We start from the raw sequence: 118,523 nt of genomic DNA, 5'->3' as shown, positions 1-118,523 counted from the left end.
TTATATTATCTTAAGCAAATTGCTTACAATTTCCTCACTTAAGAAGTCCAGACCTCAGTCTAATTGCCAATCTGTTGCAGTCTTGCAGTTCAACAACATCTCCATACAATCTGACAGAGCTTGAGTAATTTTGTCAAGAAGAATGGGCAAACCAATCAGTATCCAGATGTGCAACACTAATAGAGACAAATCCCAGACATCCTGCAGGCAAAATTGCAGGCAAAGGTGATTCCACCAAGTATTGTCCGGGGGTTGAATACTTATGCAACCAACAAATAGTTGCTATTTTGTTCAATTAACCTTTGTCTCAGAATAAAAATATTTTGCGTGTTTAAACGTTAGACATATTGTAGAAAAAAAATCCAAACTAATCCAAATTCAAATCAGGTCCAAGTAGGAACACTGCATCTTCAATTACCACAATATCTCATTGAATAGAATGTTGCTTGCTTCGGACCTTATTCTGTTGTAACTGCCACTAGTGTCATTGGCAGGGTCATAATAATTTCAATATTGTTTGAATCTTCATATGTTTTCTTGTCACTTTCTTCTGGCTTCTATTCAACTTAATTACTTAGCCCTGGTCGTTGAGTCTTATTATGGTTAGCAAATCAAAAACACCTGTTGCTCATCTCTCTGCCAAGTTACAAACACAAACTCCACAACTCCAACTGCCAGCTCTCTATCAAAGACAAATAACACACCAACACCATCTCCATTGCCAAAGAAGAACCTTCTCTGGTTGTGCCATTCGACAAAGCATAACAACATTGCTGTCAAAGGAACTTTCATGTGTAAAGAATGTTTCAGACAACCCTCTCCACCTTTCGGAGGAAACGTCGGCAGCCTGAATTGAGCTGTGCTCAGCCTCAAAAGGAAATGAAGTTTAGAGAGGTGACTCTGTACTTGGTGGAGAGAAGAATGGGTAAAAGTAGGAGAAACTTCCTGGCAGGTTTGGCCAGGTCAAAGGGCTTTTCTGTGGACAACACCTTAAGGTATGTGAGTTGCCTAACATTTGTATTTACAAAAGTTGTAACACTGTGTATGACTGACTGACCGAGTCCCTGAAGGTCTGGTGACAGATTTAGGCATAAAAAGTTTTGATTTGTTACATAATTGAAAGTCACATTTGATTGCCTTTGCAAGGCTCGCTATTCTGATAATTCCTTTTCCATGATGTTATACAGGCTGTCAATCTGATGTGTCAATTTGTATGCAAATCACCATAATAATGTGAAGGTATCTTGCCTGATTTCTAAGAACACCAAAATGATGACAGGATAATGACAAAGAAGATGAAAGTCTATTGGTTTCTGTCAGATGGGGACAATTGACTGCTACAATCAAGCTTTTCCTGTTTCAGAAAATGACACTTGTGAACTCTGTAAAGCTGAATATTAGCATGTCGATTGTAACTGGGTACAATGTCTAATTTCAGTCTCTCTCTCTCTTTTTTTTTTTTTACTGCTGTTTGCACATTAAACAGTCTGTGAATACAGAACTTTCTATCTGAAGGTCATAAAATGTCACAAAACAAGGGCACAGCTTCAGGCTCCTTGTCATGTTAAAACTCTGTATGTGTGTCATGCCTTTGGATAGTTGTGGGCATATATATAACAGTAGTTTGTGTGCCTGAGTAAAGCTGATACGTGCCTACTTGCTGCCAGTTAGAGATATGTGCCAGACTTGTGCAGCTGGCTGTGGGTACCAGTGGGTGTTGTTTTGGGCAGGCTAGCATAACCGCAGCCGGTGGCTGGCTGAGGTGTTGTGTGCCATGCACAGCTGAGGGGTGGCACCATTCCCAGAAATGCAGCTTGAACCCCTGTATCCTGCTGTTCTTCAGCACCCAAAGAGCTATTGTTTGAAGCTAACAGCAGGAAACAGACTGAAAGAGATGCAAACTGACATTTTACAAGGTGGTGAGAAGTATATATTAGTGCTGGGTTAATAAACAGAACAATACATGCATTTGCCATCCATGTATTATGTCAAAGATTAACAGAATGAAACAACAGATAAAGAAGATTTTTGGCAGATGTGAAAATGTGCTGCTTTAAAGCAGTAGCAAACCTATGAGGATGCGACCACTGTTTTGTGGCCTTCTAAGAAATGTAATAGTAACAAATTTGAGCCTGGAACAAATATTTATCTCCACTTGTGCATATATCTCCATAGTCTTCTCTTAAAAATATACAATACTATAGTACATTTTAAAGTAAAGCATTAAGTATATGTATAATTCTATTGGGGAAGTTAGTATTTATATCAGAGTTGGTTACACACAGGCTTAATTTTGAGTGATTTTCTGAGTGTGCCATTCAGATTATGCTAAGCACCCCACCTCGAATATCGCCACATTTCACACGAGTAGTTATGTCCATGTAGGAGTTTAAGTGCTTTGTTTTTGTTTAAAATGTATTTGTTTCACTCTCCTGTAAGGAAAACATGGTCTTGAGTGGAAAGATAAACTCACCATCAGCTCATGTGTCACTTGCTAGAGGTTCATTGGTCATTTTATTAATAAAATGTATACTTGAGATAAGCAAAGTCTCTAAAAATGGGTTTCTAGGATTTTTTTTTTTGTGTATTTACGGTCAGACTGTGCAGACAAAACAGACTCAATACTGCTGCTAGCAAAGATCAGAAACATATAAGACCGGTCTCTTTTTTAAGCCAAACTCCACCCCGTTTCCTGTAAGTTCTGATCAGTGCTTGGAGAGATTCTATATTAAGTCCTCACTATGCACTCAAATTATTTTATGACTTCATATGCTGTCCATAGTGGTGCAGTGTCTTAGTGGCTAGCTTTTTTGTCTCGCAGGTCAGTTGTTTGTTCCCACATCTAAAGAGCATGCAGTGTGCTTTGGGGTTTTCTTCTGCATATTTAGGTTTTCTCACCTAGTCTAAATTTGTAGTATGTGAATGTGTGTCACTGATCAAATAAGTGATACAGAAAATAGATGGATGGATGCTGTATGCAATACTAACACTTGCCTTGGACTAATTGAGGTACTTTTTTTTTTTTTTTTTTACATTTTTGTACAAGTGTTTGGAGTTTGCGCTGAAGAATAGTCTGAATAATAATTAGCACATTATGCATATACATAGTAATGACTGTCTGTACAGCTACATTTTTCAGTTAAAATCTGACATTATGTCCACCAATTTTTCAGTTTGTTTGTTAAATTAATGCAAGATATAGATTGCATCTGAGCAACAGGATGTATTTGCTGCATGTACCACAACCAAGTTTCTTGTAATCCAGGAAGCCATATAGACCTCTATTTCAGTCCTCCATCTCTGTATTCTGTTTCTCACATGCATAGCAACTAGTAAATGCCTCAGCCGTGCAGTTAAATGAAGATGAAAGTAAAAGGTTAAAAATCAGAGAGGGATGGAGAAACAAGAAGAAAAAGACAAAAAAGATGAAGGGAGAGATTTCATTTATGTTTCATGAACCTCCACTCCATGATTGGATTTGATATGGAAATGTCAGTGAGCTGACAGCCTGGCTGCAGGACTGAACTTTTGATTCAGTTCACACTCTCACCTGAGACTAAGCTTCACTCCTGTGGTTTGATTGACTTTGAAAATACAAAATGAACCTTTCTATAAGACTTGGTTTCAAAGTTGCTGGAAGGCTGTGCATCACCTCTCAAACTCCACTGACTACTCGGTCCATTAGGCTGTAAAATGGCAGGAATAATTGCCGAATTCTACATTTTTGTGCTCTGAAGTTTTTGGGATCTTGGTGAAAGCACAGTGCTTTGTGATAACAGACTTTCTTAGGCACCTGAAATGGCCCTCTATTTTTCTCTGCTCAGCTCAAAGAAGAATGTTTAATTCGCTATTTGTGCTTGGGAACAGGACTTTTAAACACTTCACATTTAGGTCGAAATATTATTTAAATGATTTAATCAGAGCATGATGTTTATAAACAAAGCAGATTCTCTTGGGTCTTCACAGATAACCAGAAGTCTTCAGAATAGACATATTTATTTGTTCTCTGTGGTTCTATTCCCTAAATGTGAGATCCATCCATTCATTTTCTGAACCATTTATCCTACACAGGGTCAAAGGGAACCTGTAGTCTATCCCAGGGGACTCCGGGCACTAGACGGGGCACACCCTGGACAGGCGGCCAACCCATTATGGGGCACAATCACATTTACACATACACACTACAGACAATTTTGCGATGCCAATCAGTGTACAACATGTGTTTGGAAATGGGGGAAGGAAACCAGAGAGCACCATGTTAAACCCCCAAAGCTTCGGAGAACATACAAACTCCACACATATGGCAGAGGACATTGCAATCAACCCCCTAACCCTAATGCGCTAACTACAATTTTATTTTTTCAATTCAATTCAATTTATTTGTATAGCACGTTTAACAATTTCCCATCTCAAAGCAGCTTTACAGAAGTATGGAAACAGAAGAGAGAGAAAAGGAAATACATATATAATAATAATGGGAAGAATAAAAACTAAGAATAAAAATAAATAAGTGAATATATAAAATCGAAGTTTTAAATTTTTTTTTAAAAAGGATTAACTTAAAATTTAAAATACTATATATCTATCCCTATGCCTCATGAGCAAGCGGAGGCGACAGTGGCCTATGTAAATGTAGTGTAAATGTAAATAATGTCCTTCCTACAAAGCAATGGGATGCCACTTAATGTGAGACCTACATATATATTGAAGTAAAATACTTACATAAGAGAGTTCAAATAGAAAAAAAAATAGATAACAAAATTAACAATTAAATCTTAGTGACTTTTACTGTTTCTGTTACTAGTCTATTACTTCTTGGACATCCGCTATTTTATAACGCTAGAGGATTGTTTGCAATACAGCGCGTGGGAGAACATCACTCTCAAGGGCACAGGGAAGATTAGCTGATGGAACTCAACATGTATCGACTTTTCCATGGCTTCTTCACACACATATTGAATACTTTACTGCCTGTATTAACACCTCTGAGTCTTATTAGCTCATGTAAATGTTTTGATGTGTGATAAAACTTTCACATGCAGATGAAAATTATATTAAGAACAGCCAATTTATGTTTATATCTTTATGAATGCAGATAACTTTAGCAGACAAGGTCATATTATGTTTTACTTGATGAAGGAACTTTCATCTTGTTCATCTATTAAAAAAAAAAAAAAGAAATAATTTTTTTAAATAAAATAATTAATATAAAATAATAAATAAATAAACAAAGCTACAGACATGCAGTAAAGTCTTACCCAAACAAAGTTTGGATTAACTTAGAGTTAAACTTGGAGATTTATGAATACATTGGCCTGAAGAATTTTTAAAGTATATTTTGCATAAACATTTATTGACTGACCCTAGATTCGTATTTGGAGAAAGCGGTTTATTTGTTCTTTTCTCAGTACAAGGAAATGCGTCGAACTTGTTATGTAGTACTCATGCATAGTATGCAGAGATGTGCTTGAGTGTTCCTTTAGGATTTGGCTTTGCATTTATTGAGAAATCCTCGCTTATAGGCTCTCACATTTTTCACATTTACTCTGGGTTATTTTTGTACAAAAATGAGAGAAATGTGTGAGGACCTTCTGCATGGAGGATTAGGCTCAACAATGATTCAACAGATTACCCTTCATCTCCTACTCTCTCTCTCTCTCTCTCTCTCTCTCTCTCTCTCTTTGTTTCTATCTTCTCTCTAATTGTGAGTCTGGGTCTGTGACTGCACCACCATTGTATCTCTCTGGGAGCCATACACTCGGGGTAATTATGCATGGGTGACTGCTCACACTGGCACTGCAATTAAACAAAGCAACAACAGCATGGGATGCTGGCACACAGGTTGGCTGTGATGGATGTTTATGTGTGTTTATGTAGGTGTGTTTGTGTGTGTGTTTATGACTCTTCTTCCTCAGTGTGCCAAAATGGCAGTTAGAACAACAGATTGATTAATAATAATAATAATAATAATAATAATAATAATAATAATAATAATAATAATAATAATAATAATAATAGTACTTTATTTATAAAGCACTTTAAAATAGCCATAGCTGAATACAAAGTGCTGTATATCATAAAAAACAGAGAATAAAATAATTAAATAGTATCAAAATAAAATAACAGCAATAATTCTGAATTAAACAAAAACATGCTTTTAAACAAGTAAACAGTGGGTGCCTGCCTGATGTGCAGAGGCAAGTTTATAGCCTAGTTCCATAGCCTAGGAGCAGTAACTGAGAATACAAAATTGATGGCCAAATGTGCTGGAAGAGAGATCAGGTTAAAGCTGAAGAAGTGGATTAAAGAGATGTGAATGAAAGTACAGCCCCTTGTGATTTTTAATAGAAGCTGTATTTGGAAAACTCTCTGACTAGAAAATATTGCACTTTAGGGTTTTATGTTGAGCCCTCGAGGGCTCCATATAAACTAATAAGATGCACAATAATATAACAAGCTGAATCTAGTGCAAAAGGAAGCCATGTTTAAATTAATCCATAATTTCAGTACATATGTATACAGTACACATATGTAACAGTATAAAGCCAATATTCTCTATTATTGTTTAAATTGTCTAAAATTGTTTAATTTGCTTAAATCATACTTACACTTGTACTAATCTGAAAAATCTGACAACCTCAGATGTACAGTATGAGCTACACACTGTTGACTTTTTTTATTGATATGGAAAATCAGTTTCTTCTGAGTATAATGACATTAATCAGATAAATGGTAACTTATGCTTAGACCCTAATTCCAAATACTCTATACATTAGGTCTCAGTACTCATCATTTAATTTTGAGTGACAAGATGTCTTTGTCTGATCTTTGCAGTAGTAAAGTGACACATGTTGTAGCAGAGGACACTCCGGCACATGAGCTCTGGCCATGGTTACAGGAACATGGCATTGAAAACCTGGATAAAATGAATGTGCTGGACATCTCCTGGTTTACACAGAGCATGAGAGCTGGCCAGCCCATTCCAGTGGAGGCTCAACATCGCATCCGTGTGAGTATACCTCTGTGTGTGTGTGTGTATAAAAGAAATATAGAGGCTATTTAGAAGGTGAGTTCATCTGGAGAGCTGTTGAGGAAGAAGCACAGGGATCTGTCAGGTCACTAAAAGGCCACAGGAACTGGCTAAGTATGATAAGATGTTGCAGAAGTTTATAAAGGAGGGTTATAAAGAGGCCTGGAGACTACATCACTACCATAATGGTGCTGTAGTGTACTAGCATAGATAAACACTGGGTGGTGCTATAAGTCTAAAGGGTTGTACTGAAGGTATTGTACATGAAACATCTGGTTCAGGCACTCGAACAATAACATTGCCAAAGCAATAAATAAATAATACAGCCTATAAAAAATCAAAACATGAGAGGGTCCTTTGTACATATTCAGCATAGTAATCACGAAATTCATAATCATCTATTCTCTCCAAAGGACAGAAGCATGAACATAAATAATTGAACAGATGAATATTCTCAGCGCTGCCTCCTTGATATAAGATTAAATCATTTTGGGTGATCAATTTGCATACAATGCTCATAGCTAACAATTAGACTACATTGCATTATTCATTAACAACAATTTTGCTAAGCTTGTGTAGAGAAATGGCCATTTTTCTCCAGTTCTCTTCATTCCACTTAGGCCTGCAGAACTCTGAGAGACCTGAATTACCCGAATGGTTCAGTCATACTGTCAGATACTGTGTCAAAAAGCGGGTTTATCTGGGCTTTGGGAAATAAAGGGATGCATTGACTGTGTTGGCTGTAACATCACATTGCCTCATGCATGCTGCCTGACAGCTGTAGACTGATGTGCAATATTGTGCCAAATAGACCCATCAGTGCAGAGCCTGGTCTCGAAGCATCTCACTAACTGATACTAAAGATATTTATTCCTCTGCTCTTGGACCATACTGAAAGGAACTTCAATGATCTGTGCAAAAAATAAAGAAATATGCCACCCAATTCTAGAGACAAATCAATCTCTCTTCTGCTCTCAGCAGACAGAATATAGTCTCAGCCAGGAAAGCCTGGATCTTCTCTGGATCTCTGAAGAGTTATAACTGGGGACATAGCACTGTCTTCTTGATATTATAAACCTTTATATTCCAAAAGACCTTTGGTTGAAATGTAGATGCTGGGTTTTAATTAGATTGATCGATCATCATCCTCATCAACATCATCAAGAGTAAATGCTTTGTCCTTATCAGGGTTGGATGGGACACATCATGTATATCATGAGCACACACAATTAATTTTGCATCCACTTGATACTCAACAGTATATAAAAGCTGAGCCCTTAAAGTTTCTGTGTAAACTTTACAATGAATATGTTTGAATGTTAAAGCTGTTCTGCAATTTTTAAGAAGCTAAGAGCTCTAAGCTAATAAAAAAAGGCAACTCATATAACCTATATACACTCATTTGTCTTCTGTAACCTTTGGTTGGGGTTCTGGTGGATCTAGATTTACATCTATGGGAAATTTTGCATAGCTAATCCAATTTTTTGTCAAGTAAGAGGAAACTGGAATATTTGGGAAGAAACTCACACATAGCATAAATTTAAGCATTAAAAAAATTTAGGTTTTGCAAAGATTTACAAAAAAACAAAACACAAAACAAAACAAAACAAAAAAAACAGGTGGCAAGATAGTATGCTGGGAAGAGACAATGTGTATAGCACTAGGCAGAAATAATCGCCTGTAGTGCTTCTTCAAGCCCTTGGCTAAAGGTGCTCCAGGATATCACACTGTGGAGGGGATGGGCCGAGTTGTTCCGAATGCTCTCCAAAGCTGCTATCATCATCTCTTTCTGTCACTGCCTCCAGTGAGTTTAGACAATGTTGTGATGGTTCTGGCCTTCCTCAGGCATTTGGTATCCCCTGCAGTGTTCACACTCTCTCGGCAGGCCACGGCATAAAGATAACACAATAGACTGATAGAAATGTAGACTGCTGCACACATTGAAAGACCTGGACCTACTTAGAAGTCTGCTCTGGCCTTTCCTGTACAGGGCATCAGGGTTGTCAGTCCAGTGCAGTCTGTTGTTCAGGAAGACCCCCTGGTACATACACAATGTTTGGTTTAACTTTTAAACAGCAACCTACCAGGAGGCACCCAACACAATACTCCGCTCAATAATCTCAAACAAACAAATAGGAGAATGAAACACAGCTCTGAAAAACATATTTTGCACATCTCAGCATTTCAGTGGAGCCAGTGTCTATTACACTTAAACAAAAAATTCAAAGACATGATCTCCATGGAGGACACTGCAGACATTTAGACGATTTATTAAACATCCAGTTATTAGTGTAAAACAAGCCTTGTGATGATAAAGTCTGTGAAGTTGTTCATACGTTAGGTAAGCATGATAACATGGAACAATTAAATATCTTCGTACAGTGATACCTCGAGATACAAGTGCTTTGACATACGAATTTTTTGAGATACGAGCTGTGATTCGACCAAATTTTTGCCTTGAGATACAACGAGCAAATTTTTGAGATATGAGCATCCGAGCCGCCGCCGCCGAAACAAAGATCCCCAACAACCACGTGTGCTCTGTTTCCCCCGCCTCAGCTTCCCGCGTCTCACTCGGTTAAATCTGCCTTTCCACTGCACAAGACAAACGATGGCCGATAAACCGGAATTCATTCATTTCCTACTGTATGGACAGTCGCAAAGCCACTGCGTGAGGTGCCGACCATCTGCGGATCCGTAATTTTCGGATCCGTTTTGAGCGTTGGATCCGTTAAAAAAATTGGAACTTGTGCGACTACACCGCATCCGATATATCGACCGGACAGGTGTTTATTAAAATGACCGGCAGATGTTAGTGAGTAAAGAGTGACAAAAAAGCAAAAACTAGTGAAGAGAAAAGCGATGAAGAAAATTAAGCAAGATTAATGTAAAGAAAACAGAAAATGTAGCAATTAAGTTCAGTTAAGAGAAATCAAGCATCGCGTTAGGTCTGGCAGGCCACGTCGTCAAGCGTGCATCACTGTCCACAAGCTGTCCACAACGCGCACCAATCCGGTTACGACATCCATATTACCCGACCATTTAAATTCCATTCATTGAGCCGCTTTCTAGCGCTCGCTGCTGCTGCGATTTAAACTCCCCCCTCCAACCCCGACTCCACCATGCCGGTACCTGTGTTCGTTGTATCAGTTTACATCATAAATCTCCACATCTCTCTCTCTCTCTCTCTCTCTCTCTCTCTCTCTCTCTCTCTCTCTCTCTCTCTCTCTCTCTCTCACTAAATTATTTATTTATTTATTTATCCATTTATTCATTTATTATTTTCCAAAAAAAAAAAAAAGTGCATGATTAATGGTTCTGCTGTTATACGGGGGTCTATTCTATTTTATAGTTGCTGCTCTCCCCACTCTGTCCACGCATGCACACGGAAGGGCGCGTGGATTCTTGCCCAGAACAGAACCATACTGCCAACACTAACTGTGTGCTATCATCTAATAAATTCTCATTTGACAAAGTGGTCCTGACAGAATTTCAGTTAAGTTTGTTAATTTTAGTGAAGTTCAGTTAAGTTCCATTTAAGTCTAAAGTAGAGTTAAGAGTATACAGTAGCGAGTAAGTGAACGAAAGTGAAAGTGTAATTCCTCCTAACTCCTCCGCCTGTTTACTCCTCCCTCAACCTCCGTGCATCTTCCGTAAAAGTAAAACCAGTTTATTTTTTTAACATTCTCTTTTATTACTGTATGTTTTTATACAATACTTGTCATTTATAAATACAGGTACTGTAATTTTTCATATTCAAAACACATAAACAAAACAACTGGAGCTGGAACGGATTAATGGGATTTCAATTAATTTAAATGGGGAAAATTGCTTTGAGATACGGGCAAGGTCACGGAATGAATTAAACTCGTATATCGAGGTATTACTGTAGTTCTTTCTTATTTTTTTTGATTGGTTTAATTGCAGGGAAGAGGTGGCATGTTTGCCTCACACCTCTAGGGTTTGGGGTTTGAGTCCAACTTCTGCCCTTTGTGTGGCATTTGTGTGGTCTTCTCCAGGTACCCTGGCTTCCTCCATAGTCAGAAAACATACGTTGTAGGCTGAATGGCATTTCTAAATTGTCCATAGTGTGTCAGTGGGTGTATGAGAAAGTGTCCTTGTGTAGGATATGCTGTACAGAAGATGGATGGATGGACTGATGGATGGACAAAAAAGCCACATTTTTTCTGAGTCTTTCAGCAGAAGGTTTCCTTTTTAGGAACAGTCCCAAGTAGAAGCCTTTATATAACTTTATATAACTTTATATAACTTTATATAACTAGATAACTTTTATCCTCCTGATGAACCCTTGTTTCTTAGAGTTTATTAACCTTTAAAACTTTGCTCCTTTCACATTGTAACTGTATGTACATACCTGTAAACATGACTGTACCTTGAATGAATATTTTGAATCCATATTCCGATGTGAAAGAGATATACAAAAATACACGATACTGTAGACTACCCTAGTAATGAATAATGTTTTTTTATTTAAATAATATAGTAAATTGCAGATACATTTACAATATGAATCTCTCTCACTCTTGTTTTTTTAACAAAGTGTGTAAAAAAAAACAAAAAACAGCAAAGATACCCTTGAACTAGTGTTTTGATATATTCAAATACTTGTAGGACTGAATAGTAAAGTAAAAGGCTTTCAATGCTGTTATTAAACTGTTTAAAACCGAGGCATTACTGGAAGTATTAGTATTTGGAGCATTTAAAAGCAACACTTTTGTAGCACTTAATACTTGAAATGTTCAGTAAGCCTTGATAATCCTTCCTGCTCTTATAAGATATCAAAGCAAGTAAAACTCCCACAAGCAATACAAAGCAGCATTCACAGCTTTTACTATTTCCATAATGTATTCTTACTTTAAGAAGAAAAGCACAGTAGAAAAAGGCATAAATATGAATAGATAAAAAAAGACATTAAATAAAATTGCCTGTGTGAACAAAGCTGACTTTTCCCCAGGCGCTTAGCCTGCTCTGCAAAATGCCACGGTGTTCATTTACCACCTCCGCTCTTCTCATTGGGAAGTACAAGCTGTCTTTTTTATAAGGCTGGCTCTGTAGTTGTGGGCAGAGAGCTGGATGCAGGGAGACCTACCTTGTGTACCATCCATAGCTCCTATCAATCATAGTCTGAGAGAGACAGAAGAAGGCAAGGTCAAACTCAGAAGGGATTTGATCCCATAACCCTGTCAGTCTGTGGGCTGTGATCTCATTAACCTGAACGGACACAGCTGACTTGTGTGTGTGTGTAGATCATTATCCTTGGCACATGTTCTCCTAACCTGTGTTTGCTACTGGAGCCACACACCCCCACACACCAGTACACATATGTGAGAGTGAAAGTCTCTGAATTATTTCTTGTAAGCATTAAAATTTTATGACAACAAGGTATTAGTGACAGAGTTGTAATTATACATACCAACAGCAGATGTCAGTTTAGCTGGAGTCTGCACTAATGCAAGAACTGTATATGATGCTTCTTATTATATTATTATTATTATTATTATTATTATTATTATTATTATTATTATTATTATTAAGTTTACTTGTACATTGTGAGTATCATATTTGATTACAATGAATGAACGTGAACACTGCAGCTAATTATATGCAGTCTTATAATAATAATAATAATAATAATAATAATAATAATAATTATAATAATAATAATAATAATAATAATAATAATAATACATTTTGATAGGTTTCTGTGCATCAAATTGTTTCAGGTTTGTAGACTGTACTGTGGTTTGTGCTTCAATGTGTATTTCTGAATAGAAGTCTGAGCTTGTATCCTCTGCCTCTATGATTACCTGACATAGTTACTGCGTAGTTACCGGCTCATTGTTCCACAGCTGAATAAACAACATAAGAACTATACGATCTTATATCTGTCTCAAGACGTTTATTGTTAGAGTGTAAAGGTTGTAGTTTTCAATTTGCAATACATTTTAAACACACATTTAACATTCCACCTTAGACTTCCATTATAAATAAGCGATATGATATTTTAAAATTTTCATTTCACAAAAAAAATAACAGAATCCTTCTTTACAGTAATCATCGAAACACTAAAGATGCAGAAAACTGTGATTAGTTTAAGAAAACCACTGGAGGTTTGGACTTTTAGTACACATTCTGTTTGGGTTGGATAATTATTGTGCCCTGGGTAGATTGTAAGATTTATGAGCATACAAATACATTGACCTAAAACCATTAAGAAAGAATTCAATAAAATGAGCTAAAATGATTCACTCCAAGTATTTAGTTAACCGTTTACAAAACAAATCATGTTACAACGCTTGCAGGATGAGCCGAATATCACCTTCAAGCTACGAGGGCACAGATAATGTGATAAAAGATTTACGGCAGGAAATGTGATTTTTCACTTTCGAAATAAATTTGATTAAAGACTGGTTTTGTGTGGGATTTCCAGATAAGTAAGAAGAATTTCAGATAAATTACCATGTAACTGGTGCGCTCATAAATTATGATGCAATCTAATCTGAAAAAAAGTGAAGTGATTATATCAGATATGTGAGTGATTATGTTATAGCATAGGGGATTGGGCCTGGTGCTAGCTGAGATGAGCAAACTGTACATACAGCCCATAACATTTATTATTAAACCCCTTATAGTTCCAGGACCCTAAAAAGTGCTGGGCCATTATCTGACATTCATCTTATGTACCGTACAATCTGCTTGGATACCCTTTAACTAAATAATAATTTATAGTCATTAAGTAATACTATTTCTCACAATAGGAAAAAGATTGTTGTGATATTCTGTTACAATTGTGATTCACTACTTATATCATCCCAACCTATTCCCTCTGTTTTTATCCAGACAAAATGGTAGCGTACAAACCCTCTTTATCTAAATACAAGATTTTGTAAAATGTGTAAGAATTTATTTTATTTGAATTATTTTAGGGTGGGCACGGTGGCTTATTGGTTATTGGCACGTTCGCCTCACACCTCCAGGGTTGGGGGTTCGATTCCCGCCTCCACCTTGTGTGTGTGGAGTTTGCATGTTCTCCCTGTGCCTCGGGGGTTTCCTCCGGGTACTCCGATTTCTTCCCCCGGTCCAAAGACATGCATGGTAGGTTGATTGGCATCTCTGGAAAATTGTCCATAGTGTGTGAGTGTGTGAGTGAATGAGTGTGTGTGTGTGTGCCCTGCGATGGGTTGGCACTCCGTCCAGGGTGTATCCTGCCTTGTTGCCCGATGACGCCTGAGATAGGCACAGGCTCCCCGCGACCCGAGAAGTTCGGATAAAGCGGTAGAAAATGAATGAATGAATGATTTTAATACTCGCAAATCATTGCAAAATTGCTTATCACTCCCCTAGTTTCCTTTATACCTCCACTGGATTCTTTATGGGATCTAGACACCAGTATGCTAGCAAACTCTAAAACATTTACAGTAAAGCATGTCAATTTAACTGGATTAACAAAAACATCAGCCATAACATTAACACCACTGACAGGCCATGTGAATAACATTGATTATTGTTACAGTCAGACTTGACAAAAGATTGTTGATATTGTAAGTGAACAGTCAGTTCTTGAAGCTAAGGTGTTGCAAACAGGGAAACTGGGCAAGCGTAAGAATCTGAGTGACTTGGACAAAAGCCAAAGATTTGAACCTTTCCAATAGCTTTATAATATATGATGACATCATATGATGCTGCATCCTTCTGATTTGCTGTATCATTTGTTGCTTGTACAATTGTACTGTAGTTAAAATACTTTGTCCAAAGATTTTCCTGTTATTGTAAGATGTTCGAAATCCCCCAGCTTTGATAGCTATCTAACATATCTTCCTTTAAAGGTAACGGTAAACAGAATGTGATGAAATCTGGAAAGGAATCAGGTCTGTAGGTTTAAACTGTTTAGGTTTAGGCTGTGCTTTCTTGAAATCCCACTGGAGCAGAAATAACGTTATTAAACACTTAAGCATGTTTTCAATACGGAACAATTTAGAGTGATTTTGTTCATGTTTTTTTTCTATTGCATCCAGTGAAAAACTGTTCCCTGTAATCTTTCTAATCCCTGATCAGCAATGTACTTTTTCTTTCTTTCCTTTCCTTTCCTTTTTTTTTTTTTTTCTTTTTTTACATTTAATTATAGCCTTTTGTTGGGGGAATATTTGTGTGTTAGATTTGTGAGATGCCACAGGCATTGAATAGAATGCATTTCCCATTGCTGCTATAGGAGACAATAATATGCTAATTCTTTTCCACTCTAATAACTGACTAAATGCTTCTTTAATGACCGGTATGAAAGCTTGATAATGTTTGCATTAGCACTTAATGTCGAAAAAATCACAACGTGTCAAGAGCTCTGCACAGGCAATTTTCCTAGACATTTCATATCAGTTCTTGTGAACACTAATGTCACATACATAATCGTTTTAAAACCTTATAAATGGGGAAATGATTTTGGTGCTGAAATTAAAAGCCAATTTACAGGAAGCAAATTAAATTAGAGCTTCCTGATTTCTTTGTAGAGCAGACTGCAGAAAGAAATTGTATTCCTATCTTAACTCTGTGATGAGAAGAAGCTATTAAAGTGTTGTCCTGATGCCTACAATATCTCACATGCATTCTAAAATAAATAAATACAAATAATACTCATGTTCTGACTTCAACAGGATGCAATAAAGGCAGTATGAAAAGAACTGGCTGGTACAGTATGTTGTCTCTGTGTGCTTAGTTTAATTCATTTAATTGTAAAGCAAAATTATGTGATATTATGGCTGGTGAAGACTGGTATTAAAGCTCTTTCTCTCATGTATACACACATTCACTGTCTCGTTTTGCGTTTCTCCTCACATGCAGAAGCCGTCTGTGCAGTCGAAGCCAGAAGCGGGTCCGCAAGACAATCCTTGGTCTACCGTCTCTCAGTACGCATGCCAAAGAAGGACCACACTGTATAATCATAACAAGATCCTCACTGTAAGTCCACACACACACACACACACACACACACACACACACACACACACACACACACACACACACACACACAAACAAACACAGGTTTCTTCAGCTTGTCGATCACAAGGTGGTTATTTTCAACCCTGACCCACTTTTACAATCTAAACTATGGCATTTGAAAGTGAATGCACACATTTATATTCACACTCCTGCACTCACACATTATGTTCTGGATAAAAGTTCTGCTCAGAATGGAACTGAACTAGAAAATGATTATAACTTAAACATAATGAGGGAGCTTAATCAAAAAGAAACTTTATTCAGCGTAGTCAGTGATGGCTGGTGGTGATATTAAGTGGGAAGCTAAAATCTAATATCTATGAATATTTTGACGATGAAGCTAGGATTGGGATTGAGCATATCAATATATTAAAAAGTCTCATTGCTGCATTGATAAGAATGGTGTGGCATAAACTATTACTTGCAAATTACTTATTAAAGGCAGAGATACAGTTTTTGATTTTTGGGGTGGATATTTGCCTTGTACAGTACCTCCATGTGTGGGGGTTGAGGATTCCTGAGTTTGCATGGTCTCCTCTGGGTTTCCTGGTTTCCTTCCTGGTCCAAAGACATGTTTTGTTGCTGATTGGCATCTGTGTCTGTGATTGTGTGCTCTGTGATGCATTTGCACACTATCCAAGGTGTCCCTCACTTTCTGCCTTATTTTCTGAATCCTCTCAGCTCGAATCAACTCAATTTTGCCTACAAGTGTAAGTAGCTTGTGTTTGCAGCTCTCAAATGATTTCCTTACAAGAGATGTTTGAGGTTCTATATATGGTTCGCTTGAGTCGACAAATGTAATAACTATTAAGAGTGTTATGATTGTAAAAGAGTTTAAAAAACACTTTGGTCCTGATAGAAACCATGATGACATAAAAAAAAGAAGAATACAGTCAGAAATATCTCAACTCTGTCTGTTGGTAAATGACAGTGGTGACATTTTATAGGGTGAGTAGTCATGGCACAAATGGCATAAATCGGTGTCCCAATGTGTATTAAGGACAAGGTCTATGGATCCTAGGGAGCTGATCGAGATGCACCCGAGGCCTAACATGCCTGCCGTTGAGAGGCTGTGTGTGTCTGCAGTAAAAAATCAGCCCTAGCCTCACTTCTTTATACTATTCTGTGAGTTTATCTTACTACTATTTGTGCTATTTAGTTCCACAGAAATTAGTTAGCAGCAAAAAATCTAATCTTACTTTGAGGTCTTTTTTGAAAGGCAGGTAGGTTTTCCTTTTCTAGCTCATTCATACCAACAGACTGCTGCTGCTAAGGTCAATCAGAGTATCACGGGCAAACTGTAATAGAGCTGAACTTTTTACAAACGCATGGGTGCATGATTAAAATCTTTCAGCGTGAGGATTACGCCGTTTCACTCCTGCACTTATCTGATCTGTACCTGCTCAGCAAACATCATCAGCTATTAATGAAAATGCAGAACCCGCACTGCTCAGTTGCCTGGAGTGCAAACACCCTTGCAAAGCAAACGGAATCATTAGAGTTTATTCAAGCTGATAAGAGTGAAAAGGAAGATCATAGGTAAGAGCAATTTTTTTTGTGTGTGTGAGAAAGAAATGTCTTTGACCTTGTCTTGCATCAGAGGATGAAAATTGTGTGCTCACCATCCCTGTCTCTGAGTGCCGAGTAGTGCGTTTGTCTAAAACTGGAAAGAGAACATGAAGACCAAGAATGTGGTGAGGTGAGGAGACAGGCAAGGAGAAAACAGAAAATGTTGTAAGGAAAACAAGCAGAGAGAGAGAGGGGGGGGGGGGGTGGGGTAAAGGCAGAAATGCAAGACAAAGACCAGGCAGAAAAGGACGTGCTAAGAAGGGCATTTGAGGCCATGGGTTCAGTAAGCTGGAGGAACAAACATTATGCACCCATGAGTGTCATTCCCGTTCCGGTGCCCCAGTGAGCTGCCAGACATCCTATGCTTCCTTCTACTCCCATTTTTGTTGTTGAATTTTTTGACTTCCATTCTATCCAGAGACCTTGGGCTTTTCTACATTTTTCTCTACAGATGAGAAGAAAATCCACTGACATGTTCTATAAGAAGCTCTTAGACTTGCAATCTACATGTGGGTGGTTACGTACGTCAGTGTCGTGCTGCAGAGCTGAATTCACAGATTCCATGCTTGGTTTTTGAGCCTTAATGAGCTGGCAATAGGTAATGAGCTTCCATGTACAGTAGTTGCCCTTAATCATCTGCACTGTGCTGGTGTGCTCGCTGCTTAGACTGCAGCTCTGTGATGGTGCTGGTCGCTTGACTGAGCAGCAACACGGATGGATCGATCCCTTAACAATCCTGTGGGCTGAGCTCTTTCACACCTCAGCACTTAATCACAGCAGGTTTACACACACACACACACACACACACACACACACACACACACACACACACACACACACACACACACACACACACACACACACACAAATGTTCGTCATACTATCCTTGTCAGGACCTCCCTTTGGCTACACACACAGACCCATATGCAAACAGTATAGTTCACATATGTGTAAACTTTAGTCAGTTTCATTTATTTTCTCTTCATAATCGTGACTAAGGGCTACATACAGTAAACGTTCTGCAGAGTCCACTCTATATAATATTTTTCCCAAGAACTTTTGGTTACCTGTGTGTCCCTTTCCCCCATTTTAATCATCCAGTTTTCACAGACTCTTTACTCCCTACTGAATATAATGTGCTTTTCTTTTGCACTGAAAATAAACAGCCATTTGGCTTACAGTTTTTTAATCGAAAATCTCCCTCACTGACCTTGTAAAGTGTTACAAGGGAAACATTAAATATGAAGGATTACATAACCTGACTCCTCCTGTTATGCTCGAGCTCCAACACCCTCTGCAAATGCACTTTCAGGCTCAATCATGCTGTGCTCACCGGAGGAAGGATGGTTTTCAATGGTCTGGTTTTATAGAGGACACCGGACTAGCTGAGCCCATTTAACTTCCTGTCCAACAAACCTTGAGAGCATTCATCTCAACTCAGCCCTAAACAAATGGAGTTTTTATTCTGCTGCTGTGACAGGCAAAACCTGGTCAGGGAAAAACCTGAATAGAAAAAAAGACACTCCGTGCAGCACATTCTTACCATTTGAAGGTCTCTTTCTCACTGAACATTTTGGACTGGAAGATCTCTAAAAGATGCCAGTCATTTTACAGCCTTGAGAGGTGAGACAAAGAAAACATAGAACAACCTTGATAATAACTTTCATTAATCCATCATTATGCGATGAGTAGAGTATTAGTTACATAGAAATTGACAGTTAACAAATGGCTTTAAATCCCTGTGCATAATGTTGGATCATTAAATACTACAACCAAAAGTCATTTGAATTTAAAATGTTATATAAATGACAATGCCCATATAGTCACTGCAACAGTGGCAGGTTCTGATAAAGTCAATATACAAATGCAGCATCAGGATGTAATGTCGATCTAAAGACATGAACACACTGCATAAAGTGCAGGTTTACAATGTCAACAACAGCAAAAAAAAAAAAAAAAAAAAAAAAAAAAAAAATAAAAAATATATATATATATATATATAAATAAATAAAAATATAGGGGAAGTCATGGCCAACTGTACTGGTTAGAGAGTTTGACTCCTAACCCTAAGGTTGTGGGTGCGAGTCTCGGGCCGGCAATACTATGACAGGTGCCCTTGAGCAAGGCACCGACACCGAAATACATCTATATTTGTTGACTACTTGAATGAAGTTTTTTATTTAATTTAAAACCCAGATATATTCTATGTTTGTTTGATTCTTCTTTTTCTTCTTCTTCTTCTGCTTCTTCTTAATTTCTTTTTTGTCATGGAAATTATATTTAGTTTGTCACATCTGTTGAATTATTATACTATGTTGTTGTATCAATATTGTAATTAAAATCGTTCTTTATTTTGCCACGATCTAAATAGCACTATCGGGCACTTTGAATTGTGTTTGTTACAACAAATTCTAGTTAAATCCATGTAAAGTCAGCAAGTGCTGCATATATGTACTACAAGCATAAATATTCACTCACTAAAGATCATACGTAGCAGTTGTTAAAAACTATAACCTTTAGTGACAGCAACAGATGAAGAGCACGTAGTAAGATCTCCCTTTAGATATAATCACTGATGGTTTCTCAGGATGCTGCCTTTAATAAGATTTCTCCCCTATGATAAAACCGTATCATAGTAAACAACTTGTATAACTTACAGCTCAAGCTGGTAGATCAGTTTTTCTCTTGGGTTTCATGTTTGCTTCACGAATGGCAATATGATCACATTATCATATCCAAGATTTATTTACAGAAAATCATAGCCATGATATTGTGTGAATTTAATACTGCAGGATTGTGCACTTTAATTCTTTTTCCTTACAACGTTATGTGAATGTTGTCTTCTGTTTATTATCCCTACACTGAAATGCAGAAATTGATTTTTACAGTACAACTGCTCGTTCATGCAATTATTCAATTAGCTAATAGTGTGGTAGCAACAATGCACACATTAATATAGATACATGCTAACAGTTTTGGGTAATGTTCATATCTGCCATCCGAATGGGTAAAAAAAGGGAAAATCAGTGATTTTAACTGTGGCATAATGGTTGGTGCCAGACAGGCTGGTTTGAGTATTTCTATTACTGCTGATCTCCACGGTCACTCTCTTACCATGAAGAAGATGAAGAAAAACTTGACCTGACCTTTTTCTAATCTTCAGCTGTCCAGTCTTGGTAACTCTGTACCCACAGATTCTTTTCTTCTCACCACAGTTGTAAAGAGTGATTATAAGTGTCCTTCCTGTTGGCTTGGACCATTCTGCCCATTTTGCTCTGACTTCCCTCATCAACAAGGCATTTCCACCAACAGAACTGTCACCCAATTAATAGTTTGTGTTTTTCACACTACAGTATTCTGTGTAAACTTTAGATAGCATTGTGTCTGATAATACCAAGAGTTGAGCAGTGTCTGAAATACTCACACCAACCTGTCTGATGCCAACAACTAGGTATAATGTCACTTAGATTACATTTTGTCTCTGTTTTGATTGTTGTTGTTTACATTTCCATGATGCTGCACTCTTGTATACAGTGTGCTGCTGCTGTATGATTGCCTGATTAGATAATTGCATAAATGTGAAGGCGTTCCTAATAAAGTGCTCAGTGAATGTACTGTATATTGGCTCTACATTCAGGTGGTTTCTGTTACACTTCCTCTAAACGGACACTCCGTAATTATGTAAAATTTTGAACACAACAGCTTATGCAAGTGTCCAAGCATGATGCTCTGACATGGTCTCAGATATATGCTTGTAGGAGTATAATCAGCCCTAAGCTGGATTCCACTTAGTCATGTCTCTACAGACCCCCGTGGTTCTCAGAACAGCGGGCCTTCGTTCTCTTATCTGCACCATTATCAGGCTCATACACTCATTAACCGCCACAGGGGGACAGCATGTGTGTGTGTGTGTGTGTGTGTGTGTGTGTGTGTGTGTGTGTGTGTAAGACAGACTGTGTTTGAAGATGACTGTTTATCCTCAAAAAAGAGAATCTAAGATTTGTGTGTGTGTGTGTGTGTGTGTGTGTGTGTGTGTGTGTGTGTGTGTGTGTGTGTGTGTGTGTGTGTGTGTGTGTGTGTGTGTGTGTGTGTGTGTGTCTAAGGCATGCCAATCGAGCATGTTTGGCTTGTGTCCTTCTTTGCCCTGTCACTGTGAATTTTGTGTGCACTAGAAATGTTCATTAAGGGCTACTCTAGCAGAATAAAATACTTGTTCCCACAGCTTATAAAATGAAAAATCTATCTTCTGTTATCTTCAGTTGTTTAAAAAAAACAGTCAGCCTATCTTCCCCTGGTACCCATGATGGCTTCAGATTTGATTTAAACCACTTTATACTGAGTGTAAGGCACAAAACATGACAGACGCTCATTTCAGCTTGAATATGCACATCGTAAAGAAACATATTGTTTGATTACTACAGTATCTTCATCTTTTAGTACCAGCGAACAAACTAGAGTGAATGTATACATTTTCACTGTTTTTAAAACATTTTGATAAAGATGTAGGATATAGTGAAACAATGCCAATGTATAAATATTAATAAATGAAAAATCTATTTTTGTATAAAAATGAATGTTTTAAAAAAAACAAAAAAACAAAAAAACCTTTAATGGCATTTATAAATGTTTTAGAGAAAACACTGACTACAGTTGACAGAAAATATCAGTCAGGCACAAAAAAAGTAGTTTTGATCAATTATGAGCTGAAGTGATGTTGCTGAGTTTGAGGAACTGTCACAGAAATCACAGACCCTGCAAACTGAGCTGCCATTTAGAGCTCGTATTTTCCCCCAGTGTTTTCTGTTGTTTTGAGGGGTATAGTGGTAGGGAATTGAACATAGGAAGGAAGGAAGGAAGGAAGGAAGGAAGGAAGGAAGACCGAGAGAAAGAAGAACAGAAAATCCTGTCATTTTGTGTCATGCCCAATTTGGATATGAATCCAATTACAGAAACTGATTTGGATATTTGGAGTGACAAAAAAAAAAAAAAAACAGACACCAACTCCGTATATTTTATTAAATAAAATAGCAACAACCCTAATATATGGTAAATCTAAGACTTAAGTAGACGTAAGTAGTCCAAAACATTATTCAATTTTATTCCGATTCCTGTCATATTTGCAATTTACATTTAAAAAAAGCTAAAATCTTTAAATAAGCCATTTGAACAATATTTATAATTAAATAGTTAAAAAGAGAATTCAGTTCCAAGCTCCTTATCCGTGGTGTGTGTCTAAAGGCTGTACCTCAATGTCAACTTGCCTCTTATTTACATCTTATGGTTACTAGTAAGCATTTCCATCAGTCACTCATACGTCTGCTTACACAAATCTTAGAGCATTGAGTAGAGATGTTTTTGACACTCTGAGATGCCATCAATGATTTAACAGCTTGGCAGTTCTAAATGTGTTTGGCCCTCCAAAACCAGAGTTTGACATCCTTGATCTATCACACAGCATTATAGGACACCCCGAACTGAAGTCTGAGCTGAAAGTATAGGAAAAGCATAATCCCTAAGCCCTTCTGCCACTCATTCACACCGTCCGTTCTCACAAACTCAGTGCTTATGTCATTTCAATTCACAGCCGTCCTGTCACTTGCTGTCAGCAGCTTCTTCCTATCAGTACACAGTGAGCTACTTCCAAATAGTCCAAACACATTTCTGTCTTACTGGAAATTTAATTAGGCTACCATGTTTTATTTCTGAGCAATAAGAAGTGAATCACGCTGCCAGCAACATCCTTGTCACCTCAACGTCACTTCCCAGTCACCCCCCTGTCACCTGCTTTGCATCTCTCTGTGTAATCAGCGACATTGCTTGTCAAGGGAAGACTGAAGTGTCAAAGTTTTCAGTGTGGTTTTTCCAGGTTTGAACTCACATCCTCCTCGCAGCAGATCTCAACCAAAAGCAGATCATTTTCCAATAACAGAACATCCCAAACAGGGGCATAATGCAAAATACTGAGCAGCCCAAACAGGGGCATAACGCAACAATTCTGAGCAGCCCTGATTTGTGTAAGAAAAGGGTAATGTGTGTCTTAGAATGCGTGTGTGTGTTTCAGCGTTATTGTGTGTTTGCAGTCCCTTTAGGGAGAAATCTTATGAACAAGTGGAAAATGACAGGTTCCTCTCCAGTACTCACAAAGCCACAAGTCACTGTGCGGTCATCCAGAAGATGAGCAGAGAGAGAGAGAGAGAGAGAGAGAGGAAGAGAGAGAGGGAGAGAGAGAGTGGGAGAGAAAGAAAGAGAAAAAGAGAGAGAAAAGACGCTGAGATGAAACGAGTGTGACCCAGTCTGTTCTTTGATCCCTGTCGGTCTGTAACCACAGATCAGTGCTTAAGAAATACACACACCTATCTGACACACATCTTTCTCTGCTCTTTCATCCCTCCATCCTATTGTTTACCCTCTAATTCACACATTATTTATTTGCTGCATACTTTTGTGTTCATGAACTATGTTCCAGGAGCTTATATATGGGCTGGAAAAATTAAAATGTAAAATTAAACTAGCACTGAGATTAAGACTAGCATGGCCCACTGCATGGCAGCATTGATGAGGTGATGAGTTACAGCTCAGTGGGAAACAGATTTAATACCAACACTTTACAATAAAACAATAATTATTATTCTCTAATGATTAAATATGAACTAATAATGAGTTAAGGCATGTACTAATCATGAACTAATGAAGAGCTAAGCTTAACTAATACGTGAGTCTTATAAATTCATGCATGATTAACGACCACCTTATCTAAGTGTTAATTAATGTATTAATACATGGGGAGAATTAAATCAAACATTCTTGATAATAAATAATAGAAATTCTAGGTGCATCATTTCAAATTGTTCATATAATTTCACCTTCACTTGATGGCATTGAATTGCTTTCATTATTTACTTTGATTCTTCTTCTGCACTAATGATAAACACCAGTTAATGCATCTCGAATAATTTCATTTTGTGTCGTTCAACAACTTCAAATCCCACTGTAGTACTAGAGCCAGTCCTCTGGGTGGCTTGAGCCTTTAGCTCTGTTCGTTTACCCACAAGGGTGAAATAAATACAGTAACATTTTGTTCATTTAGCAAACACTATTATCTATTAACATAGGTATAAAACCAGCATGCTATAAGATTATTTTCTGATGATTTAGTCTTAGATATAGCAGTTTGATTTAGTTTACTCCATGTGTATTTTACCCCTATAGTTCTTACATGGTCTATTGTGTACTTAAGGTGGTAATTATTCCCAGATGAATTCACCTGGATAAGGTTAGCTCTTCTTTAGTTTGTGATTATCATCATTAGTTCATATATCATTAAGTAAGACATAGCATTCATATCATTATGTCATGTACTGTAAATTGTAGTTATTTACTGTTTCCACATAAAGTTGATTGTTTTCTAATAAAGCACATCCTAAAAAATGTACAAAAATGTTTTATACTTATACCACAGCGATTTGCTAATGCTAAAAAAATTCATTTCTTTTCCATTGTTAATGAAGCAGACGTCATACATTTGAACAGTTTATAGCTACGTACAGTAGATTAACATCCATGAAATGTTCCTGTTATTGCTTATGTTTAACAGCTATAAACATTTCAAAAATCCATTGTATTTTTACATAGATGTGGTGTCTGCCATACAGGTCCCTGTGAATAAGTTATTACAATAGAAAAAATTATGTAGGATTAGAAAACTAAAAGTTATATTTATATAAATTCCTGATTTGAATCTCAGCCAGCCGGGGATGTCCTGTTAGAGAAAATTAAACACCTTCTGACCAACCAGATTCAGTCCAAAATCTTAAGCTTTTGAAAGATCATTAAAATGATTCATTATTCATATCCTGCTATAGGATGCTCTGGAAGTTCTGGCAGAGAACTATGAGTTCATTGAGAGTAAAGGTCCTTGTCTGGGTTTCAAAAGAGCTGCGTCTGTACTGAAGAGTCTTCCAGTGCCAATACGCAGCATCAACGGCATAGAGGGACTTCCCTGCCTTGGACCGGAGACCATGGCTGTTATACAGGTGGGGGATCGTGCGTCTTTGCAGTTTTTTCCAGTGATATACATGTTTGTAGCCCATCTTGTCATAGACAAACAGGAAATTGGAAAACCATCAATCATCTGTTAAATAAACATGTACTTGGGTATTCATATGGCTTATTAAATTCTTCTTTTTCACTTATTTAGTGTTACTGTCTTAAATAAAATCTTATTAAGCGTTAGATTAGAAAAAAAGCCTACACAGTTGAGGGACTGGTATAATTTGAAATAAACTAGGCTTAATGATTTAATGATTTGGTGACAAATAAGAACTATTATACAGTAACAGTAGTTGGTAGTACCTGATACTAACTTTGATTTCTGTATTATCTTTTCCTTAAAATAAGAATAATATAGCAGACTCTTAGCTGAACATTCCAGTCTGCTGGAGGTGTCCGAGAACCACTTTGAGAAGCACTGCTTTAGAGAATGATAATAATTCTGCTTTATCATCCTCATTATTGAGACATGCTAACATACTGTTTATGTAAAAGTGAGTTTATGATCAATTCAATATATAGGGTTTATACATTTATCAAGATTTAAGACCAGCACTTTTTTTTATGAATTGGAAAACAATCTACATGAACTTTACATTTCAGTTTAAGATATTAAAATGGGATGCTGTACAGTTCAAAGCACAGTTGGATAGGGCAACTGTTTTACTACTAATCCACAAATACTGTATGGTAATCCCATTATGAAATGTGGGCACTAAAAAATGTATTTCTATTTTTCAGTTTATTTTGGCAATATAAACACTCTCAGATCAATATGAATATCAGTAACCTAGCGAACATGTCATAGTATATCTTGAGCACTCTCTCCATTCCTGACTAGCTTTTTGTCTTTATTGATTCTCTCCTGCTTTGGCTTAAAGCTTCCAGATGGAGCAAAAAAACAAAAAACAAGAAAAAATCAATCAATTCACCGATCAGATCTGGGGTCAGCAAAACAGCATTTTCTAAGCTCCTGACTCTGCAAAGCTCCCGAAACTCAGATACCCATTAATACTTAGCTCATGCTTAGGAATTCACACAATTTATTTAAAGGCAATAGTATGGAAATGATTCAATCTTATATGAGAACAAACCCAAATTGATCTGACACAAGGTCAGAAAATGTATGAATACTTACCGTTGTGCAGATGCTTACACATCACAGGTGCAGCGGGGTCCAAAAGTCTGTCCACAACGAAAATTCTCATTTATTTATTTTTGTTAAAATGTGAAATATTTGAAACAAAGAAAGTAAGTGTTTAATCGCAATATATGTAAACAATATTAAATCTATATACATCTATAGACCTAATAAAGAATCCTACAATAATTGTGATATTATTTTAAGATTGATTTGATCTAAAATCATTTGGTTTTGCATAAATTTGAAAGTGCACATAAAAAGGAAACAAACCAAATACTGAGAACCTTTCAAAGATTTTACATTTCACTGAAATTGTAGCCAGTAATATAAGGTGTAATGACAATTGTTTCATTATATTAAAAAAGAATAGAAAATAGAAGCATTTTCACTAGTGCTGTAGAAATGGGATATAAATCGAGCCGACTGTATATACAGTATGAAAAGAGTTTTGAATGCATTCAGAGAGAACAATTCACATTCTGCTAATGGCTCTCCTTTCACAGTACATGAAAAATACAAAAGTACACATTTTTTTTTTTTTACTTCTTTTGTATTTCCTATTTCCTTCTGCAGGATATTTTAGAGTGTGGATCGTCCTCCAAAGTTGAAGAGGTATTAACAGATGAGAGATATCAAACTCTGAAGGTAAGCTGCTGAGAAGCAAACGTAATATTTTCTTTGTAGAGAAAAGAACAAAAGTGAGTCTATTGACGTTTTGAAGGGGGCAAGATGGTGAGACATTCAACTTCATATTGCTTATGAAATAAGAACGACAAGAATTGATTTTCATTGCACTCCATTCTATCACAACTAGTCCTTACATGTTTTCTTGACATGATTTGTTTAATCAGAAAGTCTACTGCATACTACAGTAATCTCTCTGGATAATGCATTTTTAATGAAATTGATCTGTATGTCAAATATCTTTGTGTGTGAGTGCATAAAACCCGACACCATCAAGTAATAATGCACTGGAGCTGTAGCAACAACATTCTTATGAAGTTAGAGCAACGCCGTTCATTGCCTGGGATTGTCTGAATAGTTTGCTTTTATATAAGATTTTTACCAGTGTGTTCGGTGTTGGACCCAAGACAGCAGAGAAGTGGTATCGCCAAGGCCTGCGTAGCCTGGAGCAGATCGTCTCTGACTCCAGCGTACACTTAAACAGGATGCAAAGAGCAGGTAGCACATTTACAATCATTAGTAACACAAATAGTCAAATAGTAAATGCTGGGATACCAAATCTGTAGATATTTATGTTGTATATATTTGTTTCCTAATTTTTTTTTGTGTAATTCTAGGATTTCAAGCGTGCATTTTAAGAAAAAGATGCATTCATATTTACTATTTTTTTCTATATAAAACCTTGGATATAACCTTATAATGGTTTTGACATGCTGATTCTACATATACTCTCACCTGCCATACTATCAGAATCATTTTTAGATTTTATTTTATGTAATACTTGGACAGCCAAGGGACACAGTGGTCAAAGCCATCCGGAAATTGTTTAGAGATTGGAAATTGAATGGGAAAAATGACATAGCCATTGGGGTCAAGAGAAAAATAAATGACCCTCTTTTCTGGGTAGAATTGTCTGTGAAATCATGTACACTTTCCTTCCAAAATATATTTTGATGTCAAACATAAATGTCTTCGGTGCATAGCAGAAGCAAATTTAGTGTTACAAAATGATGCAGGTGCTTCACGTGTCTTGGCTTAATAGCTGCCGTGAGATTGGGAAACTTTGGGTGAAAGATACAAAGTAAGACCAGTGATCAGTTTATTAAGGCCCAAGTTCTTAGCAAATCAAAAAGTAGGTACAGTACAATAAACAGGTATGGATCACAGGCAGAGAAACTAGAACATGCAAAACAAGGCCCATCAACTTACAAGACTTTACTAAGTTTACATAGACAATGCGTAAACCAACAAATCAAGTGCTAAGACATAACAGGTGTACACAATGAGTAACAGATTCAAAATCAAAATAAAGGCATAAGTATTGCGAGTAAGAGTAAGAAACACTTACTGAGCTGAGACATATGGTGAGAGAGGGAAATTGTGACACTAATGTGGATTTTAAATAACTAAGAGAAGGTTCAGGCACTTCAGGTACAAATTCTTACATAAGGTCTAATCAAAACATCTATTACCTAGCCTCGCTTGTCTGTGAATGAGGCAATATTCTGCAAGTTTTGCACTGTTTACCTATTATTTGTAGCTCTAGCAATTTTGCAATGATGCCAGATTACTCTAGCAAAAGTAAATCTTGAAACCGTGTCAGATGAGTGATGAATGTTTCCATCAAAGTGCCATTCATCATTTGGCTGTCACTGTGTTAATACTACCTCTGCCATGTCTCTCCGAATCTCCGCAGGCTGTTCTGTTCGTTCCTGCTTTGTTAAGTTGCCCTAAGCTGTACTGTGTGACTTAATTTCCTTTGCAGCTCTCATCTGCAGCAGTTTGTACATTTTTTCTCTTCTCTGAGACATTTCACTCCTCTCTTGGAGAGATGTGTACAATGCCCTGTATTAAGAAGCTTCAATGACAGGCCATTGGCTGACTATAGACATATTCCACACACAGACCTGGCACCACATGGGCTTCTCACAGATACAGATGGCTGTGGGTAGATGAGATACAGAGAGAGGAACAAAATGCCAAGGCTTTGCAGCTCTCCCGCAGAAACACAATGAGAACACTCCGTCATCAGTCAGGCAGCTTAAAAAGGCCAGCTGCCCAAAGGCCAGACTTACTTCCCTTATGATGCTTTTCAGAGTTATGATCTGATCGTGTTATTGCAGTTATAAAAATGTTAAATTGCCTGACCTGTTACAAACAGGTGGTAAGTTTCAACACTGCATTCTAATTTGGATTTCTAATGGAGGGTTGTGTTGTTAATTGCTGATTGTTATGAAAATCTGTTGTGAGGTGAAAGTTTAATGAGGCTCAGGTTTTTACTGCCACTACACAACTGATTTTTAATAGGCATCTGTGTTAGTTTTTTTTTAACATAGGCAAACACACCCACCCACCAACAAACACAGACATACACGCACACACACAGACACTCATTTGCAACCTGCTGGACTATAAACAAGCTTGTTCCTAAACAATTATGCAGATTGAGTTGAGGAACTTTCTGGGAAATATACGCCGTGCCTCAGGTGTGCTGCACAATACAATATATTGGTTGCTTGCTTGAATTGATCAGAATTTTTCCATCTCGTTTTTAGGCTGTGTGAGCGTGCAGAATTTCTGATGGAAATGAAATTCACTCCAGTCTGACAGAATGAGAAACCTGTAGTTAAAGTCATACCAGTACAGCTTTATAGCTGCAGTATGATACACTGAATGTCGATAATAATAATTCAGGTTAATGTGACGTTCAATAGATTTTGAGTGACAAATGACCAGAGAACCGTCTATAACATTATTAAAGAACTTTATATTCACAAAAAAAAGCATGTTAATGGCATTTCAAATTAAATAAACTTAAACATTTGTCTTGCTTTAAAATGAATGCAGTGTGCAACGAAACTGCTGCTCGTTATGTGTAGAGAGGATTTAGCACTACAGAGCGGGTATATATAGAGAGAGAGTGCATTAGAGGAGGCATAAGTGGGTACAGATGATAGCTGGGATTAACTGTTCTTGGCTGTAATAGAGGTTAACTGCACCGAGACATTTTCAGCCACAGAAAAAAAAAAAAAAAAAAAGCACTTAACTACCAGCTGGAGGAAATGAAAATGACTGGGCCTCACCCATAAACTACAAGAGACTCAACTTTTGTCTGTGATGCTGCCATATGCAGGCGCGACAATGATTGTAGTGCTAATAGGAGATACATAATTAAGATAATTGCCTTTGCTAAGTGCTTTAGATTTGGAGGAGTTAAACAGCTCAATTAGGGTTATATCAATCTCTAAAGGGAATGAAGTCACGTATGGACAATTATGTACAGCCCTTAAAGTTCTGCTCATCAAAATGATTTTCTCCAGTTTGATTCTATTGACGTTCATGCTCGACATGCAGTATGTTGCGAGAGACATTCTTGTGAGAGCTCTTTTTTTTCTGTTCTGTGCATAATCTGTATTTGACATCATAAACCATCGTAATACAAGAGAAAACCCATACGATGCGACACCCACTGTTTTGGGATGGCTGCTGATTTAATTGTAGAGTTAATGAGTACTGTTGCTACTTAATTGCTTAATTAATATCTTCTTTGTTGCCAGGATTCCAGTATTATGAAGACATCTCAAAGCCAGTAAGCAAAGCTGAGGCCGAGGCATTGGGTCAGATAATAGAGGAGGTTGCCAACTGTGTCAATCCAGATATCACTATCACTCTGACTGGAGGCTTTCGCAGGTCAGTTAAACAGCATGTCAACTTGTTTGAGATAATTTACATGAACAGCTGAACATAACGTTCGGTATTGGACTTCGTGCAGGAAGAAGGAATTCCGGATATACAAGAAATGATTCAGCATTTTTCAAACTAAATATTTCAGTAAAGCCTGATTACTGTGTGAGCATGAACAAAACAGTAAGAGCTTAAAATGAAAAAGCTTTTAGATCTATTTAGAGTTGAGTTGTATGCACATAGTGAGGATTTAATACTGAAATGGTTCACCCTGGTGTTCAGACCAGACCCTTCGGTTACATCTGTGTTGTGTTCTTCATGTGGAATTTCTGAAAACAGAAATGAATCTCAGTTACATGTTATTCTGACCTTCAATTTCAGTCCATTTTCGGTCCCAGTGTGGGAGCGGCACTACGTATATCACCAATGTCTGACGTTCTAAACACATTTGTTGTGAAATGCCATTCATTATTCTCCGTCTGGGAATACACACATATGACACATATGACATATAACATTCAAAATATATGACATTATGAATGTTATCATTGTAAGACCTAAAATAACATAATGAAATCATGACAAATGTACATTGTCCACACATTACAATTTCATGACCTTAGATTTGGATCTTGGCGTCACATTAAGTTATGCACACGTTTTTGACAGCACACGAAATAACAAAAGAAATGAATAATTCATGACTGGTTCACATCTGTGTTTTCAACTCTACTCTAAGCTTCATGCTTTCTTTCACTGTTGGAACAAAATATTAGGTTATTTCTAGTTCATTATACAAAAATTACGATGTGCTGTATCAAGTACTTTATAGGCTTCCAGCCAATTCATGTGGGTGGAATTCATTTTGTAAATCGACGAATTTTCAGTGATTGCATGATTAGTGTCATTCATCATGACTAGGATCCTTTCCCTATAGTGAGCATGACAATCAGCCTTAATATATTCACAATATACCATATTAGACTATAATTCGGTGCTTATTTAAATCTATACATTTCCTTATGCCTATATTATTTATTAGTATGAACTGTATTTTTATTACCTTGATGCAGCATCATACTGCAATTGACAGAAATAGAAAAAAATGGGTTTTGGCAGTGTGTTTCTATTCCCTGATTTTTTTTATTTTTTTGTACTCTATTTGAACAGATTTCAGCTCACACACATACGGATTAGATCAAATCTATCTTTATTCGAGATCATTTGTCTTAGGTGGATTTCACAAGGCTTTGGTTTGAGGAAAATGCAAAGATATATTCTGTAAAGTGGTTCAGGAGGAGAGAGAACTACTCAAGTATGAAATATTACAAAATCAAAAGAGAATAAAAGAGTTTTTTTTTTTATACATTATGGAGAAAGGCCACAATGGCACACAGTTAAAGCTTCTGCCATCTTCTTTGTGCTTTTAATATACCCATGAAAGAAAAATGTATCCATTTTTTCATCTTTCTGTAAATGACTGGTTCTTCTATTTTCAAGTCTTTTTTTTTTCTTTTTTTCTTTTTTTCTTTACCAGCTCATACCCCTCTTCGTTCCCACCGGCCCTTCTCAACAGCAGCTAAACACAGAGTCTCGATACTCTACAAACAGAAACCCAACAGTGTCCTAATCTTATAACAGACTTGCGGTGATAAATATCTGATAATTCATTTTACATTCTGCTGACTGAATGGATCGCTAGCGTACTGTAAGGAAAGGTTGAGTAAATGCCACTCCACTTCTGTGGTAGCTGATTATTTTAGCTAAAAAACATCAAATAATTTGCAAATATTTGGAAAGGATTTTTAAATAATAAACTGCAGTAAATATGATGATTAAGTAAAGCATGGATTTCAAGTGACTATGTACATACAAAATCAACGAATTTCTTCTTTGTTAAAATAAACTGCAGTTGGATTTTTTTTTTTTTTTACTTTTATTACATGGCAACCCTGACTATGTCTGTGGTGATCAGCTCTGTTATTTGAAAATATCAGAAAATGAAGTGGATAGATGGAAAAGAAAAAATGAAAGTTGTATGAGTGTCACAGACACATCTCTGGCTAGTCAGCATGAGTCAGAATATAACAACGTGGTACTTATGTTTCATTTCCTGTGGATGAGAATTATAGTAATAAATAAGCACTTGAAGTATATAATCAAAAATAGATGATGTGCTTAAAAAAAAATCAAACATACTTATCTGACATACCTTCACTGAGCACTTTATTAGGAAAACTAGACTAATACTGGGTAGGACCTCCCTTTGCTTTGAGAACAACCTTAATTCTTAATAGCAAGGACTCCACAAGATTTTGGAAATATTCTGTTGAGATTCTGGTCCATGTTGATCTGACTGCATCAAGCAATTCCTGCAGATTTTTCAGATGCACTTTCATGCTAGGAATATCCTGTTCTACCAAATCCCAAATGTGTTCTATTGGATTCATATCTGGTGACTGAGAAGCCCTCTGAAGAACACTGAACTTCTTGTTATGTTCATGAAACCAGTTTGAGATTACTTTTGCGACTTGGTGAATTATTATGCTGGATGTAGCCAAGATGGTAAATAGGCTCTGGCATTCAGGGGCTGACTGATTGTTATTAATGGACACAAAGTGTGACAGGAAACACCACCGTTATCAGCCCGGACTGTTGACAAAAGACTATTTGGGTCCATGGATTCATGTTGCTGGTGCCAAAGTCAGACCCTACCATTTGTGTTCCTCAGCAGAAACTGAGATTCTTCAGATTAGGCTATGTTTTTTCAGTCTTTAACAATCCGAGATTTGGTGAATTTGTGCCCACTGCAGCTTTAACTTTCAGGTGTTCACTGAGCAAAGTGGAATCTAACATGGTCTTCCGCTGCGTGTAGCCCATCTACATGTTTTACATATTGTGTATTCTGAAATGCTTTTCTGTCCACAGCACTGATGCATACAGGATGTTTTTTCTGTATTGCACCATTCTGTTTTGTGTATGAAAATCCCAGGAGATTAAACCATCCCAACTGGCAACAACAATCACACCACTATCAAAATCACTGAAATCACATTGTCCCCCATTCTGATGCTTGATGTGAACCTAAGCTGTTGGCCCGTATCTGCATGTTTTTATGCATTGCGCTGCTGCTACACAATTAGCTGATTAGATAATTGCACGAATGAGTAGGTGTACAGTTGCTCATAATAAAGTGCTCAGTGAGTGTATACTGTAAGTGCTAAATTTAGTTTAAATTAACTACTGGTGCTTATCTAATTAGTTTGCTAAATTTGTTGCTGAATTTAAAAGAGATCAGTGGGAAAGGTGTTTATAAGACCATAGACAGAGCCTCTATGCCAATACATGTACATTTCTTTCTAAACTCCACAGGAAAACAACAAGACAGAAGTGCTAACAACAGCTGCAAGTGTTGGCAACTCTAAATATGTTTTTTTTTTTTTTTGCCATCTCCTAGAAACAGAAAAGCATGTACTGTATGAGTCTGGTGTGCTCAGGTTGGTTCAGCAACATGTCAGCTAATGTGTGATCCCTAGATGTTAGTGTGTGATCCTCAGATATTTCATATTGCTTCCTAAATTTCTCAGTTGATAAAATACTCTAAAAGGGAATTAGCAGGAAAGTGTGATCTTTTATTAGGATTGTACAAATACTATAATATATCTTTATTCTTTATCCACAACTTTTCAAACTTTGTGCATTAAAATTTGAGAGCAGAGCCAGGGTGTAATAAGGGCTAGGTGGGATTGAAGCCACTAGGGACTGAGCTTGGAGCATACCCCTGGTTGGCTGTCATTTGTGCTACTGCTGAATGATTGACAACTAGCCTAATTATAGCGTGAGAAAGTGTGAATACAAATAAAGGGACACATTCACATGTATTATCTTTATACTCATGCTGATCTGCATTAGCAAGTTTAGTGAATCTGCAGTATACATTTAATAGAAAAAAATAGCTTACAGTCTGCTATTGGACCCAGTGAGACTAAGCCAACTGACATGGATGTCCCTGGAATGTGTCATTATTAGAGACATCAATGATTTCATCATTTATAAAACCGGGTAGAAGAGCATCCATTGGTACAGTAAGGTGCTCTAAAGCATCTTTAAAGCAGCTTTGAGTTTGTGTCAAACTCAAGGCTGCTGGTTACAGTTAAACTGCCCACATGAACTGTGAAAAAATAATTGTATTGAAATAGCTCTTAGCACAATGCTACTGAACGTTTTCACACTATTTAGCATTCACAGCTTATCAGCACCTGCAGTGACCACCTTCACTGTACCACACTGTGTCATCTCACAGCACTGAAACCTGGGTTAAAATCAACACCTACTGTATATGCTGCATCTGATGCAAGTCAATCTGTAAACCATTTAGACACACGTCAGATGTTGGCAATGGCCAGGACTGTGGCCAGCAATTTCAATAAGGATGAGGAAATATAGTAAATAAAATCACTGTGTAATACAAATTCATATTCACTCCAAATTTATTGACAATGACATTGTCTCAAACAGCTTTACAGAACATAAGAACCATAGTACAAAAGTTTAATATTATAAAAGATTAATATTATACAAACATGCAAGATTAAAAAGCCATATTTAAATGTTTGTATTTATTCCCAATGAGCAAGCCTGAGGTGACTGAGGCGACTGTGGCAAGGAAAAAATCTCTTAGATGGAAGAGGAGAAACCTTGAGAGGAACCAGACTAAAAAGGGAGCCCATCCTCATTTGGTTGACACTCAAGGGTGCGATTATAATTTTTTATAAACACCGGAGAGTGTTAACCAAATGAGGATGGGCTCCCTTTTTAGTCTGGTTCGTCTCATCCTCATTTGGTTGACACTCAAGGGTGTGATTATAATTTTTTATAAACATGGGAGAGTGTAATTATGAATAATGTCCTTCCTATATATTCTGACAATTGTGTAATGATTATGAGGATTGTTTGCCTCATAGACCACATGTACTGTAGTTGGCATCTTCTCTCTGAATGCCAGAATCTTCATTGAAGTTTAAACCAACTTTAGCTGGCACGTCTCTATTTGCCTCAGGATCCTCACAGGGTAGGCCTCTTCTCGCTGAAGGTCCAAAATCTTCATGAAGCAGAACTGAAGAGAAACGCGCTAGATTTTGAGTGGATGATGACATGAATTTTGTGTTTGATATATGAGCTATAGTCAACCCGTTTTTCCAATAATAAAATAAATAAAACTTTGAAAGTAGTAGCAGAGAGATCTCATTTATTTGTGTATATACAGTATGGGAAGTTGAATTCCTAGAGCTTTTAGAATGATTATACAGTACATACTGTAGGGTTATACAGTACATTAGGCTTATACCTTTTTTATTTTAAAACCTATGACCTTATATATCAGAGGGTTTTGATTATTGATGTTAAATTGTGATACAGTGTGTAAATACTGTGTGTGGTCTTAATCTGGTCCTGCTTAAAAGTGAAAAACATTCAGTACACTTATACAGTATATGATCCTGGCCCAATATGTCTCTGATTATTCTTGGGAAAGTTTATTAAATTTTATGTGCCACTGAATGTAGTAGAAACAGAGTGAAACAGAGTGACCTAAAAGGCTTAAGCTCAATGCTGCATGGCAGGATTTTAAATCAAAGATGGGATTTGAAGTGTGATCAGTTTGATGTGATCAGTAATGTGATCAGTGGTGGTTTCTGTGAATACACTACTCACAGGGTTCTAGTGCACGTCTGGGGAAATGGAAATGCCTTAATTGTCAGATCCCCAGAAGCTCAAAACCATAAAATGTAGAAGCAAAGCTTTAGTATGGGAGATCACATATTAAACAAATTTATTAGCTATGAATCAATGTCTAAGTATCAAAAAACAGCATTATAGAAAGCAGTATTCTTATTTCCTTACCTTATTATGTACAGTAGTGTTACTTGATTCTCTGTAATAACTACTTTTATAGAGGCAAATTAATGCTAATCTATTCAAATGAATATAAATGACAAAACTAAGCTGTCTCAACAAAGGATGTACGCTATGATGTGGCCAAATGTATGTAGACATTGCACCAATACCATGTGCTGATTGAAAATCCTGTTTAGAACAACAGGTATTTAATGTGGACCCCCTCTTTGCTCTAATAACATCAAGTACTCAGGAATGCTTTACACAAGATTTTGAAATGTTGCTATGAGGATTTGTGCTCATTCAGCCACAAGAGCATTAGTGAGGTCAGGCACTGATGTCAGACAAGGTGACCTCGGTCATAGTCAGCGTTCACATTCATTTTAAAGGTCGGGGATCTGTGCAGGTCACTTGAGTTCCTTCATGTCTTTATAGCCCTTGTTTTTAATCATCCTGGAACAGGTTTGGGCCTCTTAGTGTTAGTGAAGGAAAATCTAAATGCTGCAATGTACAAATACATTATAGACAACTGTGTGCTTCTTAATAACAAACAGAGGAAGGCTCACATATGTGTGTGTGTGTGTGTGTGTGTGTGTGTGTGATGGACAGATGTCCACATACCTCATGTTTGGGCCATATAGACATGATGACTGCTCTGAATTGTACATGCTCATAAAATTTTACTATAAAGTATACAAAGTAGTTTTAAGCATTTATTCATTTTTATCCTCATCACTGGATATGTGCTGAGGTCCTATGGTCCTTTACAGGGCAACATACACACATCGTCAGCTATGGGCAATTTATCATCGTCAATTCACATATTGTCATTTTGTTATTAGAAAGTATGAGGTGTGATTAAAAATAGGTAATGGGTTTTAATGATTGAATTTTGAAAATAAACAAATTAAACCAATGATGTGCAGAGAGATTCAGTTTGATTTCATTCAGTGTTTCTCAAGCAATTAAAAAGAGCTAGTAACACTTTACATTACTTTTAACAAACAGTAATTATTCATGGAAAGCAGGTAACACCTTTAATATAAGGTAAGAATGTGTGTAGTAATTGTAAGAAGCAACAGCAGTTGCAAGTTAGAATGCTTAATATAAAAACTGACATAACGAAGATTTTTTTTTTAACCGGAATAACAACACAGGATGGGAAGCTCGATAACATTAGGCAAAAAAAAAACAAAAAACAAAAAAACACTGTGTGGATACTTGTGGTTTTGAAGGAGTATATATACATAATGTGTGTGATTAGTATGACAACAGAGGAAGCGACAGAGTTTGTGTTGGTTACTGTCTTCCATTTCTTTAGTGGCATTTTAGAGAAAAAGAACATTATTTACATTTATATTATTTACTGTCCAGTGTCACCCAAATGGGGACGAGGTTCCATTCTGAGCCAGGTTCCTCTCAACGTTTCTTCCTCATATCATCTCAGGGAGTTTTTCCTTTCTGCCATTGCCTTTAGGGATTAAGGATAGGGGTAGATACAGTATATAATGTAGTATTTTCAATTTTTGTATTCGCTTATTTATTTTTAACTTTATTTTTTCTTCTTCTTATTTTGATATATTGATTTCTTTTTTTCCCCTCTCTCTTCTCTTTCCATACTTCTGTAAAGTTACTTTGAGACAATGGGAACTGTTAAAAGCACTATACAAATAAATTGAATTTGAATTTGGGTTTACAAATGCTGTCTGTGACACATTCATCATTGTCATATGCAGTATGTGTCTTTTAAAAATGACTTTTTTCAGTAACTGACACTGAAATCTAAATCTCATGAAAATACTGATAAGGCGGATCTTCTATAATGAAAATACTGATAAGTACTCCGTCTCTTAGTGTACAAGGTAGGCATGTATCAAGGCTTTGGTCTTGATAAGCATGTATCAAGGCTTCATGGTGGAATGAACTTCCTTTAGACATTCCAACAGCTGAGTCACTGACCATCTTCAAGCAATGACTGAAAACCTACCAATACTATACCTCGCTATCGGAGTTTTTTAAACTGATAATACTCTTAGTCCATAACCCAGTGAACTAGGATGTATTTAAAGCACTTCTGTAAGTTGCTCTGGATAACGGCGTCTGCCAAATGCCATAAACGTAAATGTTAATGATGCAGCCATGTGCAGTAGGTGTTGCTAATGATTGACATTTGAGTCGCTATTAATAGTATCATTTCTAGCAAACATTTAAAATGCTCTTAAAACTCTGAACCCTGCAGCAGACTAAGAGTGCAAAATGTCCAAGTTACAAGAATAAAAATATATAGATGATCTGATTCTTAAGAGTTTAATGCATTTTTTTTATTTAATGTTTCTTCTGGAATTCTTTAAGTTCATCTGAATTCACATTGTGCAAACAAACAAACAAACAAACAAACAAACAAACAAACAAACAAATAAATCAGCTTCTCGACCTCGGTTGCAGAGTGCAACAGTTTTTTTTTCCTGTCGTTTTATTTTATTTAGAGCTTTTATTTTATTGAGATCTTATTTAGAATAATATTATCATTTAAGGTACAGTATAGTTTTCTTTTTATACTCTCCTTTCACTCATCACATAGCCCTTATTTCTATTTTAGCTCTCTGGCTTGTTTATTAATAAAAAAAATCAGTTTGTTTTTAACCTATTTATAATTTCTCTTTTGAATGTTGCATTTGTTTTGCTGGCTTGACTTCCTACAAACATGAGTGACTATGTGCATGTATCACTTCTGAGCTTCCTCAGTCTGGCACCCTGCTGAATGAGCTGGTTGAGTTACTCTTCTAGCTGGTGGGGAAAAATACCACATTTCCTCCATGCAAAATCGTGTTTCGTCATCAGCCGTAAGCTGCATATTTTGTCCAAGAACAAACGGAGCAAGTGTTGAAGTTACAAGCTACAACAAAAAAGTGTCTATCTTCCACTCACAGAGTATTTGTCATGCTTTTGTCATGCCTCACTGCTGCATGTTATTATTTTACTCCAGTATTTTTCTTTATTTTGTTGCATAAGTGCCATCTATATTCGTTTGTTTCTTTGCTTTTCTTCTGGTCTGTGTCTCTTGTGGGGTCTGAGCTGCTTAATGTTCTGGTGGCTTAGCTTTAAAAGAAGTTTAGCTTTAACTGTTGTACTGTGTTGTAAATTATTCAGCAGCAAGCTGGCTTGTAGGACAGAATAACTCGCTCCTCTGTGGGAGAGACGAGCCTTATGTTGTTTATGCAGACACAGGTTCTCAAAGATCCTACGGTTACCTTCCCCTTGGCTCTAGTGTAAATGGTTCAGGGAATAGAGCCACTTGACTGGCTTTATTTTATCTGCTTTCTCAGCCCAGTGACTATCCACAGACTCCTTGGAGCTTCGTTGACACACCCCGATCATGTCGCACTTCAAGATACGTCAGGTTTTAATGCTCTTCATGCCAAGTGGGAGAAGTAACTGAATAGCCAAGGGTATTAGCATAAAAGTGTGTCTTATGAATATGGCAGTGTTCCTAATGCTGTAAATTACTGCATCCTGAGGGACTAGATTGTGGTCTGTTTCTGTTGCCTTTGGCAACGGTTCAGAAGCAGAGGAGTATAAGGTCCAGCATTTAGTATGTGAGTCCTTAATAAATTTCTTATCTAGCATTTGTCAGGCCAGCTGTAACTTGGAAAATTAGCCAGTGATGAATTACCTGGAGTTATTTGGGACAGCTACCACAGGGAATTAACAGGATGCAGGGAGATATTTTATTTACACTACAGAAAGTAAGCGGTGTAGTTGGGAACAAATTGTTTGGTTAAAACACAATTTTAAGTGCACATATGATGAATAAGCCAGTCAGAGGAAACATTGCTGAACAAACCTGATCAAACTTCATATCACACAGCCATGTTTTATTACTGAGCTCTTCCATTCTTCCACAATGACTTTTTGTGCATTCTGGTGGCACTGGGGGTGTGAGGACAGCTATCAATGCTCCTGAAGAGTTTCTGACATTCCATTATCAAAGTGTAAAGGTGAGGTGCAGCATCCCTTGATAGCCCTGAATCATACTTCATGCACTTCATCCTGCAGCTTTGCTTGTCTGTCAATCATTGAAAGTAGCTTGTCTTAAATTGTATGTAGCATATGGAAATACTGAACCTAATGATGTTTAAATACACATGGAAAAGGTTTCTGTAGCAAAAGTGCACAGGTTCAGGAGAATGAGACACTTGAAAAGTCCAGTAAGTCTCTTCCAAGCACAGCAAGATATAGAACATTGATATACAGACTGTTGTTACATTCAGAAAGGTATAACAAAAAGGATCAGAGCTAGGTTATGCTTTAAGCTTCTGTCTTTAGGACAACTTGATTACACTGTACATTCTTTTGAACAGTGGACACTTTAGCTCCATGTTGTTACACTGTCCTCCCTTTAGGTCCATGTATTTACACTGTCCTCCCTTTAGGTCCATGTATTTACACTGTCCTCCCTTTAGGTCCATGTATTTACACTGTCCCCGCTTTAGGGCCATGTATTCACACTGTGCAACCTTTAGGCCAATGTATTTATACGGTCTTCTGCTTTGGACCACCCAATTAAATGGTCTTCGCTTTAGGTACATGTATTTACACTGTCCTCCCTTTAGGTCCATATATTTACACTGTGCTCCCATTAGGCCAATGTGTTTACACTGTCCACTCCTTTGGACCACCCAATTACATTGTCTTTAGCTTTAGGGTCCATGTGATTACATTGTCCTCTGTCAGGATGGTTCCCATTTGGAACACATGGGGTTTTTCTGACAGTCTTCGCTTTAGGTCCAAGAACTGTCCTCTCTTTAAGACCATTATGTTACACTGTCCTTTATTCAGGACTACAAAATTACCTCTGTTTATGACCCCACAATTACACTGCCCTGGCTATAAGCCTGCTCAGAGGCATTGTCTTTTCTTTTGGACTGTGAGTTACAATGTCTTCTCTTTAGGACCCTTTGATTACACTGTCCCATCTTAGGATTACCCAGTTTCATTGTCCTCTCTTTAGGACAAGTTAATTACTTTGTCCTTACTTTAAGACCCCTCTGTTAATGGTCTTACTGTCAGGCTAATAAAGCTTTGAATTTAAACTAAAGTTATAGAGCTTTAACATCAACTTTACAACTAGCATGCTAATTAAGTCCTCCCAATAAGCGTTCACTGTTTAGGGGCTTTATATCACTGTCCACAGTTTTAGGACCACAGAATTACAATGTTCACATTTAGGACCATATAATTGTAGAATCCACTGTTTTGGACTCCTCAGTAACAATGGATAGTTTTTAAGACCGTGAAATTGAATTAACATTGACATTGGGCATACTAATTGCTGTTTTAAGAATGTAGTCATTAACATTTTAGTTTTCATTCATTTTAGCCAGCTAGCTTGTTATTAACACTATTTGCTAAGCTACTCACAGTTGATGGCTGTTGTAGCTGTACAGCATCTTCACTCTAACATACTGCATGAATGTTGAATATTGTGATTCATGTAAGTTCACAGTACCAGTAGCCAATGTAACTGCAAACATGTAGTTAAAGTAGCTTTTTATGATCTTTACATGCTCTGACAGAGCTAACAAAAACACACATTTGTGGTCTAAGCAATGTTGTTTTTTTCTATTTTGCACTTCGAACAACCTGCAGATTATTACATGCAGTGTACCATGAATGCAGCATCATTTCTTCTGTGTGTGTTAGACACGTCAAGAAAGATGTGGGGTATGTTGCTGAAGGCTTTAATCTGCAATGGTACAGTCTTCTCAAAAAGACAAGCTACTGGGAATTGGAGCTAAAAAAAAAATTGTTCACTTTGTACCTTGTATAACTGGTAAATATTTCTACCCTGACCGATTTCAAGACACAGTGTAGTCAATGGCAGTGCTTCTAAACATCCTACTCCATAGTGTTGACTTGTTTTGCAATAATCTCTGCATTCCTGTAATCTTACAATGTGTGTGTGTGTGTGTGTGTGTGTGTGTGTGTGTGTGTGTGTGTGTGCATCTGTGTGTGTCAGGAGAGTGTGCCGTGCCTCTGTTGACAGTACTGACATTAGTCTTATTGAAAGAACATCTGTGTCAGAGCAGCTTGCAGATAAGCATGAAGAGAAATAAAAATAGCTATCAAACTGTCTCCGTTGTCAGAATTGTCTGAAAGGGTCACCAAGAATCTAAAAAAAAAAACTGGACAAAGCTTCTCCTATCCTACCTAACCCTTATTGCGCATGTTTTGGGTCAGCCGTATTAGTCATGCAGCACCTGTGTGAAACTGACAGGACGAACAGAGGGTGTTTTTGTAACTCAGCAGAAGTTTTAACTGTACAGTAATTAGTCACGCCTGCAGGCACTTTATTGCCTTGTCTTTGGATGACATTTCTTAATATCGCTTTCTGGATGACTTACTACATGGCTAAGTCTACATCTTCATCTATTACTGCTGTCATAACATGGACAAACGGGCCTTTAATGATCCATGTGCCAGTTGCTTAAAAGTTTGTGTTCGATTGCACGAGATTGTAAGGATACAGAACATTAATCGTAGCTTTTAGTCTTGCCTTTTGACCATCACACCTCTTTAAATGCTTAGCACTTTATATCTCGATAGTCAATATCATCAGACTACAAATGAAACATAATGTCAGTTGGGATATAAAACATGATGGGATATGCTGTTACACAGAAATAATCAAAACCATTAATTATTGCCTCTCCAAAGTTTTCTAATAACACAATACCCAAAAGAATATTTCTCTTATATACACAGCCATTTCACAACTAATCTTTTTTTAAATTTTTTTATTAAAGTATGACACATCATATATTTTATCAGTGTATAGTTATGTTTAATGTTGTGCATTGCCCACAAAACGATTTGGTTCTTCTTATTACTTATGTTGCAGGAGATAAATTGTTATTCCCTTAACAGCCTCTCTCTCTCTCTCTCTCTCTCTCTCTCTCTCTCTCTCTCTCTCTCTCTCTCTCTCTCTCTCTCTCTCTCTCTCTCTCTTTGAAAAAGAAGAAAAAAAACCCAGCATGTCATATTACCAAGAAAATGCAAAGACTCTCCTGTGTTAGAAAACATACAGCTTCTCCTCAGATTGTTAGAAAACACTGCCACTGGAGACTCTTTCCTAAAAGTCTCTGTGTCATATGTTACTTCGGAAGCTATAAGTAATTACAACGAGCGCTTTACATAATCCTTTCATCCGTAAATATAATCTGCCTTTAGAGCTGTGCTGTTACAGAAAATTAATCAACATCTTCTGAACAATCAGTATTGAGTTTTCGACAGCACCGAGGCATAATTATGTCTAAATTGCTCCTCCTCATATTCACAGAATTGTGTTATGTGTTCCCTGATCAAAAATTAGTCGCAGATGCCATAGAAAACATCTGGGCTTATTTGGAATAAACACTGGTTCCTTGCGTTCCTGACAGGATTGATACTGATTTAAAGGCAATGGGTGGTGTAACCAAGTGTAAGAGTTTTTGTCTGTGGAGATTTCACTGATTAAATGTACAATTCACAATTATTTCTCCTGCTGTTCTAGATAATGCCATAATCTTCTTTGGGACAATCCGCTCAAATAAAGACCAAATAATTTTGTCAATGTACAAACGATTTGTGAGAGAGTGATTTAGGTGTGATATCACACCATTGTCACACCACTGAGATAATCAGTGGAAAATCCACTGCTGTAGGTGACAGAAAAGATGAACTATCTGTAGAATTACAAGGAACAATGGTCTGTTTGTGAAATTACACACAGGGTCTTTATTATTTATCTGTACTTTTACAGATGTGTCATTGCATTGTAAATATGCATTTATATTTTATATGCAACATACAGGAAATCTTGAATTATTTACACTTTCCCTCTCATGCACACCAGATATCTGTCTTCAGACTGACAACAAAGTGAGTCAAGCTTTCTTGTGTATTTGCTTTTGAAATATCCTTATCTTCACCATGCTATATTTTGGGATATTTATTCTAAAGGCTTCATTTGAAATACTGCCATTGCAGTGTCCTTTTTGTGCAGTCGGAGAGGAGGAAGAGCAGGGCTTGAGTGGCAGGGTAGTAGATGATGTCATTTAAGTCTTTCTTCTGATCACAGCTTATATTTATACTGTAGGTGAACACAGCTTCCGTTATGAAAACATTTGTGCTTAAAAATGTAAGACTTTGAGCAGCATCAATCAATCAAACATGCCAAACAACATGCAAAAAAATACAAATAAGGAATAAAACAATTTAGGTATGAAGAATTATTATATAATTCTATTTCTGTAAATTTATGGCCAATAATTTCGATGAGAACTCAATTGCCAGTTGAGGTATTTTGAAAATCTGTCTAGGGGCTTTCACACTGGCAATTTAGTCTGAAATAAGGTTAGTAATGTGAAAGCTGTCTTGTGGACCATGGTACAGAATCTGATCTGAGATTCTGAAGGTGATCTGAGTTAGAATGGATTAGAACTAGAACTTTGCCATGATTTCTGTGAATGTGATCTCAATCATACTAGGTTCTGCTCGTATTCAGGACGTAAAGTAACCTGCGTATGTATTTCAACCAGTGAAAAACATCATTCATTTCCACAACACACATCTGACACGAGTAGCAGGGGACACGTCTAACATGAGTAGCAGGGGAACATTGTGGGACACAGAAGAGGTGAGGTGCCTTGCATTGCATAACAATAAAAAAAAAAATGCTGAGTCACATTGTGTTCTCCATGTGTGTTTGTGCAAGTGAGTCTGACACCAGACCAAAATCACACTCATCTTTGGACCTCTGCTTAGTGTGAAAACAACCTAGAATGCCTCCTTGATGCCTCCATAGGAAGGTGTTTCAAGCATGTCTAGTGGGGAAAAGAAGCTAGGGGTAGATGTCTCTTGTCTGGCCTGTGAGTGCCTCAGCATCCCTGTGGAGGAGCTAGCGGAGGGCTCGCCTTTTTGATGGAAGTACATGGATGGATGTATGGATGAACAGTGGCTACAATTTTTAATGTTTATAGTGTATATACGTGTGTGTGTGTCTGTCCACACACATACACACATATATATTAAAGAACATCCAGAAGATTAGAGTTCATATTATCACGTACAATATGACAGCCAACAATCCTTGCCAAACCAGCCCATCTCTTTTCTATTTTATTGTTTAAAAAAAAAGTACAGTTTTGCATATTACAGAGAAAACAGAGCGTGTAAAATCTGCTTTCAGAAAACTTATTGACCGCTACTGCTACAAAGCTCAGACACTAGAGAGTCCTTCCATGAATATGAAATGAAATTTAGATATCCTTACAGACATGACCCTGTGAATGAGCTGTTACTGTAGGAATAACAATGCATTATAGTCAGTGCACTTGTATAAGCTAGCATTTTTGTTATAATCAAACTACATGATGTCCCAAAAGTCTCCATACATAGCGGAAATAACTACTTTTTTATTTTTTACCTGTACATGATTGGCACTTTCTTGGAGAGACAAAAATTGAATTGTCTCTGTAAACAGTGTTGTGTGTAATGTGCTTTCTCCTGGTTCCTGTTATATGCCATGGCAAACTTGTAACACTGTCCCAATCCTGCCATGAGAATTATTTCAATACATTCTTCTTTTGTCAAATACATTCTTAAAGGTTATATGAAAAAACAAAAAACAAAAACAAATTAACAAACATATACTGTATGAATCATTCGTCTGAAAAAATGCAAAAATCATATTTGCAAAAACATTTTTGTATGGAGACTTTTGGGACACAATGTATTGCCAGAGCTATTTTGTTGTAGAAAACAAATCCACAACTTCAGGTCTGAGAATTCAACACTGCTGTGGTGTAAATCCCTTTAAAAAATATGCCATTGTTTCCCCCTTGGTTGCTATTAAGACCAAATGTATTTTGCCGCCATCTTTGTTATTAAGGGCAAAGCGATTTCCTTTCCCCTGGTTGTTGTTAAGGGCAGGCATGGTGAACACTTCAGTGAGATTTGCCAGCACAGCGAAATTCTGAGCAAGATATTCTCAGCACGTTTTTCTCAGGACAGGGATCATGTGTTTGATCCTGCCATTGCATCATGGCACAGTTAATTGGAAATAGAAAAGCGTTTTGATATTCTTGCACTGAGAACAAAGCTTTCAAGAAGCTCTGTCTCAGGGCACACGCCTCATACATTAAACATAGCAGTAAAAGGTAAAATGCAGGTAAGAGGGAAGAAAAGTGCAAAGAGTCAGGGACGGAAGACTAGACCGTCCCCTGGGTGGGTTCTTAGACAGACTAAAACTACATACTGAATTCAGTAGAGCTGAGACAACAGTCCAAGAACTTTAAGCATGTACACAATAGGTTCAGAATTGGTTCCAACTTTGCATAGCTTAGCAAAACATTTTTTTAGTGATGTCATTTTGTTTAAAATTGCTATTAAGATAAGGTATCTGTATCTAAGTACCATTAGTTTAGCAAAAATCTGCCTATACAATGTGGCTTTATCCTGGTCAGGGATGTGGTGTACGTGGAGCGTATATTGGGAACACTGGGTGCAAGGTAGGGATTTTTCATGAATTGGATGTCAGTAGGAGGACAGCATGTACAGACATACACCCACTCAATCACACATAAGAGCGATTAATCTTAGCAAACCCCCGACATGCCCATGAATACAGGGCATGTTGGTGGAAACACACACAGACGCTGGGGCATAGCCAGAGCACAAATGCAATTTTTGGTATAACAATATAAATGACGTCTCCTCTGTAGTGGTCCAAACTGGACACTGTGTACAAAATCAGCCCCTACTCCTATAATACTGGTGCTGTTTGGAGCCATTTTGTTGCTGGTAGTCCAGGGACAACTGTGAAGATTGATAACATCATGAATTTAACTATATTCTGGAATATTTTAGCCACAAAACACATTTGACTTTTCTGGGAAAATAAGACATGCTGTAGATTGAAACTTTGAAAAGACATTCAAAGCAAGAAGGCAATTTCTACAGGGAGAAAAAAAATCAATGTTTGGCAATGGACATCTGAAAATCTGAAAGAGGAATGTTCACATGCACAAATCTATGAATATATAGGAGCTTGAAATATTCTGGATGAAAGCATAGCTTTAAAAATCTAAAGTGTTATTAATAAGGCATAATATATGTTCTATAAATGAAATGTAATTACATTTTTATACAGAATCTATATATTTTTTCATTTTAATACATTTGAACCATTGTATCAGTGTTAATGTGAAATGCAGTTTGTATGTATTCAGAACGAATACACACACACACACACACACTCACACACACATACACACACACACACACACACACACACACACACACACACACACACACACACACACACTCACACACACATACACACACATTCTTTGCACACCAAATTTCAATACCTCACCCAATTGCTGCTCTAACATAAGTGCATATATGTTTGCATAAACCCTGTGTTTGCAACCCTCTTTTGCACAACGTTTACGACTCTATACCTTTGCACGATGTTTTGAACAATGTTTAGTATGCACACTGGTCTGCGCTGTATTGTGTTTTGTCTTGTAGTGTTTTGTTTTGTCTGTCTGCACTGTCTTTTGTCTATTGTTTGCAATAGGGTTGCACTTGTGGCTAGGACAACTTACTTTCAGTTCTTAGCTCTGTGATATTCTATGTAGCTCTGGTTTGTTTTATGTAGCACCGTGGTCCTTGAGGAACATTGTTTCATATCACTATATACTGTCTGCTATATATGGTTGAAATGACAATAAAATATTCTTGACTTGACTTGTATATTTATGTTTACATTGAAAGTGTCCGTTATTCCTTTCAGTGTTGCCTGCATGCCTTTAAATGGCTATTTAAAAGAAGGTGATGATATAATATTTATGTCACATCACACATGACTCTCTTAACCTTTATTACATGTATAAAGATCTGCAGCAAAAGACTATCACAGCGTTAATACACACAGATGTGATAGCGTGTAGCAACAAGCTTGTGATGAACAGAAAGAGCAGAAACATTTCCGGACATTTAAATAGCAGGAAACAGACTGTTCTCACATGTTGGTAAAATATGTCTGCAGCAGTCTGATAATGGCATCACTTTTCAAGGCCTGTAGTTTGTGTTTGCCTGTGTGTGTCTGTAAGTCTTTGTGTGTGTGTGTGTTATGCTGCTTTCTCTAGCTTTATTTCCTAGGCTCTGGCAAAATTGTGGCACATTTGATGTGTCTCTGCTCAAACAGAAGGCATGTCAGCACAAAACACTTCTGATCTACCCAAATAATATGTTATTTTGATATAGACACCTTCAGAAATCCAAGAAATTAAAGAGCCCTACTCAGGGATGAGCAAATATACATACTGCTGTAGTGTAATTCGTAATATTAAATATACAGTTACTGTAAGAATAACTATATTTTGAGTTACAAAAAATTGGAACCACATAATATTGTTATAAAATGATATCCAAGTAATATGTCTAATATTAACAATAATAAGAAAATTGGTAATAAATACAACATTTGGTAAATATTGTCAGGGAGACACAAAATCCGTATAGCCTCAGTCACGATTTAGTTGATGTGAAAACATGTGCAGATTTTTATTTTATAAAGTGTAAAACAAACGACCAAAAGCTGTGAACAAAGAACTATAAACTGTAGATAGAAGACAAAAACAAAGACTATGAGCAAGGCTGTACGGCACACACAACAAACACAACAATAACAACAAAAGCTTGACAATGAAATGTACAAAAGCTTGACCTAGTAGGGGTGTTAAGTAGGGGTAACATGCTAGTTTTGTGTTGTTTCCGGCTTTACTATCCCAGCCACACCTTGAGGTGTTAGCATTCTGGAATATTCCACAATAACACTAGGTCCTTCAGAAACCGCACTGGTTCTATGAATTAAATAGAGCAGAAATGTTCAATTAAATGACTCTTTTATTTCTAAAGTATTACTATACCAGGGATGTTCCCCTGCGGTTTTATTTTACTCCAGTTTGTTAGTGAGAGCTTATAAAAACTCCATGATTACAGTAGCTTTGTATAGCCAAAAACACATTAATAAAATTGTGAAATCTTATAAACCTTTTTTAAACCCTGAGCACCAGTAGGCATGGTTTGATGATGCATTCAGCCGGGTTACGATTTAAACAGTGTGCTTGGTGGGAGTGCAAGCTCTTAAAGACACCAGATTAACATCATGGATAATATGACAATGTAGTGTTTTATAAAATTTTGTATACATATTAGAGAAAAGGAATTTATATTCAGTACATTTCTCAGTAAGACTTTCCATTCTTTAGAAGAAAGCTGACAACATTTTGTTTTCTTTTTAGATATGTATAATTTCTATTGGTGAACATAACTCAAATGTATGAAATTGATATTGAAATACTGTTGTCAGCTTTGTAACTTTCTAGTTACAGTTACTTCAGATTTGGACTAATTTGGATGAAAGCTTAAAACTTTTACGTAATGGTATTTCATATAATCAATATAAGAAAGCTTGCAGGTTTACACACACACACACACAAAACAACAACAGACATAACCTAATCATAAATACAGCATGTGTTATACAACTTATGTGTTATACAACCTCATGTGGAAGTGCAGATAGATCTGTTTCTTTAATATGCTGACTGGGAACTTTCTCATCTCTGTATGGATATCACAATCCCACAAATTATCCATGCCAGGATGACCCCTTGAACTTTCTCTCTTTTTCACCTTTTCTTTTTCCTTTCTTTTTTTCCCCATCACTTTTTTACTCTTGCTTGTTAGCCTGTCAGGGGCTGGTGAAAGTGTATCAGCAAGACATGTGAGACACGGCACCCATTTACTCTCATTTTTCAGCTTATTATCTGTGAAACACATAGCTGTGCTTCTGTTTATACTACAGATCATTATCAAAGGGCTGATTCCAGCACATTTACTGTGCTGCAAGCAAAGATCATTGGATTTGATCAGCTTTCACCACAAACATTCAGCATTAGGAGCTTTATTGTGCAGGTCTCCAGAGTATCCAATTCATCTCATTTTTTTTCTACACTCACAACACAAAGGCAACTTCAGGACCTTTTACCCAGTATAATCGTAGTTTGTTGTCATTAATTTTGATCTGAAAAAAAGGCATGAAAAAATATTTTCTATGTTCTATCTAATCTTTTTATTTTTTAATATCTTTTCTAAGGGTTGTAAGAAATTAACTTACAAATTTAAATTACAAATTTTCTAGCCGGTTAAGGATGCATTTACATACATTTACCAGACACCCTTACCCAGAGTGACTTACAACTGAGCAACTGAGGGTTAAGGGCCTTGCTCAGGGGCCCAGTAGTGGCAGCTTGGTGAACCTGGGGTTCGAACCGCTGCTCTTCCGATCAGTAGCCCAACACCTTACCCACTGAGCTACCACGTCCACGTCACTTTTTTATTGATGCAGTCAATAAAATAAACAAGTAAATAGTCCAGATTTTAACAAACAATCATAGGCAGACTTTTAAAACAGAGCTTGGGATTTGAAGTATTTACAATTTCAATTAGTAGTCATAATTAGTTAGTGCTCTTTTTGTTTATGGAAAAGTTCTTAAATTAGTGCGAAGCCAGAGCCAGTGGGTCCACAATTTAAAGAAAAACTGTTATTATGCTTACGTTTTTGTCCAGTAGCATGTTTTTTTTTTTTTAAAACCTGGCAGACATTTAGATTTGAAAAAGAGATTTGATAATGAGATGATATATATCAGACTTTTATTTATTTCCTCATATGTACATAAACGTGTGTTAAAAGAGTTTTGTCCCTTTTGTTTAAACCCGCTTAATTTTCAAGTTTCAAGGTATTTTTCAATTTTCATGGTAGTTATAGTTAGCCCTGTTGATTGATTGTATATTTTATGTGCAGAGTTTTTTGAACAGCACATGGTAATAAATTTACCAAATAGTCATAAAACAGATCAGACCAAAACACAAAAAATCAGAACCACTTATGTAGACGTAGTGGACGTAGACATGTCCAAAGGCCCCTGCAAACATGATAACAAGTCTGAGATTCAGATCATCAGGATGTCCAACACGAAAAATCTAACAGGTCAGTTTTTGAGATTGTAAAGTAGGCAAGACTTCACAAAGATTGGAAACTACTGTTTCTATACTGTCTCTGAATGAGGATGTGATGGATATTAGGTAAGTTAGGAGACCCCTAGAGGCGGAATGAGACAGGCTATGGACAACATTGATGGTGTACCGTGATACTTTGCAATGTAAAACAAATTCAAGTTGACTACAATAACACTTTCCCAAGCAACCTAACAAACTAGCTAACATTATAAAATTGCAATGTAAAAGGAAATAACACAGCTTAAAATGTAGTCTATAAAATAAGAAACCATTAAGCTATTGTTAACAGCTAACTAGCTATGAACCTAATTGGTCAGGGACGGGGGATAAAACAGACCCAAATGCAGGATAGTGTAAAAGAAAACAGGATTTTTTACAGTAAATAAAAAAAACGACGGAATTAGACAACAGAGAATTCCGTGCTGCTTAAGGCAACATGGCTCGACTAAATACTATTCACAATTAGACACATGAGGAACAGGTGTGCAGAGACGGGGAGGAAGAGACAAGGGCAGGCCAGACACTTGACACAAAACATAAACAGAAGCACATGCCCGAAGTCCTATGTCTAACAGTGTTTATTCAAAATAGCATCTAGGTAGCTCTTAACATCTTCATTTGTACAATTCTATAAAGTTAGGTAACCTGGCAGAAACAAACATAAAAACTTAGTCCAACAAGTTCCAGATGGATGGAGGATCTGCTGATCCTGATCTATCATCATCTTCCCTAGACACAACTCTAACCTGGGAACCTTTCAAGTTGCATTCTTTGTTCTTTTCAGACCACAAGGGTTGACTTACTACTACCAGTACCACATGCTTACATTTTTCCTTGAAGAAATACAAATACAATAAAATTCATACACACTCGGCTCCCTTATGGCCCTGCAGCTGCCTGTTCTATTTACAGCAAGAAATGGCTCTGCTGAGACCTAACCAGAAAAATTCAGCCAGCATACTGCAAAATGCACCTTTCACTTGGTCACAGATATTTTGAACTTCTTTAAACTTAAAGCCAGACAGGTTTAAAGAAATGATGTAGTCAGCGCCACTCACAAAACCTTTTAGAGAAAATGGGAAGAATTTTATGGTGTGATGAAAGACAAGATGTTTTAGCAAACTAGGCCTTTTTATTTACACTGAACGTCTCTGATTTTGACAGTAAAAGTAATAAAAATGCAAGGTTTGAATTCTGAGAACAGGTCATCCATATCCACTTCTGATTCTGCTTTCACACTTGACTTCTTTTCTCACAACAGGAAACTTAGACGTTTTTAAAGACACAATTTCAAACAGCTCTCCAGGTATAAAGATTTACTTTAAAGGCTGCACATCAAAGACAGCACAATTCCTCAAGGTGTGGAATGAATTTTTGATTAAGACGTTGCACCCTTGGTTGAAGGACCTCAGCAAAAGGCACCTTTTTAATGTAAACACTTACATCTGTTTTTCTCAGTCGTAAAGTAAAGTGGCCCGGTGTAACTGTTCGGCATTAGTATAATCCTAAAACAGTGACAATGGTAAAGAAAATGAAAACCCGGCAGCTGTGATGATATGAAGAGGAGGTGCGGGGCTTAACGATGCATCGCAAATAGCCTGTTTGAAAGGTGTTAGACATAGAGAATTTCCACTTAATGTAGTACAGTAGAGTTATTGAAAAAAAAAATCCAGTATATTTTTATAAAGCTGTCTTGAGTTCCAACTTATGAAACTTAATGAAAGAGTCTGATGAGCTGTGCATGAAGAATAATTGCTGATATGGCAGTTGTGGTTAATATTTTGGTGTGTGTGTGTGTGTGTGTGTGTGTGTGTGTGTGTGTGTGTGTGTGTGTGTGTGTGTGTGTATACACAGGGGAAAAGAATTTGGACATGATGTAGATTTTCTCCTCAGTGTACCTGGGACTGGTAAAGAGGATGGACTTCTACCTGCTGTGATTGACCAATTCAGGAGTCAGGTACAGTAACAGCAGATTGGCTTTGAATCTCTTCATCAGCATCATGAACAGTAACATCTGAGCACACTTTTACTGTCTTTCAACTCTTTACCAGAGGCATAAAAATTCATTTGCACCTATTTTGGGGTGTCCATATCCATGTACATATCATGGTCATGTCACACGCCACAGTGAAGGTTAATGGTACATGTTTAATGAAAATAGACACTCAGGGCTTTAAGTATTTGTAGTTTTTTTAATTTTTTAATTTCTGTTTTTACCCAGCCTACTAGGGGCAATATATTCATAGAAATTTTTTTTTCCACACAAATGTTTCTATCTTTCAAGTAATTGGTGATATCAAACCCATTTCTGCTCTTAGAGATGCCCAGAGTGGCGGTTCATAAGCATCTAAAATTTGAAGGTGTTATCAAATTCAAGTTAAAATTTTATTTGTCACATATATAATCATACATGCTACAACATGTAGTGAAATGCTTTTTCTTGACATAAAAAATAGTCAATAGCAGAAAATAAATAAATAAATACAAAAAGTCACATCTTACACTGAAAGCCAACAGTGTTCTGACTAATTTTATATCAGACTTGCGGCAAAAAAATTATTCATTTGTTTATACTAATTGAAAATGTCTGATAAGTCGATTTCCATTCTACCCATGGAACGGAAGGCCGGTGTTCTGATAAAAAAAGGTTAAATAGGACTTGTTTTTCTCTGAAAAGGACACCCAGATTTTATTCTTGCTTGGCATGTTATGTACAAATTTATACATTATAGGGTTATGTGTGAGTTGAGTTGTGCACTTATAGTGAGGAGTTCATACCGTAGTTACTGTATTCACACAACAGACTTAAGGGAGCCACATTGGTGTGTCTCAGTTAGACGTTATTCTGAACGTTTGTCTTGCAGCATATTGTCTTGAGCTTCACCAATCCCTCACATAATTCTTTATTTTTCTAGGAGTGATATGTAAGAAATATCACAGCTATTCTCATCCCCGTCAGCACGAGAACAGTAACCATACTCTACATGAAGCCTTCCATGTGTTTTCTTTTTTCTGCATTTTTGTTTTTGCCAATTATTTCGGGTGCGAATAAAAGTATATTACGCTGAGAGAACAGCATTCCAAGTGTAAAGTGACTCTTTGATTAATGAGTAAAGCAACCCATCTGTTCCATTAAAAAAAAAAATCATCTATTTACCCTTTGTGTGATTGAAAAAATGCTTGAAGCTGGCAAGATTGAATTTGAGCTTTTCCTAACAAAAGATCGTTTCCCTTATTGCTTATATAAATCGGTGAAGGCTTCAAACAAATTGGTTTCTAAGGAGTAAGATCCAGGGGTTTCACTCCCACTTCAGATTTTGGAAGAGAAAAAAAAGAACAAATCAACACTTTAGCCTCCTAAGACGCAGAAAAAATATCTCACTCGCTCCAGTACCATGAGATTTTGCACTTCTGCTCTCAGGAATTTGGCAGAGGTCCTTGAAGCAGAAATTCTCTCTGCAAAAACTGTTCAAATTCAATGGTACATCTCAAACTTTTCACATTTTTTGGCTTATCTTTCTTAAACAGATTCCATCCACACAAGCAACCCAACATCCCTTCCATCCATCAGTCTGTTCATCTCTTTGTTATGTTTTTAAATAGAAAATATACATACATATAAGCACAATTAACAGGCCACAAAACCCCCTACTCACCCTCATCTATCTATCTATCTATCTATCTATCTATCTATCTATCTATCTATCTATCTATCTATCTATCTATCTATCTATCTATCTATCTATCTATCTATCTGTCTGTCTGTCTGTCTGTCTGTCTGTCTGTCTGTCTGTCTGTCCGTCCGTCTATTTGTTTTTATGTCTATTTCATTATATAACAATTGGCATGCTTAATGCGTGCACTCTGAAGCCATGAAATGCAATGACCATATTTGATAGATTGACGGTCAGATAGACAGATGGTTGAAAGGTTGATGGATGCATAATGGACAGATTGATAGAGGGATTTTGCTGCTGAAGTCCAGGGAATAATCAAGGACCATAGCTGAATATATTATTCATTAATGAAGAAAGTTAATTGACTGTTTGGGGAATTTGGTAACAGTACTGCAATGACTGCCGAAACAAATCTGTCAAACACTCCTCTAAAACAACTCTGAATTTGTTAAATTCTGAAGACGGAGAAAAATGCAGCAGGACAGGGGGAGAGCTGGGTAAGATCTCTGCAGGAATTATCACTTCATCCTTTGCTCAGCACATATGATATTTACAATTCTCAAGGTTCAGATCCTTATTATCAATACATATCAGAATCTGTTCAGTCAGCAATTTTATTATTAAAACCTGGAGAGCTTTATAAGACACTTTTTTGTGAGCTTGAACGCCAGCAGGGGAAAGAGATCAGAGGAGAGCGATCATTAAAGTGTCAGTGGAGGGTCTTTGTCATTGGAGTATGCATAGAAACTCTCAGCTCTAAATAACAAATGGAAGAATGGCAAAAGGGGGCAACATACAGAGAGGGTGTGAAAGAATATGAACGAGGCAGCATCGTCAGAGAACGACAGCGAACAAAGGTGGGAAAGATGGAGCAGCAGCTAGATAGGGAGCAAGACAGGGTGACAGGGAGCGAGAGAATGATGGAGAGAAAGACTTGTCAGCAAGTGGCTTCACTGAGAAGAGAGTAGTAGATGAGGGGATAATGAGAGGGAGGCGTTTGATAAAATGCAGTCACTGGCAGAAGCTGTGCTGGTGATGCTGTTGCCTACTGGCCCCCACTCTCTGTCATCTCTGAGTTTAAAAATCGCAGAGTTTAAAAATAACCCACCCTCCTCTCCTTCCTTTCTTCCTTCTCTCCTTCCTTCTCTCTCTCCCTCTATGTTGCTCACTCTCGCCTCCTCTACCTATAGTCCCTGCTGGTAATTAGCCCTGTTAACTTTCCTTGGCAGAAACTATACTTTGCTCTACAGTTGATATTACCTGCAGGGATGTGGGTGCGTTTGGCTGGGAAAGCATGAAGTTTGCCTCCGCAGGTCTCCCAGGGGCAGGCGAGTCTGGTATCGAGCTGCTGATTAAGTGGAGGTAGTGGAGGTCGTCGTACGTCGTGTAACCTTGTCATAGCTGATCTGGGCCCCTGTGGTGCTCACAGCATCTCTGAGGCTCAGTATCACATGCCTGGCTCTCATTCATTTAGCCTGAGAGGAGGTAAAAATATACCAAAAAGGGAAAAAACTGACCTTGTAAAGATGGGCTTCGTCGTCTTTCATTTTTTTCCCTGGCAGCTGGATATAAAAGCATAAAGTGTAGGCCAGTGGAAAGGGCAGCTAGTCACAAACACAGAGACAGATGAGAAGAAGCTCTGGCCTAAAATCAGGATACACGGTGAACCTGCTTTGCCACTTGCTTTTGTGCTGCTTAGAATTATATTGATTCTGGATATTTTGCTTAAAATTACAGCTTAAACTGTAAACTGTAACTATGTTTGGGTCTAAGATAGATTTGTCGTCTGGCTGCTATGGCTTAGGAATAAGCACGCCTATTGAAAATAAGCATCATTTCAGACACATTTCAGTCTGTGTGTTTGTTCTTATATTACTGTAATTATTTTTATCAATATTGTTTGTTTTGAAAAAAAGTGCCCTGTACGTTATACTTTAAGCACAAGAGCGGAAGCAACAATGATTAACGCTATGGCTTCATCTTGTCACTTTCATATTTCAGCATTTCTAAGGTGAGTCACATGACATGAACAAATCTAGGAATTAACTCAAATTATACCTTCAGAAACAAACAACACAAAAAACCTATTCTCATGAATCGAAAGTCCTGGCTATACAACAGTGCTGCCTTTAAAAAGTATTTAACGAAGATGAATACAAGAGAAAGCCTTTAATGAAGATGAATACATGAACTTTATACCACTTTGACAATTCTCCTTGAGTAACTAATTAGCGTGTGTTCAAATCGGATCTTTAAATGAGTGTACACACATTGAAATAACATAAAAATGCTCCAGACACATTATTCACTTTAGTAGTCAAGAGCCTGTTTATTTCTTTTAAGGGTCTGTTTATTTGTTTAGAATGGAAACTTTATTCAGCATTTTGGAATATGGTTCAACTTTCTACTTTATTATGGCCTTTATATGTATGTGTGTATTTGTTTAGTTTTGCAATTATGTGTGTGTATACACACACACACACACACACACACACACACACACACACACACACACACACACACACACATATATATATATATATATATATATATATATATATATATATATATATATATATATATATATATATGACAATATAGAATAACTGAAGAATTCTCTTACATAACTTACATAACATCTCTTACATCTATCTATAACAAGATAGAATACAGTATATCTGTTGTAGAATAACTGCCTTATAGCAGCCTCTGAAATTCTCTAACTCACTTTTACTGAAATGTATCTCAATATGTTCCTGTTCAGTTGACTTCTTTTCTCAGATCTTCCATAGCCTGCTGAAAGCTTCCTTTTTATTTGTTCAGTATTTCAACACCAGCATAAATTAGGGCATGTTGCATGTAATTAGAGCTGTACAGTGTACTCACAAAAGTATTCATTCTGTTGAACAACTTTGACATTTTGTAATGTTATAGGGGGCACAGTGGTTTAGTGGTTAACACATGTGCCTTATACCGCTGGGGTTGGGTATTTGATTCCTGCCCCTGCACTGTTTTTGCAGAGTTTGCATGTTCTTTCCATGCATTGGGGGTTTCCTTGGGGTACTCCAGTTTCCTCTCCATTCTAAAGACTTGTTGTAGGTTTATTAGCGTGAACTGTGGACATTGGGCACTATGATGGGCTGGCTTAGGATAAATATTCATGGATATAAAAATATATATTTTTATATAAAATATAAAAATGGATATTGGAACTGAAAGGAATTCATTTGGATTGTTTATTAAGATCTACACAAAATTACTTATAGTTATAATTACTTAGAACTGAAGAATGGGAAAATCAATATCGCTAGCATAATTATTTACAAATAAAAATAAAAGTTGTGATGGCATAACCAGGAAACCCCAATTTTTTTTTTTTATTCTAGATGTAAGCAGTTTCCTCGAAAGTCACATAATTAGTTAGATATTGTCCATCTGATGCAATAAAAATGCAAGGTGATATCAATATGTTCTGGAAATATGTGAATCAGGGGTTGCTTTTAATAAAGATGTGAAATATGTGTTAATGTGCTGCAGCACAGCTGTGAGGAGGCCATTCCCAAAAATTCACTGATCTGATAAGGATGTAATTAGTTAGAGAAGCAAACACTGAGATGGATTATATTGTATAGAATTATGGCATATAATCATAAATATTTCTCTTTCATGGAAAAAGGCAATCATTTGCTATATTATAACTGTGGGGTCAAATGAACACGTCCGTTTCCAACCTGTCTTACCCCATTCACATGCTGGGGGAAACGTTTGCAATTACCGGCTCTGTTGGATATGACATAAAATGAATTACCTTCACAAATAGTATGCCCTACAGTCATGCAAGATAAAAGTGTTCCTCTGTACTGTACCTGTTAAATATTCTCTGCACGAGTCTGCTATTTTTGAAAATGCATATATAATAAAATTTACCCCTCACACATTCAGAGTTCTATTTAGACTTTCTAATCCTCTTGTGCTTGGTCATTTCGACCATCAGAATCAATAGTTCCCGGCACATCTTTCAAATCAAATGCCAGAACGGTTCTAACGTGTTGTGCTAACCCAGGCTAATCTCGCGATGAAGACAGAGAGGTTTGAAGTCTCCTCCTCTGCCTCACTACAGTCGAAATATTAGATCAGGTTGGCTGAAATTCTCTGGGCCTGATGGAAAGAATATGGCTGCTGCTGCTTGTGGCTCACTTAAAAGAGAGAGTAAAATATGGAATCAAAAGCTGGAAAAACTGACCTTTCTGATAGCATTTGTAAGAGTGGCAACTCTCTAGGGACGCTGGCCGAACGGATAGATAGCCGCAGGTGCCACAGTCTGGTCGGGTGAGATTGACAATTTCGGGCCAAGGCTGCACCAGTCCCTGGAAAGCATTGAGAGGAACCAATCACTGCTCAAATCTCTGCTGCTATAGTAAAGTTCATAAAGTTTCATTGTAAAGCGTGCAAAGGTGGTGACAACAACAACAGAGATTTAAAATGATAGGTGTAAACTTCGGATGTAAACTAAGGCATTACGAGGCAAAATCTTTATTGAAATATTACACTATTATCCATAAATGAAGGCTCAAAAGAGATTGGCAAGGTCAAAAAGCAACACAAAAATGAAACCAAGAAAGACATTAGATCAGTAAGAAACTTGATAATGAACAGAATGAAGAGAATGAATGAGCTAAACATAACGTATCTGGAATAAGCTACAAAAATGTATAAGCTTTCCAATTTCACATGCCAGACATCTAGTGAAGCTAGAGAGTATTGTACATTTGTAAAGTAAACATGTCCTGGAGGAAACACAGAAAGAAGCAAATTGACTGAAATTTTTAGCCTGTCAAAAGATAAACTGTTATCACTCACAAAGACAATCTCATGACCAGTAGGTGAGGCTGTTATCCTCAGGTCATTATAAGACACACTAAGCCTGATGTCAATATGCCAAACTATAGTAACATGCTTATGTCGGCTTCTGCTCACCATCATATTGGCACATTATTTAAAATCTTTAATTAACTATTGACCTTTTTAGAGCTTAAAAGTTTTCATGATAGAAATGAAATCAGAGATATACATTATACACATTTTGTTAAGCCAAAGATTCCACTGATGCTTGTCACTTGTTATGCCCATTATTGGTATCCCTAAATTATCCCATTAAAGTTATATACATATACTGTACAGTTGTATTGTATATACATTGCACATGAATTGCATATTATATACACAATTTGTGCATGCAAATTCACACTAATAATTCAGTCAGGCAGTATTCAGTTAGTAGTCGTTCTACAAATCTTATCTATGTTTATGTTAAATACATATTATGGGGTGACACAAATATCATACATTCATAAAAATGGTGGTGAATAAGAACTTGATTATAACTGCATGTTTTCTGCTTTCTTTTCTAATTCTTAACTTTCAATTATTTTAATGTTTTAATCTTACTTGCCTGTTTATTCCTACTTGCCTGTTTTAAAGGCTTCAAATATAGATTTCCCATGGGGTTTTAAATCTGCCTCTACACCCAATAATGTGTTTGTTTCTCACAAGATAAATAGCAAGTGGTTGAAAAGAGAAAAAAATAGGTCCTTAGGTTACTACCTTAGAACATGCCAATGGTATACCAACTAAGATTTGTAGCTGAATGAATATAGAGTTCCAGGAGCTAGAGTTAATGTAATCATTTCTAAGCTTCAAATGAAGCTGGTAATTAAATCTAACACCAGAGACATGTGAGAAAGTGGGATCTGCTGACTTCCTCCTTTGTAAAATGTGAGTACAGCTAATTAGAGTGGCTCATCTAATTTTCTTGGTAATTTTACCAAACCTTAAAATCATTGCAGAAGTTGTGAAGCCTGGGACTTGTTGTAACTAATCAACCTGACAATAACATTTTGTGTGAAATAATGTTCAATAAATCAGAACGGCTGAGTGTTTTGGTTGATCAGCATTGGGATTCAGAGCTGCTAGTGGGTGGATGGGGAGGATGGTGCCAGCTTTAGCTTTAGTTGGTTAGAGTTTTGGCTTCTTTCATGGCATTGTTTTGCGAGGAAGTGAAATGCTCTATATAATAATAATGTGTGTGTGTGTGTGTGTGTTTGAAAGAGAGAGCAAACAGTCCCCTCCTAACCTAGACCTATTTGTTTGTTTGTTTGTTTGTTTGTTTATTTGTTTGTTTATTTATTTATCTATTTATCTATTTATTTATTTATTTGGCTGTAGACTGAAGACATTTGCGTTTATAGTAAAAAAAAAAAAAAGATTTTATTTACATGGTATTTACATCTAGATGTGTTAAGCAAATGGTTACATAAAACCCAATATTTAGTTGAGCAAAAGTTTAAGAACAGATCAAACATATAATAAATTGAATAATATAACACTTTGAAGGTGCATGTCCCTTAAGGCCTTAAACATTAAGCAGTTTCGGCGAGGACTATATGTAAGCAACAGATCAGGCGACTGATTCTGACCAGAAGAAAAAAAAGAAAATCTAACTGTGTGTGTGTGTGTGTGTGTGTGTGTGTGTGTGTGTGTGTGTGTGTGTGTGTGTGTGTGTGTGTGTGTGAGAGAGAGAGTGGTATCAAAAGCGCTGTTGCTCCTCTGGCAATTATTGCTCTTTAGTAAGAGTGCTGAAGATTTATAGGCTGCAAGAGGGTTATAGTTACTCAACAATTATTGCAGGCACTGGAATTAAACTGACAATTTGTAATCTTAATCGCCTTAGTGCTGTTCCCATCAGGGGCTGAATAATCAGACTGGGCGCAGGCCCAGAGGAAATCAATTTACAGCTTCCATCCTCAACCAGCCCTGACCATCTCTCTTTTACTCTCACCCCCTCCTATCTTCTGTCTCTTTATCTCTCGTTTTCTCCTTCTGTATTTATTCCTAATATCACCCTCGATCTCAATTCTTTTTGTTTGCTTTGTGCGTGAATTTGTCATATTTTTCCTTCATACATTTACTCCCCAAAGTTTTTTCCTTCTGTTTTAAAGTAGCTTTTAATTTATTTTAATAATTTTTTTTAAACTTTTTGAGCCACTTCAACCCCCCTGTTTATTGTTCTCTTTCTGTCTTCCTCTGCATACCTCTCCAGCTTCCTGCTTGCCTGCATGTGCTCGGTGGTAAAGTCTGGAATTGATTTCATTTCCTATGGAGTGGAACCATTTAGCACAGATTGAGAATGGTATCCTGCTGTTGTCACCGTGTTAAGAGTTACAATTTAGCAGCGACGGTATACTGAGAAAAAGTGCCCTTTAGCAGTCTCTGATCTTTAATAAAATAGTGGGCATTTGCTGTTTGGGCTATAATTCCTAGGGTTTGATGCATATTTAAATAACTGTGGCCAATGAGTCATTATATCCTTTACATTATTCTTACACAGTCAAAAAAAGGAGGCAGTCGCCTGGTTAACATCGGACGCTACTGTCAGCACAACCAATCTGAGTGCTCTTTAACCATAACTCTAGTTATGTAGTCTTGTATTGTAATTCCTATTAGTGACCCTATTATGACCCTATTAGTAATGCATACACTATTTATACTGTATCCTGGGTTTAAACTTTTTCCTCTTAAATATGTTATATTAAAAAGTAAATGGATTGTCCATTAAAAATGATACCTTATACGTGAAATAAAAAAAAAATCAATATGTTTATAAGAAAAATTTTCAATATTGTATTTAATGTTGAATAGCATTACACTTGACGTATACAAAACCGACACAGTTTGTGATCACTGCAGCTAATGTTTTATGAATATAAACATTTCTTAGTAATAAGTACTTCACAGACTTTCATATCTTGTCTTACTTTTCAGGGCATTCTCCTTTACTCAGACTTCCAGGAATCAACCTTTGACCTTAGCAAGTTGCCAAGTCGTCGGTTTGAAGCCATGGACCATTTCCAGAAGTGCTTCTTGATCATAAAGTTGAAGAAGGAGCAGGTGGTTGGTCAGCAGGCAGAGCAGAGATGTGGGAAAGAATGGAGAGCAGTGAGGGTGGATCTGGTGGCACCTCCGGCTGAGCGTTATGCCTTCGCTCTGCTGGGTTGGAGTGGCTCCACGGTAAGGGATGAAAGATCTAGGAGCTGTGCTCCATAAAAAGCTAAACCACTTCTAGCTCTAAAGGTGCTTAGAATGGTGTTATTGCTTTGCAACATGGAATCCAGTTGATTACCGGTGCCTCAAGAAACGTATTAACTATTTGTCATCATATGGTATTCTGGGTAGCTGTTAGCAACAAAAATGGGTAACATTTTACAGTAACAGTACTTGTATAAACTTGAACTAATACTTGAATTAACATTAACATATATATGAACTAATCATAATTTAAGGCATGTACTAATCACTAAGTAATGAAGTGCTAACCTTGATTATGAGTCTTAACACTCAACTAAACTGCTCATTTGCCCACGCAGGTTAACAATTTGACTAGATGCACGATAAATTTTAATTGGTTTATAACAAGCATGTTTGGTTTAGTTTACCATATGTGTTAATCAATACATTAACAAACAAACATGTACTAACATGCACTTAAGGTGGTTATTATTCAAACATGAATTCATGACACTCACAGCGTTGTTAAGGTTAGCTCTTTGTTATTTCACTATTAGTACATGTCGTAATAAATGCATGATTATATATGTACTGTTATAAAAAATGAACTCTTCCCAGAAATCTCCCCTACAATGTTTAAGGCATCGTCTGGGATTAAGGAAGAGGGGGACACCTAGGTTTTTTTTTTGGTGCTCAGCTTAAATATTGTAACATTAATGTGGTATTATATGAGTTTTCAACATCGATATAATAGAGATGTTGTTGAAAGTAGATTTTGTAAATCTGTTTATGAACTTAATTTAAACTTTAGTTCTTTTTCTCTTGCTGTTCTTTTGTAGCCAGCCTAATTACAAAAGCACATGGGTGATGGGTGATTATGCTGTCATTAGGCTAAATGCCAAAAGAAAACAAGACAGCACTGGAGAAATGTAGGGCAGCCTGCTAGACGTAAAGTTTCTGTAAAAACAAAGCAAAACAAAAGCAGGGATTAGATATATTGCATACAAGCAGATAGAATGAACATTAAGAATTCTATTACTTGGTGCCACTGAAATTAGTTTGTGGTTTGCTCTTATTGTTTAGATCACCCATCAGACTTTGTGGCTTGGTGGAGTACTGGGAGCTTATGGAAAGTACTGTAACAAAGAAAAAGCCCTCCTATGCTAGGGAATTTGGTCAGTCCCCATCAAGCAGCTGTTCGTCCCGTCATAATCCAGTTAACCTCATCTATTATTGAACCGCTCCTCATGCTGAGTCACATAGCAGCACAACATACTCAAAGGAAGCACCATCTATCCTCTACCCCATACAGGAGCTACTTGAGACACCCTCAAACATGCCACTGTGATTGACAAGGGTCAGAGATCATGGCAGTTTTGCTCTGTTTGGCTGTGGCATTGCTCGGATTTCAACTCAGTTCTTATTATCATAGGGCAATATATATATATATATATATATATATATATATATATATATATATATATATATATATATATATATACACACACACACACACACACATACAGTAAGTGCTTGAATCTCTAGAATCTCTATATATATATACCCATATTATACTGCATTTTTAAATGCTATTATATGAAATATAGAGAAATAATACATGCATCCATTTCATTTTCATATGCAAGAATTTCTTTTTCTTAAGTTAAGGACTATTATATATCAGTTTTATTTTCAACATTAATCCATGTTCTGCTGCTAGATAAACAATTAAATTGACCACAGATCCTTGTTTCTCTGCTTTCTTCCCAAGTTGAATGCTTGGTGAAAGTGTGAGAAAGAGAGTCTGATGGACATATATATTTTTTATATCCTGCTAAAAGGGTCTATTTAAATTGTCATCTTGTGTTATATTATACAAGATTAAAGTGAGTTGTTTTTGTTTATTCATTAATTCTGTGCTTGTCAGATAAAATTAGCTCTATTCTTTGCTTTATTACATAGCTTTGTTCATTTGCCAACGCTGCAGTGTCATGCGGTCTCCTTTTACAGTGTTTTGCTGATAAACAGTGCTAAACTGGCCATGACCTTTGGGAAATTAGCATAATGCAGAAAGCATTTGTGATTAGAAGAGATTAATAGAGAGCAATTTAAATAGGTCTGCTGACCATGATAAGGCTTTCTAAAGAGATTAATGTTAAATGGTGCATTTTGCTCTACATGCAGATCGGCAGAGAGCTGCATTTAGATAGTATGTCTAGATTCGAAAGAATCGTTACTGAGGTAACTGATAGTACGGAGTTGAAAAACATAAAAGTTTTTTCCAAATATGTTTAAAAGCATATTTGTGTCTTATACGGTATGTGTCACAAGAGAAGGGCTGAGACATGCCGTTGCAATTAAGGCAGTTTTATTAACATGAAGATACAGGATCTATTTAAAAGACAATAATAATAAAAGGTCAAAACAACAGGCAGGGGTCAGGTGATCAACAAACAGCTTGGAAAAGGTCAAGATCAAAAACCAGAGAGACAAACACACTGAATGTGTACTTTGTGATATCAATTAGTGTGTGAGGAGTTTTTAAAGGTGACACTGGGTGAATGTAAAATTGGAAACAGGTAAGTTTGGTCAGGAAGCTGGTCACCGTGAATGAGGATGTGAGGGTGCAGTGTCGGAAATGGTCATGGTCCGGCCATGTTTGTAGGCTGCGTCAAATCTTGAGATGTCAAAAATGACATGAGAGTATGATAATAATATATATCATCATAAGTATCTGGCTTACACACAGCTCTGTCTCTGCAGCAATTTGACCGAGACCTGAGAAGATTTGCCCGGCTGGAGCGAAACATGCTACTGGACAATCATGCCCTCTTTGACAAAACTACGGTATGTCATACATTGAACACACAATTACTCTTTTCAACATCTAGAACCCAATATTTGCATCTACAAGCAAATATATAGAATCACACACCACTGAAAACACCATTGTAATAATCCTATGCCTTATGACGACGTGTTTGTGTATTAAACATATGTGCCTATGAAACCATAAAGTTAATGCAATGTTATATCTCAAAGATAACAAATATTTCTTCTGGTATGTAAGAGAAAGGATGCCACTGAATCAGGTTGGATCTCCTCTGTTTTCTCTTTATAACTGTAAAAAGAAATTTCCTACAGAGAACCTCTGCAGGATGTGCTGTAGGAAAAGAGAAAGGACTGTGATGCAAGTGTGAGCTTAGTTGCGTTATAGTGCTTTCTACTTTTCAGTGGAAACACAGTGTGAATGCATCATGCTGCTTTTGCTCTCATGAGGAGCTGATATTTCATGAGATGTGTTTTACTCAAATAGTAGCTGTGTGAAAGATGTCAGGCTTTCATTTGAAGGTGTAGATTTTTTTTTCACTGTTCTTATTTTAAAAGGACTGATAAAGAAGGCACAAGAACGAACAATTTTTCTTTTTAAATCCAATCACGTACTGCTCTGAGTACGCTCAGCTAAAACTTCACTCATTACTGTAATGTAGATAATATGGAGCTGCCAGTAAGCTCATGTAAATGCACTCAATATGTCATACACAAGACACTCTGTGTTGTACACACACTAATGGAAGACATCTGTGGATTACGTACACGATTGTGCAAAAAAATGCTTTTCATAATTGAGTCATTTCCTTGGCTGACATATTTTACCAATTCAGCTCAAATAAAAATACCACAAGACGCGTGCACAACCTTTATACACACTTAAAAAAACATTTTCTCATCAAATTTCACTTCCCCTGAGACTGGTGTGAATTTAGCCTGATAGTGACCAACATTAACATATAATGACTGCCACTGTTTTTTTCTGTAACAAAGTAATCCATCAATGTCGCATTTCAGTACTTCAACGTGACAGCACAGCCTCAGTCATGCTGACAGCCAATCAGGACTGACACCTTGGGAGGTTTCCTCCAATGGGCCTGCAAATCATGTAATGTGTGCTGTCATATCTGCCACAAACGCTGGCAGCTCAGATGAGTCGATTTATGATTCGAGGTGAATGATAAAAGCAGATGATAATGATAGACTATCATATACTAGCTTCTGGGTCTTGTTCAGATGTCCTTGTTTATTTCTTTTTTCTGTCTGTCTTATGTCCGTGCTAACTGTGACAAAATAATGAATGTGAAGTTTTCAGTCATGCGGGTCACTTTGAATGCCTAGATATAATAAGGACATTGTTATAATTCCCAGTACCAAATATCTCATCACAGTAACAGTTGTATGCTTATGTCACTGTTATAGCTAAATACCCTATGCACATGGTCTGCAGATAACCTTCACGTAGTTCTCTATTCATCATTTCTTCATTTATATTCAGTAACCTCTTTATCCTGGTCAGGTCATGGTGGATTCAAGGCCTATCCTCGGAACAATGAAGTGAGAATGCACCATGTATGAGATGCGAGTCCATTGCAAGGCACTCACATTTACACACTTATACACACCTACAATTTTTTAAAAGTAGTTCCCCTGTGTCACACATTTCAACTCAGCTATCGGTGGTATTCTCAAACATGTTTTCTCACTCATCTGACAGGCTTTATCACTTCTTCTAAGATCTTCAGGTCTTCTAATATCCTACTAGTAGTATGATGTAAGATTAGAGTGAAAGATTTATAAGAGCATACTGTATACACCAATCCAGTAATCAAATAATAACAGAAAAAACAATAACAGAACGGTTATGGGACCACATATTTAAAACCAAAGAACTAGAACATATCTAAATACAATTCGGATTCACATAAGATGTTGGGATGCCATATGATGGACTCGGTGCTGAGTCAGTGCATATACTTTTGCCACTTGTGACTTCAGGTCCTGCCCCATGGACTCATTTGCATTGTGAGGTTGACGGGAAGTCAAGCAGCCAGCGATGTCGGGTTTTCAGACATGCCACTAGAGTGACAGAAAGGGAGATGACCTGTCTTTCTTGATCTACAAGGTGAAAAGAGGGTCAGCATTCTGGCAGATCTGGAGGACAAAATGACATTTGGAGAGTTCATTTAAAGTCAGTGATGCACAATGTCTTTGGGAGCACCGATGCCTAAAGACTAGAAGATGGCCCTGACAATGTTTATTCAGAGACAGAGAATAGGAAGGAAACTAGGGAGGTTCTAAATGTACACACAGTGTCACACTGATCCAGTATGCAGTATAATGTCTTGAATGAAGGTCAGTCTTTTTTGTGATAAGCACAAACAGTGAAGAAGAAATCAGTGGACAGTGTGCTATTAAAGCTTCAAGCTAATCACGATCAATAAAATATCTCCTTCGCTGTGCCCATTGCATGCATACAGCCCTCCTTTTATTTCACCGTCCAAGACCAACACCGATGATGTGACGTTGGCTGCCGTGAACACTTAATTAACCGGAAGAAAGTATAGCTGACACAGACGAGTTAATGGTGCTTTTATCTTTGTGAAGTGCTCTAATTGACCCTCAGGTGATGGAATGAACTATGTCTTGTTCCTGTCTAATGGATATATACTGAGAAAGGGCGTAGCCTGATGAGGTTGCATAATTATCACATGGCTGAAGTCTTGACAAGGTCATCCTGAGTGTTGGCAGCCAGTTTCATTTTTGAAGATGAATGTTCTTGTGTGTTCCAGTTAAGAACATGGCAGAACATGCTTAAATTACACCAATTACAATCTAGCACTTACACAAATAACCCTAGCACCTCTACAGAAGATGTAACAGCTTTTGGAGGTGGTAATTATTGACTAATGGGAGTCTGTAGCATGGTACATTTTAATGGGAGGCCTAAGAGTGCCACATCATCTGACAGATTCACGTAAATCTCAGTGTGTTGAAATGTGCTCCTACTGTATGAGTCCAGTGTGCAAGTTTGCAGGGTTTCTTTGACTCTTCGATGACTTTGAAAGCCAGTGGATTGGCACTTGTGGCTTGAGGCAATTTTATGTCTTTGTAGAAATAACAGATTCAGATGTAAATCAATGTTTTGTATGGGCTTGACACTTATGTCATTTATCATTCTCTAAGCAACGTAAATGTGAAAACAGAAGTGTATGTTTGCTTGGCCAAAGGTGTGTGTGTGTGTGTGTGTGTGTGTGTGTGTGTGTGTGTGTGTGTGTGTGTGCGTGTGTAACTGTGTCCTCTACTGTAGGCTGAAGGTGGAGGATAATTAATATGTGGTCTGGGCTTTGATGAATGAGGACATTGGAAGATTTCATCAGCTTCAGACAATTCCGCTCCCTCCCCAAACAGGAGGTTTGTGTGACCCTGCTAACACCTCCTAAAATAGTCTCCTCACATTAACGGTCATTGAAAGTGGGTGAGATCTTTAAAGACATTTGTCAAAATTTAGCATTGTGAATATTCCATATCCTTTGTTATTATTCTTCTCTGTTCTTACATGCGGCATAGGAATTTGGTTATTCCATATATTAAAGCTCTGTGTGTCTGGGTGTGTGTGTGTGGTTTTGTGTATTCTTCTGCTAGGGTAATTACTCAAAGCCAGATGTGAGAGTATGATTAATAACCCAATAGCGTGCAGAGTCTGAAGCCGGATGTCCTGGCGTAGGGGTTGTAGCTGTATCTGTCATATAACATGGCATAATTAATATCCCATCTTCATGAAACCCACTCTAATTGTCCAAAGAGCTCATATCAGTTCCTGACTACTCAAAGCTACTACCACTACAGTCCACTGACAAACTTTAATTGGGCAAACTTGCACCCAGGATTTACCTCAATAGCTGTATTTCTTTCATTTTTGTCATTAACCATAATTGTCAGCAGCTTTACATAACATCCACAGCAGTGTACGCCAGCACAGATGATTTATGATAATTGGTCCAACTTTTTAGATATATACGAGTAGAACTGGTTTTGTGTTTATGTCTATAATGGTGAGTAAGGACTATTATTGTATACAGCAATCCATCGATTTTAATAAATACTATCTTGTCTTCTTTTTGCTGGCAGCATTTTTACTATCTTGTCTTTTTTTTTTGCTGGCAGCATTAAGGGACTTTCTTCCCACAGATCATCTCAAAAAAAGAAACAGGACTATATTTCCCCCAGAGAGTCTTTCAGCCCAGATAGCTCAGTGAGAATAATGTTGGACTAAAAATGGGACCCTTCTTTTACAAAGTGCTGAATTAAAAGGATAAAAATGAACAATTATATACACAGCTTATATCCAGATGAAATTCTAATAAAAAAAAGAGGAAAAACATAAATAAAGTAAAATAAAATAGGAATTTAAATTTAGGCTATAAAAATACAAAACAGTAAGTCTGCATCTTTTTTTAAATCAGACATTAATTGCTTTGTCATCAGGATGCCTTTTCTACGAATTCTTCATATTCTCCATAAGAGTTCTTAGATCAAGAACACTTAAAAAAATAGCTTTTTATTCATTTATTTAATAGGGTCTTTATTTACTAAATTGCTTTATATATTTATGAATATATGCCTCAATAGTGACATAATATGAGGCAGGGATTCCTGTCAGCACTTTGCTCAGCATGTTTCCTACCAAATTGGAAAAAAATAATGTTGGCAATTTTGCCATCTTTGCAAGACATCAACGACAACAAAAAAAAAGATGATGCTGTGCCAAAAAAATATTCTACCACTAAAGGACAATGAAATCTAGACTGGTGTCTATCACCTGAACAGGAGAAAATGCAGAGACAAACAACTGACTGCAGGTAAAATAATAATAATGTAATAGTTTTTCACAAATTAGTTTCATTCACTCAATGTCACTACAACCATCGACACAAAACAGGCAACACTGTGAAGCCCAGGGGTAAAATAATTGAAAATAAAGAATATCTTGGTTCACAGGCTTTACATTATTTTTTCTGTCATTTGCTAATTGTTGCTTGGTTACGCTGTATAAGTTGGTGTGGATCTCAGTACCTATTTTTATATGATCTATGTTGCTGTGCCACTCTGTGTTAGCATGCTGTGCCTTTAAGACTTATTAACATTAATGACCTCTGTGTCTGTTCTTGCTAACTGTTCTGTTTGTGCTGTGACACACTACTGTATGTTCCTGCAAGCAACATGGTCATCTGTAGTGAAAACTCTGCTATCGAAATACTGCCAAATGTTCTGTGATCCATCCAGAGTCACATCCTGAAACCGAGAGAACAGAAGATAATTAAACCGCTCTATAACCACTTTTTTTTTTGCAGAATACTGCTTTCTTCACTCAACGTCTCTTAGAACTTTATCACTCTGCAGACACATTAATCTCAGGTAAACAAAAAGCATGTAACTTTTTTTTAAAAAGGAGAATGTTTGTAATCATGAAGCAGCCTTCTTTCCATTTAACCCATGGCAATGTAACATAGCAGCGTAGCTTGTCTTCATGTCAAATCATTAAACAGTTTGGAGGGCTGTGCATGAAAGCTTTTTTTTATTATTTTTTTTGTAAAGAGCCAACAATAGCAAAATGACTTGTTTTACATATGTATGACGGGAACTAATTCATGGATAATTCATTGGAAAGGACTTGAGTGTGAAAACAAGCCAGAATTAAAATTCTGGAAGATAGAGATGGCAGTTGACTCAGATCAAATTTCAAGCACAATTCCCAGAAAATTATCCAGAGGGCTGATGTTCGAATACGTAATCAGGAAGGTGGATGACATCTCGATGACTCATTATCCTATGATGTGCTGACACGTTTTTTAAACTTTTGCATGAAGAAGTAGAAGAAGTAGAAGAAGTAGAAGAAGAAGAAGAAGAAGAAGAAGAAGAAGAAGAAGAAGAAAAAAGTGATAATTACATTTGGATGAAATTTCAGTGCAAAGAAACAGCGAATGGCACTTTACAGCAAATCATTTTTGTTAATTACACACGTGTGTTGAAGGAATTTAGTATATAAGATATCACAATTTTTTTTTTTTTTTTTTTGTATAACGGCTTTTCGGGCAGTGTGTTCATTCTGATAAAATTTTATTTACATACAAGTTTAACTGACACCTGAGTCCAAATCTTTTTAATCAACCCGGTGTGCTTGAGCATTCAAGATCCAATATATTATATGTCACTTCCACAGTTATGTACAGCAAATAACGTACAATTAAATTTGGCCTATTTAATTTATATTTTATATAAATTATATATATTATTATATTAATATATATTATTCATAAATAATATATTTGTACAGGAATGTGCAAAAAAAAAAAAAAAAAAAGGAAATGTACAGAATATTCAGGTATGTTATGTTACAACAGTACAAAGTGCAGTGTGCAGAGTGTCAGTGAAGCACAGGGTAAAAAGAGAACCTTTATGAAGTCCTGAGGGATCTGTATGGTGGACATGTCCATGTTGAGGAGTCTAATGGCCTAAGGGAAGAAGCTCTTCCTGAGACTTTCTGTTTTAGCCATCAGATTATGAGAGTTCTTGCCTGATTGCAGGGGGTTTAACGGATAGCTACCAGGATGGGTGGAGTCCCTGAAGATTTGAGCAGATCTGGTACTGCATTACCTGGTGTAGATTTCGGACAGAGAGGGAAGAGCAGGCCCAGAGCGGGGCTTTGCAGTATTAATATACTGAGTATTAGTATGTCAACACATTGAATATTGTGATTTTTTGCCTTAGTATCGTACTTCATTATGTTATGTAAGTTCATTATGTGTAACTGTGCAAATATTCTTGATGTCACAAATATGGAGACATGTGCTCAGATTGCGAAGGGTTACTTTATCCGTTTCCCAGTGATTATAAATTTCCAGCATTTCAGTTCTATCCTGAGATTGATGTACTATCTTCATTTTGCATGGTCTTGCCATGTTTCCTCTGGGTTTTCTGGTTTCCCCCTCTCCTCCTATAAACATATTGTTAGGTGGAATGCCTCCTTTAAAATGTCCCTACATGTGAATATGTGAGTGTTTGAGGGCATGGCTTTATACACTGCTTTATATGTGGATGCTTTATCAATCACGTTTGCCGTTATAATCACCTCCACTCTTCTGGGAAAGCTTTGCAGTAGATTTTGGAGCTTGACTGTGAGGTTTTGCAACTGAAACACAAAAAAAGCGTAAGTGGTTTGCCGCTGATATCAGTCAAGTAGGCATTTTAATTCATCCCATAGGTGTTCAGTGAGGTTTTTCTTGTCAAGCCATGTCTTTATGGACTTCCCTTTGTGCCCAATTTTTAACACCACAACATACAGTACAAAGAAATCCTATACAATTTTGTGCTTTACACTTTATGGGAAAGGGGAAGGCCCACATATGTGTGTAATGACCAAGTGTCCATATACGTTTAGCCACAGAGTGTACACTGGTTTGGAGCAAATAGGAAAGTTTTAATATATGCACCTTTAGTTATTTATTTATTTTTATTGAGCCATAAGGGTTTCTTTTGGTAGCCGAGGGTACTGTAAGATTATTCAGCAAGAAGCAAAGCATTCTGAATTTCTATGTCAGTGGAAGGACTTCACAAGCCGTGGTGACTCATCCATGGGGACGAAATACTGAGTACTCTTTTGAATGACCTATGATTTTAAAAATTATGCTATTTGACATGCAGTATATAAGCCAATGCTCCATTAAGTTGTTCCACTTTCTGGATGTTGCACCATCTTCCATAGAATTATTATCACACCAAAAATGGGAACTACTACCGGCGGTAATAGAGGACCCTTGGGCAAGAATGACACTGCTTGTGGTAGGAGCAGTGTGGGGTTCCCAGCTTGGGCAATTTATAAAAATACTCTGAAGCTAAGATCTTGTTTTAGAGAAATCATCAGAATTGAATCTAATAAGTGTAGAGAGTGTGTTTATAATGTACAGAGCCATTTCTGTTGTAAAAATTACTATAGAAATTGGAAGAGGGAAAAGGGGATTGAGGAGATAATGTCTGTACAAGCAAAATGTCACATTTTCAAATCCCACAATATTTTGGGCTAGGTTCAGTTGTGATCATTTTACACTGTATGGATTGAAATTTTGCTGAAACCTGGCAACCCTACAGTAGTTCAATCATATGACTTTTTTCCTATTATTCTCTATTACATCGTCTTATACATGAGCTGTACTATACTGAGCACAACATACACACACATCATCTGTATGGACTGCATAGACCCTCATAAAACACACACACTGTTTTGCACACTTTTTTGCTGTTTTTGCACATACTGTCCAACATTTCAGCTGTTTTTACACATATTGTACAATATCTCAGCCATTACGCACATACTATACAATATTTCAGTCATTTGCTGTTTTTTGCACAACTCTATATATTATCCAAAGGACATGCTGCTAAGAAACTGTGTTCATTCTAATGTTACTGCACGAAATATTGTTTGAACATTCAGTATTTACACTGGTCGGTCGGTCGGCGCTGTTTCTGTTACTGTTTATTGTCTTTTGTGTATTGCAGTTTTTGTACTTTTTGTATTGTCTTGTAACTTTATGTCTGCACTGTTTTTTTGTCCTGCACTGTGTTTTGTCCTGCACTGTCTTGTTTGTCTTGCCCTGCACTGTTTGCAGCAGGTTGCACAGTTGCACTTTATGTGGCTAAGACTACTTACATGTCCTTAGCCCTGTCTTTGTTTTATGTACAGTAGCACCCTGATCCTGGAGAAACGTTGTCTCATTTCACTGTGTACTGCAACAGCTATATATGTTTGAAATGACAATAAAAGCTTCTTGACTTGACTCGACTTGACTTGACTTGAAAAGCATCAAAGCGGTATTGAAAACAAATGAACAAATGTACTGTACATTTAAAACAGCTCAAAACAAGCTGCTAGTCTGTATCTGGATGACTGAATGTTGCTGATTATCTGTTTATTATGAGGTTACTCTAAAAATTGACAGGACAGCAGCCTACAGCGTAAATCATGTGTGATATGCTCTCGACTTAATTTTGTTTGAGGCTATGTCGTTATTAATGTTGTCCTGCATGACCAAATTCTACGGTCACGAACCACTGCAGCTGACAGTGATAGTAAGTCAAACTTGTGTGTGTTTGTGTGTGGTTCCCTGTGATGAACTAGCAGTGTTCCAGGCATAAGCTCTCTGTATCCACTGCGACTCTGACCAGGATAAGATGATTACAGAAAATAAATGTAATGACGTTAACAAAAAAAAAAATCTGATTTTCTATAATGATTTACTATTTAATTAAATTTACCAGTGTTGTGAGCCATGACAAGGACCTTCCTGTTGTCATGCAATACGTCATATAGTCCACCAATAATATCACTAATCTATTTATTTAAACAGCAGCAGTGCCACAGCATGCAAAACCCAACACCCCATATTTTTTAGCTTTATAGCCTTATCGAGTTCAAAGTAAATTTGTTAGACGATTCAGTGGATGCCTTGAAATAGGGCATTTTTGCTATCAGCACTGGATCAGGCAAGCAGAGCTCTATATAGTGACTATAAATAGAGAGCGTCATCAGTCTGAGATTTGAAGACACCTGCTGTTGTCACCTTTTTAGGCACCCTCCATCCTCAGAGATAGACACATACACACTGGCATACACACCTTTGCATACAGATTCATCAGGGCAGCAAGAAGCAAGCCTTTTCTGGTATGCCAACAAGGTATAAACTAAGTGCATGCACACATTCTTTCTAATAAATCCTGGCGCATGTCCCTCTTTGTTAGAATCAAATACACACACACATTCACACACACCTCTGAGCAGTGAGCAGTGTATGAGTGGACAATAACAGGGCAATTGCGTTGGGCTTTTGGGAGTAACGCTTTTGAAAGCTCCCAGCTGGTGTGTGTGTGTGTGTGTGTATGTGTATGTGTGTGTGTGTGTGTGTGTGTGTGTGTGTGTGTGTATGCTGGTGTGGATGATCATGAGGTGGGTCTAGAATAAGAAGAAAGATTTAGTCTCACTTTACATCCACCAAGCATCATACCCGCACAAAAATAGTTACACACACATTGAGCATTTGGTATGCCACTTACACAATAAAGCGTCGGAGAGGAGAGTACACATGTATCATCATCTTTAATTAGGTCTTATTGACGTATGTGTTACAGAGATATGTCTTGCCACCTTCGCCTCTTCTCCCTCTGTAGCTTTGACTCACTGCTTATGAGTGTGTGTGTGTATGTGTGTGTGAGAGAGAGATTGTGTGTGTGTTGCACTTCTGGTGCCCGGTCATAGTAGAGGAGATTGCAGATCCTTTTTGTTCTTGTGAATGATTACTGAAGCTTTCTCATAGAATGCAGTGGAGATAAAAGATAGAGCTTCACTAGCCACAGAGGACTGCATGGCATCGTTGGTCAGGGCTTTCGCAGTCAAGGTCAGCCTCTTTGACACAAGCCTGGCTTTAAGAGAGAACAACTTCTGATAAATGGTTGAGTTTGTTCATAGCGATTATACAAAGCTGAAAGTCTTTGAGTATTCAAACCTACTAAATCCTGTCAGTTGGGCAAAGGATAAAAAAGAATGTTTTGTGGTAAATCAGGAAGGTTGTGTGGGTGGACCAAACGTCAGAAAAAACAACATTTAAATTTACTTGAAGCTGAAAGAGAAGCTGAGAAGACTGAATACATATGAAATCATGCATTCGTCTCAGCCATGCACAAGAACATGTCTACTGAATGCCTCTCTCTCTCTCTCTCTCTCTCTCTCTCTCTCTCTCTCTCTCTCTCTCTCTCTCTCTCTCTCTCTCTTTCTCTGTTTGTCTGTTTCTCTGTCTGTGTTTCTTTCTCTCTTTCTCACTCTCTCTCTCTCTCACACACACACACACACACACACACACACACACACACACACACACACACACACACACACACACACACACACACACACACACTCTCCCTCTGTCTGTCTCTCGGTCCGTGTTTCTTTGCCCCTCTCTCTCTCTCTCTCTCTCTCTCTCTCTCTCTCTCTCTCTCTCTCTCTCTCTCTCTCTCTCTCTCTCTCTCTCTCTCACTTTTGTCTTTCACACTCTCTGTCTAAGTCTCTATGTCTCTCTCTGTTTCTCACTCTCAGTGTTTCTCTGTCTCTCTCTCTGACTGTCTTGTGCTCTCTGTGTGAGTCTCTCTGTCTCTCTCTCACTTTACATGCAGACACGCTGACGAAGATTCTAACACACTCACTCCCATGCATTGCAAATCTAATTTATTCAACATCTACACAATCTAATTAATGGGAACAAGCACTGAACATAGTTCTGATTGATTTAAAAAAAAAAAAAAACACTCATATGTTATGCCTGCCATAATTAGTTTTTAATTAACCTTGTTGAATTGCTTAATATCCATTAACTAATAAAGCCAAAATCCATAAATCCATAAAGCTACAAAATGGCAACAGATGTTTGTGTGTGACTGTGAAAATATTGTCATCTTGAATTTCTAGTCTACGATAATTTAGTCATGAATAAACATCACCCGTCGCAGCCATAAGAGTCATTTGACTAGTGTCAAATCAAATGTCTTTTTCTTCTGCTTGGGTAATAATCCCAATGCCTTGAAATGTTCTTGAAATATTAAAAAATGACATATGGCTTATATACTTTAGCCTGGTTTAGTCAGAATTAGAGCTTGCAGTGACACAAAACCTCCAAATACACAGTTGGCTCAAACCTTTGCATACCTTGGGAGAATTTGCAAGATGTGAGCCATTTTTTTTTAAAAAAGAAAACAAGAAAACATAAGTGAGAATGCAAAACATTTTTTTTATTTCATAGGGCTTTATATAAATGTTTAGCAATTTCTTTCAGGGTATGCAAACCTTTGAGTACAACTGTATGGGTTGTCTTAGTGCTTAGCACATTTGCCTCACACCTCCGGAACTGGGGGTTTGATTCCCACCTCTGCCCTGTGCAGGGAGTTAGAATCTTCTGCCAGTCCTTTGAGTGTCTCCACTGGGTATTCCAGTTTCCTCCCCTCTAAAGAGATGTATTTTTGCTGATTGGCAACTATACATTTCTGTAGTGTGTGAGAATGGGCGTGTGATTGTGCCTTGTGTGGCTCAAGGGCTATCCTTCCAGGCTCTGTCTGTCTGTCTGTCTGTCTGTCTGTCTGTCTATATATCTTTCTATCTACTGTATCACATACAGAGTGAGAGAGAGAGAGCGAGAGAGAGAGAGAGAGAGAGAGAGAGAGAGAGAGAGAGAGAGAGAGAGAGAGAGAGAGAGAGAGAGAATAATTTGGATTAGGGATGGACAAGGCCATGGCAGTTTTAACCACTGTTTGAGGTACCAAATTATTACCTTGTACTATAAAAATACGTTCTTTATAAATACTTTATTTTGCATTTTTTTATCCTTGCTTCTAGATGGCTGGACAAATACAAAATGTATTTCATGCTTTATTCCATAGAGGTTGGAGCAACAATTACTTGTAATTAAAGTAATTCAGTGAAGAATATAATATGGGTTTTTTTCTACTAAACACAATAACTATATTAGAGCATTTAGAATTGAGGCCAAACAGTTCAGTCTTGGTGTCAAAAGACCAGACAATCTTGTTCCTTACAGTATGAGAGTCACCAGTCAGTCTTTTATGTTTCAGTGTATTTTGCACTGGAGGAAGGCTTCCGTCTAGCCACTCTGCCCTAAACCCCAGATCAGTGGAGGGCAGCAGTGATAGTTGTCCGTCTGGATCTTTCCACATAGGATCTCTGGAGCTTGCTCAGAATGACTATTGGGTTCTTGGTCACCGCTCTTTCTAAAACACTTCTCTTCTGATTGCTCAGTTTGGCCACCTAGTTTTGACACCTAGTTTTGTCAAAAGTCTTCCATTTGAGAATTATGGCAGCCACTGTGTTTCTTGAGAATCTTCAGTGTGGCAGAAATGATTTATAGCCTTCTCCAGATCTGTGCCTTGCAACAAAACTGTCTCTGAGCTCTGCATGCAGTTCCTTTGACCTCATGGCTTGGTTTTTGCTTTGATATTCATTGTCAGCTGTAAGGACTTGTATATAGAGATGTGTCCCTTTCCAAATCGTGTCCAATCATTTGAATTTACCACATGTTGATTCCAATCAAGGTGTAGAAACATCTCAGCAACGATCAAGAAAAATGGGATGCATCTGAGCTGAATTTCAAGCGTTGTTGCTAAGGGTCTGAATGCAGATTTTTTTTTAATGAGAAAAAAATCTATAATCTATAATCTTCCATTTTTGATGGAAGTATCTGGCTGCAACATAACAAAATTGAAAAAAATGTGAAGGGGTTTGAATGCTTTTTGAGTGCACTGTTCAATATAACTTTAACCAAAAAAATATTTTTTATTTAGAATACTTATCTCACACTGCAGGATTCAACCAACACATTGTGCCATCTTGCTCGACAAACCTGTCAAAAAAGATTCAATAATGAGCCAAATTTTACACGACAAAAACATTTTTTTGGCAAAAGCTTTACAAAAACTAATGAACACTGGGCATTTGGGATTTTTGCCCATTTTTATTCTACTGCCTATTAGTCTTCAAGATGAGTAGTGAAAGCCAGCACATAATAGTGATATATTTAGACTGAAGACAGCAGTCCTTTTCCACTCCAGCCTACTGATAAAATAATGTATTACACACAATATGTCTGCAAAATGGCTCAATTTCTCAGAGCAGTCTTGAGTGAGTGTATGGTAATGTTTCTCAGCAGGAGGTGTGCTGCTATTCTGCTCCTGTCTTCAGATCATCTGTAAAGTGGAAGAAGGCCAGGGATCATTGTCAGACATGATGTGATATGCCATCCACTTTCCCGTTGTGCTAATCGTAGTATTGAGGCATGGAGATGGGATCTCAGTGTGTGGCCAGCCTAGAGGCAGAACATGATTGAACTTCAGAACTGTACAGTCTAAGGGGGCCATGTTCTAAACAGATTGCTTTAGGAAACATTACAGTGCAGGCTTTTTATGCTTAGTTGAATCTGCACTGCACACATGAATTGAATATTCCTAGCTGTCTTTGGAGTTGTTATGTAAGTAAATGATTCTTTCCATTACAAGAACAGGTTCAGATCAGGACAAGTTCCTGTAATGGAATGAAGAGTAGATGAAATGAAAAGAAGGTGATTGTCTTTCAGAGGTAAATCCCAGCAGCACTGTTTATAAGGATACTGTATGTTACGTGCACGCAACCCTTCATGACTACTGATATAAAGCTACATAATTCATGGTGTTTAGAGCCGAGTTAGATGTACATACTGAAGACTTAATACCAGAAATGCACACATCAGTATTCAGACCTTATCTGTGCCTGCAGTTGTATGTGTTATTTGGATAGATGTGTCATTTGGAGCTGAGTGCATGGGTGGAGTTTGCCAAAAGCAAAGGCACGTCTCAGTTAGATGCCATTCTGTCCTTGAACTTAAGTCGATATTTCTACTGTGATATTGGCTTGATAGAGGAGCAGTATCCAGCTCCAGTGTCTGACAGTTTGATGTAACTACACTTTGTCACCGAGAAATTCATGTTTCTGGCTGTAAACATGCTGAAAAAATAATAACTATCATTCAAGGCCAAGAAAAGTTTCTTTTTCAAATAGAGGAGATTTATTGTAATCAGAAACATTGCTTATCTTAAAAACAGGTAAAATGATACATTTACTGTGAATGTAACCATAGAAATAATTACTTTTATTTTAATAATTTGGCAATTCACAACTGCAAATTGAAATGCGTAGTAAAATAGCCTACACCTGCGCACACATTTATCATGTGCCCACTGTTAATTGTGCATGCAATTTATTGTGGCCACGATTTAGCATAGAGGGGCAATATTAAATTGAATGCCCAATTAACTGTTGGCTCATAATATGAAAAACAAATAAATAATTTTTCCAACTAGGTGTTTTTCTGCTATACTTGTAGATCTCTAGTTTATCATGGAAAGAAAATATGATATGCTGGATCAAGTGCTATTTTATAAGCTGCCAAACAATGAGTGTGAAAGTCATATTGCTAAATTAAAGGAAGGTTTATTGCAGTGAATGTACAGTAATAGGGCTCTCTGGCAAACCCCTGAAAAATATAAATGATATCTTTTGTGTTTACTGAAGTCAGTGACCACAGTTTTAACATCCTGTAACATATTGTCATGACGCGGGGTAAGGAAGCGGACCCAAACGCAGGATAGCCAAATCAACAGGGTTTAATAACAAAAGGACATGAAACAACACACGGACTAGAGACAGGACAAAGACAACAGTAGATTCCGCGCTGCACAAGGCAACGCGGCACAGTTAAATACACAGGGTATTCACAATAGGAAACAGGTGTGTAGACAGGGAGGAGCAGACGAAGGCGGGGCAAACACGTGACGAAGAACTCTGGCCAAAGTCCGGGCTGAGTCCTGACACATATAGAGATTAGCTGAAAAGACTGGATTAATAACAACAACAACAACAACAACAACAACAACAACAATAATAATAATAATAACAATAATTATTGTTATTATTATTATTATTATTATTATATTCTTCTTCTTATTATTATTATTATCATTATCATTATTATTATTATTATTATTATTATTATTATTATTATTATTATTATTATTATTATTGTTGTTGTTGTCTTTGTTTATTTTATGTTTATTTGAATTGTGGCCATCATCCAATTTATATGTAATCACATTTGTTTTTTTTTCTTTTTTTTCTTTTTTTTTTTTTCCATCTGCCTTCATGCTTATTGTATTGCATTTAATAGAAATTTAAACCTCTTCAGAATTTTGGCTTAAAGTTATTGGCTAAAGCCGTTGGACTGGATGCTGTTATAGAACAACTCTAAACAAGTCTCTACCAAAAACATCTCTGCAACATGAATTAAACTTGAGTCATTTTAATAATCTGAACTGGTTGCACAAAATATTCAACTTAATCACAAGCTGGAGTTTAAACCGTCTCTGCATTCGGGTTCAATATATCAATATACACAGTGTATTAGAGAAAACATTCCCTGTTAAAGTCAACTCTGAATACAGATAATACTTGACATAATGTCATAAAGACAATTTGACAATTTGGATATCAAGTAGATATAACATGAGACAAATGACATTGGTGTTGACATAATGTAGTGTTATAACACTTTCTGTGCTGCTTTAGATTAGCAGCCATAACTGGTGTAGTAGCTCTGTGTATTTCTGGGAAGTCATGGTGGAAATGGTGTGACACAGACTGCCAAGTGAGCTTAATTGGAAAAATGAAGGTGAGAACTTCCAGTGTAGTGTCTCCTGAACTCGGCACTTAGCTCAGGAAGTGTCACTTGACTCAGATGTTAGCTGTTGGAATAAGATTTGAATTTTTATGCAGGATTACATAAGGACTTAAAGGTACCATGTTGCCGTATTACCTCTTGCCTTAAGTGAAGTATTACCATGTATTGGTATACATGTAATGCATATGTGTAAATTATTTCCCAATTATTAATATGTCCCCATACTGACAGCATCGTTAAGAGAAATTTAGGTTTATTTCTTACATTTGAAGTTCCGTCTATCATATTAGATTTCTTTTTATTTAAAAGAAGCCAGCAAAATTCAGAAGACAGCATCTTCTCCATATGCTCATGCAGTTTTTGGATTGTTACCTGAATCTGGATGGTGCTAATAGTTTTCTAGTTTTATGAGCTATGCTGTTGACTGAATATAACAACATGCAAACACACACACAAAATGCCAAGCCCTGACAAATGACTCTCCATATCCAATTCGCATTTTCTTCGAAATGGAATTATAAAGAGAGAAATTGGACTTTCATTTCAAGCCCCAGTCATTTTGTAGGGATTTATTTCATGGAGGTCAGCAAAACAATTAAGGAAGGTGTAATAGGAGTGTAAGAAGTAGAGGAGAGAATGTTAAATTTGATGGTGCATGAGCAGTGTGTGACGGATGGAGCGTTAAACTGGTGTGACACGGGTTGGTAGTGTGTGGGTGTGAAATAATGCGTGGGTATGAAATCTCTATTTCTTGCATGCGTAAAATGAGCACCTCTTTCTCTGCTGTGAAAGGCTTTGTGTAGCTACATGGTGTCTTTCCTCCTTTGTCTTGAAGAACTGAAGGGCATGAAACATAAATCTATTAAATCATATAATTTTATTTGATGCATTCAATTCTTTTTTTATTCCTATTAAATTTATCTTTTAATTGAACAACTTCTATCCCTCTCTGTTTTACTTTGGTTTCGGATTGTTCATGTGTTTCCACTCTTTTTGTAATTGGACCTTTGTGCTTAGGTACCTGTTCTCATGTAGGTCAGAAAGTCCTGTAATCTAAGGCTAGTTCGGGAGCCACTTTTAGGAAACCTAAAACACTCGCTCAAACTCAAATGCTTGGCCTTTGTATGGCCTACTTCCATACTAGTAATCTTTCTGAGCTGTTATCACAACATATAAAAAATAAAAATGGACAAAAAGTGAGTACTGGAAGAAGGAATAAAAGATAAAAATAATGCTGGAAGTGAATAGCTTGAAGGTTGAGTCTGGGCTTGTGCACTTGTCATGTTGTATTAACGTGCAAAGTGATTGCAGTGACAGGACTGAGACACGGCTGGAGATCCCGTTTCACTAAAGGCCATGATTAATTCACGTCAGTCTCCCTCTATGTGTTTGTCCCAGGTCAGGGAATGACTCATACTGTATTTAGGGGGTCTCGGAAGCATAAAAGTAAACAAGATGTGCCATGTTGTCCTTCTGTCATAGCACAGTACAGTTTAATACAGATATTGTAAATTTATTGTAATTGTGATCCAAAGATTATGATTTTGTACCAAGCTTTTAATAAGCATTGGATTTGGCTGCTTAAATATTTATCTGAACCAGTTATTTATGTGTTTAATATATTAAAATGACCCCACAACAGAATACTTTAGCAGATGTTGAGTATGTGCACCTGTGCTTTAATGTTTAACAGTATCTGCTATACAATAAATGTTTGTTTAGATGTATAGCGCAATATTGGCTTTAGCAAATTATATAGAAGCTTTGTGGGTTTTTATTGGAAAGGACAGAGGCATGACTGTGGAATTCGATTTGGAGCAGACATTGAACCTCACGGCTTAATTAGAGCTTTTGCTCTCGCTCTCTCTCATTACTGCGAGTCACATACACTTATCAACTCGACACTCTCTTACTGGAGATATTACTATTATCATTACTATGCTCATTATCTCTTTCCATGTCTCTCTCTCTCTTCTCTCGTTCCCTTTCTGAACTTTCTCACTGTCTCTCGCTCTCATTTTCACACTCTCCCTTCTTTTGCCCATGCACTCTCTCTCATAATTACTTGTCACACATGTTTATCAGCTAGCCAGTCTTTTGTAGAGGATATTACTACTGTCATTACCATATTCGCTGTCTTTCGCACCCTGTTGCTTCCTCCTTTCTGAGAAGCTGTGCGTCTCCCTTACTTAGTGTCTCCTGCTGCTTCTGTCCCACATGCACACATGCACTCATACACACATGGACTAGCTTTCATAATAGCCTGTCACACATTTAGCTACAAGTCCTGTCTTACAGATATTAGTATAACCATTACAATTCACTTCCCCGTTCCACATTGCCTGCCCCAATTTTCCATCACCCCTCTGTCACTAAGGTGTCTCCATTTCCTTTCTCCACACCTTTAATATTCGGACTTCTTCTGTTGTTTTTTTACACTTAGGCAATAGTTTAGCATGGTGCATAACAAAACCCAAATCTGTGCAGCCAGCTTATATTGCAATCTTCCATGTAGTAACAGTGAAGGCAGTACCGCTCAAAGCCCATGACTAGGGCAGTTGGGACAATTTGTCATGCAAAACCAGCTACTTTGGAAACAAACCAATTAATTATTTACAGGCTTCAGCAGAGCAAGAGAAAGTTAATTTGCTGTTATCATAAGAGGCCTTTGCTTTCTGCACACATCGAGCAAGGGACTGCTATCTCTCTTAAGAAAAGGCTGGTCTCTGCACAATAACAGGGAAGGATGAACGTGCTAACTGAGGGCCATCGTTAATGAAATCAGGGAGGGTGTTCTAAAAGAAATAATGAAATGCTGCTTTGCTTCACATGGCCGGTAGTGATGCATTGTTACTACCATGATAAATAATCAGCCACAGTGTATGATACGGACTCTTCATTAGTTATGTGTATTTTTTATTCATAAGTTTTCATTTGTACTGAGTATGTTTATTATTCACCCCTTTTACAACAACACCATCGAATTCTTGAATATACCTGATTAGAAGGAATTGATTAATTGTCTACAGCAGCAGCTCTGACAGTAGTGCAAGCTGTAATTCAAATTATATTTATAATATAATGTACCTATATACCTGTTATCATTTCTATACTAGATCATTCATGGAGACTTCTGGAGTTTATGGAGTTTGTACACAAAGAAATCATACAGTATATGCGTTTTCCACCACAGTAAAGTTTTCTAGACAATGTACTTTGCACTTTCAGCATTCTGTCTTTTTTTAGTCTTATTAACTAAAAAAGTGGTGGGAAAAACTGTTTATAATCGATCTAACGTGAGTAATAGTAAATTATCTTGTGGATGTTTAACATGAACTATAAAAGCTCAAAAACCCAACACAGCCCCACTGATGAATATTTTCCTTAACATTTTGTATTATTCCATATACAGTTTCACTTTAAAGTCCTCCACAAACCTTTTTCCCTTTCACTCAGGTCTGTTTTCACACTTAACTCCTTCCGACACAAATTTCGGTACTATGCAGTACTTTCTAAACCCTATCATTTTTTTTAACAGCACAGTAAGTAGGTTCCAACATTGTAAGTGTGGGATAAAGAGGCAAATACCTGCCATTAAATTCATTTGGAATTCAACAAGCTAAATATACAATAACATAATAACAGAGAACTATGAACATGCTAAGTGGGGCCATCATTAATAAAAGCCAGCAGTGTGTTCAGAAAGAAAAAAGAAAATACTGCTTTAGTGCTGCTGCTACAACAATCAGCTAAAGTGTATGTTACAAACTCTCCTGTCTTTTAATTAAAAAGGTGAAAATACACTCTCATGCACACCAAAGCATCAGCCAGCACTTTGAAGTGCTCTCAGCCGTGTACAAGGGTTTGAGAGCAAAAGATGAATATGAGAAATTAGATCAGAATTTCAGCTGTCATTTCTAGATCTGTACAAGGCATATTCTAGTGGCTGACCTCCTAGTTTATTAAACGTATAGGAACCGAAAATGAAAGTAAATAACACTTCATTTTGATTGTATATCCCTTGCTTGCAATAAAAGCATGAAACCTTTGACATCACTTACTTGTTGTATTCTTCTATTGTGATGCTTGTTTTTTCCTTCAGTCTCGTTTACAGGAAGTGAAATGCTGCTTAATTGGGTTAAAGACTAGTGATTGATTTTGCCAGTTTAAAACCTTTCACTTTTCTCCCTGATAAAATCCTTTATTGTGTTGACAGCATGTTTGTGTATTTTCTTGCTGCATTGTGTGAAGTTCTTCTTGATTAGATGCAATTCTCTGTAAACTGTAAATTGGCAGATGAGTTACATCATCAATAAAGATAATGACACTATTGTAACCTCATCATGCTTGAATGATAAGCTCGTGTATTTTTGGATCATGAACAGGTCCTTTCTTTCTCCAAATTTGATCCTTTCCATCACTTTATTAAAGGTGAATCTTGGTTCAAACGTTTGTGGAAGGCTCAATTGTAGCTATGTTCCCATTCCTGTGTCTCCAGGATATGGTTCAGATTCACTTTACCTCTGACCAGGATAAAGCGCTCACTGAAGATGAATGGATGCTAGTGCTGGTTCACACTGTGCAGTGAATTATAGCATGTATTTTCACTTCATGAATTAAAAAAAGACACATAACCAAAGAACTCAAAAAAACATGGCTGATTATTTGGCTTAGCAGTAACAATGCATCACTAACAGTCATGTGGAGCAAAGCAGCATTGCATAATTCGGATCTGAACACCCTGCTGGATTTATTAACAATGGCCCGCTTACTGTGCACATACCTGATAAGGAAGTGTATATTTATAGAAATATATATTCCATATATTTTGTTATATAATAAGTTGTAGGCCACTTCTATAAGCAAATAAGGAAGAAATAAAAGGCATTATGTGAGAGGGAACAGGGAGAAGAAATCAGTGGTTAAAAGAAAAAGACTGGGCACATGTGCTTATCATGTTATGTTACTGTATGGTGATTGTGGCAAGAACCTGACTTCAGTGCTAGGTAATTCATCAGTCTGTAAGAGTTTGTATTTTAACTTATGATTAAAAAAATGCACATAAATACCCCTCAAAAGTATTTAAAGAACCCGACCAATTTTCATAAATAAATGCATATGACATGGTAGATCAACATTTCATCTTCCATTTCCTGATTTTTACACATAGATGTGTTAAATAATGTAGAATGTGGTACACTGGGTGGAAGACTATCCACTTTCCACTCATTGAGCAATATTATTGGAACAGATAGCCTTAAAGTAAATAACTGCATCACGATGTTTTTTGTGACCCAGAGTATAGACCAAGCTGTGAATATGCACATGATATTTACACTTAAGGGTACTAATCCTAGTGGTTAGTTTGGGCATGAAAGGAAACCAGAACCTGGAAACATGTGGAGGACAAATAACCCCAGATCAGGATTAAACCTGAGGCTTTTGTACTGTGAAAAAGCAGTGCAATCCACTATGCCTGAACTAGCACTTGGCAGTACATTTACAGCATTTGGCAGACATTTTTACAATTTAGCTATTGAGTGTTATGGGCATTGCTCAAGAGCCCAGCAGAGAACCCTGGGATTTGAACTCAGTAGCTTCCAATCAGTAGTCCAACATTTTACCCACTTAGCTATCACTTCCCATTGCAGTACTGTTTTAGAAAGAAAGAAAAAACCCACAAACATTTAAAGCATCTATTTAGAACCCTGCAAGAGACCCTTTCTTCATCCTATTTTCTAAAAGAGCAATGTTTCTTGAGATGTTTTAAAGTAAGCTTAGGAACGATAAATCCATATGTCAAAAGTTATCAATGTACATTTTCTGGTGACTAGAATAAAATCTGACAGATGAGAAGTGTTAGTGGAAGCAGTAAACATCCATCAAAGTGAGGTAGTAATATTGGGTGAAATTTTTACCCTGTGATTTTCGCTGTGTGATCTGCCATCTGCAATTCCTCTAATCTCTCAGATGCTGTTTTATCTCAAAGTAACCCAATCTCATGAAATATTTTTGTGAATTTGTGCAATAAGGGTGATGAATTCTGTATAAATTCATAGAAATAGTCTTGTAAGAAAAGGTATGAACTCAGATCACAGCTCTGGTCCAAACCTTAACCTTTGTACTGTAAAATTTCATACAAAACAAATTGTATAAATTGTTGAAAAGTCGTGACCATGATACCATGTAGCTGTACGGTTGCAGGGCAGGACTTCTAAATTCATCCAAAGCCCTCTGTTCTTTTGATCACGCATTTATGATCAGAGTGCTCAGATCGGACACTATAAAGAGACTGAAAAAAGAAAAGCACTGGCCTGGTTTTATAGCTATGTCTATTTTTCCATGCTGGCTGTAATCGTAGGATTGATTAGTAAGGGAACTGTATCTTTGTGTGTGTGTGTGTGTGTGTGTGTGTGTGTGTGTGTGTGTGTGTGTGTGTGTGTGTGTGTGTGTGTGTGTGTGTGTGTGTGTGTAGGAAGCTGTTCAATCAGAAAGAACAGAGCGACTGAGTATCTAATCGACTTTCCCTTGCTTTCTGCCTTCATCAGCTTTTCCTTGTCTGCCAGCAATATAGACAAATTAGCTTTAAGGCAATCAAAAGACAATTCAATTTATCACTTCCCTGCTCCTGACATCCTGTTTCCCTACCTGGCAATAAAACTATAAGAAAGAAAGCAGCAGTAACAATACGTGCTACAGTTTCAGTAGCAATATAGTATCATTGTATACTGAAGAAGGCTTGACCCGTAGTAAATGTGCGTGTGGGTGCTGGTGTGTAATTCACTCCACATTCCCTTCCTGTTGTCTGACTTCTTAGTAAATAATCAGGAACAAAACAAGACAGTGCTTGGATAACTACTTTATTTCAGTGATTCACCACAAACTCATTTAATCTAACATAAATGAGGAGATCTGATTCAGTGGAGTTTCATTTCATATCAAGTCATTTTGATGATTTCTTATTTATAGTGAATGAACCAAAAGAGGATTCAATAGACTCAATAGACAAGAGCTTTATCATTAGATGTTTCAGCATCTTTTTAATTGAAGGATCTTTTTCTTTTCTTCATTATGTCTTTGGTATGAAAGGCATCAGCCAGCAGCCTTCAGTTCAGAGTCTAGACTTTGATGAAAGCCTCGCTTTATCATTCTGCTGGTGAGAGCTGTATAGTGCTGTAGGATGGAGCTTTTAACAAGTTGTTGGGATTTTTCCATTTGTCCTATTTAAAAACTATTTCTTTTTATTGTAACATGATGAATAATAATAATAAAAAAAAGACCACTGATATGGAGACCACTGATGAGCAGGAAGTTTCATGATTGCCATTGATTTTTATTCAGATTGAGGTCTGGGCTTTGACTGTGTCATGACAGTGAGATCAGGTGATATTTTAATCACACACAAGGTTGATTTCAACTGATGTAATTTTTGATGGTAACTAGTTGAACCACAGCTTATTGAGTGTTTTCAGAGGGCAAAAACTGTAATTTTTTATTATTTCTTATATGAATTCATTTATTAATTTTACTAATTATATTCATCTGAATCATGTTCACACATCAAAAATCTGTGTATGAATCATTACAAAGGAAAGTGGCTCTAAATGTAATGAGTAACGCATCTTTTTCATCTAAGACAGAAAATTAAGGTCATATCTATAAAAAAAATATTAGTGCTCGTGTGCACTAAGTGTGCAGTGCACCGAGCCAATCCTATTGAAGGTTATGGATTCGGATGACTATCTTATAGCTGAAGCTGGTTCTGAATGGATATTCTGGCTCTCGGTTCCACCCGGAGTCCGACCTTGAGGCATGCCTAACAAATCTTATTAGTTTCTGAACAGAAAGTAATTGCCACATTAAAGAACCTTTTCGAATACAGATACTAACACAACACCAACAACAACAGGGTATTTATGAAAGTGTGAGAGTATAAATTTTCTATAAAAAGAATTTTCTCTTTCAAAGATCTTCACTGTGTTGAATATTATCACATCATCCAGCATATTAAACATGAATGCTGTATATGAGTGGGAGTATATTGAGTATAGAGCACCTCCACTATCCTATGATGTCTGCTAATTAAATAAACATATGCACATTCATTTTCTTTTGCTTCTTGTAATTCAATTAAACCAATAAACTCACCAGTACACAATTCCAAAGCGATTATATGCTAATTGTTAAGGCCAAGTGCTTGAACAATTAGGAAAGTTTACTCAAAAGCATCTGTAAAAACATATTTAATCACTATTCAAGTGGATATTTAAAAGCCTGCTTCACTTGTTCATTTTTACAATCAAGCATATTTGTATTTGGTTTCGGGTCAAATAATTACAGCTACAAAAACACTATTATGTGTGATTTTCTTAGAAATATATCCTAGTACCATCCTACTGGGAACTAATTTCACACTAAAGTCAGTGACCACTGTGCATCCAACGTTTTTCTTATTGATTCAAAATTGTTGTGAAAGAGCCTATGCACTACATTTCTCATGTTCTGAGGTCAGAACACTGTACCCATAAGATGGGGCAAGTCGTGGCCTAATGGTTAGAGAGTCTGACTCGTAATCCTAAGGTTGTGGGTTCGAGTCTTGGGCCGGCCACGACTGAGGTGCCCTTGAGCAAGGCACTGAACCCCCTAACTGCTCCCCAGGCGCTGCAGCATAAATGGCTGCCCACTGCTCCAGGTGTGTGTTCACGGTGTGTGTGTTCACTGCTGTGTGTGCACTTTGGATGGGTCAAATGCAGAGAACGAATTCTGAGTATAGGTCACTGTACTTAGCCGTATGTCATGTCAGTTTCACTTTTTGTTCTTTTGGATTTTCCCAATTTTTCCCCAAATTTGGCCACAAGCCAAATTCCAACCAGCATCCAGCTCTCCAGTGTCACATGAACCCTACAAACTGTGGAGGGGAAAGCTAACAAACCTACCTGTTATCCAACGACATGATTTGGGACTGCTTCTTAGCTGCATCACAGGGTAGAGTAACAAACTCAGAGGAGACTGTGTTTTTCCTGTCTAGTATTTGAGGGTTACTTTTATTGTAATTCAATAAATAAAAAAAAACAGCAATTTGATGGTTGAATAAGTGTTCACTTTGTGTTGAATCACTTTGGCTATAGCATTGCTCAAGCTCTATTAAATTGAATGAAGACCACTGGTGAGCAGGAATGGTCAAGCCTTCTATAGATTTTCAATCAGCTTGAAGTCTGGACTTTGACTGAGTCATGACACTGAGATCAGGTGATGATTTAATTGTGCCCAGGTAGACTTCATTCAATGATTTATGTGGCTTTTGATGGCAACTGGTTGTACCACAACTAAGTCATACAGCGGAGAGCGTTATCCTCCATATGTATGAGCGTAATGTTGCCTGTAATTGGCTAGTGTTACTGTGATTGACAGGGGAGAGAGTATGTAATCTCTTCCATCCACACATCACAGCCAATTTTGTAACCTCCGCCCCTGTCTGCAGATTTTAATTTTAAAATTTGTCCTTTTTTTCTGAATTTTTGTATTTCTGCAAAGCTGCTTTGTACATTTTGTCCATGAATTTACTACAATTTCTTAAAATTTGTCAACTTTTCCAATCACATGCCATCACAAATTAAATCATACAGCAGTATAATTAAACTATTTGTTTACTCCAGAAAGCTCTGAAATGATCACACAGGTCATTTTATTCATTGTTGTCATTCCCAAACTTATCTCTGGTGTTTTACCTCCTCTACCCAACATTCAGAATGCTGCTCATTACAGGGTTCATACCATAGCTGACCAAAGTTATTTTCTGTGACCCTTCCACTTGCTTCCTGTTCCATCAAGATTATTCTAATCAGATAGAAATTCAGCTAAAAATAGAAGAACTGTTTATTTTTATAGAAGCATGCCAGAAAATTTCGCATGGCATCTGGTTATGCCTGAAGGTATGCATCAGGTCTGCGGGAAGCAAAAAACTAGCGAGAGCAGCCAGATATAAAGGCTTATAAGGAATGTGCAGCCCTGCGCAATGCGTTTACAGCAACATTAGCGACTACCTGGACAGGTTTTGGTGCTTTCAATTTGGTTACAATTTGTATTTTTTCTGTTAGGAAAAGACATCTGTCCCACACAACTGTCACAACGTATTTATAAGTATAGCTGAGTGATGTAGCTGAGATTGAGTCTGAGGAATTCACAGATCATGCTGATAGTGAAGTATTAAAGTATTAGTCTATTCTGTGACTAGGTCATCCTCACACATTTTGGAATCATCTCTAGTCTTTCAGGTTATGCATCCTTAAAAATCTATCAAACACTTCCTGTCAGGTTTCCTGACACTTCAAACTCCAGTTCCCAAGAAGCACTGCAGCCTACATAAATAGCCAGAAACATCATGTCCCAGATTACATACTCACTATTTAACTGATCATCCTCACCTGTTTCCAGCTGCACACAGACTCTTACCTTCACATGAACTATATTCTCAATGTGACTATCTTAACTGTCTATACCATGCCTTTTCTTTCTGCTATTTCTTACCTGGCTTACAATCTTGTTTCTCTGGCTACTGATTATTGTCTTTGCCCAGTTTGTGCTTATTATTGATCACTTAACTTTTGCATGTTCCTTGAACTTGAATTTGTTTGCTATTGTGCCATTAAACCTGCTTCACTTGCAACTGCATCTGTCTAAGTCTCTCTATTGTAACACTTTCTATCATTGCACCCTCAACTGTTTGCACTTTTTTAGATCAACTAGCTTAGTTTTCTGGATCAACTACCAATTCAGTAATCCTTGACTGTCAGTTAATTAAATTCATTCATTCATTCATTCATTCATTCATTCATTCATTCATTCATTCATTCATTTTCTACCACTTATCCGAACTTCTCGGGTCACGGGGAGCCTGTGCCTGTCTCAGGCATCAACGGGCATCAAGGCAGGATACACCCTGGACGGAGTGCCAACCCATCGCAGGGCACACACACAATCTCATTCACTCACACACTCACACACTACAGACAATTTTCCAGAGATGCCAATCAACCTACCATGCATGTCTTTGGACCGGGGGAGGAAACTGGAGTACCTGGAGGAAACCCCCGGGGCATGGGGAGAACATGCAAACTCCACACACACACAAGGCGGAGGCGGGAATCAAACCCCCAACCCTGGAGGTGTGAGGCGAATGTGCTAACCATTAAGCCACCATGCTAATTAAATGTAAAATGAAAATATTTTAGATTGTACTCCAATTGTTCAACACATTTTACATGTTTAAGTACTTGTTAAATTCAGCTCTTGCTCCCCTGAGCTGAATTCAACCATTTCTTAATTTCCCTAATTAGCTCTGTCACTCTATATATAACACTCCTAATGGTTTCATGTTCATTCCTCGTGTTCCACGTCTTCTTACGCAATTATGTCTATGTAAAACAAGCACCCTTTCTTCTTCAATTGATCAGTAAGTAAAGCAATGAAATGGAATGATCATCTTCTTTAAATAGCTGCGTTTGACGTGGGAGATGCTCTTGTTTAATTTGCACGCAGTCTTTCCCAGCCTTTAATCCTCCAAGCTAACAGATCAGTGAATTCTTTCTACATATTCAAAATACATAGCTTAGGAGTACCATTATGTGATTCTTCTATAATATTTTGAAATAGATTGCATTTAGATTGTTGCTACAGAGGTTAATAGAACAGAGAGAAATTGTAGCAGGCCACCACAAATCCTCTTACAAAATCTAAGGGGTTTAGTTCAAATTCTAATTGGCTAAATCTGATCTTACTAACATTGTCAAGACGGTGATCAACTGCATCAGATAATCAGGAATGTTGGATGTAACTGAACTCGGTGGGGAAGCTGGTCTGCTGGTGGAGTGTTAGCAACCATTAATATAGAGACCTTTACTACTGTAGAACAAAGTTATTGATGAACAGGATCTTTTATCTGTTAACCGGCCAAGCAAAGCGCATTGAACATTGTGTGTAAAGTATTAGAACACTTGTTTTGCAATGTCTGAGGGTATAAAGTCTATTTGCCTGGTGATATATATGAACGCCAGATGTACTCTTGCTGTATTAGATTTCAATTTGTATGTGTGCCAGTGTATAATTTCGCAGTAGAGGTAAAAGTGTAATGGCATCACCTGAAAGTCCAAAATCTATAGAAAATATGCACAGCAGTGGTAAAAATTTTTATCACTTCAGTTGTGGTTTTTTAACACTAAAGGCAAATGTAGAGAATAGAGGTGTTTTCAAGTTGTTTTATAGAAATATATAAATTCAGGATATATATTTTAAATTGACTCATAATGAGCCAGTCAAAGGCAAAGGTGGAAATGAAAAACGGACCCCATCTACAAATTAGTGACACCAGATAGGGTGAGTATTAAATAATTTCCCTTTTTATTATATTAAAAAAATGCAATTGTGTAAGCAGGACATTCATTATAATTTATAACTTTTCACTTAAGTGCAAAACTGGTTGTAGAAACTGCAGGTCTGGATCACTGGCATCACTGGAAATAAATAGTGTCTTTTGATAAGCTACTGTATGTACAATAAGGACTCATTTTAATTTCTGTACTGATACCTGATATCCTTAACTTATCTCCGCTCCTCTGGACATACCTCTCTGGTCATTCCCAAATACAAATATGAGAAGTTTGGAGGCCGGTCATTTGCCATCAAGGGACCAAAGCTGTGGAACGCACTTCCAGCACACTTACGATCCATCACTGTGCTGAGTGTTTTTAAATAAAACAGTTGAAATAAATAAAAAAAGTTGAAAACTCATTTATTCATACAAGCTTTTAACACATAGACCCGGTTTCAACTGCTATTTTATGTTCATTGTGTTCTTATTGATTTTATTGATTTTATTTTTTTTATTGTTGTTTTACTGGAAAGCACCTTGTGCTCCTTTTGGCTGTTGTAAGGTACTCTATAAATAAAATTTGATTGATTGATTGATTAACTTTATATTTGAAAAAAAAAAATAAGATGAGCTTTAGAGAGCATCGTTAGAGATACCAGTGTATAAATGTTTATGTTAAAAAAAGAGGTAATGGTCTTTATTGTAATTAATGTAATTATAGATATTTAGACACATGAGCATACATACAATTTATTTTATTACTTTTCTGACTAAGATAATTATTGTCCCCTAGTAGCACTAAGACCGGGCTTTGCCTTTCACTCCTTTTACTCTTCCAAAAACCTCTATTCACTCCTGTTAAATGAGAAATTTAAATAACCACATTGCTGAGTCTTTTTTCAGTACCCAAATTCAAACACTTCACCTGCAGTCACTGCTAAAGTGTCTCTATGGTAAAAAAAATGGATAAATTGAAAATTAACTAGATGTCTAGGTATGAATTAGTTTAGTGTAAGATACTTAATTAAATAAAAATCAGAGACTGTGCCCCTGATAAAAATAAAATGTAACTTGGCTAAGAGATCCATTTCTCAGCATGAAACTACTACAGTACTATTTTCTATGGAAGCTGAATTGGCTTGTTCTCTTCATCCCCTTCAGTCTCTCTCCTGTCTAAATTTCAGGTATTTGGCTGCTTGCATATTTGGCAACAGCTAATGTTCTAGTAGCCAGCAAAGCCAAACAAGACAAACCTGATGAAGTATCTTAAAAGTTCCAATAATTTTTGAAGGACTTTAGAAATTTGGGGCCATTTTGCAAGTTAGCACACGGAATAATATAATATGCAATGTATTCTTCTCAAATTAAACTGAAGTAACGAACATAGATTGACTATGAGTCTATAAGACAGAGTCTATAAGGGCAAAGAACTAGTTACAGGCATCCCTGTGTAATGACTTTGGAAAAATATCTCAGATCTCTTCTCTAGTCCTTCTATCTGAAGTGCACTCGGAAGTATTGTTTCCTATTATCCACTTACAGGTTTGTTAACTACATATATTTTATGGAAACTGTGAACAGCAACACCTTTATTCAGAGATCTGAAGAGGCAATGAAAAAGGTTATGTTGTACTAAAATATACTAAATTGTGAGCAAAATTAGTTTAAAGTGGGTACAAGATGAAAATTGACCATGAAATTGTAGACAATTTACACATTCAATTAATTAATAAAACTTTACATGTGCAAATGGATATCTGTGGCTAGGCTTCAACTCAGATGTAGAGTTTTTCTCTGATAATTTAATTCTCCTATAACACCTCTGGGATGTCTTATGGAGTCATTGTGAGTTCATCTGCCTCTCCTGGCATTACTGCAAGCAAAAGGACAAGATTTATGGTGCATGTGCTTCACTGATGCTAATATGCTGATTTGAGCTACAATTCTAAGTAATGCTTATAACAGTACTGACAATATAGTAGAATAGAAATAATTTTATTCATGAACACTCTTCCTGGTAACCTACCAGAGCACTGCGTGAACATGCTTTCTGTGGAGGAAAGTACAGACGATGTGAGCACAATCTTATGAAATTATGACAATGAATATAATTGTGAATTATTAAAAATTGGGAGCATGAATAAAGTAAATTGTCCTCTCCTGTGCTTTGTACTTTAGTATTAACCTTTACTACACCTGTACTACACTATGACCTGGCACAATATTTTCTGTGATTTTTTAAATAAATTTAAAATAAAATAAATTGTATTCTCATATATGTGTACTATACATGTAAGTGTTAACATACTGTATGACACAGAGAGCATAGGTAGCTGTTTGTTTCTTATATGTGAAGTAGGCAAAAAAGTGGATCAAAACATATTAATTCTAGCACAACTTCCATGCTAACTTTGAGGAAAGTGCATATCAAAGTTGTATAGTTATATCCAGTGTCTCTTTGGTTGGACTTTTGACTCCATGTTTCACAATTTATTGGAGATTGTGATGTCAAGTCTGCTGCTCTAGACTCTGTGGACAAACATCAGTGGGATTCTTGTCATAGGTCCAAATGTAGCATCAGTTGAGTCAGATTCTCTAGGGTTTGCGAACAATATTTTTTGACTCACTGTACACAATTCCTCAGTGGAATTTACAAAGAAGTTTAAAATTTCCCGTGCTTGTTTGTCTTGCAACAATAGATTGACATCCAAACAGGATCACCCATAACAAAGAGTTGAAAAAGTAGACACTACAGATGTCAGTTGTGAGTGTCCAGGTATTACACTGAGGTGTGATGAGGTGGATAAATCTTCCTGCCTCTTCTCATTCACTGCTGCCAATTGGTTGTTGTTAAGGGAAGTCTTGGGGTAGAATTCCAATTCATACCCTTACATTGATTTCAATCTGAGAACAGTTTTTTGCATGTTTATAAAATGCATAGATCATTAAACTGTAGTTTTATGCATGCACAGAACTCATTACAAACTTCTAAGCATGATTTTGCAAAGCATTTGACACCAAACATGACCTAGTTGTTGAGCTTCTTGTACATTTGTGAAAAACAATGGGATTACAAATTCATGAAATAACAGGAGGATCTGAATGTCTTTAACAAATTTCTCATGTTTTTGAAATGAAAGTGTTTTTGGTGATTTACTGTAGCACCAGAGGTTTGCGTGATCTTCTGCTTCATTGCCTTTGTCAAGAGAGTTTTATTTTGCTGGCTCTGCCACCTCTTGGAGCAGAATGGCCTTGAGTCTTGTTTTCTTGTTGTCTGTAATCTTGAAAATAACATAAAGCAAGCTTCACATGGCAGTTTATGTCCAACCCAGAAAGCCCAAAACTGGTGTTTATGGAGCAAGTGTTGTCTTTCTTGGTATGGTTTATGGGTAGATAGGAAAGGTCATACTTTTGAGGTTATATTACTGCACCATTCCTGCATTGTAGAATATACTGTATAAATAGTGCAATGAAGCAATATATGCTGCCATTGTCAATCAAATACACCAAAAGAAAACATTCAGAGTCAATACAAAGCCAAAAAATACATGAGAACGAATAAACTAATTTAAGTATGCTTTAAGTGTGCTTTAGAAAAAACAGCTATGGATAGTCATGAACAAGCCTATCAACTGATTCTCATTAAACTAATTCAACATCTCATAAAAAGTAATAGCATACACATGAAATGAATTTGACATTCTGATAAGACTTGATTGATTGATGTTAATCTGCAGATTTACCATCTGGCTTGTTAGGGTAGGTCAGTATTCATTCCACTCCGCAAGGTGCTGCACTCATTTTTGCAGTACGGATTATAGTCTCAGAAAAAGAGTAGTTTATCGGTCACAATCCAAAGCCAGGGCCAGAGTGCAGACAAGCAGGCTTAACCGATTGTCTGCTAGCTGCTAGCTGCTCGGCTAGTTAAGTTAACAAAAATGTAGAAGTAGTCAGTAAGTTTGTTATAGTAACCTATTGAACATAAAATGAGACGATACTAAATGCACAGCTTGCTCAATTGATCTGAAGCTGTTAGAACTGTTAAAATATAGCCATATTAATAGCAATTAATAGCTACTAATAGCCACATTAATAAAACTATTATAGATGAGGTGTTACTGTGTTTAACAGCAATGTGGATTAAGCCAAATGACTATGTAATATTAAATGAAGTTAATTCCCCTGGATACAGTTTTATACATCAACCTTGTCTATGTGGCAGAGGAGGTGTCACAGTTATTTACAATGATCATCTAGGCATCACAAAACCTAAAGAAAATGAGTGAGGATATGATCAACCCTAATAAGGGCTAAATTATAAAGGCTAAATTATTGATCTCTAAAATGGGAGAGCTGCCACACTGTAAAATGACAATAAAACATTTTTATACTAACATACATATTTATCTGCAAAAATGTCTACCTAGTTGATTTCACTGATTTTCATTTTCAGATTTCATCTCAAACCTGGTTGTTTTTTAGACAAAGCATTAATTGTTAAAGGCAGTGTTGGAAATATGGAGGGTTGTTGTATGGTTGACTGCACATATGGTAAAAGCTAATAGTGAGTGTCTTACGTGGACTAAAAGAAAAAAATTCTATTAAATATGATGTACTGTATCAGACACTTAATTCCCAAGATCACAAAAACAAATAGATAACTGATGCTTGTATGGCTTGTATGCCTTATAGTGTAAAGCAAAGAATTTTAGCTTGTTATTAAATGACAAATTATCTAGTGTTAGCCGTCAAGAGAGCTGGATCCTGCCACAACAAGCGCCATAGATACAGTACTGTATATGTCCAAGATGAAGATCTAAAATATTAAGGCATATTTTAAGGCATAGCCAAACAAGAATGCATTTGGTCTGGATGCAAACATAAAGCTAAACGACATGTCTAGTCTATGGGGAAGTGAGCAAACTGAGTCACTGAGTCACAAACAAACAGAGCTTCTAAAGATCAGTCACCATGGTGACAAAGACCAACAGTCTGTTCATTGGAACAATAAACGTGGAAAAGGCAGGCATACACACAGCTGCAAAAGTGGCCAAAAAAATATTTACTTGATTATAACATGATCTTTATGGAAGACAAAGAAAGAACCCCTGTAGATTCATAAATTGTTATAAATAATTAATTTGTTTTATTCATAATAAATAACAGATATATAATAGGGTTATGGCCAATAAACTACTTTATGGCCTAGGAACATCAACATGCTCATAATTAATACAGTGATCTATAAATGTGCATGCATATGCAAATTAGAAATGCGTTTGTGTGTTAATGCAATCCTACTCATTCTCTCCATCTCCCCCTACTCTGCCAATGCTCTGCTATTACTTACAGTGTACTATTACAAAAACGCAAAAGGTCATAAACAATCCTGAGTGCTGGACAACAGAGACAATCTGAAGAAGAGATATTTGATCAAAAGATTAGTAAAATTGTTGACATAAGAAAAAGGGAGTTCACTTAATAGTTTGCACTTACTGACAGCACTAACACAAAAATTACATATAGCTTTCTAGTTAGCTGATAGGAAAGTTTCAGTTAAACACTATTTCTTTCGACTTACCGTACTCAAATCCTTAGCATTTTGTTTAACAGTAGCGAAACCTGGCAAAATATAGAATTTATTGTTTTGTTCATCACAAACCTAATGCTCTGATAATTAGCATATTGTATGTGATGGGGTCAGGCCTAGTGGGATCTTTTTAATACATTCTACCATCCTGTTTTTAATTTTACAATGTGAATCCAAAATGCAACAAAATTCATTCATCTTTAGCAACTGCTTTATCCTGGCTGGGGTGGCAGTGGTCTAGAACCTATTCCAAGAACACTAGAGGTGTTCATTCGAAACTCCACTGCAAACTCCTCTGCAAAGTATAATGCACACACATTGGCACACACTAATGAAATATTTCCCAACTTGAGCAGAGTGCATCAGCAGTTCTTGAAAGGTCAATGTGTCTAAATTGAACTATGATTCATAGGCTTTGTAGTTTTGAAGAGAAAATACTTCCATTTTAGAAAATGCTGTATGTTCCTGAATCTACTGTATATTCAAATGGTCTGAAGGGGCCCAATGATAGTAAATCTACCCAGAACAGAGTCATCAATAAAAATAATATAGTCTACTGTATAGGTTATGATAATATAACTGTTGTCAACAAAATGAAGATTCAATTTCAAAGAGTATATTATTAAATTCATTTGAAATTCTTGGTGCTGAGAATGTCACATGTGAAGCAACAACATAAAATTAAACCTGGAAAAATGGTATTTCAGATCATTTATACTGTATATTATTATATTGCAAGTGCTTTTTAAACATGTCTTTGGGAAGATGTCTAAATACATTGGGGGCCTGAGCAAGAAAAGAGTTCAGAGAAGCTTCTAGAGAAAAGGAAATCCATGAGGAATCCTTTCTTACCTAGTTCAGAAAGAGAAGCAGAATCAATTAGAGATGAGTAAGGATTTCTAACAGTGAGTGCACCAGCCCCAGAGTCCAAACAGGAGAGCAGCTAAAAGCAGAGCTGAACAACAGAATCCTGAAAACCAAGACCTTGTAGAGAACAAAAAAAAAACAGTGCTTACATTGGAAACAAAGATGAAAAGGACTAAAAGTTCAGACATAATGAAATTGTATATCATACCTGTGAAAGTAACTATCTTAGCAGGTAATATATTATTTTAAATATAAAATGTGACTAAAATATCTGTGCAGAAAAAGATCACATTCAATTAACAACACAGCTTATTTCATGCCTATGGGATCGAATCTGCAACTTGCTGATTGAACTGGTAGAATTTATAAACCAGTCAGTCTTACAGTCAGTTGAACAGTCAGTCATTCATTTAATCAACAAGACAGTCATTCAGTTTTTCAGTCAGACATCTTTCAGTCCTTTAATCAATCAATCATTCAGTGAGTCATTTAGCAAGTCAGCCATTCAGTCAATTAACCAGTCAGTTATCTACAGATAATCAGGCATCTACAGATGTACAAGCTCCTGCTGAATTCTGCTTAGGATTCGGGCATTAAAAATGAAGATGTCAATTACATGTGGTCTTTGAGGACAACAACCTCCTAATCAATACACAATTTTCGAACTGAATATGACTGAAGAAAGGACATTATTCATAATGACATTGTTTATAGCAATTTCTCCAGTGTTTATAGCAATTTATAACCACACTCTTTACTGTCACCCAAATGAGGATTGGTTCCCTTTTTTATCTGGTTCCTCAAGGATCTCAAGGTTTCTTCCTCTTGGTAATCTCAAGGTTTCTTCCTCTTCCATCTTCCATCTTGAGTTTTTCCTTGCCACAGTTGCCTCAGACACCGCAGACTTGCTCATTGGGGATAAATACAAACACATTTAAATATAAGTTGAATATTAATCTTTATCTTTGGAATACTTTTAATCTTGTATATTTAACTTTGTGTAATATATTTCTTTTATTCTGTAAAGCTGCTTTGAGACAATGTCCAGTGTTTAAAGCACTATGCAAATAAAATTGAATTGAACTGAATTGAATTATTTAATCAGTCAGTCAGTCCAGCAATCATCTAACAGTCAGTCATGTGGTCATTCATTTAATCAATAAATCAGTCAGTCAGTCAGTCAGTCAGTCAGTCAGTCAGTCAGTCAGTCAGTCAGTCAGTCAGTCAGTCAGTCAGTCAGTCAGTCAGTCATTTGGTTGGTCAGTCGATCTGCCAGACATTCAATTGGTAAGTCAGAATCTTTTAGGCCTCCTGATACCAAAATGAGTAAAATATAAATAAATAAATGTTTCATATATATTAAACCGACAAAATAAAATTGGTGAAAAATAAATTGGGTTCAGAGCTCACACAGATGTGTCTATGCTGTAGATTCTGCATTGTATTATGCCCAGTAATTATTGCTAAGCTTTTCCAATGCTCAGTATTAGCCAGATTGTTGGGGGATTTAATGGAATGGTTTTTTCTCTGTTCAGCTGCCCAGCTCAGCTTTGGTCCACAATCAAGCCTAATTTGACTGCTTCTTAAATCAGTTCCAAACTTGCTCTCTGTTTGCCTGTTAGTTGGATTGTGTTGTACTCAGCTCAACTGTGGGTGTACTGTGTCTTGTTTGTCAAGTCTTGACACATGCTTTTCAGATCTCATCAAATCTTCATGAATAGAAAATAATATCTCTTCTTTTTATGTAAACATTCCAATTTTGAAGATATTTTGCATGGTTTCCAAGCTTTCTGTCTCATGCCATGCTCTCTGACCACCTCAAAACATCTCAATACAGCTTATCTCTGTGGTTATTATTGACAGTAAATGTATTTTTCCTTAGCAGCCTAATATATATTGCATATAGAGATGGTGAAAAGTCCAAATGTACACAATTATGCTAAACCATATACAGTTGTACAGTATGCATGGGTGTCAAGCCATAATGTGTCCCCTTATTGATTCACAATAAAGTGTGGATTAGATATGGGCATAAAATCTAACTGCTCAGCTGTTCGACATCCTATTACACACACACACACACACACACACACACACACACACACACACACACACACACACACACACACACACACACACACACACACATACAATGCAACCTACACCACTTTTATTATTTGAAGGGCAGAAATATTTACCGTGGTAGCTTGATGAACTTTCAAATCGAGCAGCATCTTTGGAGGGAATGCAAACAAATTAAGCAGTTTCCATCACAGAAGATGTCTTGATGGCAAGAATTGAAGTGCATACAGTATTAATGGCAACATCACAAGTTTTTCGTTCCTGTATACCATGCTGAATTTTAAATTCCCTTTTGCGATAGTTTTTACAAAATGACACGTAGACTGATAAACCACAAAATTAAAAGCACTGACAGGTGAGTAACATTGACGTCATTATAATGGTCAAAGGCATCAAATGAATATTCAGTTCTTAAAAGTTGATGTGTTGGAAGCAGGAAAATTCAGCATTTATCTGAGCAACCCTGACAAGGGCCAAATTATGAAGGCTAAATAATTAATCTCCAAAATGGCAGATCTGCCACACTGCAAAAATTGTTCAGGAATGGTTTCAGTCAAATGACAAAGAATTGACTTCAACTAGTATTGACTTTCAATTCCCAAGAATTCCTCAGTCCTATCAAGTATCTGTGGGATTTGCTGAACAAACATACAGGACTTAAATGATATGTTGCTTGTGACTTGGGACCAGATACCACAGCACACCTTCAGAGGTCTTGTGGAGTCCGTACCTTGATGGGTTATAGCCATTTTATTAAAATGATTTACAATAACACAATAATAGGCAGATGGATTTAATGTTATGCCTCTGTCTTTGTACCGTCTATATGTGTGTATTCAGTCTATTTAAACCTCTTTTTCTGTATTCATCTACTTCTCCAAAGGTGTGTTCATAAGTGTATAATATAATATACATTTAAAATAATAGCATCTGTGTCTCTGAACTCCTTCATTTAGGGTGAAAACAATGCAAAATTTGGTCGGAGGGCGGATGGTCTATTAAAACAGTGATCCAGCAAAATAATGAACAGTTTAGATAACAAGAGGGATGAGTGATTGTTGCATGAGATGGAGGTCATGATGACTTTACTAACAATTATAATTTACTCAGCATGTGTTCTTTTGATTTTTAAGGAAGTGCAAATAACCAGTGAGTGATATTTACACAGTGAGTGAGAGACCAGGTGTCCTCTGCCTGTGCTCATTCAGCACGCAAACCATTGTAAACACACTCACACAAGCCATTGTAAACGCACACACAGCACAAACATGAATCCCTGACCATTCTGTACCTGATTTGCATTTTAAACCCCACTTCAATAGATGATAGAAGTCAAATGCCTAGAGCAATTCCTCTCCTAGCTCTTGCACCAGCCTATCATTCCTGTTGTCTGTTCACCGACAGATGAGCTTTCCTGTTTTTTCCTCTTCTCTTCTTCATCCTTTGCCTCATTTTGACATGCTACATCCAGCTTAACACATCAAGGCAGAATATGTCAGATTTATAGCTTCCTATTGGCCGCATCAGGCTTGCCTTGGGCCCACAGATATCTATCTGTACGTATACAGGACCACACAAAGAACATGGCTTTCCATTTATTTAATGCCATGTGTAAAACTGCTTAATATAATTACACACTCTTTTTAACTTGTCAACAGATGCAAACTTTCATGTTCTCTATTACTTTATACTGCAGCCAGGAAGCCTTTAATGCTGAAATAAATTTATACAGTACCTTCCATCCAGCTAGTACAATATTAGGCTAGTTTTTTTAACCATGTACATTAATATTCTGGCTATGTTTGGAGCCTTAGTAATTTTAATAATGAAATCTCCACTAACAGAACCCATTAGATGAAAGTGGCAATATGTATGGACCTAATTCTTTTAGAACTAATTAAGCAACCATTCAAACGCTATAATAACTTAGTAATCAATATAATAACATTATAATAATGGTTGGTTGTGATTCAGCACTGTAATAAAATTAAAAAAAAAGGACCCAGCTTTGAGATTCAATGATTTATAATCATGTGATCGGAAGGTCATTGGTTTGAATTCCATGTCCACCAAATTGCCACTTCAGGGCCCCTGATCAAGACCCTCAACCATCAATTGCTCAGGTGTATAAACTGAAATAAAAATGTAAGTTACTCTGGATAAGAGTGTCTGATTAATGTATATTTAATATTTTACTCTCCCTTTTTCTCTTTTCTATTGTGTTGCAAAAGTAATGACATCCACAAGACCTTGTTTCTGTAGCATCTTTGGAAAGGGGTCAATGTTTTCTGAATGTTAATATGATCACAGAAACTGTGGATTTTCTTTTCGTTTTACTTTGGTTAAATTGGTTTTATGTTGCAGCACATGGTGTTGTCTCACCATTGTACTCCAGAGTACTTGGTTCGATCTAGAGTTTGGATCACTATTCATGTGCTCTCCCCATGGTTTTCCTCGCAGGATTTCTTCTCACCTTCCAAAACAATGCTGGTGAGTGAATTGGCTATGCTAAATTGCCCTTAGGTGTGAATAAAGTGTGTGCATGGTGCCCTGCTAAGGACTTGCATCCCATCCAGGGTGAATTCTTCCACCTTGGTGTTCCTAGGATTGGCTCCAGCTCCACTGTAATAAAGTGCTTACGGGGACAAATAAATCATTTCTGAACACCTTAAATGAGCCTGAAGAATAAAATCATCTTGGGAAATATGCATAAATCTTCCAGTCAACCTAAATGTGTCTCATCATGATCGTGGCTCATATCTGTGTGTCTAATTAGAGTCTCTGAAACTTCGAGCCAACTCTCATGACACAATTATGAAAATGCAATAAAAGAGGTAGTGGGCGTTGCAATAAATGCTGCAAAGACAGAAGTCCAATGGGGAAAAGTAGTTATGCCTTTTCAAAACACTTGGCTTGCCTGATTCACAACAGTGGCAGCTTCCTACAGTTTACACATACTTCCTTTCTGCTAACATTTTCAGTACAGTATGTTATCCTGTTAGAGGTTCTCAACCCTGTCTGACCTTATGAAGAACAGCAACATCATCGTTGTGACTCTTTGTCTCTGCCATTTCCTCAGAGAAATATCATTGGTCAAATACAACCAATGTTCACACAAAATGTCAGCTCCTCTCTGTCTTCGTCGCCCTCTAACATTTCTTGTGGCTTTTTAGGCTTACGATTCGATTGTTAAACCCCTCATGTCACTGGTATTTTGCTTTTTTCCCCTCTCTATTATCTCTAGAATACCTTCCTGCAGGCTAAGACAGAGGAGGACATCTTCACCCATTTGGGATTGGACTATATTGAGCCTTGGCAGAGGAATGCTTAGACCTCGTCCTATTCATCAAAAGCGTGTGCTTTCCTGCAGCTAATCTTCCCTCATAGCACCCTAAAAGACTGCACAGATTCAAGACCATCAATGATTTATTTCACATAAAATCCAAAACTGTAATACTTTGCCATTAGGAAAGCTTTTTTCCCCTCTTTAACACTTGTGCTAAAATTAAATTAAATATATTGCAGTATGTTTCATGTTATGTTATAAATGAATAAAAAAAATTTGGGGTATGATTGTGCTAGAAAAGCTAAAATGTGCAAATATATCTGATATATGTCTCTGCTACACAGGAACGAGGATAAGAGAGAGTCAAGGAAAATGAATTGCTGTAATTACCAGCCTATACATCAAACCAGATGAGACCAGACTGTCTAGGACCTCATGTGGTGATAATAAGCACAGGTGGAGTTTAACAGCAGTATAAGTGATATTGGATTTCACCTTTAGTGAGCATCCTTTACTGAATTCTAGCATCCTCATTACTGTAGAATAACAGTGCTGGAGGAGGCGTATGCTGTCTTTTTAACAGACCACATATATATAATGCTTTTTTACGAGGATGTGGAGATTTAGTCATGATATATTACTTAATCACTTTTCTGGTTTGCATTACTGATTATTTTCATGTGTGTAATATGACATGGTATTATAACAATATTGACTGCATCTATGTTGTGTGTCTTAAAGATATAAAATGTCTCCATAGGATAGTTAGGATAGTGTAATATTGCATGTTTGTCAACTTACAACTTAATTGTACTTATTTGCTAAATAAAATTGTTCTTTAGTTTGTAGGCATTGCTTGTATAATGTTGCTTAGTTCTCATGTATGGAATTGCATAATGTGTTCCTATCTCTTGATATAATTAAACATTTCTGACTGGATATCTTTACAACTAAAGCATGATGGCTTACGGTAAATTTCAGATATAAATCAAACCCGTACAATCCATTAAACACACTTTCAAACATAAATGAATCATGCCTGGCACAGCATCCCGAGTTTGATCTCTTGTTTCTGTATAAGGTCTTTTAACACTTGTTTAAATTCCCATATAATAAAAACAGACATATTGTAACTTTCTATGCCTGTATTGATTTATATGTGTTCCTCTTAGCACTCAATGTCCCTCTTAATTGTACCACACAGTGAGAGGCCACTGTGTTCCCACCAAAAAGGAACCCTCTTGATACACATATGTGTCCTGTTATGTCTAAGAACGCAGATGCTCCTATTTAAAGAGTCTTAAATAGAGCAGTCCAGGCGTTTCCAGGACTCGACCCCAGGGTCTTCTCACTTTGTCTGTCCAGAAAGGTCTCAGTGCAAAACAGAGTCATACTCTATTTGGTGTTCAAACTAGGTTAGCGACTGCTGCTTTCCTTTTAAATTCCTTTACATCGAACTCCAAAGTCTCATATCAGAATTCACTATTTGTCCAAGAGTCAGTAGTGGAGCCAAAATGTGAACTGAAAATGTGTTGGCAAAGATAAATGGCACAAGAGAAAAGAAAAACTTGGCTTTTCCAAAAAGCTGTCCCCAGGAAGTAAGTCCTTGAGTTCGAATCCCAACAATGCCACAACCATCTGTGGCTGGGAGTCCAGGAGAGCAGAATTGGCTATAGCTTCTACAGTAGGTGGGAGAGATGGTGTTACTCTTTCACTGGTTAATCAGAGTGACATTAGTTAAGTTCTAGAGCAGTGAGCTTACGTATTTGTAAGAGGGTGTAATCATTCTTAGTTAGCATCCTCTGAGCCTGTTTAGCTACTCTGTGATGCTGCAACGATGTGTGAAACGATGTGGTGGCTGACTTCACGTGTTTTGGAGAAAGCATGTGTTAACCTTTATTCTGCCCAGTTAATAGCTGTCGTGTGCATGGGAATTGGCGATGAGTAACACTTAGTGAAAATGTTCTGACCTGAAAAATGACCCTCACCTCAACCTGTTCTGTTGTTTTCCTTTCTTGTTTCTGCCATTCTTCTGAGAAAAAAGAACAATGTACTGTATGCAGCTACTTTGGTCAATGTGATCTCAAGGATTGTTGTGAAAAAACATTTTTCAGCATTGCTGAGAAATCAATTAAGAAAAGTCCACAATGAAACACTTTGAATATGTCTATATTTGTCAGGACTCAGGCAGGACTTTGGCCACGTGCATCTGTTTACGTTCCTCGTCACGTGTCTGCCCCGCCTTCGTCTGCTCCTCCCTGTCTACACACCTGTTTCCTATTGTGATTACCCTGTGTATTTAACTGTGCCGCGTTGCCTTGTGCAGCACGGAATCTACTGTTGTCCTGTCCTGTCTTTAGTCCGTGTCGTGTTTCGTGTTTCCTTTGTTATTAGACCCTTTTGATTTGGCTATCCTGCGTTTGGGTCCACTTCCTTCCTGCGTTCATGACAATATTCAAGTATTTGTGACATGTTTAGTGTTTCTGGTTCTAATTTGTTGGTTTGTTGTTTACTTTTTACTAATCCTGTGACAAGTTAACGCTTGTGTGCTGTGCTGACACCAAAAGAAACATTGCTTGCCAGGTTACAATGGTGTTTATAGACGAATAAAATCCAACACACACACATAAGGCATAACACCTGGATTTTGCTGTTAGCTCCTACAAACAAAACAGAAAGAGATTGTTTTTCTTATTCACCTCTTTTTCCAGTGATGTTCAATATCATTGTAATAAGAAAACCAACACTGAAGTAGAGGCAATGGCAAAGGTTTGGATTAGGAGTTCCACAATGCACTGCAGCTTTAACACTCGAATAGAGATCTATGAGATAACAATAATGCTGTTGCTAGTAGTTTTGGCATGAAAAATTAAAGCCGAGTGAACAGGGACTAAACGACTAAAACAGGACTACAGTGCTACATCAATATTTCGATATAGACATATTTAATGTGTTTCAGGGTTGAAGGTTCCTTTAATGATTTCTCAGTAATACTGCAAAGGGGAAAATGTTTATGTGCAACTATCTATAGGAGATCACATCGACCAAAACAGCAGCATACAGCATATTGTTCCTTTTTTTTTCAGAAGATTGGCAAAAACCACAAAGAAAAACAATATATCAATAGTATATCTGTGTATTTACATGAGCTTTATTTTAGGGTCACAACATTTCCCAACAATTTTAGTCATTACCAGATTCTATTACTGTAGCTAGTCATTCCCAGACCACTGTTGTGTGTCCCACTTGCACTACTATCAGGCAGTCAAATGGCATTGTGGGTAATGGAGGAAATGTGTAATCAAATAGAACAACATGATAATGTCTCAATGCAGGCATGGAGGGTAGGATGCATGTGCAGGATGTTTTGACAAAAGGTCAAAAAAGTATGAACTGGCAAAGAATTAGGAACAGTTCAAAAATATCAAACCAGGGAAACCCAGGAACAGCGAACGATTCAAAGTCGTCACGCAATACTCAGGTCAAAACAGGCACGGGTTAACAGAAGTGGACAGATTCACAAGGGGGTAAAGTCATAATCAGAGTCTCACAGTCAGAAACGGAAAATCAATGTCACTTAGATATGGCCTTATTAACAACCCAGACCAAAGGAACAGAGCGTATTCCTCACAGTGAGGAAATGAAAGCAGCGTGATTATGAAGTGTGCAAACCAAACATACATAATTAAACACAAGTGAACATAATCAAAAGAGTGTGAGAGTGCAGGTGGGTTGCTGGGAGTTGGAGTCTACTGGCCATGTTTGTTAGCCAAAGTAAAAGAGTCATCATTTCCAAGAGAAATAAACCATGGATGCATGAATGAAATGTTTTAATTGTAAAGAATTATTTTTTTTTTATTTAACAAAAGGGTAAAGACTTTTTTCCTTTATGCACCTGAATAAAACATTTTGTTGGATCTTCAACGCTTTAATAAAAAGGCTAATTAGCAGATTCACTGAAACATGCTGATTCATTCTTTAAGGCAGTGATGGTTGAAGCCTTGTGTCTAAAAATACACCAGTGATCCATAATCCATTAAAAAAGAGCAGACTGTGGACATTACCGACACATATTCAATAAACCACAGAAAAGTGCAACTTCCTGTAAGCACAAAAAACAGTGCTAATAAGTCTATCTGATATTGAATAAACCCAAAGAGCTGAGATTAATCTTAAGAGTCTCAGAAGAGCTGTACAGGTTTAGACCTGATGTTTATTTTTTGTCTCATATTTATTTGAATGCTGAAACTTTATGTATTAATCATGATAATAATTACAACACTTGGATCTGAAGCAGATAATTGTATGCTTTAAAATGGGATCTTATGGACAATTGCATGTAATTAGCATAAATGTAATTAGCATAAAGATGTCTGTAGAGCTATAATTATCAAAACTTTAGGTGTTTTTAAAGTCTCACACTCAGTGTTAGTATTTTGGCAAGCTCAGTATTCTTTCTTTCTTTCTTTCTTTCTTTCTTTCTTTCTTTCTTTCTTTCTTTCTTTCTTTCTTTCTTTTTGTTTGTTTGTTCATTTTAAGCACTAGCACATGCTATCTTTAAGCATCTGGCTTGACTTACACTCAACCTGAATAATGTCAGTCTGGGCACATTGGGACAGAGAACGATCTGTTGGTGTCATTAAAAGTGAGCTTTGTTCAGCACTTGTAATGGGCCTCTGCAGTGGGAAAGGGAAGGTCATTTAGCTACATGCTCATTTGTCTGTCTGGAGGTTAACAGTGTGATAGAGAGGGCTGAAGCTATCAGGATGTGAATCAGACTCTTAGTGTGTGTAATAAATGAAGACTTTGACTTCCGGTGACATGTCGGGTCACACAGGTGATACACGCTTGCATCAATAATGTAATATAAAGTTTTTGTTTGTAAGTAATAATGAGAGTTACAACTAAACAACTGCATTGCCACTTCACAGATCAGAAGACTTCAGTTCCTGGATGTCAGGGTTAACCCAAAGTGCTGTTTTGTTTTATCCTTGTTTTTCCCTTGTTACTTTCTTCTGGGTTCTCAATCCTCGTCATCTCTCACAAAAAATGTTGATAGATGGACTGCCTACTCTGAATTGCTCCTAGGTGAGAATGAGTTTGTGATCAGGTGTTTTGCCCTGTGATGGATCAGTATCCTATCCGGTATGTATTCCCGCCCTTGCGCTTAGTATTCCCAGGATTGGCTCCAGTGACCCTCATAAAGATGAATGAAAGAACAATAAGATGAACAAACTGTACAATTGAATTAATACCTTGCACCATCAAGTTTTGGGTTTCATTCCTGTCTCAGTCTGCACTGGGTGCACAAAGTACGCAAGTTCCCTTTACACTACAAAGGTTTCTTGAGGCTACTCCAGTTTCCTCCTCCATTCCAAATGCATGAATAGAAGGCTTCTTGGTATCGCTAAATTGTATATAGAGTATGAATGTGTGTGTTCTGACACCCCATAGAGGGTGTTCCTACACTGTGCCATGAGTTCTCTGGGATACACTCCAGGCACCCTAAAGCCTATTAATTTGTCCGCCTGTTTAATCAAGCAGCATGGTAACACCTGGGTTTCTGGTTTGATCCTAAGCTGAGGTTACACTCTGTGTGGAGTTTTCTTCCTGTTCCACATTGCTTTGCTTTCGGTTGTTCAGTTTCCTAATACCTTATGAAAAAAAAAAACCTGAATGACTGTTAACATGTTTGTGTGTATGAGGTCCTGTGATTGATTAGTGTCTTATCCAGGATGTATTCTTGCCTCATGCTCAGTGATCCTAGGATAGGTCCTAAGAGCGTTTGGTCTTTAAGTGTTTGGCCAAAATGTCTTAGATCAGCAAAATAAAATCCAATAATTTATCAGACATTAACAAACTCAGTATTCAGTTCTCTTCCTTGAAGTGTATTATTCAGCAACTACTATGAATTATTCAGTAACTGCAGTGAAACTAAGAGCTATGCAGATTTGACAGTGAGGAATGTGAATCTGGGACTTTAAAGAGTTGGAAATGATTGGTTAAAGACCCGGCAGCGGCTTGTTCGGAATCCCCTGACTACTGTAGCATGGCACTCTAACCACCACAAAGGTATTAAAATATCACAACACAGGGAAAAAAACAAAAAAACAAAGTGTTGAATGATGTGGAGGCAAGCCCATATCAGCAAACTTTTTTTGCACTGTAGTCTTGGACATGATTTATTAGTTGTGCTGTTTTGGCTGCTCTGTGTGTCCAACCAGTCAAAGGCAACGGACGTGGATGACAGAATAAGGGCACTGTGCATCCTCTCTTTGCTACTTGCATCCTGTCACAGTCAGACACTCCGAAAGAGACATATAAAGCGATTTAGTGAGTGCAAAGGAAAAGGAAGGAAACCAAGGATGGAGATGAAGAGTAGACAGATTAGCAGAGATACAGCATAACACTCAGATGAGGAGTGACAGGGCATCATTTGGCACTCACACACGGAGAGAGTGACAGGAAGAGGTCTCTCTCCGGTTAAATAGTCATTAATTTGTCAGACAGGTTTGCCGATGACTTGAGCGTTTAGTGGCTGTGTTGAATAAGTGATGTTATTGCCAAATCACTTAATTAATGTTTCTTGATTGGAGTGGCAGCCTTAGGTTGTTGATTCCAACAAATTCTCACTTTGATTCATATTGATGGATTCTTGGATTTGGGCAAAATGAGATAATGATCATTTAATGAAATCAATTAATTCAACTCATATTAGTTTGTAATAGTGACTTGATAAGGAGACAAAGTGACAATGATTTGCTAGGCTTTTCAGATAAAATGACTACCTGCCAAAAATAATAGGCATTATGCTTTATTATGCTTCTGTGAGGCTGTAATAAATTATTATGATTTGTACAACATTTGTCAAACTGTATATTTATAATCATACCTTCCAGTGTCACCCATATGAGGATGAGGTTCCCCTTTGAGTCTGGTTCCTCTCAAGGTTTCTTCCTTTACCATCTAAAGGAGTTTTTCCTTGCCACTGCTGCCTGAGTCACCTCAAACTTGCTCATTGGGGGTAAATACATACACATTGTGAACTAATTATATTTAATATTAATCTTGAATTTTGTATTCTATTAATCTTTTTATTATTCTTTATATTAACCTTTTTTCTACGTTTATGTTCTGTAAAGCTGCTTTGAGACAATTGAATTAAATTGTAATTATTGGCTGTATTGATATTCGAGAACATATGATACTATATGACCTTGAACCATGCACAGGAACACACACACACACACACACACACACACACACACACACACACACACACACACACACACACACACACACACACACACACACACACACCATAACCATTGATATTATTATTGTCATCCAATTCTAATTAAATTCCAGTTGAGATTATTTACAGCCTTAATTGAAACTTTGATAAAACTTTGATAAGGGTGAATTGTCATTTTCAGCAGTGTAACAAAATGAACTACCATAATCATTGACCCTCTGGAAATGCTTTGCAGGCCCTGCTGTGAGAATCATGGCTATGGAATACCTCTAATGATGTCATGGCATCCTCTGATTTTGGGTATATGTTCATCCATCTATCTGTTCTCTACACTGCTTATACTGCTGGGACATGGGGAAGCTGTAGTCTACCCCAGGACACTTGGGGCCAAAGGCAGGGAACAATTGCACACACTCACACACCCATGCACACGCTACAGACAATTTAGATGCCAATCAGCTTACAGTACATATGATTTTGGGTTGGGGAAGGAAAACAGACTACCCGGAGGAAACCCCCGCCCGAGGCACTGGGAGAACATGTAGACTCCACAAACACATACCGTAGATAAAAATCGAGCCCCCACCTGGGAGGTGCGAGCCAAACATGCTAGCCAACAAGCCACCATGTCCCATGACATATGTACAATTCAACTTCATTTGCAAGGTGCTTTTAACAGTGGACATTGCTGCAAAGAAGCTTTATATACATATATACAGTATTTCCCGCACTATAAGGCGCACTGGATTATAAGGCGCAGACGCAATTACAGGGTCTATTTCTGTACTTAACCCATACATAAGGCGCACCGTATTATAAGGCGCATGCTAAAACATACGGTCTACAAAAAAGGTAACAGAAGCAAAACAGTGAGTTTAGTTGAACTTTATTCTACTATTTAACACACACACATTATTTTTTAATCAATCTTCTCCCACAAATCCATCAAAGTCCTTATCTACTGTGTTTTCTTAACTTGGCGCAGTACATTTTCTTGCTTCCTCCACTTCCGAACCATAGACACATTGATGTTGAATACTTTCAGCTGCTCTATTCCCATTTACAACCATGTAACTGATAGCCTGTAGTTTGTATTATAAGCATCTCAACTTAAGCAGCATTTACCGCCACCTGCTGGACCGGAGTGTGGAGCGTATTATGGTTAGGAAGAAACAAATGTTGTTTTGCAACATACCGGTAGTATACCTACGGGAGGCGTGGCGAAGGAGCGTACGTACTGTACGTATTACGTAATGTTCTCTGATTGGTTTATCGCTGCACGCGTACGTAGTGTATGTATTACGTCCCTGTGTCAGCGGGAAATGGTCCGACAGTCAATCAAACATTTTTACATATTTTTGGAACTCGGTGCACACATAAGGCGCAACGGCCGATTTTTGAGAAAATTTAAGGCTCTTAGGTGCGCCTTATAGTGCGGAAAATACTGTAATCATTTATCGAAACAAATTTTATCTGTATATCTGTAGGGAAGTGGTGGCTCTGTGGTTCAGGTGTTGGTCTACTGCACGGAAGGTCATGGTTTCGAATCAATAGGCCACCAATCTTCCACTCCTGGGTCCCTGAGCAAGGCCCTTAACCTTCAATTGCTCAACTGTATAAATGATATAAATGTAAGTCACTCTGGATAAGGGTGTCTGACAAATGCTGTAAATGTAGCCCTATAGGTGGCGTGACAGCCTCTGTTTTGAAGTATACTGTGTAGGAAGGATGTACTGTTTATGGTTATGGGTGTGAATCTTAGAATTTATGACTTTGTACTTTGCATGGTACTGTAGCATCCGAATCTGATCATTTGTAGAAATGTTCCAGTTCATGACCCTATAGTAAACATGGCAGCCTCTGTTTTTGGGTATACAGTATGTGTGTGTGAGTGCGTGTGTATCTGTGAGAATGTTCTCCACTGTGTATTTGCCCGAGAAGGAGCAGGAAATTTCCCTGTCTTATTTGCTTGGCAAAGTGGAGATATGCAAAATCACAATGTCCTCTCCCTCTTTCTGGTTTCCTCAGAGGTGTGTTTCAAAATGAATAAGATAAAGAGGCTAATGCTCTGATTTTATAGGTCACTGGATTTAAGAGAGGATGAAAGAACACTTTTTATAGACATCAACTCATTTCACAGTGGGTATTCTTATCGACTGTAAGACTAATAAAGTACAGAGATATACTACCATTCTTTTCACTTTTAGCCTTTAGGTTTCCGTCAGTTTACTATATTCTGATGACATTCTCATCAATGTCACTCTGTGACATTCTCATCGCTCTCATGTCTCGTATTATGGTTTTTATATCCATATAAATAAATGAAGGATATCTTAGAGTTTAGTTGTATCCAATGGAACGCTTGCTCTGTTGGATGTCACCCAAATGTTATAAACTGTATCACTTTGCTGTAATTTTACAGAAATGTACCCCAAAATTGAACGAAGAGATACAGACAGCATGGCAGAGTCTCCGTCTTCTTTCAATGACAAAACTTTTTCTGTAGCATCATTTTAAATTCATTAAGGTATGCTCTGCTTCTCCCCACTCACTCCCCACCAGATGGTCCACTGTACAGCTAGATGAATGGGCCGACTCCCTCAAGAGCACGGCGTTCTATGTTAGCGCCAAACACACTGATCCTGGGTCAGAGCGAACAGGAAAGTTTCTACAATTAAAATTAACACTGGCCTTGAGAGAATAAACCCTAAATCTGTCTCTCACTACCTTACATCCCTAAACTACTCCACATTTCTGATTCTCTTGAGTTGCTCAGATAGAGCGAGTGTAAAGAAATCTTTTTTTTTTTCCAGAAATGCACTTTCCCCAGATGTCCTAGAAAAGGTAATTACAAATTGTACATGTCTTGCATGGGCATGACTCAAACCTAAGGCAATAGTGCATAATATTATGCTAACAATTACCTCATATGTCAACCAAAAAAAGTTTCCAAATGGAAGTATTCAGAAAGTTTTTCTCTACCTGCAAACTTATTCTGAACTGCACAACCAGCACTTCCGCAGTATAGAAAATAAATAAGCGGTGTTTAGATTAAATGATCCCAATATCCATTTTACACAGTGTAATCAGTAATCATTAGTGTCCATGAAGCTAGTCTGACATTTGGCATGATTCATGTAATTGAAATGTAATTGAACACAACTGCAAACATCTCAGCTAATATAAAGCTAATCAATCTGGCATGGTTTCAGTCACTGAAATAATGTGATTGCGGCCTGCGTTCATCATGTCCCTCGTCGTCCATCATCAATTCAGAGAAAGTTTCTTCAGAGCAGAAACTGCAGACAGACTTCAGTTAGACTTACTCTTTTCAAACTTCTGAATAGAAAAGTGTACGTGTCTGCATATTTAAGTATGAGTGCAGAAGACCAGGCTACAGCAATATCAGCAGAAAGCTGTCACAAACCACACACACACACACACACACACACACACACACACACACACACACACACACACACACACACACACACACACACACACACACACACACACACACACACACACACACATACACAGAAAAGACAGAGGGAGAGAGCCAATCTTCTGAGCTAGTAATAATGTTGTTTGGCTGATCTACCATGACCTTCAAAAAAAAAAAAAAAAGCAGCATATACGATACACACACAAAAAAACAGATTTCTGCTTCTTTGGGTGTTTTTTTAAATGCATAAAGGAGATAAAAAAAACACGTGTGAACATTCATTATCTGCTTGATGCACAAAATGTCAGGAAGCTTCTCCCTCAGTAAATCCTGGGTGATTAGCGCTGAAGTGGCCAGTGTGACTGGGATGATTTGCTGAAACGGTGACATTTCGTGAGTTATGATAAGCTGTTCAGAATCATTCCACATGCATGCTTTAGTTCCTTTTCATATACTGGAGCATGTGATAAAATTTGGATTCTTTAAACATTTCTGACCTTCGTATTTTCTTTCCCCATCTCCATTATCTGC

The 118,523-nt window shown here is 37.1% G+C and overlaps 1 protein-coding gene across 3 annotated transcripts; it reads left to right on the top strand.

Annotated features, from left to right (window-relative positions):
* Window positions 1–642: 642 nt before the first annotated feature.
* dntt (deoxynucleotidyltransferase, terminal) lies at window positions 643–108,410 on the top strand. 3 transcript variants are annotated; one of them, XM_047811967.1, is made up of 11 exons: window positions 643–995; window positions 6,838–7,009; window positions 15,887–16,003; window positions 25,477–25,647; window positions 27,381–27,452; window positions 27,866–27,989; window positions 31,049–31,181; window positions 54,057–54,159; window positions 63,701–63,946; window positions 66,707–66,790; window positions 107,251–108,410. In XM_047811967.1, exons 1-11 carry the CDS (start codon window positions 802–804, stop codon window positions 107,335–107,337), a joined length of 1,503 nt encoding a protein of 500 aa, XP_047667923.1. In that variant the 5' UTR covers window positions 643–801; the 3' UTR covers window positions 107,338–108,410. The 3 variants fall into 3 exon arrangements, with proteins under 3 accessions (XP_047667923.1, XP_047667924.1, XP_027030637.2); XM_047811968.1 differs by lacking the exon at window positions 107,251–108,410 and adding an exon at window positions 70,086–70,725 and having other exon boundaries at window positions 644–995; window positions 6,835–7,009; XM_027174836.2 differs by having other exon boundaries at window positions 645–995; window positions 6,835–7,009.
* Window positions 108,411–118,523: the final 10,113 nt, after the last annotated feature.

The sequence above is a fragment of the Tachysurus fulvidraco genome, chromosome 4 (assembly GCF_022655615.1).
Source record: "Tachysurus fulvidraco isolate hzauxx_2018 chromosome 4, HZAU_PFXX_2.0, whole genome shotgun sequence".
NCBI lineage: Eukaryota > Metazoa > Chordata > Actinopteri > Siluriformes > Bagridae > Tachysurus > Tachysurus fulvidraco.
The sequence above is the reverse complement of the archived record's forward strand: the minus strand, read 5'-3'. Positions and strand labels throughout refer to the sequence as shown.

Bases quoted from the DNA above. Each gene is read 5' to 3' on its own strand.
- dntt (XM_027174836.2), top strand. From the start codon at position 802: ATGTTTCAGACAACCCTCTCCACCTTTCGGAGGAAACGTCGGCAGCCT. The intron at 7,010-15,886 runs GTGAGTATACCT...CCTCACATGCAG, and splicing joins AGGCTCAACATCGCATCCGT to AAGCCGTCTGTGCAGTCGAA. The intron at 66,791-107,250 runs GTATGTCATACA...TATTATCTCTAG, and splicing joins CCCTCTTTGACAAAACTACG to AATACCTTCCTGCAGGCTAA.